This window comes from Sinohyriopsis cumingii, chromosome 8 (genome assembly GCF_028554795.1).
Source record: "Sinohyriopsis cumingii isolate HCF-2022 chromosome 8, ASM2855479v2, whole genome shotgun sequence".
Lineage (NCBI taxonomy): Eukaryota > Metazoa > Mollusca > Bivalvia > Unionida > Unionidae > Sinohyriopsis > Sinohyriopsis cumingii.
Genome location: NC_142968.1, coordinates 45,872,160 through 46,016,338, shown reverse-complemented (window position 1 = coordinate 46,016,338; position 144,179 = coordinate 45,872,160). Strand labels below are relative to the sequence as shown.

General features: G+C 36.0%; 3 protein-coding genes and 1 long non-coding RNA gene across 18 annotated transcripts; 3 read left to right on the top strand and 1 right to left on the bottom strand.

Annotated features, from left to right (window-relative positions):
• The first annotated feature begins 30,196 nt into the window (after nt 1-30,196).
• LOC149793423 (large ribosomal subunit protein bL17m-like) lies at nt 30,197-71,342 on the top strand. Its single transcript, XM_089968998.1, has 5 exons — nt 30,197-30,526; nt 50,036-50,107; nt 59,860-60,102; nt 69,467-69,479; nt 71,245-71,342. Exons 1-5 carry the CDS (start codon nt 30,344-30,346, stop codon nt 71,340-71,342), a joined length of 609 nt encoding a protein of 202 aa, XP_089825124.1. The 5' UTR covers nt 30,197-30,343.
• Nucleotides 33,474-37,681, top strand: LOC149793424 (uncharacterized). Its single transcript, XM_089967408.1, has 4 exons — nt 33,474-34,126; nt 34,795-34,964; nt 35,311-35,369; nt 36,187-37,681. The coding sequence occupies exons 1-4, from the start codon at nt 33,929-33,931 to the stop codon at nt 37,281-37,283; spliced, it is 1,524 nt and encodes a 507-aa protein (XP_089823534.1). The 5' UTR covers nt 33,474-33,928; the 3' UTR covers nt 37,284-37,681.
• An 11,557-nt stretch (nt 71,343-82,899) lies between the features above and the next one.
• On the bottom strand, nt 82,900-110,945 carry LOC149793422 (uncharacterized). Of its 5 annotated transcripts, XM_089967403.1 has the most exons (8): nt 110,795-110,939; nt 104,491-104,555; nt 97,499-97,798; nt 94,684-94,827; nt 92,341-93,423; nt 91,233-91,502; nt 89,984-90,109; nt 82,900-88,319 (listed from the first exon to the last, which is right to left on the bottom strand). In XM_089967403.1, the coding sequence occupies exons 3-8, from the start codon at nt 97,767-97,769 to the stop codon at nt 88,099-88,101; spliced, it is 2,115 nt and encodes a 704-aa protein (XP_089823529.1). In that variant the 5' UTR covers nt 97,770-97,798; nt 104,491-104,555; nt 110,795-110,939; the 3' UTR covers nt 82,900-88,098. The 5 variants fall into 5 exon arrangements, with proteins under 5 accessions (XP_089823529.1, XP_089823528.1, XP_089823530.1 ...); XM_089967402.1 differs by lacking the exon at nt 104,491-104,555 and having other exon boundaries at nt 110,795-110,945; XM_089967404.1 differs by lacking the exons at nt 104,491-104,555; nt 110,795-110,939 and adding an exon at nt 100,893-101,030.
• LOC149793421 (uncharacterized) lies at nt 101,090-133,388 on the top strand. Of its 11 annotated transcripts, XR_016422779.1 has the most exons (3): nt 111,832-112,303; nt 113,745-113,859; nt 121,730-122,019. It is a non-coding gene; the product is annotated as an uncharacterized LOC149793421 (long non-coding RNA). The 11 variants fall into 11 exon arrangements; XR_016422785.1 differs by lacking the exons at nt 111,832-112,303; nt 113,745-113,859 and adding an exon at nt 101,090-101,189; XR_016422776.1 differs by lacking the exons at nt 111,832-112,303; nt 113,745-113,859; nt 121,730-122,019 and adding exons at nt 104,563-106,598; nt 131,418-133,388.
• The last annotated feature ends 10,791 nt before the right edge of the window (nt 133,389-144,179 follow it).

Sequence of the window (144,179 nt, the reverse complement as noted above, 5' to 3'; positions counted from 1 at the left end):
AGATAATCATAATAATAATGAGAATAAGCCATCTCATTTCTTCCAAATCGTTCTGTAGGATAATCATCCGCTAGGGAACGTGTTATTTATATACAACCCGGCATGATATCAAGCACATTCATCCTTTGTTCACGGTTAAAAAAAGATAATCCTTAAAATGATCCTAAAAGACAATACAATGAAGCAAACACAATTAAATCTGATCTTATCATAGATAAGTTATCCACTTAATGTCAAAAACGAAATGCTCGCTCTCTTCATGAACGTATGATGAAACATGCCATTTTCTAAAGAGAATACTTTTCAAATAATCTCAAAATGGTGAAAAAGTCTTAAACGCGGCGCACGAGCTATTGCCGCAAAATATCCCTTACCAATAGTTATTGTTGTTGATGCCGTTTCTCCTGTTGTTGGGCTTGTTGCTGTCGTAGCTTCAGCCGATGTTGTAGGATGCTCTACAGAGGTAAATAAAACATAATAAGTAATATTTATTGCTTGATCTATGTGAAGAACATAGTGCAACACGTTGAAATTGTATCTACCTCTGAATCATCTCACCACACATCATCCAACCAGCAATAATCAAATTGAAAACTGTTCATGCACGAAAGTTCCAGATAGAAAGCATATATTTCAAAATAAACCTTCACCTTGACTTTGACAACGTAACTTTATTACAATACCCAAGCATTTCATATATAATTGAAATTAAATGACAAATGTCACCTATCCACTCCATTGCATACATAAAAGAATGGTCGCCACATCAGCTTAAATAGGAAATATTTTCTAAACAACACATATCACATCATGTCATAATTATGTTAAAGAATTGTGCAAGGTGCTCGAGCTTATCGTTACTAGATAGCCCTGACCAATAGTAATTGTTGAGGCCGTTTCTCCTGTTGTTGATGTTGCAGTGATAGCTTCAGACGATGTAGTATGTTCTACAGAGGTAAATCAAACACAATAATGAGAATACATTTATTTTGTTCATCTATATGATTAACATGATGCAACACGTTGCAAGTTATATGCATCCGCCTCCACTTGTAAGACAAATTCCCGCTAAACATAATCGAATCGAAAAATGTTGTTGCACGATTTTACCAAACAGAAAGGAAACATTTGAAAGAAACAAACTTTCGTCTTTTCTTTGACAACGTAACCAAAACTTTCATCAGCTACCGATTACGTATCAAATAAAAAATTAATGACATAATCTGGTGACAAGTTAGAAACAATCATTCGTGAATACCATCACGGGACAACAATAAAGACATTGCGAAATAGGATCATTCATCCCGGCGAACCAATGACACTAAATGTCCATTACCAGTGTTTCTTCTTGTTCTTTCTCCTGTTATGTAGCTTCTGTACCTTTAATCGATCTTGATAGCATTTTTGACATGTGTACCACGAGGATAATCATAATAATAATGAGAATAAGCCATTTCATTTCTTCCAAATCGTTCTGTAGTATAATAATCCGCTAGGGAACGCGTTATTTATATACAACCAGGCATGTTATCAAAGACATTCATCCTCTGTACACGGTTCAAAAATGATGATCCATAAAATGATCCTAAACGACAATATACAATGAAGCAAACAAAATTAAATCTGATCGTATCATTGATAAGTTATCCACTTAATATCAAAACGAAATGCTCGCTCTTTTCTTGAACGTGTCATGAAACAGACCATTTTCTAAAGCCAATACTTCTCAAATAATAACAAAATGGTGACCCAGTATTAAACGAAGCGCACGAGCTATTGCCGCAAAATATCCCTTACCAATAGTTATTGTTGTTGATGCCGTTTCTCCTGTTGTTGGGCTTGTTGCTGTCGTAGCTTCAGCCGATGTTGTAGGATGCCCTACAGAGGTAAATAAAACATAACAAGTAATATTTATTGCTTGATCTATGTGAAGAACATAGTGCAACACGTTGAAATTGTATCTACCTCTGAATCATCTCACCACACATCATCCAACCAGCAATAATCAAATTGAAAACTGTTCATGCACGAAAGTTCCAGATAGGAAGCATATCTTTCAAAATAAACCTCCACCTTGACTTTGACAACGTAACTATTTATTACAATACCCAAGCATTTCATATATAATTGAAATTAAATGACAAATGTCACCTATCCACTCCATTGCAGACAAAAGAAAGGTCGCCACATCAACTTAAATAGGAAATATTTTCTAAACAACACATATCACATCATGTCATAATTATGTTAAAGAATTGTGCATGGTGCTCAAGCTTATCGTTACTAGATAGCCCTTACCAATAGTAATTGTTGATGCCGTTTCTCCTGTTGTGGATGATGTTGCTGTGATAGCTTCAGACGATGTTGTATGTTCTACAGAGGTAAATCAATCATAATAATAAGAAAACATTAATTTTGTTCATCTATATGATTAACATGATGCAACACGTTGCAAGTTATATGTATCCACCTCCAACTCACCTCGCCACACAAATTCCCGCCAAATATAAACAAATTAAAAAGTGTTGCGCGAATTTATCAAGCAAAGGAAACATTTGAAGGAAAAATATTTCTTGTTTACTTTGACAACGTAACCATTACTTTCATAAGCTACCCATTACCTATCAAATCGAAAATTAATGACATAACCTGGTGACGAGTTAGAAACATAATCATTCGTGAAAACCAACACGGGACAGCAATAAAGACATTGCAAAATAGTAGCATTCATCCCGCCGAACCAATGACACAAAATGTCCATTACGAGTATTTCTTGTTCTTCCTTCTCCTGTTCATGCAGCTTCTGTACTTTCAATCGTTCTTGTCTCATTTTTGACATGTACCAGTAGGATAATCATAATAGTGAGAATAACCATATCATTTCTTCCAAATCGTTCTCTAGGATAATAATCGGCTAGGGAACGTGTTATTTATATACAACCTGGCATGATATCAAGCACATTCATCCTTTGTTAATCGTTCAAAAATGGTAATCCATAAAATGATCAAAAAAGACACTATACAATGAAGCAAATAAAATTAAATATTGTCTTCTCATTGATACGTTATCCACTTAATATCAAAAACAATATACTCGCTCTTTTCTTGACCGTATCATGAAACAGGCCATTTTCTAAAGCCAATACTTCTCAAATAATATCAAATAGGTGACCAAGTATTATGCGAAGCGCACGAGCCCTTCCTGCAAAATATTCCTTACCAATAGTTATTGTTGTTGATGCCGTTTCTCCTGTTGTTGAGCTTGTTGCTGTGCTAGCTTCAGCCGGTGTTGTAGGATGCTCTACAGAGGTAAATAAAACATAATAAACGTTTATTTGTTGAACTATGTGACGAAAATGATTCAACAAGTTGCAAGTTGTATCTACCCCTGAAACATCTCGCCACACATCATCCAACCAGCAATAATCAAATTGAAAACTGTTCATGCACGAAGTTAGCAAATAGGAAGCATACATTTCAAAATAAAACCTTCACCTTGACTTTGACAACGTAACCATTTATTTCAATACCCACGCATTTCCTATATAATTGAAATTAAATGACATATCACCTATCCACTCCATTGCAGACCTAAAAGAATGTTCGCCACATCAACTTAAATGAGGCAATATTTTCTCAACAACACATTTCACATCATATCACAATTCTGATAAAGAATTGTGCAAGGTGCTCGAGCTTTTCGCAAATAATAACTTTACCTGTAATCATTGTTGTTGATTCCGTCCCTCTTCCTGTTGATGTTGATGTAGCTTCAGGTGTTCTTACAGTTTGTTCAACAGAGGCACCCGAAGGGTCATAATTAGGAACATTTGCATTATTATTGGACAGGATGAACATGATGGAATACATTGAATGTTACGTGTGCATACCTTTCCCTGATCTCAACAATCATAATCAAGCCGATTATCATGGCATATATTCATGCAAGATATTACCAAACAGGTGACAAATCATCTAAAAACAGACACGCATCCTTACATGATAACACAAACATTCCGTATCAAATGGAAAATAACTGACCCATCTTGTGCGGGAAATCAATTCAAATTAAATTACTTTTCTTTTCCATGCCAGCAAATCGGACCACGGAGTTTCGATATGTCATTAATACGGGCGAAGCATTTAGGCAAAGTATCCCTTACCAGTGGTCTTCATTGTTGTTACTGCCGTTGATGTTTCTTCTGTAGTTTCCAGCGTCGTTGTAGCATTTTCGACAGACGTACCTGCAGGGTCATAATGATAATTAGACATTTCAGTTCCTTTCAAATCATTATATAGGATAACGATAATATGTATCTTCTTTATCTCGTACGTTAGGAGGCAAGTTAACGACATAATATAACGGTCAACAAACTTGATCCACAAAATAATCAAAACAGTTCCCACACATTTAACATAATTTTGTTCTTGACCTATCACTTATTTATCCTCTACATACCATAAATAAAATAAACGACAGTGTTTTCGATATTATTATAAACAAAACATTTTCAAGACCAAATACATCTCGAATAGTACAAAATATGTCAACAAATATGCAAACGACATGATCTATCGCTACTAGATAGCCCTTATCAATAGTAACTGTTGAGGCCGTTTCTTCTGTAGTTGTTGTTGCTTGTATAGATTCGGACGATGTTGTATGTTCTACAGAGGTAAATCAAACATAATAAACAGCAACATTCATTTTGTTCATCTATATGATTAACATGATGCAACACGTTGCAAGTTATATGTATCCGCCTCCACTTGTAAGACAAATTCCCGCCAAAACTAATCAAATCGAAAAATGTTGCACGATTTTACCAAACAGAAAGGAAACATATGAAGAAACAAACTTACGTCTTTACTTTGACAACGTAACCATTACTTTCATCAGCTGCCGATTACGTATCAAATAAAAAATTAATGACATAATCTGGTGACAAGTTAGAAACAATCATTCGTGAATACCATCACGGGACAACAATAAAGACATTGCGAAATAGGATCATTCATCCCGGCGAACCAATGACACTAAATGTCCATTACCAGTGTTTCTTCTTGTTCTTTCTCCTGTTGATGTAGCTTCTGTATTTTTCATCGTTCTTGTAGCCATTTCGACATGTGTACCAGGAAGATAATCATAATAATAATGAGAATAAGCCATCTCATTTCTTCCAGATCGTTCTGTAGGATAATCATCCGCTAGGGAACGTGTTATTTATATACAACCCGGCATGATATCAAGCACATTCATCCTTTGTTCACGGTTAAAAAAAGATGATCCTTAAAATGATCCTAAAAGACACCATACAATGAAGCAAACACAATTAAATCTGATCTTATCATAGATAAGTTACCCACTTAATGTCAAAAACGAAATGCTCGCTCTCTTCATGAACGTATCATGAAACATGCCATTTTCTAAAGAGAATACTTTTCAAATAATCTCAAAATGGTGACCAAGTCTTAAACGCGGCGCACGAGCTATTGCCGCAAAATATCCCTTACCAATAGTTATTGTTGTTGATGCCGTTTCTCCTGTTGTTGGGCTTGTTGCTGTCGTAGCTTCAGCCGATGTTGTAGGATGCTCTACAGAGGTAAATAAAACATAATAAGTAATATTTATTGCTTGATCTATGTGAAGAACATAGTGCAACACGTTGAAATTGTATCTACCTCTGAATCATCTCACCACACATCATCCAACCAGCAATAATCAAATTGAAAACTGTTCATGCACGAAAGTTCCAGATAGAAAGCATATATTTCAAAATAAACCTTCACCTTGACTTTGACAACGTAACTTTATTACAATACCCAAGCATTTCATATATAATTGAAATTAAATGACAAATGTCACCTATCCACTCCATTGCATACATAAAAGAATGGTCGCCACATCAACTTAAATAGGAAATATTTTCTAAACAACACATATCACATCATGTCATAATTATCTTAAAGAATTGTGCAAGGTGCTCGAGCTTATCGTTACTAGATAGCCCTGACCAATAGTAATTGTTGAGGCCGTTTCTCCTGTTGTTGATGTTGCAGTGATAGCTTCAGACGATGTAGTATGTTCTACAGAGGTAAATCAAACACAATAATGAGAATACATTTATTTTGTTCATCTATATGATTAACATGATGCAACACGTTGCAAGTTATATGCATCCGCCTCCACTTGTAAGACAAATTCCCGCTAAACATAATCGAATCGAAAAATGTTGTTGCACGATTTTACCAAACAGAAAGGAAACATTTGAAAGAAACAAACTTTCGTCTTTTCTTTGACAACGTAACCAAAACTTTCATCAGCTACCGATTACGTATCAAATAAAAAATTAATGACATAATCTGGTGACAAGTCAGAAACAATAATTCGTGAATACCATCAAGGGACATCAATAAAGACATTGCGAAATAGGATCATTCATCCCGGCGAGCCAATGACACTAAATGTCCATTACCAGTGTTTCTTCTTGTTCTTTCTCCTGTTATGTAGCTTCTGTACCTTTAATCGATCTTGATAGCATTTTTGACATGTGTACCAGGAGGATAATCATAATAATAATGAGAATAAGCCATTTCATTTCTTCCAAATCGTTCTGTAGTATAATAATCCGCTAGGGAACGCGTTATTTATATACAAAAATGCATGTTATCAAGGACATTCATCCTTTGTACACGGTTCAAAAATGATCCATAAAATGATCCTAAACGACAATATACAATGAAGCAAACAAAATTAAATCTGATCGTATCATTGATAAGTTATCCACTTAATATCAAAACGAAATGCTCGCTCTTTTCTTGAACGTTTCATGACAAGACCATTTTCTAAAGCCAATACTTCTCAAATAATAACAAAATGGTGACAAAATATTATACGAAACGCACGACTCCTGCAACAAAATATCCCTTACCAATAATTGCTGTTGTTGATGCAGTTTCTCCTGTTGTAGGGCTTGTTGCTGTCGGAGCTTCAGCCGATGTTGTAGGATGCTCTACAGAGGCAAATAAAACATAAGTAATATTTATTGCTTGATCTATATGAAGAACATAGTGCAACACGTTGAAATTGTATCCACCTCTGAATCATCTCACCACACATCATCCAGCCAGCAATAATCAAATTGAAAACTGTTCATGCACGAAAGTTCCAGATAGGAAGCATATATTTCAAAATAAACCTTCACCTTGACTTTGACAACGTAACTATTTATCACAATACCCAAGCATTTCATATATAATTCAAATTAAATGACAAATGTCACCTATCCACTCCATTGCAGACAAAAGAAAGGTCGCGACATCAACTTAAATAGGAAATATTTTCCAAACAACACATATCACATCATGTCATAATTATGTTAAAGAATTGTGCATGGTGCTCAAGATTATCGTTACTAGATAGCCATTACCAACAGTAATTGTTGATGCCGTTTCTCCTGTTGTTGATGATGTTGATGTGATAGCTTCAGACGATGTTGTATGTTCTACAGAGGTAAATCAAACATAATAATAAGAAAACATTAATTTTGTTCATCTATATGATTAACATGATGCAACACGTTGCAAGTTATATGTGTCCACCTCCAACTCACTTCGCCACACAAATTCCCGCCAAATATAAACAAATTAAAAAGTGTTGCACGAATTTATCAAGCAAAGGAAACATTTGAAGGAAAAATATTTCGTGTTTACTTTGACAACGTAACCATTACTTTCATCAGCTACCGATTACGTATCAAATAAAAAATTAATGACATAATCTGGTGACAAGTTAGAAACAATCATTCGTGAATACCATCACGGGACAACAATAAAGACATTGCAAAACAGTAACATTCATCACGCCCAACCAATGACACAAAATGTCCATTTCGAGTATTGCTTGTTCTTACTTCTGTTCATGCAACTTCTGTACTTTCAATCGTTCTTTTCTCATTTCTGACATGTACCAGTTGGATAACCATAATAGTGAGAATAGGCCATTTCATTTCTTCCAAATCGTTCTCTAGGATAATAATCGGCTAGGGAACGTTATTTATATACAACCCGGCATGATATCAAGCACATTCATCCTTTGTTCACGGTTAAAAAAAGAATCCATAAAATGATCCTAAAAGACACTATACAATGAAGCAAACAATTAAATCTGAGCATATCATTCAAAAGTTATCCACTTAATATCAAAAACGAAATGTTCGCTCTTTTCTTGAACGTTTCATGACAAGACCATTTTCTAAAGCCAATACTTCTCAAATAATAACAAAATGGTGACAAAATATTATACGAAACGCACGACTCCTGCAACAAAATATCCCTTACCAATAATTGCTGTTGTTGATGCAGTTTCTCCTGTTGTAGGGCTTGTTGATGCCTTTTCTCCTGTTGTTGGGCTTGTTGCTGTCGGAGCTTCAGCCGATGTTGTAGGATGCTCTACAGAGGTAAATAAAACATAATAAGTAATATTTATTGCTTGATCTATGTGAAGAACATAGTGCAACACGTTGAAATTGTAACTACCTCTGAATCATCTCACCACACATCCAACCAGCAATAATCAAATTGAAATCTGTTTATGCACGAACGTTCCAGATAGGAAGCATACATTTCAAAATTAACCTTCACCTTGACTTTGACAACGTAACTATTTATTACAATACCCATGCATTTCATATATAATTGAAATTAAATGACAAATGTCACCTATCCACTCCATTGCATACATAAAAGAATGGCCGCCACATCAACTTAAATAGGAAATATTTTCTAAACAACACATATCACATCATATCAAAATTATGTTAAAGAATTGTGCAACGTGCTCGAGCTTATCGTTACTAGATAGCCCTTACCAATAGTAATTGTTGAGGCCGTTTCTCCTGTTGTTGATGTTGCAGTGATAGCTTCAGACGATGTAGTATGTTCTACAGAGGTAAATCAAACACAATAATAAGAATACATTTATTTTGTTCATCTACATGATTAACATGATGCAACCGTTGCAAGTTATATGTATCCGCCTCCACCCGCCAGACAAATTCCCGCTAAACATAATCGAATCGAAAAATGTTGTTGCACGATTTTACAAAACAGAAAGGAAACATTTGAAAGAAACAAACTTTCGTCTTTTCTTTGACAACGTAACGAAAACTTTCATCAGCTACCGATTACGTATCAAATAAAAAATTAATGACATAATCTGGTGACAAGTTAGAAACAATAATTCGTGAATACCATCAAGGGACATCAATAAAGACATTGCGAAATAGGATCCTTCATCCCGGCGAACCAATGACGCTAAATGTCCATTACCAGTGTTTCTTCTTGTTCTTTCTCCTGTTGACGTAGCTTCTGTACCTTTAATCGATCTTGATAGCATTTTTGACATGTGTACCAGGATGGTAATCATAATAATAATGAGAGTAAGCCATTTCATTTCTTCCAAATCATTCTGTAGTATAATAATCCGCTAGGGAACGCGTTATTTATACACAACCCGGCATGTTATCAAGGACATTCATCCTTTGTACACGGTTCAAAAATGATGATCCATAAAATGATCCTAAACGACATTATATACTGGAGCAAACAAAATTAAATCTGATCGTATCATTGATAAGTTATCCACTTAATATCAAAAACGAAATGCTCGCTCTTTTCATGAACGTGTCATGAAACAGACCATTTTCTAAAGCCAATACATCTAAAAAAATAACAAAATGGTGACCCAGTATTAAACGAAGCGCACGAGCTATTGCCGCAATATATCCCTTACCAATAGTTATTGTTGTTGATGCCGTTTCTCCTGTTGTTGGGATTGTTGCTGTCGTACCTTCAGCCGATGTTGTAGGATGCTCTACAGAGGTAAATAAAACATAATAAACGTTTATTTGTTGAATTATGTGACGAAAATGATTCAACAAGTTGCAAGTTGTATCTACCCCTGAAACATCTCGCCACACATCATCCAACCAGCAATAATCAAATTGAAAACTGTTCATGCACGAAGTTAGCAAATAGGAAGCATACATTTCAGAATAAAACCTTCACCTTGACTTTGACAACGTAACCATTTATTTCAATACCCACGCATTTCCTATATAATTGAAATTAAATGGCAAATGTCACCTATCCACTCCATTGCAGACAAAAGAAAGGTCGCCACATCAACTTAAATAGGAAATATTTTCCAAACAGCACATATCACATCATGTCAAAATTATGTTAAAGAATTGTGCATGGTTTTCGAGCTTATCGTTACTAGATAGCCCTTACCAATAGTAATTGTTGATACCGTTTCTCCTGTTCTTGATGATGTTGCTGTGATACCTTCAGACGATATTGTATGTTCTACAGAGATAAATCAAACAATAATAATACATTTATTTTGTTCATCTATATGATTAACATGATGCAACACGTTGCAAGTTATATGTATCCGGCTCCACCCGCCAGACAATTTCCCGCTAAACATAATCGAATCGAAAAATGTTGTTGCACGATTTTACCAAACAGAAACGAAACATTTGAAAGAAACAAACTTTCGTCTTTTCTTTGACAACGTAACTAAAACTTTCATCAGCTACCGATTACGTATCAAATAAAAAGTTAATGACATAGTCTGGTGACAAGTTAGAAACAATCATTCGTGAATACCATCAAGGGACATCAATAAAGACATTACGAAATAGGATCATTCATCCCGGCGAACCAATGACACTAAATGTCCATTACCAGTGTTTCTTGTTGTTCTTTCTCCTGTTGATGCAGCTTCTGTACTTTTAATCGTTCTTGTAGCCATTTCGACATGTGTACCAGAAAGATAATCATAATAATAATGAGAATAAGCTATCCCATTTCTTCCAGATCGTTCTGTAGGGTAATCATCCGCTAGGGAACGTGTTATTTATATACAACCCGGCATGATATCAAGCACATTCATCCTTTGTTCACGGTTAAAAAAAGATAATCCATAAAATGATCCTAAAAGACACCATACAATGAAGCAAACACAATTAAATCTGATCTTATCATAGATAAGTTACCCACTTATTGTCAAAAACGAAATGCTCGCTCTTTTCTTCAACGTATCATGAAACATGCCATTTTCTAAAGCCAATACTTCTCAAATAATATCAAATAGGTGACCAAGTATTATGCGAAGCGCACCAGCCCTTGCCGCAAAATATCCTTTACCAATAGTTATTGTTGTTGATGCCGTTTCTCCTGTGGTTAAGCTTGTTGCTGTGGTAGTTTTAGCCGATGTTGTAGGATGCTCTACAGAGGTAAATAAAACATAACAAGTAATATTTATTGCTTGATCTGTGTGAAGAACATAGTGCAACACGTTGAAATTGTATCTACCTCTGAATCATCTCACCACACATCATCCAACCAGCAATAATCAAATTGAAAACTGTTCATACACGAACGTTCCAGATAGGAAGCATATATTTCAAAATAAACCTTCACCTTGACTTTGACAACGTAACCATTTATCACAATACCCAAGCATTTCATATATAATTGAAATTAAATGACATATCACCTATCCACTCCGTTGACATAAAAGTATGTTCGCCACATCAACTTAAATAAGGCAATATTTTCTCAACAACACATTTCACATCATATCACAATTCTGATAAAGAATTGTGCAAGGTGCTCGAGCTTTTCGCAAATAATAACTTTACCTGTTACTATTGTTGTTGATTCCGTCCCTCTTCCTGTTGATGTTGATGTAGCTTCAGGTGTTCTTACAGTTTGTTCAACAGAGGCACCCGAAGGGTCATAATTAGGAACATTTGCATTATTATTGGACAGGATGAACATGATGGAATACATTGAATGTTACGTGTGCATACCTTTCTCTGATCTCAACAATCATAATCAAGCCGATTATCATGGCATATATTCATGCAAGATATTACCAAACAGGTGACAAATCTAAAAACAGACACGCATCCTTACATGATAACACAAACATTCCGTATCAAATGGAAAATAACTGACCCATCTTATGCGGGAAATCAAATCAAATTAAATTACTTTTCTTTTCCATGCCAGCAAATCGGACCACGGAGTTTCGATATGTCATTAATGCGGGCGATGCATTTAAGCAAAGTATCCCTTACCAGTGGTCTTCATTGTTGTTACTGCCGTTGATGTTTCTTCTGTAGTTTCCAGCGTCGTTGTAGCATTTTCGACAGACGTACCTGCAGGGTCATAATGATAATTAGACATGTCAGTTCCTTTCAAATCATTACATAGCATAACGATAATGTGTCTTTTTCATATCTGCTACGACGGGCGTCATGTTAGGAGGCAAATTAACGACATAATAAAACGGTCAACAATCTTTATCCACAAAATAATCAAAACAGTTCCTACACATTTAACATAAGATTGTTCTTGGATTATCACTTGTTTATCCTCTACATACCATAAATAAAATAAACGACAGTTTTTTCGATAGTATAATAAACAAAAGATTATTTTCAAGACCAAATACATCTCGACTAGTACAAAATATGTCAACAAATATGCAAACGACATGAACTATCGCTACTAGATAGCCCTTATCAATAGTAATTGATGCCGTTTCTCCTGTTGTTGCTGTTATAGCTTCAGCCGATATTGTATGTTCTACGGATGTAAATCAAACATAATAAGAAAACATTTATGTTGTTCATCTATGTGATTAACATGATGCAACACGTTGCAAGTTATACGTATTTACCTCCAACTCACCTCGCCACAGAAATTCCCGCCAAAAATAATCGTTTTTGTAGCATTTTCGATAGGTATAAGATAATAATGATAATAAGCAATTTCATTTCTTTCGAACTCTTTTTGCATGAAAATAATCGGCTAGAGTACGGGTTACTCATACCTCCATGCATCATATCAACCAATTTATTCACTTTGTACACGGTTCGAAAATAGCAATTCACAAAATGATCAACCAAAATTCTGTACAGTGAAGTACATAAATCTCGCCGAACCAATGACAATATGTTCCTTACCAGGGCTCCTTGTTGTTGTTCTTGTCTTGATGTTGCTTTTGCATTTTCCATCGTTGTTGTAGCATTTTCGACATTTATACCAGGAGGATAAATAATAACAATAATATGCCATTTCGTTTCTTTCCCAATAGTTATGCATCATAATAATCAGCTAGGACCATGTTACTTGTATACAGGCAGGTATGATATCAGCCAAATTAATCACTTTGTACACTGTTCCAGACTGGTAATCCACCAAATTGCCAAGCAAGCTACAACACATTCTACAACATAAATTAAATCGTATCTTATCATTGATACGTTATCCTTACCAGAAACAAACTAAGCACTCTTTTCGAGACAATGTCGTATAATCAGACTATTTTCTAAAGCTACTACTTCTCAAATAATATCAAGATTGCGATCAAGTATTCTGCGACGAGCACGAGCTCTAAACGCAAAATATCCCTTCCCTTACCACTAGGTATTCTTGTTGGTGCCCTTTCTCCTGTTATTGATCTTGTTGCTGTTCTAGCTTCAGGCGATGTTGTTTGTTCTAGAGAGGTAACTTAAACACAATCATCAAGATTTATTTTGTTCGTCCATGTGATGAACATGATGCAATGCGTTGAACTTTATTGTGCACACTCCGCATCATCTCACCAGACATCATTCCTTCAGGAAATAATCAAATTGGAAAATGTTGATGCAAGAAGCTATCAAAATGAGATGAAACGTTTAAAAATAAACGATCTTTACTTGGACAACGTAACCATTACTTTCGTACCATAACCTTTCCTTATCTAATTGACAGTAAATGGCCGATTTCACCTATCCACTCCATCACAAAAATAAATTGAAAAAGAATTGTGCAAAGGTGCTCGAGGTTTTCGCACATATCTTTACCTGTCATTACTGTTGTTGTTGATGCCGTTTCTCTTGTTGTTATTACTGCTTCAGGCAATGTTGTAGTTGATTCGTCAGAGGTACCTGAAGGGTAATATTTATGAACATTTGCCTTATTTTATATGGGAATGACATGGAGCAATACGTTGTACGTTACGTGTACATACATTTGCATGATTTCACCAATCACAACCATGCCACTAGTCATGGCAAATATTATGAAAGACGTAATCAAATAGGAAACAATGCATTTCAAAACAAACATCGATCCTTGCTTTGATAGCAAAATCATTTCGTACCAAACTGAAAATAAGTTGAGCTCACGTGGGTACAAATTAGATATGAAATAACTTTTTCATGCCAACACATCGTACGATAGAAACTAGAAAAAAAAACATCTTTAATACCAGCATTGAGAAACAATATCCCCTTAATGATTGATTTTATTGCTTCGATACTTTCAAGCATTCTGTTTACATTTCCAACAGCCATACCAGACGGATCATAACTCTGATAATAAGCCATTTCAGTTCCTTTCCGTTATATAGGACAAAGACAATCTAGGTTTCGTAAAACTTCTATTCAACTCGGTATTATATGAACAAAATTAATCACATCGTAAATGGGTAAAACTTAATGTACAAAATTATCAAACAAGAAAAGATAGATTAAAGAACAATTAATTCGTATCATATCATTAATAATGTATCCACTTCATAACATACCCAAAATAAACTTCAATTTTCGCGATACCATAAGTAAATTAAACAATATTTACTAAACGCCAGCACATTTCAAAAACTATCAAAATTGTGAGAAAAATATTATACAAGGTGCTTAAGCTTTCGACCCAAAATATTCCTTAATTTAGTTGTTGATGCCGTTTCTCTAGTTGTTGATCGTGTTGTTGTTGTTGTAGCTTCAAGCAATTTTGCAGGATATTCAATAGACATACCTGAAGAATAGTAATGATGAACATTTGCCTTGTTATTGTATATGATGAACATGGTGCAATACTTTATAAAGTTACATGTGCATACCTTGCATGATCTCACCAATAATGGTCAAGCCGCTGATGATAAAATATTGATACAAAACGTTACCAAATAGGTAACAAGCCAGTTCATTTCTTTTCCAATTCCTGTACGTTATTAGCATCATTTAAGTAATGTGTTAGTGATATTAAACTGTACATTTACATCTCACCAATGCATTGCATGCTTGAAAGAATAAATGACGGATCTCGCGTTAGTATAATAAGCAAATGTTTACTGCCCGCACATAGAAGAGTATCCATGTTCTGAAATAGCCTTATAGTTACCTCCATGTCGTTGTTACAGACCAAGTATCATTAAAAATTGATAATGTTTTTGCCTCTTCTACGGTTGTTGTTGCTGCTGTAACTTCAGACGTCGGAGCATTACATGCTGCCGAGATATCACAAGGATAAGTATAAATGTCCCTTTTACTGTTCATTATTTATCCTAATTTGTGAACAATAGGGTGTGCACTTGGATCAAACTATGCGTAGCTCAACATTTCTGACCAATGGTATTAACACCACTAATGATACAAGTTGTTTACTGTAAGTTATCAAACAAGACATGAGACTTTTAAAACAAATTTGAAAGTTCAAAACAGGAATGTCTAAGCTAAAATAATACTGGAAAACTATCGTTAGAATGGAGAGAACCATAACTATTGAATGCCAACACATTTGAACATTTGCAAGTGATGAATATAAATATCACTTCTATTTCAGCTTCTTTTCTTTAAAGTATCTTGCTTAAGGCGAAAACGTCCAGGTTTCGCAAGTATGTTACAAACCTTGTAGGAGACTCGTTCAAACCTAAAATGAATAAACTTTGTTTGGAAGAAACATAACGTAGCTAGGTATCATATGCTAGTCACTAATGGTAAAATAACATTAATCAGTGATCAAAATTTCAATTACAATGTGTATCAATCTAACATCATATCCAGTGCATGTGAATGTATGTACTTCAAACAATAAATAAAGGGATATTAGAGGATACAATAAATAGCAAACCTGCCTAAGCAATGGATGGATGGCAACCATATCGGTCTTATATTTATGTGTAAAATTATTGTCACTCTTCTTACTAGTTTCGGTTGTTGATGTCGTTGCTGCTGTTGTGTTTCTTTCAGTCGTTATTTTGCATGTGGATGACGTCCAATCGCACTTTTTCCTTGTATCATCCCATACAGTACTGCCGGGGCAGGTCATAATGTACTTGAAACCCTCAGTGCACGTCAGAAAATGGCTACAGCTTGAACAATATCCGTACCACCCATTGTCTTGGCCAAAACAGGAGTCAATGCAACCTTAAATAGTAATATGTTTTTCGTTGTCACGAACATCGTTTTCGTTCTATAATTTATATATGTACATACAAATCAGTAGAACTAAATAAATGTGACAACCCGATTTTAATTTTCAAAAGCAATGAACTTCTTTAAAACACCGATGTTTATTCATCGGGAGCTTAGATAACGCATGGCATTTTATTGAACCGTTAGCCATAAACCTAACATTCAGTCTTAAACATTCATTTCCGCGTAAACATTACATACAGTCTTGAAGACCTTCCGACTCTTGACACTAATACCAATTAATAATATGTTTGAAATCATAACAAAATTAGGAGCATCTGCAACTGACTGGATTTAAAATTTAGATTCTAGATTACATTTCAGATACAAAAATATATATTATTACTATATTTTTTTTTACATATCGTCTTCGACCTTTGGCTGAAAAGTGTCGTGTGTCTTAGAAGCTTCTTTCACGGGGTAAATGGAGAGCCAAACGTAAATCAACTTAATATCACAGATTATGTTTTTGTTATCAGTTTCGATTTTACAATAAATTTGCATTTCAGCAATAATTTTTTTATAAATATATTAACCGAGTTTTTCATTCAGCAAAATAAATCTTTAAATCACACCAACTGATTCAAGTGTTAATTGTGTTTTAAAAAATACTGCTATATCTGTTTCAACAAATAATATGATGTCTTAATATTTGTTTATTCAAATCGCAGTATGACTATATGAAACAGTTGTTAGTACGAACGGATACAGGCAAATATTTTAAGGTGGAAAAAGCGCCCATCTTGCCTTTTGGTGACGTATAGCAGAGGACGGTATGCAGTCTCGTCATTGAGATGAAAAGGATAGTGTTGAAACTGTTCATTTTGACTTGGAATATCTGTAAAAAGAACAATATATTACCACCATGATCAAAACCATAGGATTGAAATTCTCAACTTCGACTTGGAGTATCTATGAAAAACAAAATGTTACCATTATGACCAAACCTATAGGGTTGAAATTCTCCACTTTGACGAGGAATATCTATAACGAAGAAGGGTTTAGTGTTACTTATTTCAAGTGATTTCAGGACCAAGTTAAATACAAACATAAATAAACACTTTAAAAATCAATGAATAAATCAACCAATATGATTCTCGAAACCATGTTCCTTATTTACAAAATAAATGTTAAAAGTAAAATAATTAAGCCTTTGGAAACAGATTAGGAAAATCAATCATATATACATATACATATCCATATACACACGCATTATATGGAGCTGCAATATATATATATATATATATATATATATATATATATATATATATATATATATATATATATATATATATATATATATATATATATATATATATATATATATATCAATGTTTTCACTCTAAGAGTGACAGATCACAAAACTATTCTAAGATACTCAAAATGACACGTACAAGTTGGTTATATTAGGTGTTCCTTGTCAGGACACTAACTACCTTTAATATTTAATTTTTTCTTCCAAGCTAAAAATTGCACGAAGAATCCACCGTGTTTGACGCGAAGTTATTCGATAAACTCAGTCGTGTATTAACTTCCCGACCTCAATATAAAGCGGTACGAATAAAATAACCGTAAGGGTAACTATACACCACTTATCAAATAAGCAAAATGACATTTTATCAGCCGAGAATGAACACACTGTCCGACTATTTCCCAAAGCCGAATCATTTCACTTCATGTTACTTGACAATTCTTGTGAATGGCTCAACAATTATCTGTTAGTAATTTGTTCAAGCCTTGTTTGAGTTGGTCTTGATAATTTAGTGTGTATGTTTCTATTAATTGCTAGTCAAATTGTTCATTTGTATCTCGTGTTTGTATTTCAATCCATCGGAAACTCCATCAAGAACATCAACTGCCTTTGTACGCATTCCGCATCGCACACCTAACATATTCGTATCGCACACATAATTTTCGGATTGCATTCCCACCCTGGAACTAATTTTACAATACGAGACATTGATGACTGAATCTGATTAAAATCAGATCTCCCTGTCCTATATGAAGAGCTGACAGCGACCCCTTGGGCTTTATTGGTCATCTGCTGGTAACCTTTGAATTAGCCTATGGAAATACAGTTTTAGAAATCGGAAAGTGAACCAACTCGTTCGGCATACCGATGCTATTTAGCCACTCTGTCCAGTCTCCGAATGTGAAGATGCAAGACTTCATCTGATTGGCTCATAAAATGAGCGATTATGATAATGAGTAACCAAAACATTACCCCCAAAACTGTCGCTGTCGGCGTTAGAATAGGACAGTGGAGACGTTATATTAACAAGAGTGCTTAAGTAGTTGACATATTTAATGTGTGATAGGTTAAACATGGTTACCAGAATATCTTGTGGGGGAAATCCTCGTGAAGAACCAACGACTGACGGGAAGCTACTGGCAAACTTTAACACATACACGCGTAAGCCGAACGGAAACTGGAACCCACGTAGACAGGTGTGATGTCAATGACTTGTAAAGACGAGCTACTCAGACAACTCTGTCAAAAGAGGCACCTGCTTTTGTTTCGTACCTACCACATAAATATGCATCCTTAAAAGTCTGTTCTCGTCTCTGCACGAATATCTTGGAGATATTCAAGTACGATACTAACGCGCTGTGTCCTAGAGACATATCACACAGATTTGCAAATGACAGACCTTTCCTTGCCGAACGATATCGGTAACACCTCTTATGTGGCTCCAATATGTCCAGCATACGGCAAGTACACGCACCATATATTTCTAGACAGTTTTATTTTATTAATATATGTTACCGCTGTGTGTGTGTGTGTGTGTGTGTGTGTGTGTGTGTGTGTGTGTGTTCGTTCGTTGAAATTGTTTTTGAAAAACATGCGGGTAAATTGCTTCTAAGCCGCGTTTCACAACTAAGCTTGCGCATACAGTAGTAGTATGTAAAATAGGATGATTCTTGCACAGCACATCACACATCATAAACAGGTTCCTTTTCATAAGGAGCTAACATTTTATGGTGTGCAAGAATCGGCATCCCTCTTTTCGGACCAGTTTCCGTCCCCGTGTCACTTAGTGTCCCCTACCCCAATATCGAAATCCTGAAGTCAAAATAAGAGATTATGTTGTGATCTCGGCGCCCCTGTACCCCGACTACCGCATCCAGTGCCTGAAGTGTTCCCCAACGCAGCAGCTCCGCTACCTCCCATGATTAACTATTTGAGTTACACGGTGTTGGTGTAAATCAGCTCACAAAGTTGATCCTTACTGATAAACAAGTACTGAGTTTCATGATGACGGCATTATCTTAGGTAATGTGCAAAGTTCCCTGTCCGTAAAATTGTTTTTGCTGTTGTACCGTGAACAATCAGGCACGCGTCATATGACTTTGGTGATTGTCACATTAACAGCGATATCTACGTTGAGAAGGAAAACGTTAATGAAGGCATCATAGAGATCCTTTCGGTTTTAGATGATGTGGGTGATGTACCGTATTTAAGACATCTTTTATCCTTATGATTGTGATAATTTTACATTTTGTACAGTAGGCGCTATTCACGCACAAAGCGCAGTGCCGCCGAATGAGATCAGAATCGTACCCAATCTTAACGATGCTGTGATAGGTTAATTTTTGTGGCTGCTCTGCTGTTGGTAATATTTGTCTCTGGGCAACCCCTATCTTTTTAGTCACTTGAGTTCTAAGGAGATAGCTACGTTATTTCTAACGCCGCTGGGGGCGACAGTGACCAAAGCCACCGAGATCACCATGGCTTCGTCGAGCATATCTAGATTTTGCCGTACTGGTAGATGATATTTGGTCAACGGAGTTAGTGCACATGAGAGATTATAGTGCTCATAACGAAGAGCATCGATGTGTTTAGCAAATTCGCTTTGGTCATTCCGTTAAATATAAAGGACCTTTGATTCTCAACGTGTTCAATATAGAGAAAAAAAAATTATGCGTGTATTATGACAGCGAATTTTACAACACGACCGTCTCGGACTGGCTTTAAAAAACATCGTACTATACAACACACAAAATCACTGCAAAACCATAGTGATCGACCTTTTTAACAAGACGCTGGAACATAGCTTGTGGAAAAGGTTTACCAGCAATAACACTAACCGATATTTTTATTTTTACCTGAAATTGTAGACGATTACAATAAAACTAGGCACCGTAGTATCAGAATGATCCTAAGGAAGCCCGGCAAGTTGGGCGGAAACAATAAGTTACAGGCGCGTTATTTTTACATTCCACAAATTTAACTTCGTAGACCGGCTGAGAATCAACAAGCATAAAACCACGTTTGAGAAGGGGTACGCCGCCAACTGGACCGAGGAAGTATTTCTGGTCGATACAGTTTAGAAAACATTGCCGGTCAATTACACGCTTAATGGGGGGCCCCGAGTGGCCGAGTGGTCTAAAGCGCTCACCGTTCCGGATCACTGCCATCTCACCTCTGTCTGCGTGGGTTCGAGTCCAAGGCTCGGCTAGCGTGGATACGTGGGAAAGCCTGCCAGTAGCTTCTCGTGGGTCGGTGGTTCTTCCTTGGGTTTTCCAGAGTTCTTCCTCTACCAGTTATACTGGCCGCCATGTATAGCCTATCATGTGCTGAGAAATGGCGTCAAACCCTACAACAACAACAACAACACGCTTAATGATGCAGCAGGAGAACCTACTGAATGCCCTTTTTATGAAAAGTAGCTGCTAAAACCACCAGGAAATTTTCAGGATAGGACAAGTCATTTCAACAAACGGAAAACAAAATCACTCGACAAATGGTTTGGTCATAATAATAAATTTAATTTGCGGATTCCCACTTGGGCACTGAAGACGCTGTCGTAATGTTGGTGTGAATATGCGTGTTTCTTAAATACACAGTGCATATGACACGTAAATGTGTCAAAAACGTTTACACGCTTGAAGCGGCAACACATGACTGCGCATGGTGACAGTGGCCTTGTTCACCGGGGTCACTGGTCACTAAGCGGAGCAGAAATAATTTTATCGCAAGTCGCTGATATGTTTGTATCTGAGACTGCATTTCTCAGCGTGTTCGGATAACATGATTTCATAAACACCCTTAAACACGTAATCCCATTTAATAAATTCCATCTGGTCTGAAAACAGAGCGTGTGATGCTGTAGAGCAACTTCAAAAATTGCTCTTGTTTATTTACTCTCCATCATAGGAACCGCCGCTGAATCAGTATTACTAGAATTCTCTGTACTTAGTGCCATCTGGTTTGATTTCTTTAAATTGAATTTTGATATCATACACGGTGTACCCTGTAAGGATTGTTTGATTTTTATTACCTTGATTTATTAAAATGTATTGCCCCCTGATGGCCTAGTGGCACGCCTTTACCGATCACGGTCATTTTACCTCTTTCTGCGTTCGTTCCTTTCTCGAACTCTGTCAATGTGGGGATGTGAGAAAGCTTGCCATCAGCTTTGGTGGGTCGGCGATTCTTTCCAAGGTTTTCCAAAGTTCATTTTCTACCAGTTATTCTGACAGCCATGTATAGCTTATCAATCGCTGAAAAATTGCGTTAAGCCCAAAACACGGAAATAAAAGCTGTTATTTACCATACGGAGTGGAAAAATGTAGGAGGAAAAATGGTTATATGTATATGCGATGACTAGAGGCTATGGTACAGAAATTGGTATAATGATTTACATTTTTCTTCATCTTGAGTTTTTTTCTTTAATGACATCACAACATTCCGTAAGGGAAACTTAGGAAGAAACTGTCATTCTCGTCAGTGAAACACTCGCACTCAAGTACTAATATTGTACGTTAAAACTTAAGAAAATCTTGGCCTACGTTGTTTTGTGAAACGGTGCCATTATGCATTCCTTCGTCTTACATTCAATCAATGTTTTCAAGTATGCGCCTGAAGAGACGGGAGATTTCAATTGCTGTTGGCAGTACTATTGCTATGACTACAAGGTAGTAAACTAACAAAGCAAACCCAACAAGTTTAAAAACATTATCAAATTTACTTCTCTAAGCTAAAAAGTGAAAATTTAAGATGAAGCATTGTAAATTAAATCCAAAATAATCATAAATGTTCTAATACAACTCAAAAAGTTCGAATGTTCCGAATGAATTCCAGTAATCATGAATGTTCTGATGTACAAATGGTCCTGATATATCGGAATGGGATAATCCAGAATGTCTTTGAATTTGTGTCAATCACAAAGTGGTGTTTAGTCCAAAAAGTCGATTAATACTTTATAATTCTAAGGAATTTAAGTTGTTTATCTCAAATTATATTTGAAAACAGCTAAAACCTCTCATCATATATCTGCAAAGGTTGATCTGAAACAGGAATGAATGTGTATTTACTCTACCTTCCTTATACACAAACCGTTGCCTAACCCACGACAACGATATTCTGGAACGCTAAAGATTTCTAACAATTTTCACTAATTCTTAAGCACGATCGGGGGTGGGGGGCCGAGCGGCCGAGTAGTCTAAAGCGCTCTCCGTTGCGGATCACTGCCATCTCACCTCTGTCTGTGTGGGTTCGAGTCTCGGATTCGGCCAATGTGTGTATGTGAGAAAGCTTGCCAGTAGCCTCTCGTGGGTCGGTGGTTCTTTCTGGGGGTTTTCCGGGTTCTTCCTCCACCATTAACACTGGCCGCCATGTATAGCCTATCGTGTGCTGCAATATGGCGTTAAACCCTACAACAACAACAAGAAAACACGATCGGGCTTTAAAATTAAATTCAAGTAAATGTTTTTAACAATTACCTAAAGATCAGTTAGACAACACTTGGTAATGACAATAATCGGGTAGGCAAAGGCACTCAAGGACAAAAGGCAAGTACACAATATAGATTAAGTATACATAACCCTGAATGTTTTCCCATTAAAAGAGCTTCTCTATGGGGTGGTGGGCCGAGTGGCCGAGTGGTCTAGAGCACTCTCCGTTAAGGATCATTGCCATCTCACCTCTGTATGCGCAGGTTCGAGTCTCGTACTAAGCCAATGTGGGTATGTGAGAAAGCTTGCCAGTATCTTCTCGTGGGTCGGTGGTTCAATCCGGGGTTTTCCCAGGTTATTCCTCCACCATTAATACTGGCCGTCATGTATAGCCTATCGTGTGCTGAAAAATGGCGTTAAACCCCACAACAACAACAAGCTTCTCTAGGGAGACAGGTATGTATAAACTATGGCCCAAATGGTGTCATCATCCCCAAAGCACTGGACAATATTAGCAAATGAAGGACTGTGCAATGGAACGTCTTAATTATTATTTACAGATTTGTCAAAATTTATTGATCTTCATTTAGCCGCAAGTATACATATCTTGATTACTGCTTTTCACTAATTTTAGAACAGGTTATTATCATAAGGAATGAATCAATGGACAGATTTCGTAAATTGTATGTTCTGTAGAAAAACAATCACATAAGGCTTATCTCCATTAGAACCACAAACAATTCGGTCAGCGACTTAACAAGCAATTCAGTCAGCGACTTAACAAGCAATTCGGTCACCGACTTAACAAGCAATTCGGTCACCGACTTAACAAGCAATTCGGTCACCGACTTAACAAGCAATTCGGTCACCGACTTAACAAGCAATTCAGTCACCGACTTAACAAGCAATTCAGTCACCGACTTAACAAGCAATTCAGTCACCGACTTAACAAGCAATTCAGTCACCGACTTAACAAGCAATTCAGTCCTCATCGTTACAAAAATATATCTTAAGACAGACTGATACTTTATCTTGATTCCTAAGACACAATTTGAACATAAACCGGGCTATAAACAATATGCTGTTTCTTTTTCTCTTTTTTTTTTTTTTGAAGCTAGATATAAATGAAATTGTTGTCTTAGTATTAAATAAGGCGATGTCTTCCTAAAAATGTCAATAATTGCAAACTTAGTTTGAAAATAGACAAACGAAAACATGACATTTAAAACGGTTCGTCATCTGGAAACGTTTTCGGATACTAAGAAATCCGAGAAGATTTTATCGCTTTCGTATAGATTTCAATCTCATGTTAAATACCTTTAATAAAATATATGCAAATGAAAATACAAAAACAAATAATAAAACTATGTAAAGGAAGAATTCGTGAAAACAATAGCTATTCAAGTAAAGGCGAGATCCAAAAGTATTGTTAAAGTGTGGTTCCTTACCTAAATCACATGTTCCTCTCACTTCTGCGATCAAAGAATCACTTTCTTTGCCAAAGCAGCAAAGCCAAGACAGAGTCAAAGTAAAGTCAGATTCCAGCCTGTTGATATGATTCACCAATCCACCCGAGTCAACGTAGAGTCAGATTCCAGCCTGTTTATACAATTCCCCAATCAGATACCAGCCCATTTATATAAGCCACCAACCAAATTCTTGTCTATTGAGCCAACCGTTGTTTTTTTAAATACATAAACAGGATCATCATCATACGGTTATTTAGCTACAAGTATTAATTAAACGACAAACACGATCTTTGTTTCTTCATTGAAAACCACTCACCTCCAATGATCTGAGTTGCTATCTTCATTCCTAGCGTTCAATCCAAAGTGAGTAGAATTCAGTCATTTGCTTCCTTCTACAAGACCAAAAGCATTGTCGCTATAATTATTTCATCTCATCTTCTCGTTAAAACCCTTGTCACTAACCATTCCCTTAACTTCAGCATAAATCCCACGAAATAAACGTTCGCAAAATGACGTCCACTGCGATCGACATTGTACATAGTGCGCTCATGCAGCTAACATTAAGACAGTATACATGTACAATCTTCGCACTTAGATTTGCATCGTGATTAATAACAACCTTTGTGTGCGTATTTGGCTATAGAGGAATCATTTAGAATTTATTTTAAACAGTTTTTACAAGCTTCAATATCTGCGTTTTGTATTTCTTTTTCTATTCACTAGTTTCTCTCTTGATTATCTTCTTTCCTTTTATCTTCATCTTGCTTGTCTTAAGGTTTAAATAGTGTCAGAAGATGCGTGTATTACACGCATGTAGTATTTATATCTACGTCCAGCAAAAAAATGTTTTAAAAAGATGTTTGTGTTCTAGAAAAAAAATGTGTGTGTGTGTGATTGGAAATTTTAAAGTAGCTTTAACAATTTTTCATCGCTACGATGTGACATTTTATAGTGATGTCTAGCGCAGGGTTTCATGCCGCAGACTTGTAGCATCATGTCTCACCCAGTCGCATTATCCTGATATCAAGCCGACAAGTCCTAGCACTAACCTCTTAATGCTGAGCGCCAAGCGAGGCAGATGCTAGTACCATTTTTATCAGTCTTTGGTATAACTCGGCCGGGGTTCAAACCCGCAACATCCCTCATCCGAGGCGGATACTCGAACCACTATGTCACTTATAAAGGAATATTCAGTTTTCGTTTAAAAATATAACACGAAAAGGATCCATACAAATTCATACTTTATGCACAAAACAAACTAAACGAAATGAGCAATAGATCTGTCACAAATGATTAGCTGAATAAAATGAGTATCGTCAAAATTTAGGTTTTCGATGAAATATATAACTGTGTCATTTTCCCAATATGAGATAAATTGCAACGCCATATTTATAAAGGAAAAAAATTAATGTGCTGTGTATGTAAAGGTGCAAAATTTTGTAGAATACTTTTTTTAAGAGATAATTTCATAGTACATTATGCCGTGGTCAGAGTGACACGCAAACATTACGTTTGACTTATGGGTTAAACTCGCCATAAAGTGTTGAATGCAATGGATATAATCTGTTCTGCTTGGGGCTTGAATTGAATTTTAATTCGGGCTCGCTCGGTTAACAGTTAAGAGCTAGACAGAGTGCAAGGCTAATGCAAGGTCAATAAGATAAATATCAAAAGGTTTGAGACAAGCAAGAGAACAATTTTGAAAGTCGTGGGCCATTTGAAACAGGTGTCATAAAATGATATTTTCCAGAATAGTTATTAATCGAGGTGGACTAGAAATGATTATTCTGACTTCTATGGGAGTGATAAAATATGATGAGGGTTAAAGTAGTAATCTTGATTGGTTAAGCTAAACCGGGGGGTGGGGGGTGGCAAGGGTTTTCAAGGTTTTAAATAGTCCCCCACCCCCCGTGATATTATTCAGTCCAAGTTTTCTGCCGAAAAGGAAAGTCTGAGAGACTGCGAGATTAGTAGAGAATTATCTTCTTGTTAAGTCAATTCTCCAATGGACAAGGGTCTAAACATCTGTGAGACCAGAAACCAGATAAGAGACAGAGTGGATTCTCTGATGATAAGCAAGCGAAGGCTAGGGAAGTCACAAAGGAAAGAAAATAGTTCCAGTGGGAAAGGAGCGCAGTCTACAACCTAGAGGTTTACGACCCGAAAAAGCTAAAGTGAAAGACAGAAAGAATGAAAGAACTACAGAAATGCTGACCTATCAACAACAGTGATTTGGGGGGAAAACGGAAGCACCATGAGATGCTGTCATGCAGGCAATCTGACAGAAAGAATGAAAGAACTACAGAAATGCTGACCTATCAACAACAGTGATTTGGGGGGAAAACGGAAGCACCATGAGATGCTGTCATGCAGGCAATCTGAGTTAGATCAGTTACTGGAGAATATGATGAAATTTGTTATATCCGTAAAACAAACGGCAAGATGAATTTCGCATAAATTTTAAGTCTATTTCTAAGAGAAAATTAAATATTCACGCATCATGTTCGATTTCATTTTTGTTTTTGTAATGGAAAGTGACGATCTTTCAATCAAACTGGGCACACTGACCAATCAAAGGTAGGTATCGATTTCAAGGCGTAGTTACGCGTTCAAGGCGTAGTTACGCGTTACTATATATCATATTTGCTCACAAAATGAGACCACGCTTAATTATTCACGTATTACATTGCAGAGGAATTTGAAAGATTACGCAGAAAACACTGAAAATTTCTCTGAAAATGGTTCGCGGTAGTGCTTGGGGCACATGAGATGCAGACTGTTATTATTATGAAAGGATTCAAGAGGGAATTTTTATTTTAAAATTCTCAAACCAAATACCAACATGGAAAAATGTCTGCGTTAGTAGGGAAATATCTTTTACAATCATATTACATATATAAATACATAAAACTGTTTTTTAAATAATGATAGTATTTGCTGTGCTTGTGAAAAAGTTGAATAAAACTTTATGCTAATTTTATGCATATGTTCAAATTGTATATCTTATTGGAGCCTTAATATTACATGCAGTAGAGATACTTTGTGTATACATGTTGTCTATTTTCTTACTTTTATTACCTTGGTTTGTTTTTGCTTTAAAAAATTATTTTGGAATATTAGAATCCTGAATCATGCGTCGTTAGCGCTGATTTTATTAAAATTTTCAAACTTGAGCATTGATTTATAACTGGTGTCAGTTTGACAAAACACCACCCAAACTTTTAATTCTTGATTGTCACTATCATATTATCATTATTATTATTATTATTATTATTATTATTATTATTATTATTATACAGTTAGATTTTGACTTAACCTTTTTCCAATTTTAAATGTAATTATTTAAAATACAGTTTTTATTATGGACGGTTTAAAATGCATTTAAATGAATGAAGATGTGAAACAGTAATACAATAGTTATTTTGTTTTTTTATTGGGCTTGGGACTATAAATCACCTGTATGTATGTATGTATGTATGTATGTATGTATGCATGCATGCATGCATGCATGCATGCATGTATGTATGTACGTACGTGCGTGTGTCTATGTGTCCTTTTGACTTCTAATAAAACTAATAACTTACAAATTATTGATTTTAAAACACATGTAAAATGTTATAACATCAATGTAGTAAAATAAAATTAGTCACACTACCTAGCGAACAAATAATAATAATAATAATAATAATAATAATAATGAGGACTTTGTATAGCGCCTAATCTTTAGAAGCTCTAAGCGCTTTACAGCATTAGACAACACTTATAAGATATATAAAAAACATATAATGATATGATTACAAAAGCAAAAAACACCATGAAATTAGAAAACATTAAAAAAAAAAACATGCTGAGAATATTTAAGGTAGGAAACATTATTAGGTCTTTAAGTTTGTTCTTGCAGTCGAAATAAGTGAGTTCTGAGAGCCTTCTTGAATGTGATCACTGTGTCTTTGTGTCCAAGTCCAGTGGGCAATTCATTCCACGTTGTTGGGCCCTGGTATGCAAAAGAACGCTGTCCATATGACTTTGTTTTCATACTTGGAATAATGAGTATACGATTGTCAGAAGAGGCGCGTTAGTTTCTTGCTGGTGTGTACACATGGGTGAGGTCGGATAGGTATGTTGGACTAGAGTCCGACAGTGAAACGTAGCACAGGGAACACATTTTGTGTTTGATTCTGGATCGAATGGATAGCTAGTATAGGGTACAGAGCAGCGGGGAGGTGTGCTCTGGTCGTGGTACTCTAAGTATGATCCCAGCAGCTGTGTTTTGAACTTTTTGAAGTTTCTGGAGCAGAAATTGAGATTAACCAGACAGAACTGAGTTACAATAGTCCAGTCTTGAAAGTACTAATGAACACCCAAGTGATTTAGTGGCATCAACTGAACGATATTTGCGAATTGAGTTGATGCGTATCAGCTCAAGATATGCAGCCTTGCATATGTTCATGACATGTTAGTGCAATGTGAGAGTACTGTCCAGAGTAACACCTAAGTTTCGTACTTATTGCAAAGCGGATGCAAATATATCACGTCAGCATGTTGTTGTTTATTTCGATGTGCCATTATTATTTCCTTCTTTTTAAGAGATTATGATAAATGACCGTTTTACGTGGATATAATTCAAATTCAATGGTTTCTCAATTATACCCTTATGAAATGTTTCACCCGTCCAACTGATGATACATGTTTTTGCCGCGTAAACAACGTAAAATATTTCTTTCAATCACTCGGGCATCTTGGTAGAAAGTGTTTATTTATTTATTAAAAATTAGCATCTTTTTTCCAAAACATAATTAAATGATTAATTGTAGATAATAAAAATACTTGTTTTGTTTTTATATGACAATTATGCACTACGATATACATATTACGGATACATAAAAAATAGTTTTATTTTAATTTTTTGCAAGTACTAAAGACATACTAGAAAATCTGATAAATAATAAGTATGCATAATTTTGCAAGAGCAGAAAAATATTGTTATTTTGTCTTTTTGTAGCAAATTGGTATCTTCTTGTTTGTCTAGTGTTCGTTCTTACACTTAGATGGCCAGCAATGTTGTAACTTTGACCTCATTTCACCAACAAATCTTCTAATTTCATAAATATATCATTGTGTGTAGTAATTCAAGGTTTTCTTTAATGCCATCAGGTAAGAATGTTTCGGAAATCTTGTCAAAAATATTTTCCAATGAGTCTGTTACAAACGGGGAGCAGGTCAAAATGTATCCGATCTGAAACGCACCCTAGTTAAAATGTACCCTGACAGAAACGTACGCAAGTCAAAACGTACTCAATTCAAAACCTACCCAAATTAAAAACATGACCAACGCTCGTTTTAAACAATGACATCATTTTAATGTATTGTCTTTCATATGACAGTGACCGGCCTGACGACCAATGGAAATCGGTAGACGCAAATGAAATATCTAATCTTATGATCTAGCTCCAAGTGTTGTATTTAATGGGACTCGTGGTATTCTCTTCCATATCTGCTTAGATCTCTGTTATTCTATCCCTTAATTTCATATTTATTTTATTATTTACTCTATCCGGGCAATAACACCATGGTCGATCAACTCTTAGATAACCAAAAAAATCGTAATGAGTGGGGGAGATGACACATGACCACCACCTCGTGACAGTGTAAACTGTGAAACCCACGAACTCCATATTCCGCAATGTTGCATACGAGTCGGCATCAGAAAAACTAATTATTTATTGTTAAGGCTGCAAGTAACTTGGTGTTGTAAGCGGCCTTACACGTAAAGAAAACACGTGAATTATTTTTTCTTCCAAGACAGATATTTTACAGTACTGTATCAATGCTTAAAGTTCTTTATCGTGGAAAAACTACAAGTATCGTTTCATCATGAATATGTTTCGTTTCCCTGTGCGCAACACGCCAAGAAAGCTCAAGAAATCGTTCGGCGTTGGTAGCGGACCAGCTGAGCGGATCAAGAAGCTACAGATGCTGGTAACGGCACTCATTCGAAATGAGAGACTAGAGGCCAAGGAATCTTACTGCCTAGAGACCAGAGGATATGCAGAACAAGTACATATCGCGTCAACTTTATTGATATAATAATGTGAGGGGGAATATCTAAAAGCACTAAACATTAAGCTGATTTAATAATTACTGTTTGTGTCTATCCTGTTATTATTCTTCATTCTTCTTTCGTGCACCACCGCCGTGTAATAGTCAAGGGCGACTGCTACGACGTACCATATAGATATACAAAGATATATTTTGGTAGCAGCAGCAACTAATACACTTGTGTTTTTACACAATAAGATCCCAAAGGCTATTAGACAATTTGGCCCAAGACAATTCGGCCCAACTTGGACCGAAATAAGACAATTCGGCCCAACTCGAAAGACAATTTGGCCCAGCTGTATAATACAACTGACAATGGTATTAACAAGTATTGATTTTTTTAAAGGAAATACTCAGTAATTTATAACTTATATATGCGTAAGTTAACTGAGACAAAATATTTTTTGACAGTTCTTATATATGTTTTTTTACCATATAGTCAAGAAGGTCAATTTATTTCAGCACTTGAGTATTTATAACTAAATAATGTGCATTATCTCTCCTTCTTCCTTCCTTCCTTGTGCAAGAGTTTTATCAACCAGTTTCTGTATAAAATGACTCAATAACAACTAATTGCTGCAGCTTCCAATGTAATTTTTTTTCAAATCTGTCCATATCTTCAGTAGAGCAATTGTTCCAGACTAGGGATACATCTTCTAAAATGTGATGTATGAAAAGTATGTATATATACATGTATATATAATTTGATCAAAGCTTCCTACAAAAAGAACTTGTAGGCAATCACAATATGTATTCATGCATGTATGTATGTATGTGCACTCAGACTGGTGAGTTTTGTGTACACGATGGAAACAGTCACATTCCACAGCTTCTTACGAGTCGTCAGCTCCTTAGTACACTGAATACATGGGTAGTGCATTGTTGGAATATAAAAGGTACAGACATTTAGTATAACACTATAAATCTACAACACTATAACTCAGAAATAATAAATGTGCATTCGACTGGTTCTATATGTATATATAGGCCTATGCTAAACACACATTACTCAAACAACGAATTCGAAGAAGCAATTAAAAGATGCAATTACTATAGCCTCTTTGAAGTACATCCATGAAACCTGGGTGAAACATAAGCCATGGGCATCAAGGGTCCTTGATTTTCTGCTCTATTCTCCAGCTAATAAAATAACAGATCATCTAACATAACAATATTTATTAAAAAGGTAAGAAAGAGGTTTTAAGAGGTATGCCTGGCCTCTACTCTGTCACTAATTTGTAACAATAGATTGTTTCTATTTTATGAAGTCCTGTGCAATCGAGTGTGTCATATATAAACCAGTGTTACAATCTGAAGCCTGAAATCAAATATATTTGTTATAATATGTCTTGTAGGGTGTTGCTAATCTTATAAAAATGTAAGTGTATACTGTAGAATATTATCTGTTAAGTATTGTTTTATAAATTGATATAGATAATTTGGCCAGACGACTTCAATTGAGATTGTTGTTGTACAGTTAAGTATATTTTTTAGCATAAAAATGAAATGTATTTAAGTATTTTAAATAGAATGTGCAATATGTTTGTGTTTTCTCTCTTATATATATATATATATATATATATATATATATATATATATATATATATATATATATATATATATATATATATCAACCGAAGTATGGCCATTTGCTTTTTAAGAATATCTAGATTGTTTAGTTTCTTAAAATTTGTTCAGTTTTTTCCCTAAAATCTTTTCTATTTTACAACCTATAAAAATTGTCAAAAACATTTTGTCTGACTTAAATTATATATATCTTATATAGTATCTACTTGCTGTTTGAAGAAAAAGAACTTGATACAACTATTGCAAAGTTGGGCCAAATTGTCCTTCAAGCTGGGATGAATTGTCTTAATTTCGGCCCAATTTGGGCCGAATTGTCTATAAGCCGCTCCCAAACCAGATATTTAAGAGTGATTTAAAATTCTTAAAATCAAAGGGTTTTGAAAATTATTTGGAAAAGATTTCCATAGTTCATGTGCTGCATACAAGGAAGGAGCTGGCATTAATAAAGTTGTCGCAAAAAAAATCGCCAACCTCTATTTTTAAACAATGTCACCATTTTCATACTACAGTACTAGTACTACTGCAAGTTTATCTCAATATCTCTGTTATCGAGGTAAAATTGTCAGCTTAAGTGAATGTTGAGATAAATGAGAGATGGCTATAAAAAATCAAATTTTGCATGTAAGTTAAATTTTTAAGAGGTAACCTGATGTCAGTAGGATTTACACTGAGAGAAAATAAACAATTTATATTTTAATTAATTGAAAATAAAACTAACCTAAAATACACATATGTATTGACAACTTACAGTTGTGTAAAAGAATCCATAATGTGTAAAGTACTGTACATGCATATTAAAAATCCACATACATGTATTCAAGTATGGATCACATACTAGAAAATTTATATATCATTCACATCATGTTAGAAAGCACAACTAACTTTTTTGTTTAAAAAAGAGGTCCTTAATTAATCTATCGCACAGTCAACAAACAGTCACTGAACAATGCAATCAGATAGTCATGGTTGCCAGTAGCACATGGCTTTATACTTGTTTACATGCCACATGTACATGGCCTAGATTTTGGTCAGATGGAGAAGACTAATAAGTTGCTGAGGCTACCAGGGGGATGAGGCTACCAGGGGGATGAGGCTACCAGGGGGATGAAAACATGTGAACAAAATAAATTTAACAAACATCTTTGCAACCAAATATATTTGGTTTCAAAAGATTTGAAATTTAATTTGTGTTTTATAACACCTGTGGTAACATTCATAGCCTAAACAGTTTTCCTGAAAAGTAGAAAGTTTCATGGCACAAATAAAAGTGATTGAATCAGCTTACATTACCTTTTTCTAAGTTTGGTGCTGACTTCTTGTGATAAATGGTGCTTTGTTATTATTGAAAATTGTAGTTGGATTGCTTTAATGAAGGGTACATAATTTAAGTCACTGTTAAATATAAACTTTCAAGGACCAAACAAATGCGTTTTTTATTGTGTTGGAAGTATCAAATAATTGTAGTAGAGCATTGATTGAGACTGATTTTATTTGTTTTATTGCTTAGTATTTATAGAAAACAATATGTGCTTCAAAGGTAATCAGTTTTCTTTGAAGTTTCAGCAACAACAAAATTTTGTGTACATTAAAAAGCAAACTGTAACTTGGTCAGTGCATAGATCCGACCTGTCAATCAAATCCACCGATATTGACCAATCGGATAAGAGCATCCGGTGCTATGGTAACATCCGCCATGTTTTACCCACAAACAAACGTGTGATGAGAATACAGCTGCATTACAGACTTTCGTGATTTTTGGGATATATTGGCAAAATGGTGCTTCGATGTGCATGGGGAACATGCAGTGCAGATGAGAGATATCCGGAAAGGTTGGAAGGAGGCCGTTTTATTCGTTTTCCGACTCCGAAACGTGATTTGGAAAAGGTGAAACGATGGATCAAAGCGTGTGGTCGACCGCACGAACAGCTTAATATCACCAGAGTAAACCAACACAAGGCCGTTTGCTCAAAGGTAATTCAGTTTAGATTTCACTATAGTAAATAAGTATATGTAGTATTCTAGAAAGTAATGTTAAATAGAAAAGATATCGAATACACATTTCGTAAAGCTGGTTTATGTAATTGTTGTTATCATGGGTTAACTACATTTTTTCAGTACGTCATATGCTATTCATGGCGGGCAGGTTTATCACGTGGAAGAAAACCCCGGGAAGAACCGGATACTCACAGGAAGCTACTAAAAAGCTTTTTTACATACCCACATTGGCCAAGCCCAAAATCGGAACCAATGTGGACGTATGAGATGGCAGTAACCAGTAAAGATGATAGTCTTTGACCACTCGGGCATCCATGTCACCCTGTAATACTAGTGCTTTAATTATAAGTATACATTTATCCCAGACTAGCCCTCTTGATATTTTTATCTTGTATTGAAGGAATTAACAACAGATTAATACCATGGGTTATTGTCAGAGCATGTATAATGGAGCATATATTTATGTTATGACTAGGTTATAAATAAGAATAAAAATTCTTTATTTCAGACTACATTGTCCATACATCTAAATTAAATAAAGATATAAAATGTTTCTTTGCTGATATTAATATAAAATGTCAAATCTGATTTGCTTTTTTGATTGTCATATAATGCATTGTTTTGTAAATATACATATTTTTCAGCACTTTGTTGGAGGAAATGGACCAAATGAGAATTACCCAGACCCCATTCAAGCTGATGGTTCACGTACTATGCCAGCAAGAACACTTCCAGTGAAGAGAGCTTCTTCACAACAAAATGAAACCAGTCAACATAAATGCAAATGCCTGCATTTGGAAGAAAACATGACCACGTAAGTGCCAAGTAACTCATAGAATATGTCTAGCTTTATTAATCTTTTACATATGAAATTTAACAAGTTTAATTTCAGAATAAATTCAGACATTAATCTTAAAGTAAATATGCAAAGCTAGCAAGTTAATGAACTGATACTCTTTGAAAAATGTTTCAATTATATTGCTTATACTTCACAATCAATTAAAAAATACATACATACCCCTGGTACATAAATAATATATATATATATATATATATATATATATATATATATATATATATATATATATATATATATATATATATATGAAAACTACTTGTTGACTAACGTCATTGTGTGCATAACTATTTATTTCTTACAGATTGAACAGTCCATATATGAATTGTGAGTCAGGGGTGTCTACACAGACTGAAAACCCATGTAAGTATTTTATTCTGAGGATTGCAGATGTGGAATTGCATAATCTCTGTAAAATTCAGATAACTTTTGTAACATTGAAGTCATAAATGGAATGTCTGGTTTAATTCTTTCCACATACATATCCTCCTGTGTGTAAACAATGAATTCACAAAATTCACAACCTGTAACCATAAGTTGGCCTTGAATCTGTGCATAGTAACTGTGTGTCTTCTTTAATGATACATGTTCATCCTTCTGTAAATAGAAATCTGGTATATCACTGCATGCCTTTTCAATGGTCATTTTTCTAGCAGAGAAGGGGCATTTAATTTCCACAATTCCACATTCTCCATTGTCACACAGTTTCCCATCAGGCGAGGCACCCAAAAATGAAAAGTCATTATTAACCACAAAGCCACACTCATGGAAATGCCTAGACGGATACAATTCAAGATACTTTTCTTTAGCAGTTTTCTCATGTCTTTTACCGTATTCAAGAGCTTTGGCTTTCACGTCATTTTTTTAAATTAAACTGTTAATAAACTTTTCACTGGGTTTAGATTTCCTTGATATTACTTTTCCAAAATTAGATGATGTAAGTCTGTCTTTTCTCTCATGAAACCAGTGATCCGACAAGGCCTGATTTCTTGTCTGTACCTCAGTGTCACATGGATTTATGCACTTTGTGTTCTCATTGAGTGGTTTGAACTCATTTGGTAAACAGACTGGAGAAGCCCTTGTCACAGATGTATTAACACAGTCCTGAGTTATGTGTGTAGTTTCCCTCAGGTACTTTGTCTGAAATGAAGAAAATAAATACTTTTCTTATTTTTTTCAGGGATATCAGCAATGGATATGTTAGCAGTTGCAGCTGAGAATCAGGATCTAAGGCTCAAATTGTCAAATAGTTCAAAAAAGATACAAGAGCTTCAACTTGAAGTGTCATCAAAAGATAAAGAAATTCAACATCTGAAGAAAATAATTGCCAAGAAACAAACATTGAGTGTAGCAATTGTGAAGTATAAAGAAAACACATTGAAAAATTTGTTTAAATACTATACAGGAATCACATACATAAGGTTTTTAGCTTTATTGGCCTTTCTAGCCCCTATAGAGTGTCCAGTCAAATATGGACCAGGACGAAGGGATACAAAAAGCCTTATCCAGGAAGATGGACTGTTTTTAACAATATGTAGGCTTAGGCATGGTTTTGGTTTAAAAGATTTGGCCACACGGTTTGGACTCTCTGCACAGTCAGCTAGTGTTGTGTTTAACACATGGCTCGATCTTATGTATTTAAAACTTGGCCAGCTTTCAGTTTGGCCACATAGAGATACTATAATAAAAAACATGCCATCTGAATATTGGAAAGATTTTCCCACTACCATTATTATTATAGATGGAACTGAAATTAAAACTCAAATTCCAAGTGCACTTTGCCTACAGAGCCAGTTATATAGTGATTATAAATCTGCAACAACTCTAAAGGGGTTGATAGGTTGTGATCCTAATGGTTGTGTAATGTTTGTTTCAGAATTATTTACAGGATCGATTTCAGATAAATCTATCACAGAACAATCTGGTTTTTATGATATGCTTAAAACACTAAAATCAATTGGTTATATTAAAGAAGGAGATGCCATAATGGTAGACAAAGGTTTTAACATTGCAAAAGAAATAAGTGAACTTGGTTTGAAAATAAACATTCCACCATTCGCATCGGCAAGTAGGCAAATGACAGCTTCTGAGACACTTTTGACTAACAAAATTGCCAAACAAAGGGTACATATAGAACGTCTCATATGTAAAGTTAAAACATACAAACTTTTATCACATTGTATTCCTATATCTTTGTTTCAAAAGGCCAACAAAATATGGACAGTGTGTTGTCTTCTAACACTTTTTCAAGATGTTTTTGTTAAGGATGAACACTGAATATACTATGATTGGATAGTACCTGATACGATAATATTGACCCGATCTGCACATCTCCTAGAGGTGTTGATACTTTAGGAATGTTTGGTGCAATTCTGCACTCTAGGGGTGTTCCCTTCAGACTAGAGAGATGAGACATGTCCTTTTCATCCACTTTCGGTACTCTAAATGTAAAAAGAAATGTAATGAAATAATCGTGTTAAACAATGTTGTTTTTTTGTTTACTTCATGTCAGTGCCTATTTTAGGCATCTATAATTTTTGCACATATTTTAAATGCACACCTTATTACTTATTCAATTTGATGACATTATATTGTAGATTTACATGAATATTTTTCTATTACATATCAATTCAAGTATGTTGTATCAGCATGATGAATAAAAACAAATTATTAAAGCTATATTGTTTGTCATGTTTATTTTAATCTGGAAGTAATAAATAGTTAACTCTATGTTCCATCTACAACCAGATTTTAAACAAGTATTTCTGTTGGTAAATTATTTGCATTTTAAATTCATACTTTTTGTTTATATCTGTCTGGCAAACCACTGGCTTTCTTTTCCTACTCTCTGTCGGTCTAGCAACCACAACATGGTTAAGTGGCACTAGTTTTATTTTCGATCCCCTTGGCACATGCCATTGCTGAGGTAAGCTTGTGCTGCTCAACTGGTCAGGAACAGTGGTGAAGTTATGTAGTTTGAAACCCTGTAGGGACTTAATTAGCCCTACTACATGGGAGCAATGCCCACTGACCCTGCAACAATACATATATATTTTTCAGATATCATACACATTAATTAGTTTAAAATATGCTATTGGTGATGTCACAAAACCAACACCAGCGCCATCTACCAGATAAATAATTTAGAATGCAGTGTTGTGATGTTTTTCTAATGCAAAGGGATTTCAAACCAATATTGATTTTGACAATTTTTATTGGTTGGGAGTGTCAAAGCATTGTGACATCTAACGAGGGGGCTGAGTTTTTATCACGGGGCCGGGGTACAAAATATTCCGCCCAAATTACGTGACGTCATGTATGGATGACCCTTGACTAAAATTATTGGTCACTGTGGAAATTTACAAAGGTGGCCAGGTAATAAATTGGGTCAAGAGAAAAGGACCTTTGGTGAAATCAACAGCTAACATGATACTACGATTTTTATTATCAACAGCTGCAGCTTTCGTTGTGAGATTACAGCACGCTAACACCTTTAGGTTGACCTCATCCAAATATATCCATTTACGTAATTTAACATTTGTTTTTGCCGAATGTTCTTCTCGAACAGTGTGTATATAATGACATTCTAAAAGAATATGGATGTATGAGGATCCAGATAAAGTGAATGCTCGCCATTTTAATGTATGTGCAATCAAATTGTAAAAAATAACACATTAAATAGTCGGTACCGAACTCCTACATGACCTGCATGACTTATACTATAACAGTTGCCATTACTTAAGGGTATTAAACAGTTCAAACATTAAACATAGCTCATAAAAAATACAAAACATTAAATCTTACCCAGCTTTACATGAACAGTATGCATCTTCACACTTTTCCTCCATAATTTCGATGTGCAGACGGTGCGGAGGCTGGTTCTTCTTCATAGATGGCCAGCATCTCGCTTCTACGCGAATCTTGTTTTCAAACTCCAAAACTTTGATTTCGTGTATATATCCTTGCGTAAAGTAGTTCAAACCCTTCTGCAACACTTTACTGGAAAGCTTCTCTTGATCAGGAAGGTATTTAAGTGAAATATTATCGGGAATACGCGAGAGAGAATCTGACATGGTGCCTGTATTCTGTGATGATTCAGCCATTTCAATGGGAAGCTTGGGGTTCGCAGTAACAGTCTCTAAGGGGGTGGAGCTTCACTAGTCATTTAGGATCTATGCATTGCAGCCTTTCCTCTTCCTGTCTTTGGAGGTTAATTAATCATAGCTAATCCAGTAGTATAACTATCTGAGTGTATCAGAGCTTACAGTACCCAGGCCAGGTTTCTGTATAGTAGGATTATGATGTAAAAACGTACTGTTAAGACACATTTGTCAGTTTGAACAAATGATTTGTTTATGCAATAGTAAAACTCCCAGTGCATTTTATATCCAAGTTTGCAGCTTCCTTTCTTGGTGCCCTTTGAATTTCTCCACCCCAAACCCAAGATTGTATATACAAGTTGAAACAGCCAAAAAATGTTGCCATATAAAAAATCGCCAGATGCTATATTTTTTCGCCAGTAAGTAGAACAAACCACGATTTGTGACATTGGTGAAGCCCAGCACCATCCCTGCACATGCCTAAAGGATTTTAGCCTCTATCTGGATATGTTTCATTATTGCCATTTCCATTATATACCTGAAAGAATAAAAAGATATTTATTTTAACTTCCAGATTTTTTAAATAAGTTGGGCAGTTCTTTTTTAAAATTTTGAATGCTTAAGGTCCCATGATCATCATTCTTCTGGTGTGGAGAGTTGTTACATTTGCCAAATCCAAAAGCTTAGAGTATAGTTTCTTAAATTATTGAAGACAAACCTCAGTCTGAGTTTCATCTGACCCATGCCACCCCATTTTTGATATTTGGATGTTTATGTTGGGGTGTACACCCTAACATAAATGTGCAAATGTAAAAAAAAGGGGTGGCAAAGGGTCAGAGAAAACTCGGACAAAAACCTCAGAGCTCTTTCTGAAGGTGTTCAAGTTTGTTGACATTAGTGAGACTGCTGAAATGGGGGCCCCGAGTGGTCTAAAGTGCTTTCTGTTACAGATCATTGCCATCTGACCTCTGTCTGCATGGGTTCGAGTCTCGGAATCGGCCAATGTGTGTATGTGAGAAAGCTTGCTAGTAGCTTCTCGTGGGTCAGTGGTTTTTTATGGGGTTTTCCTGGTTTCTTCCTCCACCATTAATACTGGCCGCCATGTATAGTGTATCGTGTGCTGAAAAATGGCATTAAACCCTACAACAACTACTGAAATGACACCACATTTATTCAGTACTGTACATAAGATCCCAAAGGCAAGGGACGTTGTTTCCCAAACCATCCAATATACTGATAGCTGTAAAAGTTGTAAGTGTCTGCTGGCTATCCGTTGATTTCAGTGATATGTTACCCAAAGTGGCCGAGTGGTCTAAAGTGCTCACCATTCCGGATCACTGCCATCTCACCTCTGTCTGTGTGGGTTCGAGTCCAAGGCTCGGCTAATGTGGGTATGTGGGAAAGTCTGCCAGTAGCTTCTCGTGAGTTGGTGGTTCTTCCCTGGGTTTACCAAGGTTCTTCCTCCACCAGTTATACTGGCCACCATGTATAGCCTATCTTGTGCTGAAAAATGGCATTAAACCCTAGAACAACAACAACAACCTGGGTTCCCAATCAGTTGGACATTTTATTAAATGTGTACAAACATGAACTGCTTTGTTGTAGGGTGACACTAGCATAAACAGCATGCAAAGGGGGTCTCGAGTGGTCTAAAGCGCTCTTCGTTACTGATCACTGCCATCTCACCTCTGTCTGCATGGGCTGGAGTCGCGGATTCTGCTAATGTGGATATGTGAGAAAGCTTGCCAGTAGCTTCTCGTGGGTCAGTGGTTCTTTCTGGGGGTTTTCCTGGGTTCTTCCTCCACCATTAATACTGGCCACCATGCATAGACTATTGTGTGCTGAAAAATGGCGTTAAACCATACAACAACAACAACAGCAAGCAAAAGTATTATTTTTCTGTGTTCTAAGTATAAAGAAAAGAAATGCTCATTTTGTATTTATTTGTATCAAAATATCTTATAGGTATAATGAACAAATAGTTGACCAAACTGTCACATAGTAACTCATCATGTTTTAGTCATCATAAATATTGTCTTACTCCCTTTTTTCTTGGCCTCATTGTCATGTGGGTGCTTATGTAGAGACTATGATTTAGTTGTGGAGCATGATCAAAAAGCCACCCTCTGTTACCTGCCACTGAGCAGTATCACTCATGGCTAAATCACAGGGTTGTCACATGGGAAAAGAAGCTATAGTGGTTAAGGTCAAATATTTCATGGAAGAGGCAGAACTTGGCACTGAACAAGTACATGTAATATATGTGTGGCTCCATCAAAAGGATTGTTAACTAGAAACAAAGTGTTGCATGTACAAGACAAGGGTTTATGGGTCCAGTAAAAAGTAACCAAGGTTGGCTTCCCTAGGTTACCCTACTTTATATATTAAAAAAATCTGCATGCTTAACAAATTTTAAAGTCTTCTTCCAGAGTTGGCTTGCTTTGCAAATAAAGTACTTATATTTGATAGACCAGGCTGAAACAGGGTTTATTTCTTTCTACCAGGATATGTTTAGCCACCGTGTTACCATAACTGAGACAAACAAGCATTGCAGTCTGTGCTAACAAAAGTACTGACATTTGTACTCACAGTGAATGTGTGAAACAATTATTTTGGGCAAAATATTTTATGTTGTTAACCTGGATATAACACACTTATTTTTATTTTACATCATGTAGTGTGTCTTATTTGAAATACTGGAACCTTGAAGCAGTTGCAATCTCTCACTCTCTTATTTGCAATTTTGTTGGATCCAACTTTTAGTTTGATAACATGTTGAAACTCTTGAGGTAAACCAAACACAATTTTTTTCTACATCTTCACATCAATTATAATAATAATAATAATAATGATAATAATAATAATAATTATAATAATAAAGACTTTATTTGGAGAAGGTAACTCAATTAGTTACAGAACTAATCTATCTTGAGGCCTTTAATCTGTTATGTACAATATATACAGTATATACAACATAATGTGAAGAGGAGTCTGGCTTGACACTAAATAATTAAGTAATTTTAAAATTCAAAGGATCAAGCCCGAACACACGCACAGGCATCAGTGAAAACCTAAACATATATAAAACATAAAATATAATCCTGCATTGAAAAATTCAGCAATGAAAATGATGTAAAGTTACAGAAAAGCAGGCGGAATTTTTTGTACTAGAACTGTTCAATTTTCTCACAATTTCATCCATTTAAGACATTGATTGTGAAATGATGAAATGCTAGGAACCCGCCTTATGTCACTGGAAATGTTGTTCCATACCAGTGGACCAGTATATTGAAAACTTTTTTTAAACAATTCCTTATTTGGCCTTGGTATATGGTAATTCTTTGTTCTTATGGACCTTAAATTTGGAGTGCCATCAGCATCTCTTTGGTGAAAGATATTGCTGAGATAGACAGGAATGTCTTTTCTGGATACTTTATACATCAATAAGGGCTTTCTAAGAAATATTCTTTCATGTATTGTTAAAACCTTTATATTATTCATTGCATCCTGAAAAGTTTCTATACTTTAATCTAGAATTAAATGGCACGCCCTCTTTTGGAGTCTTAAAAGTGTTATGTTTGAATTAGAGGTATTACCCCAAATTACATTACAATAGTCCAGATATGGCTGAATATAACTTTTATAAAAGACGACCCTATACTAAAGAAGAAAGTATGTTTTGATTTTCCTCAGTAGCCAAAGATAAGAATTAACCTTTTTTGAAATATGTTTAATGTGAATAGACCAATCAAGATTGTTATCCACGAATACACCAAGAATTCTATCTTGAGAGGTCATGTTAAGGCTCATGTTGTCAAATAGAACCTGGAGTTTGTCGCTATCTAGCTTGCTCGTTTTTCTTGTGTTGTAACTAGCAGGGCTTTTGTTTTTTTCTGTATTTATGATCATACTGTTTTGGTTTTACCAGTCTCAGACAGTGTAGTATCATCTCCATAAGTGGAAGAAATTGAAGTTCCAATCTTAAGAGGTAAATCGTTGATAAATAGAATGAATAACAGAGGCCCAAGGATAGAGACTTGTGGTACTCCACAGTTAATATTTTTACTTTCAGAAAGTTGATCATTTAAAGATACTTTTTACACTCTGTTGGTTAAGTAAGAAGTAAACCAGTTTAGAGTTTTCACTGCATTGATAGATTTTTAGTTTTTGAAGCAAAATTTCATGGTCTACAAGATCAAAAGCTTTACAAAAATCAACCATTGTAATAGTGCCTACCATTTCTCCTTGATCTAATGCTTTCAGCTATTTATCAATCAAAGATACAAGTGCAGTTTCACAGGAGTGATTCTGGCGAAAGTAAGACTGATTCTCATGAATAAGATCATAAGTGTTTAAATAGTTGAGAAAAGAATCATGTACATGTTTTTCAAGCAATTTGGAGAGACAAGGAAGGATAGAGATGGGTCTGTAGTTATTTACATCATCTTTTGTTCCTGCCTGTTTGTGCATATGAAAGCATTGGTGGCAGGATACTTTTATTCCAATGTGGTCAGTATTCAGGTGTTGATCCAACAAATTTGAACTCCATAGCACATTGTTAGGCAGTATAGATGCATTTGCATGATGCTGTATTTATTAGTTGTTGTTGTTGTGGGGCTTTAACGTCATTTTTCAGCACAAGATAGGCTATACCTGGTGGCCAGTATAATTGGTGGAGGAAGAACCCTGGAAAACCCCGGGAAGAACCACCGACCCACGAGAAGCTACTGGCAGGGTTTCTCACGTACCAACATTAGCCGAGCCTGAGACTCTAACTAACGCAGACAGAGGTGAGATGGCAGTGATCCATAACAGTGAGCACTTTAGACCACTCGGCCACTCTGGGCCCTGTATTTATTAGCAAGAGTAACATCACAGTATTTGATGCCAGCCTTGCAAAGACAGGTCAGGTATTGGAGGAACATGGTTCCTCCAAGAGAGTTGAAAATTTCAGGGAAAGACATTGGGCCTATCATAGGTGAAAAATATAATGTCTGGAGTCCTATGGAAGCATCATTTGGAGAGTATTATTGGTGTATCTAAAAATATTCCTATTTTCATGCATAATGTTGCTGTTAGAAAGATTTTGTCAAATAAAATAATTTCTGTTATTTGATATTGAAAAGAATCCAGGTTGTGGTCAGGTAGACAAAAGTGTTTTGATGTGTGGGTATCCCTCTGTTTGCGGATGTCCTGTGGTATTCTTTTATTCTTACTTGAAATTCCCATTTAGTCTTGCTTACATGTTGTATGTTTCATATGTGCCAGGTGAGTAAATAAACAACATTATGTGTGGCACTGAGGCCTCAAAACATGAAATTATATTTGATTTATGTATGAAGGTAGTGGACCACTAACTATTTTACAGCAAGAAAACCAGTCAAATGGTTGGAGAATAAAGCACAGACTAAATAATTTCCACTTGACAAAATAGCAGGGACCATGGGTGGCTGAATGGTCTAAAATCACTTGGCTTTACCAGTCACTGCCATCTTACCACTGTGTGTGTTTGAGTCATTGGGTTTGACCTTTGTATGTGTGTGAGAAAGCTTGCCAGTAGCTTCCTGTGGGTTGGTGTTTCTTCCCTGGGTTTTTTCTGGTTTCTTCCTACACCTGTTATACTGGCTGTCATTTGCTCAAAAATGGCATTAAGCCCACAACAACAAAAAAGCATCTGGACTTTTGGCTAGGATACTTAAATTATTAGCTTCATGTTAGGGAGTCCTGTTTTCAGCAGGAAAGACTCAAGAAAATGCTGTGGAATACTTTTTTCAAGGCTGGAAAAGAATTCTTAAACTGTAAAATGGAAGCATGTGTTGTTTGTCTATCAATCTAATAAAGAAACTTATTTTTACTCTTTAATATAGTGACATAAAGTTAAATGAAATTGGTATGGATTGGTTTTAGTGGATTTAACACTTTCTTTTAGCACACGATAGGCCTTACATGGTGACCTGTATATCTTTTGGAGGAAGAGCGCTTGGAAAAACCCCAGGATAAAACAAATGAATGGCACAATACTTTCAAGATAACTCTGTGCATTACTGCATTTCATTCAGTGTCATTAGTTGACATGTGAGAAATTACAATACAGCAGATTATTTCTAAAGTAATTTAGAGCAGGTACAAGTAAAACTGCATATAGTTATGGAAAATAAGCCTCACAAACTTGACATCTGCCCAGTAGCTGCTACTATCAGTCATCGAGGTTCTGGGTTCGAACCCTGGCCAAGTCATACCAAAGACTTCTCAAAATGGTACTAACAGCTGCCTCGCTAGGCATTCAGCATTAAGAGGTTAGTGTTAGGACTGGTTGGCCTGATGTCAGACTAATGTGACTGGGTGGGACATCATGCTACATGTCTGCGGCATGATGCCCCAGTGCGAGACATGACTTTAAACTGCCACACTGCAGACATTATAGCGATATGACTGGAAAATTGTTAAAGCTTCATTAAATATCTAAATCACACACACACACGCTAATAGTCATCATGTTTTGCATCCAGTTGAGATTGAAGTCTAAATTCAAATAAACTCTGTTGACCATGATTTCATCAATAATACCAATTTTAACAGTTATATTTGCACTTCAGGCACAGTTAACTTCATGACATGAATGAAATTTATAATTGGGGCAGAGCATCATTGGGGCAGAGTTTGGTTCTGGACACCACATTGCTCGCAGTGTTATTTTGAGTTACCTGGATGTAACAGCATGGAGTTGGAAAGTGAAATGGTGTCTTGCCAACTAAATTTATTGCACAATTGCACATGTTACATTTACATGTCACTAATCACATCACATTACATCAGATCACAAGAGATTCACCTTTTTATTACATCCCAGATCATTGCCACATATTTCCTGTGTGCTGTTATCACCTGACCTGACATGAAATAAATGTATTACCTCTTTTATCACATTTAATCTAGCATTTATCATATTTTATGTAGCACTGTTTATTTTAAATGGCTTATCTTCTAATCTAATTTGCAACTCTCATTGCCAATGTATTAGTTGGAGTGGATAGGTTACCTCCCCTAGACCAGCTAAATGAAATTTAAAATGGTACATGTTTTTAGATCAAAGTTAAGAACTGTGTGAAGAGACCAGTGTTTTCTCAGTCGTATGAGGGATGATTGTTTTAATAATTATGTTTGGTTTCGGGTTGTTGTTGTGTTTTTCTTTTTTGTAAATTTGACTTACAATACTTGCCTTCCTCATGAATCAGTACATGCAGATTAAATGCAGGGCCTTGACTGGATGAGTGTACAAAATTGTTTCTATTGTGGAACACTGACAACTCAACTCTATCCTCATATGTTCAATTTTCATGCTTGGTCAATAATGAGATAGCTTGCCATTAGCTTCCTGCTGCATGTTGGTACTTAGATTTTCACAGGTTATTCCTTTATCAATTGTAGTAGCTGCCATGTATAGGTTATTGTGTTCTGAAAAATGGCACAACTGCAGATCAAGTTATGATGCCTTTTGTAAGATTGAATAATGATTCATTTTTATTTGTCTATTTTATTCAGATTCCCAGACATGCAGACCAGCCTATAAATCTTTGGTATTAGTCAGCCTTAGAAACTTGTTTTACACCAAACCTGTTTGTCAGTAGCGAGATCTGAACCTGCTTTTTGTTGTTTTCTTCAATAAGACTGTACATTCCCACCAAAAGTTTTTTATATCGTGGCTGTTAAATTTAGACATCTCTGTACATTTCTCTCATTGGTTACACCTGCATTTATGATAATTATTTCCTGGTTTAAAATGAAAGTGTCTCCTGGTAAAATAACCTCTGGTTTTCATCTTTAATTTTGTCATTTTTGACATTATTATGACTGCAGCTTTTTATCAAAGTTTCAATGTGTAATTGATGTTTGTTTTGTACTGTAACAGATGTATCTGTTTTGTACCACAACTGATGTATGTTTTGTACCGTAACTGATGTATATGTTTTGTACCAATAGAATTGTAGTTTGCTCTGTTTATAGTACTTGTTTTTATCAAAGGTGGTTATTATCATTGACATTCTGCCCACGTCAGTTTGGCTACATACCCCCTGCATCCATAAATCTCATGTGACCAGTCATGCAAAGCAAACTGAACCTCTTACCTACCATACACACATTTTAATACATGTATATGATTCAAGAAAACAGAAAGTCTTAGAATACTTTAGACATCCAAAATATCGTCTATGCACTTGAAATTGATTATATAATGCCATTTGGTGCATGTTGTATACACATGGGTATGGCAGACACACTGGAAAATGATAAAAATATGAGACCCAGGTATGAAAATCTCAGAATTTATTAAGTTAGCTGCATATAACGTATCAACATGATATAAATTTCATGAAAAGCTGCATTCATTCTTATTATCAACTAGCATCACATAAGTGTTGATTATTGTCATTTTATGTGCTTATAATACCACACAGTGCATTCTTGGTGTCTAAGGTTGTCAGTAAAAGAAACTGCACAATTTTTTTTTCTTTCTGTATAGGTATCAGACCAGTAATTAATTAACAGACAGAACCAGTCCAACTGTGCAGTAATAAAAAAAACTAAAGTACTACCGTCGATATTTTGAGGTGCACCCATTGGCTTGTAAATGGATTTAATTATTATTTCATAAACATCATTCTATGATTGACCACATATTATGTACTTATATTTTTTTATGTAATATCCTACAGACAAAATAGCATCTTGAATGTGTCTTGGTCTGTGTTTGTGTCCTCTGATATCCATTAGCACATTATATGATGACCTTGTGTCTGTCATCTGGTATCCATTAGCACATTATGTAATGACCTTGTGTCTGTCCTCTGGTATCCATTAGTACATTATGTAATGACCTTGTGTCTGTCCTCTGGTATCCATTAGCACATTATGTAATGACCTTGTGTCTCTCATCTGGTATCCATTAGCACATTATACGATAGCTTTGTGTCTCTCATCTGGTATCCATTAGCACATTATGTGATGACCTTGTGACCATCATCTAGTATCCATTAGCACATTATGTGATGACCTTGTGACCATCATCTAGTATCCATTAGCACATTATATGATGACCTTGTGTTTCTCATGTGGTATCCATTAGCACATTATGTGATGACCTTGTGACCATCATCTAGTATCCATTAGCACATTATATGATGACCTTGTGTCTCATTTGGTATCCATTAGCACATTATGTGATAGCCTTGTGTCTCTCATCTGGTATCCATTAGCACATTATATGATGACCTTGTGTCTCTCATCTGGTATCCATTAGTACATTATGTGATAGCCTTGTGTCTCTCATCTGGTATCCATTAGCACATTATGTGATGACGTGTCTCTCATCTGGTATCCATCAGTACATTATGGGATGGCCTTGTGTCTGTCATCTGGTATCCATTAGCATATTATGGGATGACCTTTTGTCTGTCATGTAGTCTATTACCTATAAAGGATGGAATGCAATGCTGGCCCAGCAAACTTGAATGACCTTTCATCAAGATATACCTGCATGAGATCGATATGAATATGATTTATTTTCTCAGAAATTGCGATCATAGCATTCGTTATGTCTTTAATCTGCTGACAGACAAGACAAAAGTACATCGTTCTTGAAATCTGACCTGGATCTAGCCATTTGCATTCCAAGTCACGTGACTACACAACTCTCGCAACCTACATGAATGACATCAGAGGTCATACAGTCACGTGATATCAACAATATACCATTTGTAGTGTTTCTGTAGGAAAACAAATCGAACATATCAATGAAAATCATGTAAATATTATAGAAAAATAAAATAATAAACTTCTCAAAATATTTATTCTGAAAACTACAACCAAAAATCTGTAAATGTTGCAGCAGTTTGAAGGAAACCAGATTCACTACACAGAAGGCACATGTCAATGTGGTAGTCATGTGACACCAACAAACACATCATTGATACATGCTCATTACTTCTTGAAAATGGTTTTCTCCACACAGCTGTGATACCGACAGGTTTCTGGTCATTGTTCTCAGAATAAATATGTTGAGAATTAAGTGTGCATTATATTTATTTACAAACATTAAATGATTTCTACATAATATGTCCAAATTCTATGTACAGCAACTTTGGAAATTTGTTTATTGTCAATATCACATGACTATATGACCTCTGATGTCATTAACATGTAGGTTGCGAGATTTTATAGTCATGTGACTCGAAATGCAAATGGCCAGATCCAGGTCAAATTTCAGCAACGACATACTTTCGTCCCATCTATCAGAGGATTAAAGACATGACGATTGCTATGCTCACAATTTTTGAGAAAATAAAACATATTCCTATCGATTTCATGCAAATATGTCTCAATGAAAGTTTGTTCAAGTTTGCTGGGCTAGCTAGTAAGCGGCTACCCCATACAGACACCAAATGGTGTCGGCGAATTCCAACTTTTTGATAGGGAATAGACTCGGACCCTACACCACAGCATAAATGTCCAGATATCAAAAATGGGGTGGTAGGGGTCAGAGGAAACTTGGACTATCTGTCATCCAATATCCATTAGCACATTATGTGATGGACTTTTGGCTGCCATCTTGAAAATCTTATTGTCACTGCTGTTTCAAGTTAATGGTCATATTGGCTTGGAGTTCTGGTATACTGGGGTTTCTCAAGAATAGTTGAAAAGAATAAAGGAACTGGAGAAATGGATTTATCTTGGGTTTCTGGAAAGTTTACATCAGTAGATCATCAGTCATTTCAAGTTCATGTAAATGATAACTATATTGTCATAACCCCAAAAATACAAGACTGGTTTAATGAACCCTGTGTATACTTAAGATGTTTAAATTACCATTAAGTCCTGTTCAACATTGACCCAATCAGAATCTCTTTCGCAAAAGTGATTTTTCTTTTTCAGCTCATTCAGTTAGCAATAAGAAATGGAGACAGGCATGCTGAAACTATGGAGAAAGCTGACTATTGGTTACTGGTGGGTACATGTGCTTTAAGATGACCTCTTCAGGCATTGAATTCTATATTCTGTAATTTCAATTCAACAGAGGAATAGTCTTTCTTATTTCTTCTCTCTCATAATGATCCAAAGTGAATCATAGCGGTTGACTCCAATAATGTTCTAAAACATCAGTTTAAAATTAATATCCTTGAATATGGCTGATAAATTGATAATTTATAAATATCTTTTTGAACATTAGCCCCAACAGAGCAGATCTTTAAAGCTTTTGGGAGGGTGGGAGTCATGATAGTTTAGTGGTTAAAGGCAAGGGACTTGTGATTTATTGTCATGGAGTTCAATACCTGCTCAAGTCTTCCTTGGTTGGCAGCCTTGGTGTCTTCAAAAGAAAGGTACTTACCTCCTATTTCCTTGGCATAGTATGTAATATGTTACAATAATATGTAACAGTCCATTAAAACTATAGGTTTTGTATTAAATACCAGTGGCATGTGCCGTGGTACTTTTTCACTGTACCAATACTTTAATAGTTTCAAGCAGTAAGAAATACATGGAAATTCTTGAGTAATCTTATTACGGATTTTTTATATACTAAAAGCTTGTTTTCATTTTCATAAAGAAATGAATCCAAAAATAATTTTTCTTTTCTTCAAATTATTTGTATTTGTCATACATTAATTTTGAATAATACAAGTATAATTATATTTATGAGCCTTTAATCACATGTTCGATATATGTCAGATATGCCAGCATGGTAGCCTAATGGGATGTTGTGAAAAATATACAAACCAGATCCAATTTTTGGAAAAATTTAGGAGCAATTAGTAGAACAAACAGCGTAGACCCATATCTGCAAGCCCATTATGCTATGGTTGATCAGGATATTTGTTGTTTGCCATTTGACTAAAGCAAACATGGTAATTTCAACAGAAGATTAAGATTTAAGATTAAAGAATTGTAGGATACAGGAGTTTCACTGCAAGCTACCAAACTACAGTTTTCCTGCAGAACTGTGCATGATTTAATTTAAAGGGAGACTATTTCTAAACCATTGAAAACTAGTTGGCAAGAGTAGTTATTTGCGATGAAGCTAATGTTGTTTTGGCCAGAGATTAGAAGTTTATATTCTGAGAAAACCCAAAGAGGAATGGCAACCGGAGTTTTTGGTCTGTACCATGCACACTTGCCACTGACACATATTAAAGCCATGATATTTTGGGGAAGGGGGTGGTTTTTAATACCAGCAACAGTGTTGGAAATCTAACCCCATCTGAGGGAAAAATTGATTCTGAAAAATGTTAAAGAAATCTGGGATGGCATTTTTTTGATAGATGTTGCAAAAGAGTTTTGAAATGATGAATGAATATTCCAGGAGGATGATTGTCTGGTTCATATTCCTAAAACAGTGAATAATGATAAACAATGAATCCTTATCCTGGTCATCACAGACCCTGGATCTCAGTATTGTGAAGAATGTATGGCAACCAAATAAATCCAAACTTGACATCTGGGACTCTTTCAGTCCAGTTTAGTGCTCTTTTTGTCGGACCTAACCAGAAGACTGTATGATTCTAAATATAAGTATTTACATGCTATGATGAAAATCAATAGATTAGTTAAAAATGTTTTAATTTGTAAGTATGATTATATTTCATATTTTTGTCTGGAGTTCTTTTGAAATAGCAATGAAGATAGCCTTCTGTGATGTCAGCATAAGTAGGTACTCAGTAGATAAGAAGATACCCTGTACTGTAATTATCAAACTTTAGTAGCACAAAGGCAACCTATTTTAAATGTTTTAGTGACTATTATGAGAATAAATCAACTGTGCTTACATCAGCAAGCCCAGAGAGTTTGATCATCATGGTCATTTTGAGCAGAGATCATTTGAGTCGGGCATTAGTGGTAGAAGTTGACCAAAAATATAGGTTGAAGCAAATATAAAATTTAACTGTAAAAAAGGACAAAGTTATTTTGAAGTGCAGATTGGAGATCTTCTTGTCAACAGTCTTCCTCCAGATCATCCTCAATCCAGCCATAGAAATTCACTAACCATCTTTCTATATATTATTTGGTAAGAAATTCATTGACAAAGAGCCCATAAAGACATTTTTTTTGTGCAAAAATATCACTGTCACAGAGCCAATATTGACATTTTATTTGGCAACAAAGTCACTGACACAAGCACATTGACAAATAACCTATATGTACATTTTATTTGACAACAAATTCACTGACAGTGAGCCTATACTTATATTTTCTTCTGATGATAGTTTATATTAATAAAGTCCTAGCTATATCTGCTTTCATGGTAGTTTATCTGACACCAATGTTCCTGCGGACTAAATTTTACATATTTGTCTCCATGTCCACATTTTTCTGGATCAGTACAATTAGTTGAGATGATTGCACAGGTCATATATTGGACTGGTCGTTTATAGGCTGTGAACCATCTGGAAATAGAAGTTTCACAATCAGAAGCAATCACACTGTAAATTCAATTTCATATGCCACCTGTTTTTAGTGTTAAACATAGTATGCTGCAGTTAGAAAGTGATGATGTCTTTTTCTAATTGCAACATTATGATTCTTACAGGTAACCAATTAAAAATTGTCACTCTAAATTTGCATTCAATTCTAAACTTGGAGTGCTAAGTGTGGAAGACCTTAGTGGTATGTTAGATTGTTGGTTATTAGCCTGTTTTGTCCCGATATATATATATATATATATATATATATATATATATATATATATATATATATACACAGTGTGACCCCGGTATAACCCAGTAGTTAGGAGCCATAGAACCCGACCACGTTATAGACTGAACTGTGTTATTGGCAATCAGGTCTTTTAGCTGAAGAAAATGATGTATGTACCCAAAAAAGATTGAGGGGGGGTGTAGGTAATAAATGTGGGCGTTAAAATAAGTGCTTCATTGGCACAGTTACCATCTTCAATTGATGCATATTAAATAAGAAATACACCTTTAGTGAAAACAGAGAAGACATATATAATAGTTTACTTTATGTAGAGAACCACAAATTGGTACATATACAAGAATACTGTTTATATATACATGTCTAATGTATATCATGAATAGAATATCAACACCGTGTATTCACCCGCCAATCTCATCACATACATTGAATCCACAATACAAGCAATTCCATTACAAAAAAATCCACACAAAAATTAAAATATTCAATAATTTTGTCACAGGTCAAAAAGTCCCGAATTCATTGGTTAAACATTGCACAGTCACGTAATGAATGATGAAGCACATTTACTTTTCAGTGCATCCGAAGCTGGTAAAAGTTAGTTTCAGTTTTAAGCCACCGTTGGTAGCATTCTTACATGTTTCAAACACATGCAGGTCCAGAAAATGCCACAGCTCATATCCTTTCCTCTGTCAAGAAGCTGACATCCAGGTTTCATATATACTGACAAATATAGGTTTGATCATGAGCAATTTATGAGCAAGTTATTGAAATTTTTAATATTATGGTGTTTGCATAGGTTTACTCTGGGAACTGAATTAGTACCCCGAGTCCTGACTAGATCATCTCTGCTCTTCTATTAATCAGTATTGGGGAGTTGTCTCCCTTAGACTGGTTATTTTGAGGCATTGTGTAGTAAATGGTTATGTGTAAAATTTTAATGAATATGTGTCAGTTCTTAACATACATTGCCCAAATCCAAAATGAAATATTCCAAAATCAAGCAAAATTCTTGTATTTGAGACAATTTTGCATTGTGCTTTTTATTTAAAACATTTTTTTAAAAACAATTGTAATTAAGCTTGAGTAGTATAGTTTCCCATTCTCTACTGCCATAGACCAGCCAGAAGGTTTTGGGACCAGAACCAGAATTTTTTTAACAGCATAGACTTACCAGTAGTCCAGGCTTGCTTTGTGTTACTTTAGCTCATGTGGAAGTTTTGGTATAAAAATCTGTCTGTAGGTGGATGGAGAGTGAGTCACACCCAGAGTATCCTCTCCATTTCATGCTTGTGAATCACTTCCTCCCACAAGGAGCACCTTCCCATAAGGAGCATCTCGTTTTCACTGGAACAGAGCACAAGCTGCACCCTCACCTTCTCCTGTTCAAAAGGGCTGAGGTGAGTCATGCCCACCTACCACCTTAAAGGAGAGCATCACCCTCTGCTCACCAATAACTTGACGCAGACTGAAAGTGAGTCAGACACCCCCATAAAGGAGAGCAGTGCCCATTCCATCCCCAGGGCCCATTGTCAGTGGCAGGTTCTAATCCTCTGGTTAGTGACAAGCTCATATCTAAGTCTTTCATACCTTGGGAAGAGCCTTCATACAGATCTGAGTTACCTGACCAGTCTTTGCCTGGTGACTAGGTACTGGGCAAAGGGCACTGGTCATTGGACCCCATATGGTTCATCTCTAAGAGACTGGGAATCACCTTAAAGAGGTCAGAGTATGGAATGGGATCTGATCAGCAACTACACCATCCCTTTATCCCTCTAAATCCCTACTGGATGTAGAGGAATCTGCTGCAAGGAAGCCAGTGGCCCATTCCCTACATGCAGTGGATAGACTTCTGGACCTTGGCTGCATGGTATTGCGGTTATTGCTGTGGATCATTGACCCACATCATCTTAAGTTAGGTCAGTAAAAAGGGATGGTGATGGACCTTCATCCATGAATGCTTTAGGTGGGTGAACAGTCAACCTGTCCCACCTGCATAGTCCACAGCTAAGGACAGTTCATTATATCTGTGGGAGGAGTTACTGCTTCAGGTTCTTGTCCCTCCCCTCCACAAGACTCCCCTGCAACAGAGAGACATTGGGTCATCATGTAGTCCTGCCTCTCAGGAGAGAGAGCTAAATGGTGACATCCTTTTTTCTGTCCTGGTAAATGTGCACAAGTTGGATACAGAACAGGCCAATATGTTACCCTCTTCCTTTAGGTCCCCAGGCTCCTCTCACCCATTGGTTAAGGTGGCAGAGCTGGAAGGCAGTTGTCTTTCATTAAAGAGTTAAATGAAGTTTATCACCTCTTGCACTTGAAACCTGTGTTCCAAACCTAAAATTCTCTCCAGTTTGGAAAAACTTTACGAGGGCAAACTCTAAACCAGATTTCTTGTTGCTTCCTTGCTCAGTTATGATTAAGGATCTCTCTCAAAGGTTTAGAAAATGCCAAGATTTTGCTAGATAACTTGGAAGATGATCTGTCCCCCATGTCTGTGTTGCAGACCTTGACCTTCGCAAGCATCCACTTTGGATGTTGTAGTGACTGAAGTTGGCTTTTCATGAGAATTTGGGCCCACCTTCCAGCAAAAGTTCTGGAATCCTAAAAACAAATGACATAGTCACTAGTAACCATAGCCAGACATGCCACCACTAGTAACCATAGCCACACATGCCACCTCTTTTCAGCATACTGGAAGAGGAGTCTCTATCACAAATGGCTCTTCATCATTTGTTGGAAGCAATGGCAAACACTTCTAGGCTTGCATTGTCTTTGACCATGGCCTTGTCATCAAAGTATCCACCTCTACAGGGATGTTGCTCTGGGTCCCACTAGAGTACATTATGAACCTTCTGAGGGCTGTCCCCAAAGAGGATGAGCCCTCTTGTATGAGGGCCCCATCCCCTTTGTGGCTACTGAGGATCTGAAAATTTGTTCAATCTTTGTGGCCGAATCAAAACAATAACCCCATTTCAGAGTTGCCTTATGCAGTCAGGACTTCAGATATTCTTTGCAAAGGTCCATGGAGGAAGCTCATGGGCCATTTCCTAAGGGCAAGGGTGGTCAGTCCTAGAGACTCACTCTGTCTCTTCTGCAGAGTGGCCCCTTCTTTTGGCTCCTCTAGGCATGAGGTTAAACCTCTATTTAGGTCGGACATAATGGTCTATGGCTGGATCCTTACTATGATAAAAGATATTGGTTTCAGGATCTCCCTCTTCTATTAGGGTACACCATGTTCTACCAGTTAAATCTGGTGCACATAAAGGAAGAGGTTCTCTGCCCTTCTGCTACCAGAATTTCCTGGTTTCCATTAAATTCTTGTATGGTTATAAACCTTTTCTTTCTGAGCAGATTTCTTCTGATGGAACCATTCATGATGAAGACTACAGTGCAGTTTTAATTTCTTTCCTCAAACATTTCAGCACTGAGAATCTTGTGCAGGGCCCCGAGTGGCCGAGTGGTCTAAACCGCTCTTCGTTACAGATCACTGCCATCTCACCTCTGTCTGCCTGGGTTCAAGTCTCGGATTCGGCTAATGTGGACATGTGAGAAAGCTTGCCAGTAGCTTCTTGTGGGTCGGTGGTTCTTTCCAGGGTTTTCCTGAGTTCTTCCTCCACCATTAATACTGGCTGCCATGTATAGCCTATCATGTGCTGAAAAATGGCATTAAACCTTACAACAACAACAACAACAACAGAATTTTGTGCAGCAAATCTATCTAGAAGTTGAAGATAAACTCAATAAATGCAAATCTAAAAGGAAATTATCAAGTAAGGATAATCATTTGATCAAAATATCTCAGTCAGAACAAGCATAGTTTTACAGTGACAGACTTGAACCCCTAATACAGCATTGTAGAATAGATAAGAAATCCGTCATTATAGTAGTTGTCAAAGCACTAATTCAGGAAAGTGAAGCTTTTCCAGAGCATATGTTAGGGAAAAATCTTATTATAGAGCATTGATGTCTATGGGACAATACGTATGAACTTTGAACAATTGTAATAACCATAAAGAAATATCCCCACCTTGTTAAAGCTAGCTAAGCTAGCATGCATATGCCACGTCAGACAGCAGACTTCAAAATGGGTTCTCACCTCTGAAACCGTCAAGAGATTATTGCTCATACAAATAAAGAAGACATCTTTTGAAGATTGTGATCTCAATAGTGCTTTAACAGATTGGAACTGGAAGAATAAGAGGAGGATATTTGAGTGTTAAGTTAACATTAAACCCTGGTCATTTCCTCCTCCCCCTCATTGTTTCCTACTCCCCTTTTTATTTTGGTGACAAGGGATGAGCTCCCCTGGCTGCATCTCTGAGACAATGAGGCACACATGCATTTTCTCCATGTTTGGAGGTTTGGACCCTCTTTTGCTGGACAAATTAAGAGGGTACTACCTTCTGATTTTTCCACATATGAGGCAAAAATAATATTTTGGCAGATATTCTGTCAAGGAAAGGGAAGATAAATCTCATGGAATGGTTGCTTCACCATTCCTTAGCAGACTTACTGTTCCAACATTGTGGGACTCCATTGGGTGGACTTCAAGCTTAACAACCAGCTTCCCTTTTACATTTCACAGTCCCCAACCAGACTGCATGGCGGTAGGCATTTTCAGCCTGAAGTGAGATCGTCTGTTCGCTTAATGCTTCCCACCTTTCAGGATGATCCCACAGGTTGTATACTACATCTAGCACTTCACTGCTCATTTTGATTGCTGCTCTGTGGCCCTAACAATCATGCTTCAGCTATCTCAGTATGCTGCTGGACCATTCCGGGACCTTACCTCTGAGGAGGGATAGCCTGTCACTGCATAGGAGCCCTCCCCTTCACAACTATCCACAGTCTCCACCTTCACACTGTGTCCATCTCAGATCTCTCCACAAGGGAAAGTTTTTGATAAATGTTGCCAAGCGCCTCATTCAGTCCAGGAGAAAACTGATGTCAAATGGGAAACTTTTGTGATTGATGTAGTAGGAAATATCAAGCCCAGCTGTCCCTCAGTGAGTGCAATAGCTGCTTCATTTTGATTTCATTTACGAAGAGAAACAATGTTTAGCTTCTACTGTTATGGGCTGTCAAGCAAAGTTTTCCAGCACTCTAAAATTTTCAAAAGGCCCAGCCAGCTGGACAGATTCTCATTTAGCAGATCTGATCAGATATTTTGAGCGCAAAGACCTGCATCTTACCCTCTAATGCTTCAGTGTAACCATTCTTGTGTCTTGTGGTCTGTTATAAAACCATAATGAACCTAACATTCCAGATGATTTTCTTGCTTGCCTTAGTGGCTGTGAGACAATGGAGCAAGCTTCATGTCCTTTCCATAGAGGAGGGCTATATCAGATTAAATGGCAATTACAAGTCAGTTGCTCACGTTTCCAGCCAGTTAAATTTGCAATAGCCAGCTTTGATCAGTTGCTGCTCTGCCACTTGAGATCCATGGTCTTATTTGTATCTGAGCTAGGGATGGGAAAGATACATTTATGTTTTCTTTGGCAGAACTGTGTTGGGAAAAGGAAGGGTAGTAAGCATATTTTCCTCCCTATTAAAGGTTCAAATAATATTTGGGCTTCCACCATTTCTAGCTGAATTGCATTAGCTATCAAAACTCATTTGTCTTGGAGGATGTGATGAAAGCAGCATTTTTCCATTCTCATGCTACCTTCCCCTTTGATCTTTACTTGTTATCTCACCAGAGTTGAAGCATTTTCTCCTTTGTCATTGCTCAGAAAGTGGCCCATGCAGATTCCATCCCACAATAAAGCCCTACTATTAAGTGTGGGCAAGTATTCTTTGTTTTCTTTCACAAATTCTGGGATCATCACCCTCCCATGAAAGTGACAAATCCACCTTTGCAGTAGCAACAAGTATGGTATTACTGATATTAAATTTGGTTGGAGGGTAAACCAACTGTAATGATTTAATACTTGCCAATTGATATTGCTAAATTCCCTTTTCCTGCCCCACACTGATGCCCAACTAAATGCAGCTGCTCCCTAGGAAAAGAATGAAGGGAATATGTATTGGCAAAATGGGATGTCCCAGAGGTGATCCAGTGTTCTGTAATCTTCTGGCTCACTCTAATGTGATAGCAAATTCTCAACATCTGGTTGAGTTATTTTCCATCTGGAAAAGTACCAGCTATGCAATAGCTACAGTTCAGTATTACATCATTAAAATTAGTTCCCCATGTCCCCCCACCCAGCAAAGATAAATATTAGTAGCCAGATTAGTATTAGAAAAACCCCAGTCCCATGGCTTCTTATAACAACCATAGGTCTAATTCAGTAATGGTAGAACAAATTTGTTTCCAAATTAATGAATATATTTTGCAGCATAGCTGGTTGATAATTTATTGTCAAACCTGTGTTGTATGAAAAGCAAGATATAGCAAACACTTTTTATAAAGCAACATCATCAACAGTTTGTTAAGGTTTTAGTTAGACCTTTCATTTGGATGTTTTCTAAAGGCTGATAGATTCTCATCTTGCTATCAGTGAATCATGATGAAGTCAAGACAATTCATTCTGAAGCATGTAAGCTCTTTTTTGTATACCTTTGGCTCAAACTTATGAAGAATCATTGTGAACAATGTATTCTACAACTTGCCTTGTCCCTTTTACCTTGGGGTCAGGGCCAGTCATAGAAAATTTACATAAAGGTTTGAGTTAAAATTTATTTTGTCAACCAATGATAGATTCTCTTTGTGCTTGGCATGAGTAAATATGGACATTTCACAATTCATTCTGTGATAAGTTCACCAGACCCTTTGAATTAGGGGTTAAGGTTACAGCCATACCAAATTTTGCATGAAAGTTGTTGTTCTCATCTTTTCATATAGTTATATTTACTAAAACCCTTGATGGATTTTGATCATATCTTGAATCTGTCATGAAGTTAAGATAATTCATTTTATGACATGCTTATTAAACTTGTTGGACTTTGGGGTCAAGGCCATCAGGTTTACAGTAATAATTTGATTATGGTCTCAATATACAGACCCTGGCCATCTTGTCTAGACAGATTCATGTTTTCTTTTTCAGGAGAAAGATCTAGTTCACAAACTTTTCAAGGTGCTTGTGCCAAGATACCAGAATTATACCACTGCTTTTACAGATTATCACTTTTTGCCAAAAAAGGTACCAGGCTCTGGTGTTCAAATGGGCATCCTGGAACTGAAAGGTAACATACTATCCACAATTACCACACATTTCTATAATATAATCAGAGAAGCTATTTATGATCAGAATTACCACACGTGTCTGATATCTTCAGACCAGCCATATGTGATCAGAATTACTACACATATCTGATATATTCAGACCAGCCATATGTGATCAGAATTACCACACATGTCTGATATCTTCAGACCAGCCATGTGTGATCAGAATTACCACACATATCTGATATATTCAGACCAGCCATATGTGATCAGAATTACTACACATATCTGATATATTCAGACCAGCCATATGTGATCAGAATTACCACACATATCTGATATATTCAGACCAGCCATATGTGATCAGAATTACCACATATCTGTGATCAGGATTACCACACATGTCTGATATCTTAAGACCAGCCATATGTGATCAGAATTACCACATGTATCTGATATATTCAGACCAGCCATATGTGATCATAATTACCACACATGTCTGATATCTTCAGACCAGCCATATGTGATCAGAATTACCACATATCTGTGATCAGGATTACCACACATGTCTGATATCTTAAGACCAGCCATATGTGATCAGAATTACCACATACATCTGATATATTCAGACCAGCCATATGTGATCAGAATTACTACACATATCTGATATATTCAGACCAGCCATATGTGATCAGAATTACCACATATCTGTGATCAGGATTACCACACATGTCTGATATCTTAAGACCAGCCATATGTGATCAGAATTACCACATACATCTGATATATTCAGACCAGCCATATGTGATCAGAATTACCACACATATCTGATATATTCAGACCAGCCATATGTGATCAGGATTACCACACATATCATATCTTCAGATCAGCCATATGTGATTAGAATTACCACAGATATCTCTGATATCTCTAGAGCACCAGTGTGTGATAAGAATCACAATACTAGAAAGCTGGAAACATCATTAAAATAATGTCATGTATTATGAATTGTATATTACATTAAAAATATATGACATTATAGCTGGAAACATTGACTACATATCTGTTGTAGACAACTTGTCAAAAGAACTTTTTACTTGTATTTATCAGTTACTAAAACTTATCCAGGCTATGTCAGATTTAAATAGGATGAGTGGCATGCTATAAGCACACAGTACTTTGATGATATGCTTAATTACTGCATTGGGGGAGGGGGTCAGTCCAAGCTGTTCCAAGTGATTAAACTTCTGATGAAATTCTGATGTAATAAATGGATATATGATTGGTGATTAAGTATCCACCTATTCTCCTGCCCCACCCCACCCATAATACAGTAATGTGTGCTATGAGCATAATTGTGTTCCACTTGTTTTATTGCATCCATGTTTATAAAAGTTTGGCAAGTTGAACTGACAGAAAATAAATTAAAGGCTCATATTTTAAAAACATTTAGTCAGCAAACACATTCTAAAAGTGGTTAGAAAACTTTTAGCAAGCAATAAGCTGCAGAAAATCCTGTACAAATCTTTGTTTTCTCCATGTCATTGTAAGTAAGACTGATGATGTGTACCCAGTTAACAATTTACTAGACTGACTGTTTCATATCACTGTGTGAAAGTTAATGCATTTGCAAGTAAATAGTGTTGCTTTTTTTAAGTAATAATCAAGTTTAATATGTTGATGTACAGAGAATTTGTTTGTTTTCAAGGGTCTCAATTTTCATGATCTTACAAAAAATGGCAATGGCAACATGTATATACAGTACTGACATTTTGTTTTAGGAAAGGATTTCATGGATTAATATTCCATGGGGTCTTGAAATTTTTGTTTTGTTGCAATGGAAAAAAAATGAAAATTTGGTATCCCATGAAATTTCATTATAGTTTTAAAAAGTGAAAGTTAAGTCCCACTTGACTTTTATATTAGTCAGTCATAAGATCTGCATTGAGCATGATTCTAATTTGTCATTGAGGTATAATTACAGTGATAAGATCCTAATTAGGGCATGAGTCTAAAGATAAGATCCTCTTTGGGGTATAATTCCAGTGATAAGATCCTAATTATGGCATGATTCCAATGATAAGATCCTCATTGTGCATGATTCTAATGATAAGATCCTCTTTGGGGTATAATTGCAGTGATAAGATCCTAATTAGGGCATGATTCTAATGATAAGATCCTCTTTGGGGTATAATTCCAGTGATAAGATCCTAATTAAGGCATGATTCTAATGATAAGATCCTCTTTGGGGTATAATTGCAGTGATAAGATCCTAATTAGGGCATGATTCCAATGATAAGATCCTCACTGAGCATGATTCTAATGATAAGATCCTCTTTGGGGTATAATTCCAGTGATAAGATCCTAATTAGGCCATGAATCCAATGATAAGATCCTCTTTGGGGTATAATTCCAGTGATAAGATCCTAATTAGGGCATGATTCCAATGATAAGATCCTCACTGAGCATGATTCTAATGATAAGATCCTCTTTGGGGTATAATTCCAGTGATAAGATCCTAATTAGGCCATGAATCCAATGATAAGATCCTCTTTGGGGTATAATTCCAGTGATAAGATCCTGATTAGGGCATGATTCCAATGATAAGATCCTCTTTGGGGTATAATTGCAGTGATAAGATCCTAATTAGGCCATGAATCCAATGATAAGATCCTCATTGCTCATTGGTACATGACTCCAGTGATACAAACATCATTGGGATATATTTCTAATGATAAGATCCTCATTGATCATGAGTGATAAGGTTCTCATTTGTGCATAATTCTAAAGATGAGATCCTCATTGGGGCATGATTCTAATGATAAGATTTTCGTTGGGGCACAATTTTTTTTTACAAACAAATCTAGTTCTTGAAGCCACCTGTGGTAAGCCTAGCATCACTGTCACTTTGGTGGCCTTGTCATTATGTGGACACCCTCAATTAACCTCAGAACCAAAGCTTTTCAAGAAGAGTTGGCCATGGAGTAGAGCAGGGCATTGGTAGCTGTGATATGTAACGTGATATGCGACTTCCACAACACAGTGTATATTGATGATGCACATTTAATGGTATTCAAGCTCGCTTTCCTTCATGTTGTTGTATTTGCCTAACGGCTGTTTTAATAATTGATTTCATTTATTCAAAATAATTTCTATGATAAATTAAGCATTTGTTGAAATTTAAAATTGTTTATTGCATCAAACGATCATTGATTATTTGATCAGTGCAGAATGTTGGTCTATAACAGCATGTCAGTATGCCAATCCAGCTCTTTTCGTCATTTTACTTGGTATGTAGATACATCTTGATCTACATAGCACCACTTAAACTAATGCTAGGAGACAGGCTTGATGGATTCTGGTTTGTCTGAATTTGCTTGTGTATAACAAACAGTTTTCTCATCTGCCAGTGACTTAGACTCATAGTCTTTGCACAGTGCAGATCAGGAGTTCCTCTGTTCAACCATGTTCAGATTTCAAAGAAACATCATAGACCCTGATAAGTCAGCTTAAATTTTGTAATGACTGGTGTTCATCAATGACATTATATATCATTAAAGAAATAAAGTAACTCAAAAGGGTTTACATTTCTTGCGCATAGAGGTGAATTCATAGCATCGACGCATTGATGAATCACAATGTTTTCTTTGATGATAGTGTGTCAAACACAGACTGTTGATGCTGGACAATGGTGGTTGTTGTTGTTCTAGGATTTAACCCCATTTTTCAGCACAGTATAGGCTATACATGGCGGCCCGTATAACTGGTGGAGGAAGAACCCTGGAAAACCCAGGGAAGAACCACCAACCCACGAGAAGCTACTGGCAGGCTTTCCCATGTACCCATGTACAGACAGAGGTGAAATGGCAGTGATACGGAACGGTGAGCACTTTAGACCACTCAGGGCCCCGTGGGACATTGGTGGAATGAAACAAAAACTTAAATATATGTCAACATGATCTTGTACCTTATTTCATGTTATAGTTCATACCACTTAAATTTTTGTACACTGTCGAGTTATTAAGTCATAACTATTTCTTTGTACTAAAATTTTTCATGTTGTATATAGGTTGCTTTTATGTTGTATATGGGTTGGTTTTATATTATATATAGATTGGTTTTATATTGTTTATAGATTGGTTTTATATTGTATGTAGTTTTATATTGTATATAGATTGGTTTTATATTGTATATAGATTGGTTTTATATTGTTTATAGATTGGTTTTATATTGTATATAGTTTTATATTGTATATACATTGGTTTTATATTGTTTATAGATTGGTTTTATATTGTTTATAGATTGGTTTTGTATTGTATATAGTTTTATATTGAATATAGATTGATTTTATATTGTATATACATTGGTTTTATATTGTATATACATTGGTTTTATATTGTATATACATTGGTTTTATATTGTATATAGATTGGTTTTATATTGTTTATAGATTGGTTTTATATTTTATATAGATTGGTTTTATATTGTATATAGTTTTATATTGTATATAGATTGGTTTTATATTGTTTATAGATTGGTTTTTTATTGTATATAGATTGGTTTTATATTGTTTATAGATTGGTTTTATATTGTTTATAGATTGGTTTTATATTGTATATAGATTGGTTTTATATTGTATATAGATTGGTTTTATATTGTATATAGATTGGTTTTATATTGTTTATAGATTGGTTTTATATTGTTTATAGATTGGTTTTATATTTTATATAGATTGGTTTTATATTGTTTATAGATTGGTTTTATATTGTTTATAGATTGGTTTTATATTGTTTATAGATTGGTTTTATATTTTATATAGATTGGTTTTATATTGTATATAGTTTTATATTGTATATAGATTGGTTTTATATTGTTTATAGATTGGTTTTATATTATTTATAGATTGGTTTTATATTTTATATAGATTGGTTTTATATTGTATATAGTTTTATATTGTATATAGATTGGTTTTATATTGTATATAGATTGGTTTTATATTGTATATAGATTGGTTTTATATTGTTTATAGATTGGTTTTATATTGTTTATAGATTGGTTTTATATTGTTTATAGATTGGTTTTATATTGTATATAGATTGGTTTTATATTGTTTATAGATTGGTTTTATATTGTATATAGATTGGTTTTATATTGTATATAGATTGGTTTTATATTGTTTATAGATTGGTTTTATATTGTATATAGATTGGTTTTATATTGTATATAGATTGGTTTTATATTGTTGATAGATTGGTTTTATATTGTATATAGATTGGTTTTATATTGTATATAGATTGGTTTTATATTGTTTATAGATTGGTTTTATATTGTTTATAGATTGGTTTTATATTGTATATAGATTGGTTTTATATTGTTTTTAGATTGGTTTTATATTGTATATAGATTGGTTTTATATTGTATATAGATTGGTTTTATATTGTTTATAGATTGGTTTTATATTGTATATAGATTGGTTTTATATTGTTTATAGATTGGTTTTATATTGTTTATAGATTGGTTTTATAACTGGAAAATGAGGTCTACAAGATAAGGATCAATGTGCTTAACAATTAATACCATATATACTCAATTATAAGTCCAACTGCTAACTGCATAGACCCAGATCTGCCATTGCATAATGCACCAGCAGATTTTGGTCTGTGCAGTTTTTTAGGAGTAATCAGTAGAACAAAAAACATATACCCTGATCTGCAGGGGCATTATACTATGGCAGATCAGGATCTTCATTGATTGTAGTTTGACTTGACTTATAAGTGAGTATATACAGCACATAAGAATTTCTAAAACAAAACAAAAAACGACATATAAATCCGATCCTTTCTGAAAATCGGTGTTATACATTACTTGTATTTTGCATGACATTTTTATATATGATTTTCTCAATAACAGTGTGTAAAAAAAGAAGTACTTGCTATTTCTAGTCAAATGTATGTTAAGCTGAAATTACTACATTAACTGGCTGTTTCATAGATCTAAATGATCAGGTATTGATCTTTCCAATTATCTTAAGACGAGACAGATCAGGTCCTTCATAGAGATCTAAATTTGGGTGAAGTGTTGACAACTAATTACAGTACTTAATGTCTTCTGGTTTGCAAATCTTTTATAAATTGTGATGAAATAGGCTCCATTATTATGGGTGTCTTTTATCACCAAATGAACCATCTTAATATATGTTTCATTTAAGTGGTGATATTTCAGTATCAGTATATAACACCTCTATAAATTTGTCATGACAGTGGTTCACATTGGCAGTCTCAAGATCTTCAAGGACTGTACATGTTCCAAGAATAATTCATCTTTTGTATATAGAGGTCATTGTATTGTACTAGCAAAAGAAAACACATGATATGCTAAATGGTAATTCTTGGGTTTTAAACTAAATGGGGTTTACATGAGAATATTTTGATGTAAATTACACTCAAACCAGTCTAAAGCATTCACCCATGGGAAAAGGCAAAAGTTGTCTTTGTAAACAGGGGACCTCTGAAAGCAGGTTTAGCTCTCAAAATTGGTTCATGGCCTTTTTATACTATGAACAGATGATTATTATTATTATTATTATTATTATTATTATTATTATTATTATTTAACATGTATTTTTGTTAGCAGTAGTAGTATGCCAGACAAGATACATGCATGTATATTTGTTCAATTATTTAGCTGAAAGAAAAATTTTTAAAAAATGAATCAAATAAGTTCCACACCAGGATACTGTATGCTTACTTGGATTTATTGACTTACCAATGAAAAGTGGTATTATCTTCTCTCCTGTAGAAAAATAACTGTACATTCATCAGTACCCCACTGCTTCTCTTATAAAACAAATTTGATAATTTAAATACACCACCCCACCCCACCCATAAAATCAAGAAAACTACAACTATGTATATGTACTGGCTTTTACAACTTCATCACTCATGCATATGTACACACTTTTATCTCATTATCAGTAGCAACAGCTCCTAAATAAAATTACTAATTGACAACTTAATACCTGTAATTGTGCTGTTGTTGTTATAGGGTCTAACGCCATTTTCAGCAGAAGATAGGCTATACATGGCGGCCATTATAAATGGTGGTTACCAACCCACGAGAAGCTACTGGCAAGCTTTCTGACATACCCACATTGGCTGAGCCTGAGACTCAAACCCACGTAGACAGAGGTGAGATGACAGTGATCCATAACGGTGAGTGCTTTAGACCACTTGGCCACTCAGGGCCCCCCTGTAATTGTGAAACACGCGACTGACTTTTTATTATGGCAGTTGGTATAACTAAGCATAAAAACAAGTGTTCACACTTTAAACAATTGATGGATTTACAGTTGCTCAAACTCTCTGAGATCAAGAGACAGTTCACTTTTGTTTGTGACTTTGATGATCAGGTAATAAAAGAATCTTCCTTTGGCTATCATTAGTAGCTCCTAAAATGTTAATCCGGATTTTCTCTGACCCTTCTTCCCAAACCATTTTTTATATTTTGACATTTATGTTAGAGTGTCAGGTCAAGGTCAGTTGCCTTTAAAAAATTGGAATTTGCCATCACCACGCCATAGTGCATTGGGTAACTGCTAACCAGTGATCCTAGCAAACTTAAATGATGGTACATTGAGTCCTACCTGCATGAAATTGATAGGAAATTTATTTATTTGGATAGCAACCATTTTTGTTGTGTACTGTCTTCAGAAATTAAAACATATTGCAAATTAGCAAGTATAATACGAAATACGGATAAAGTATGTCTTTTTTTATAGGATTCAAGTGAACATATTATCCCAGTTGATAAAAACTCAAACCAAGTGACTGTAAAATATAATTACTAGTATCGTTATTAAATGTTTTTAAATTTTGCTAACTCATAATTTAGAAATAATTCATAGGGCTTCACAAGCAATGAATCCATAGTTTTATGGGTTTTTTTGTAATGTATTGCATATTTTTAATTTGTCTTTAAATCTTCAGAAAATGGAGAACTAAAAGATTATCAATCATTCAGTGAATCATAATGGGGCATATTCTATTTTGATCGTGAGAAGCAGGTAGAAAAATGTTTGAATATGTCTGTGTAATGTTTATTAATTTTCTGACTTGCCTATTCCAATATGCACACTTGTAAGACAGTTTATATAGCTTTAGTCTGATGCATATGAATTGATGACTATGGATATTCTTGGATGCCTTTTCAATGTTGGAATCTATTTCTTCTTTTACACAATCACATCCCCATTCTTGTACACGTTATTTTTCATGCATTTACTCCAAATTAAATATTTATTCTTATATTAATGCCAGCATGGATTAACCAAAGTCTATTTAATCCCATTGTTGAATGCTCCGATTCATAAACCTGATAAAAATCCATCCAAACCAAAGTTATTGATCACTAGGGACTTTTATAATGATGGACAGGTACTAAGCTCGGTCAAGAAAGGAGGATGTCAGATCTATCATAATAAGTAACAGGTTGGCACACTTGTTTCAACATGCACAACTTTCATTGTGACATCACAGCATGCAACATTCAGTCCAGTTTTTTACTGGATCACACATTTAGTTGACCTCATCCAAAAATGTCCACATTTTTGCCTTGTCTATTTCTTGGGGCCTTGAAATAAAGACCTTGAGACCTTGCAATAAAGATTTGGGGCCTTGTAATAAAGACATTGAGACCTTGCAATAAAGACTTGGGGCCTTGAAATAAAGACCTTGAGACCTTGCAATAAAGACTTGGGGCTTTGTAATAAAGACCTTTTGAAAGGAATAGGGATGAAAGAGGATCCAAAATAAAGTGAATGGTTGCTATTTTTTAGATAAGTGTTATCAGATTCTAAAATGTGACACCCATCACAGAAATAGTCGGTACATGACCTGTAAGGCTTTTACTATCACTGATAAGGACTTTCCAAAAGTGAATATCATCTTGTCTTTCAATTATTCTAAATCAAATAAAAGCAAAGCCGCCAAAACCAAAAATAAAAAGTCTCTTAATGCATAATATAGCTCAACAAGTAACTGCTAAACATGCTTTTCTAAATTTGCTTTATGCAGAATTTTAGTTTAGCACAAGAACCCCGCTTTTAATCTTGACCGCTGCGGTGTTCTAGTGGTTAGAGGATCCTCCTTGGATGCGGGAGGTCACAGGTTAAAACCCCGGCCAAGTCATACCAGAGATTTATAAAAATGGTACTGACAGCTGCCTCACTAAACACTCAGCATTAAGAGGTTGGTGTTAGGACTGGCTGGCCTGGTGTCAGTATAATGTGACTGTGGGACATCATGCTACATGTCTGCAGAATGATGCCTCAGTGTTAGACTCTGTATAAATTGCCACACTGAAGACATCATAGCAGTTTGACTGAAAAATTGTTAAAGCTACATTTAAAAAATCCAGATCACACACACAGCTTTTAATCCTCTCAAGTTTTTATATTTTTGGTAAATAATACCTGTGTACATTCTTTGTAGGATTACACTACAGGTAGAATATTATTCTAACTCACCTTAAGGTACAAATTAAAAGTGCTTTAAATCAGTTTGGTGCTTGTGAAAAATGTATGGGAACATATAAAAGATACGAGGAAGTAAATAATGTTTGTGTTATTTTGGGAATTTAACCAATTCTGCAATGATACAAGCGATGTATCTTTAGCAAACGTGGACTCTTGTATATCTTAAAGTTTAGTTTTGTGATACTGCCAGGAAAACATTGCATAAAAGACAATGATCATGACTCAACACAGCTAGAAAATACCATCCATCATTGTGTATCTGTCAGTTTAGTCTACAAAAGTTGCAAACAATAACATCCAACACAAAGTATATTTCCAGTCAATTTTTAATGTTCACCCAAGCTAGGGCTTAAGAGGACTGCACTTTACAGAGAACAGTTTGATAGTTTTACACCAGGGCAATAGTTGATCAAAATGACAATAATGACAAATGCAGACTCCAACTCCTATGGGTCAGAATCTTTATAAGTATCAGATGTGAACTAGGTAGTATTTGTTTCTAACATTACCATATCTGACCGCTTAAAGTCCATTAAACTAAAACTACCATATACACCCATGTCTCTTGTTGTAATGATAATCAATATTTATGCAATAAATTGGAGGGAAATATTAAGCATTAATATGATGGCAACACGGACTCACATGCTGGTGAGAGATCTGAGCCAAGTGAGAGTTAGGGTTGCATTAAAACAGGCTAGTTTGAGGTGGTTTTAGTCTGACACTAGGGTAACAGTCATCCCATATGAGTAGCCAGAGAATGGCATTAGGTGGCAAAGGTTAACAGTCTTGAGTGTTGGCACACAGTGAATAATGCATGCAAATATTGTTTCACTTCATAAAGAACTGAGACATGGAAACTGGGGCTTGGAGAAGTTAGGTGGATAATTTATTTTGAATGTCATTTATCTATGTACATTTTGTGGGTTTCCTGGTTAAATAATTATAGATATAGTTTAGAAGTGGAATGCAATGCCAACTTGATTTGGGTACTCTATCCACCATGTTGCAAATTCCCAAGAGAAGACGGGCATTTCATTAAAGGCAAATTTGCTAAATGCCAGGCTTGATAATATCTATACAAAACGAGTGTAATTCTCAAAATAAGGCTTACCAAAAATCAAGTAAATTGACTGGTAGGTAGACAGGCTAATTAGCCGGTATTAATTTAGTTTTTCAATAAATCGTGCACAAAATTGTATACTTTGTAAGCTGTTTCCCCGGTAAAACTCGAAAATACATAGCAGACATGGTTCCATTTATTATAGTTACATGAATTGGGTTGATGGACCTATATAAATTCGTGTATGGTTCAATTTTTGGGAAGAAAAGAAATGAGAAACACCTCTCTATTCCAATTCTGAAGAATTTTTGCAGACTCATGCTTGGTTTAGATTGCTTAGATTACAAACTTAAAGACCTAATAATGTTTCCTACCTTAAATATTCTCAGCATGTTTTTTTAATGTATTTTAATTTCATAATGTTTGTTTTTGTAATCATATCATTATACGTTTTTTATCTTATAGGTGTTGTCTAATGTTGTAAAGCGCTTAGAGCTTTTAAAGATTAGGCGCTATACAAAGTCCTCATTATTATTATTATTATTAGAGTCAAATGATAGCCTGGTTTAGATATAAATATGCTTTATTATCTCTTGCTATTCTGCAAAAAGGGCACAATGTCTAATTGGGCTTGTTAGGGATTTTTACTCATTTTTGTTTTTTATTTCCAGGCAATCCTTGGAAGGCAGAGTATCGGATGGAAAAGAAGATTACCCCAGATGTCAGAAATGGCACCCATGATAGACTTCAGGAAGCAGATAATACATGATTGCTTTATACCTACATTCTCTCTGTATAATAAATTCCACTTTTTCAGAAATCTGTTGTAATTTTATTTTAGACTAATAGTTACAGGTCAAAAACCTGTTGACAGAATGTAGATATGGTTTCAGAAATAAAAGTCATTCAGTTTGTTTTAAAAACAAGAAACAATCCAGATCCAGGTTTTGCAGAATTATGATATGTATGAGTAGTTTTCAGTGTGGACACGGAAGGGAACAAGCACTTCAGCAACGATACAATATGACTGCACTCAGAATAGCTGTAATGAAAGTTTCTCAGTGCACAAAATAGAATGTAGATAGCAAGAAACCAGCCAACTAGAGAGTAATTAGATGAAATATGGAGGCAGAGATAAGAAGGAAAGATAATTTATTAGGAAAACTAATGCTTATTTTCAGTAATATATTCTATGTCGCTATTGTGCAGTTTTCCCTATTTTAGGATGAAAATTTACCCATGCCTGTATTTTGAGAATTAATTATCCCAATGGTTTACTACTAGAAATTTATGGAAGTGGCTCTTGTGTCACTGGTCCACATGCATTTGCCCTCATTTCTTTTCCCAGAATGCCATTTTAATGGCATCAGAATGTTCTGAATTTTCTGTTCATACCTAGAATGTACATTGAGCATCTAAATATCCTTTTTTACTTCTTCATATTTATAATGTTATACCCACAGTCCATTGCATATTTGTTCATTTAGAATTTGCTGTAATGAATGTTTATAGGCATTTGTTATGATTTTCAACAGGACCATGGAGTGTCACCCATGACTGGTCAGTGGAGGGTAACCAGTCATTGAGTACTGGTCACCTGTCAATTGGAATCCCCATGATATGTTGATAAGGATTGGGTTGAGACCCCCTCATGTCACATAACCGTTAAATCCAGCCAGGGACTGGGAATTGGCATTCAGACACCAGACTAGAGAAGGGGATCATATTGACACCCGCCTTCCTTTTATGTTATCCCTCTTGAACTGTACAAGATGTGGAGTCATCCAGTTCTGGGAAGAGTTGGGTCCTATCCTTTTATGCAGCCATGTACTTCAAGGCCTTGGCCTCATACTAGAGAGGTTGATGTTGCTGTATGATCCTTTTATGCAGCCATGTAATTCAAGGTCTTGGCCTCGTACTAGAGAGGTTGATCTTGCTGTATGATCCTTTTATGCAGCCATGTAATTCAAGGTCTTGGCCTCATACTAGAGAGGTTGATCTTGCTCTATGATCCTTTTATGCAGCCATGTAATTCAAGGTCTTGGCCTCGTACTAGAGATGATGATGTTGCTGTATGATCCTTTTATGCAGCCATGTACTTCAAGGCCTTGGCCTCATACTAGAGAGGTTGATCTTGCTGTATGATCCTTTTATGCAGCCATGTACTTCAAGGCCTTGGCCTCATACTAGAGAGGTTGATCTTGCTGTATGATCCTTTTATGCAGCCATGTACTTCAAGGCCTTGGCCTCATACTAGAGAGGTTGATGTTGTTGTATGATCCTTTTATGCAGCCATGTACTTCAAGGCCTTGGCCTCGTACTAGAGATGTTGATGTTGCTGTATGATCCTTTTATGCAGCCATGTACTTCAAGGCCTTGGCCTCGTACTAGAGATGTTGATGTTGCTGTATGATCCTTTTATGCAGCCATGTAATTCAAGGTCTTGGCCTCGTACTAGAGATGTTGATGTTGCTGTATGATCCTTTTATGTAGCCATGTAATTCAAGGTCTTGGCCTCGTACTAGAGATGTTGATGTTGCTGTATGATCCTTTTATGCAGCCATGTAATTCAAGGCCTTGGCCTCGTACTAGAGATGTTGATGTTGCTGTATGATCCTTTTATGCAGCCATGTAATTCAAGGTCTTGGCCTCATACTAGAGATGTTGATGTTGCTGTATGATCCTTTTATGCAGCCATGTAATTCAAGGCCTTGGCCTCGTACTAGAGATGTTGATGTTGCTGTATGATCCTTTTATGCAGCCATGTAATTCAAGGTCTTGGCCTCATACTAGAGATGTTGATGTTGCTGTATGATCCTTTTATGCAGCCATGTAATTCAAGGTCTTGGCCTCATACTAGAGATGATGATCTTGCTGTATGATCCTTTTATGCAGCCATGTACTTCAAGGCCTTAGCCTCATACTAGAGAGGTTGATCTTGCTGTATGATCCTTTTATGCAGCCATGTACTTCAAGGCCTTGGCCTCATACTAGAGAGGTTGATGTTGCTGTATGATCCTTTTATGCAGCCATGTACTTCAGGGCCTTGGCCTCATACTAGAGAGGTTGATCTTGCTGTATGATCCTTTTATGCAGCCATGTACTTCAAGGCCTTGGCCTCGTACTAGAGTGGTTGATGTTGCTGTATGATCCTTTTATGCAGCCATGTACTTCAAGGCCTTGGCCTCGTACTAGAGATGTTGATGTTGTTGTATGATCCTTTTATGCAGCCATGTACTTCAAGGCCTTGGCCTCATACTAGAGAGGTTGATGTTGTTGTATGATCCTTTTATGCAGCCATGTACTTCAAGGCCTTGGCCTCGTACTAGAGATGCTAATGTTGTTGTATGATCCTTTTATGCAGCTATGTACTTCAAGGTCTTGGCCTCGTACTGGAGATGTTGATGTTGCTGTATGATCCTTTTATGCAGCCATGTAATTCAAGGCCTTGGCCTCATACTAGAGAGGTTGAAGTTGCTGTATGATCCTTTTATGCAGCCATGTACTTCAAGGCCTTGGCCTCATGCTAGAGAGGTTGATGTTGCTGTATGATCCTTTTATGCAGCCATGTAATTCAAGGTCTTGGCCTCGTACTAGAGAGGTTGATCTTGCTGTATGATCCTTTTATGCAGCCATGTAATTCAAGGTCTTGGCCTCGTACTAGAGATGTTGATGTTGCTGTATGATCCTTTTATGCAGCCATGTACTTCAAGGTCTTGGCCTCATACTAGAGATGTTGATGTTGCTGTATGCAGACTAATATCACCCTCTTAAAAAGTGAAGATTTAAAGGAGGAGTGGTGCTGAACCACTTCCTCCAAACAACCAAAGAAGGTCAATAGGCATTCTCATCCTCCTGCTGAGGCTGCCACCAGGCATAGTCCTCTCCGTTCACATGAAGTGTTACATGGTAAAGTTCCCTTGACCTCCAAGTTTCCCCCTGAAGCAGATTGACACTGGGTCCCAAAGTTCTGCCTCCCAGAAGTGAGAGCAGAGAAAGGGATCCTCTCAGTCCCTGTGGTTCAACACATGACCAGATGAGGTGGTCCCCCTTCCACTTCCTCAACCGTGATTTGTGGCAGTTGAGATGAAAGAGATTTGTGCATTTGACTAGGTAGTCAAAGAAGTTTATGATCTTTTTCTCCTGGTTTTGTGTCCAAATTTCTCAGGCTCAAAGGGCCAAAATTTCTCTCCAGTTTGGAGTGACCTTTTGGGGCTGCCACACATATACACTCGCTCCTCAGCCATAATCAAAGAGCTTTCTCAAAGGTCTTGTAAGGGCCAAGACATTGATAGGCAAAATAAGGGGGGGAGTAACCCACACATACACACACTGAGACCTCAGTTCTTTGCATCGAGCTGCTGGAGTCGCACTTCTGCCAGCCCTCTTAAACCTCCCACCGTGGATGTCACACATAAAACTCCCACTCTGGATGCCACCAATGCCTCACATACCAATCTTATTATGCCTGCCTTCCAGTTAAGCCTTTTTGTTGCACATCAGCACTTACCACAGGCATTGGCCAAGACATCTCAACATGCCTTGTCCATTTCCAAAGCATTATCAGCTTGTACATATCTTCTCACCCATGTGACAGAGAAATCTAGCTGTTTTGCTAACCTTTACTTTTCTCGTCTCCGTCTGGTTATGTCAGTGGTCGTCTCAGTCATGTTGTCTATGTGCTAGGAACTACTTGTAAAAAGATGAAATCCTAGTCTTCTGCTGTGTATGATGGAGTTGTTATAAAATCGAAGAACAATGATATGTGCCAAAAAGAAATTCACTCACAGAGCAACATAACATATCTCCAACTTTGATAACACACCATATATATGACAAAAAGAAATTCAATCACAAATCAACAGAAGGTCTCTCCAACTTTGATAACAGACCATTCAAAACATTTTGGGGGATACAGACAAACACACATACACAAGAAATGTGCTGTTTGGTATTATGCTAGAAACTACACATGGCATAGCAAATTTTATCCTATCTCTAACTTAAATTTTCAGGACAGTATCATTAAATGTAGTTAAAAGTACCTGATTAGTTTTAAATACCTCACGTGAAACAAATTAGGTCTTTTAGCTCCATTAAACTATGCTCACCTGAAATGTTCATAGCTAAAAATTTACAGTGCTGTGTGGAACAAACTATAAAGTTACAGAAAACACTGTTCCAGATGCACAGGCAATACGCATCACTGGTTACAAATATCTAAACTCTCTTTAAAGCATCAACAACAACCAGAAGTGTATTTTGTCAGACCCACATTCTTCAAACTTTGCCTAACACGCCAATCCACCCCATTTTAATCAAACATTGACCTCTTTCCCCTAGGCAAATAACACTTGTGCCAACCTCCAGTTTCACCTTCTGGCAAACTGGAAACCATGCAGGCCATAGTCCCAATGCATGTCACCCCACCCCAAACCAAACTCCTATCTGTTTAGGCATGTCATATCCTAGGTGGGATGTTCAACTGATAGCTAGCAAGAAGCCAGTCAACTGGACATAGAACACAATTAATTTTACATTTGTTTCTCAATACGGACCTTTCCACTGAGTGGCAATCAATACAAATTATATATTAATCTAAGATACCTTCAAAGATGACTTCATGGTGACATTCTTATCATAGGTTGACCTACATATTTTTGAGAGGCTGGACTGTCAACAGAGCAGCATGTAAACAGAACACAGATTTCACTTCCAGATCATCACCAAGGCCTTATTACTGTGCACTGTCACCGAAATACACAAGGAAAACCACACCCTGAGCTCATATTCTCAAGAATAAACAATTACCTTTAAATCCCTACCAAAAATGCATAAATATAACTCTTTTATCACCACCAAAATGAGAGAGGAAAAAATGTTCTAAAAATAGTCTAGAACTACATTTGTGGGTAATGAACTGGAAGTACTAATTGTGACCTGATTCCAACTAGATGGTGATTATGGGGGAAATGGTGGCAGAGATGAGGAGAAAGAAAAAATAATTTGTGAGACAAACTAATTAAAAGTTTCTGTTTTTGCAAAAACAAATACAAAAGGATTTCATTGTCCTAAATTGGAGGAATGGTTACACTTGGGGTCGTATGAAGATGCAGTATGACAGTACAAGTTTGTTCTTTTTTTTTTTAAATGTTATCCATTCCATATATAATTCACATTAGAGCACCTACTATGGTTTAACTTCTCTTAACAATCACATTTATTTGCTAATGAAACCTCTGCCTACTTGCTCCATGTCATGGCATGGTGTTTATTAATTTTGGAAAGTGTTTCAGTTTTAAAATAAATTGCAGGGTTTTTCTTGCTGCAGTTTCAGTTTTCTAAGAAGGTACAAATTGCAGACTAATCAAAAATGAAATTGTTGTATTTGTCGTGTAGGACAATAAGGGTTATGTGCTGACATGATCTTCATCTCCTCAGTTCAGCAGTTAAAATAATCATATGTACTTCAGTTTCATCAAGTCCATGGGATCTGCATTGTGTCAGTAATTGCTATAATGAGTCATTCAGTATGCGACACTGAATAGATATGTAAGGAACCAACAATTATGGGCCTCGCATAACTACTTGAATGTTTTACTCATTGTTGTCAAGTTATTCAGAATTAAAAAGAATAAAAATCTTTTTTTTTAAAGTGTTCCTCTCATTTGCATTTGATTTCTGGACACATAAAAGAACAAAGAAAAATATGCTGTAAAGGTGCTTTACTGATTTTGTACACTCTTGAAAAGGTCCACCATGAGAAAAAATGCATGTAAGTATAGTACTGAATAACCATTTTACACTTTAAAAACAATCCACATTCATATTTTAATAGCCTGTTGGAGGTCATTGCCACAATGAAGTTGTAATTGTTGTCATATTAATGCTTAATGTTTCCCTCCAATTTATATAAATATTGATTATCATTAAGACCAGAGACATGGGGACCACACTGGTGGCCTAGTGGTTAGAGCGTCCACCTCAGATGTGGGAGTTCGTGGGTTCGATCCCTGGTCGAGTTATACCAAAGACTTATAAAAATGGTACTAACACCTGCCTGGCTTGGTGCTCAGCATTAAGAGGTTAGTGTTGGGACTGGTTGGCCTGGTGTCAGAATATTGTGACTGGGTGGGACATCATGCTACATGTCTGCGGCATAATGCCCCAGTGCTAGACATCACTATAAACCGCCACACTGCAGACATCATAGCGATATGACTGAAAAATTGTTAAAGCTACGTTAAAAATCCAAATCACACACACACACACAGAAATGGGTGTATATGGTAGTTTTAGTTTAAAGGATTTTAAGTGGTCAGATATGGTAATGTTAGAAACAAATACTAAATAGTTCACATCTAATACTGATAAAAATTCTGACCCATAGGAGTTGGAGTCTGTATTTGTTATCACTGTTGTTTTGATAAACTATTTCCCTGATGCAAAACTACCAATTTGTTCTCTGTAAAGGGCAGTCCTCTTGGGCCCTAGCTTGGGTGAACATTAATAATTGGCTAGGAATATACTTTGTGTTGGATGTTATTGTTTGCAACTTTTGTACCCCTTGGATGTTATTGTTTGCAACTTTTATACCCCCACACACACACACACACACACACGTAACATACATGTATAAATATCTGCCAGTACCTGAAGAAAAAAAACAACACTAAACATCATTCTCAGTGTTGTTGTTGTTGTGGGTGTAGCACCATTTTTCAGCACATGATAGGCTGTACATGGCAGCCAGAATAGCTGGTGACAGAGGAACCACTGACCCATGGTAACCTAATTACAAGTTTTCTCACATATCCATATTGGCCTAACCCAAGACTCGAACCCCCCCAGACAGAGGTGATGTGACTGTGATCAGTAAAGGCAAGCATTGTGGCATGTTAAGACAAATATATGTACTGTCAGTCATATTTTGACCAACAGAACTGGACTTTGGTTTGAAGGCAATAGTTTTGTGAAACCTATAACTGAAGGTTAGTGCTATCACAAGTTGCCTTCCAAATGCATTCCTACTTGAAGAGTTTGTAAAAACAAATTTTTACAAGAAATGCAATAAAAAGCTAAATGGGGATATAGTACATGTGATTTATTTGCCGAACAATCTGTTACTTTAGAATTTAAATGTATAATTCATAACAACCAATATGAAGATTGATCCTAGGAAATCAAAAAAGATGCATTTCATTTTCTTGACAGGGTTAGTGCACTGAAAGATGGACAGTACTGATTGTAATCTCTGGAATGTCTTTCTCAAATGAACCAAAGTCATCAACGTCCGATGCCAAGAGCAAACTCATTTATGATGCGGGTTAATGTTATGTCTACCATGAAATACATTATAAAGATATGCACTGTATTTAAATCCAATAATGAAGTTTTGAAGGCTGTAGTGATTATTTGTTATTGCTGTCAAACTTCTGTATAAAAATGACTTAGGGTAACATTTTGGTCATTATGAGTATGTATATACAAATAAGGACAGATTTGTAGGTGAGACCTAGCAAACCTAGTGTTATTTTGTACACCAGGTCTTTATATTCAGGTAGATGCTATGGCAGGCTTTGACTGTGTAAATTAAGATATCAACATCAACTTTCCTGAATCAAATGTAGGTCACTGTGCAACACATATTCTGCATCATTTCATAGACGTTCATTTGAAGCCTACGACATGATGCAAAATCAAGGATTATCCACCCATGGTACTACACATATTCTGCATCATTTCATAGACTTTAAATTGAAGCCTAAGAAATGATGCAAATTCAGGTCTGTCGTGGCAGAATTAGGACACTAAAACTTACAATTAAAAAATTAATCATAGCATGCAGGTTATTTAGGCTTGATATTAGATGCATGTTTATAATTAAAAGTTTCATGACATGAATGCAAGATTTTTATAGAAATTTTCTCTTTTTTTTTAATAAGGAATAAGATTTGTTTCTCACAAAAGAAAAATACGGAGAGCCAAATAAAAAGATCACTTCTCCCAAGAATTTAAGAAGCAAGGAAAACAATCTTTCACAAAATCACAAAAATTGACACATTGTAATGCTTTCCATGGGAACCACATAGCTTATTACCTTTTAAGGAACCCCAATAACTAAGTTGGTAGAGTGTCAGACTTGTAATCCAAGGGTCACAAGTTCAGTATCCACCAAGGACAGCCTTTTAGTAAGTCAGCCTTACAATTAATACATGATACATGTAACTGCACTATCACATAAATAATTGAAATCCATAACCATATTCAACAACAACAATAAAGGGTATTACAACAGGAACCATGTTAAAATAAATGGCCTTACAACATGAACAATGTTACATGTACAATAAAGGGCCTTGAAACAGGAACCATGTTATAATAATGGGCATTGCAACAGGAATTGTGTTACAATAAAGGGGCTTACAACATGAACCATGTAACAATAAAGGGCCTCACAACAGGAACCTTATTATAATAAAGGGCCTCACAACTGGAACCATGTTATAATAAAGGGCATTACAACTGGAACCATGTTATAATAAAAGACCTTTCAACAGGAACTATATTTTATGAAAGGGCCTTACAAAAGAAACCATGCTACATGTATAATAATGGGCCTTACATCAGGAACCATATTATATTATAAAGAGCCTTGCAACAGGAATTATTACAATAAAGGGCCTTACAAGAACCATGTTATAATAAAGGGCCTTGCAACATGAATTATTACAATAAAGGGCCTTACAGCTGGAACAATGTTATGATAAAGGACCTTACAACACTTAAAATAATAAAAGGCCTTACAACATGAACCGTGTTATAATAAAGGGCCTTACATCAGGAACATTGTAATAAAGGGTCTTAAACCAGGAATCATGTTAAAATAAAGGACCCTATAACCCGAAACTCTGTTATATTAAAAGGCCTTACTATAGGAACCATGTAATAATAAAGGACCTTATAAACAGGAACTATGTTGTAATCAAGGGCTTTCTAATGAGGGTTTGCTGTACACTTGAAAGTGAATTCGCAGTATTACGTCTGAACTGATAAAACAAACGGATCTACCATATTGGTCATCACAAACAGGCAAAACTACCCAACTGACATACCTCTAAAAGAAAGTTCAACATCTATCATCACAAAGAACTAAAGATTAAGGAATATGCTTGTTTTACACCATTTTGAACTCCAGTTTAATCACTTGTTTTGGTATGAGAAAGGTACTATATCATTAAATCCCTGTGATTAGTCAATTAGTAATGCTACTGACAAAAAGAAGTTAGTAACTGATTCTAATTACAATAGAATATTAATTTTATTGTGTTTAAAATGTTTTTGTAAATATAGTTTCCTACATTTCCTAAAATGACACGTTTTTCTTGCAACATAGTGTTACAGAGAATATCTTCAGGTTCAATCTAATCTGTTAACACATTAACCCCTGGAGCCTTTTGTCATTTTTGCCTGAAAATCGAGTAGGAAACACATTTTGAAAGCTATTTCTGAATAGACTCGAAAACACAAAATCCCTGGTCATCTTTCAATAACATACTGCCTAGTTGTGTTAGAAACATATTTTCATTGGCTACTTTACTCGTGCATGAGCAGAAGGGTAAAAATTGGACTTTTTTTTGCTAAACGGAATCATTATTTTTGTATGGAGACCACTCTTTATTCCAAATGCCCATCTTATCCTACTTTTTGCAAAAGCTCATCTGTCTGTTTGCAGTTCATACCTTTCTATAATACCACCCACTTTAGTGTATCATGCATGACCCTGATGCTACAGAGCTCGGCAGTAGGCTACTACCTCCTGCCCTGTAAAGTCATTGCTAGGGGTTAATGTGTTAAGATAAGTCAAAGGTATTAGTTCTCAAAGTGAGAATTCAAGTCATCAAGGAATTGTATTGAAAATTTAATTTTGCTCTGGGTTTGATCATTCAATAAAACGAGTCCATTGAAGGGACCGACACACGGTCAAAAAGAAAATCTAGAAATCCATGAGAAGTCCATTTTCTTTTACATTTTATATCCTGGATACAAATTGTAAGCAAGATATCATTTAAAGATTATAATATACATATATACACACATGCACATGTTTAAGCGAGAAAATTCAACGGTCTTATTTACTTGTTTTGTAAGATGTCCATCTCCTTCTTTCAGTTAATAAAGACCATTTCTCTCTCAAAATTTCTTAATTTGGTACTAGACATCATGCCTTCTGGTGAAAACTAAACTACTTTACATTTCCAAGTAGGGACAGGTTTTTCAAGATGGCTACCTTTGTGGCTATATTGGTCATTATATTGCCACCAGTCAGCGATGTGTGGTGAAAATACCCAATCATGTCGATAGAAGTTTGTGTTAATTAGTAGTAGTAAAAGAAAACTTTCAAAAGAAGTTTTGCAAAGAAAAACCCTTGTCAGTGTGATTTTTCATGAAGGAGTAGAGATAAGAGTTTCATGTGTTGGCTATTTTGTATGACCGAGAGACACCATTTTCATTTAATATCAACTTTTCATTTATGACCAACTAGACATCACTAGAAGTCTTATGAAAATTCAATGCAAGAATGATTTCGCTTTCAGGAGGAGAATATATTAAGATTTTCATGATGGAGCTAAAGTTGATGTTTGAATAGCACCATTTATTTTTCATTTAGGACCAACTATAGGATGATTGTGAGTAGTTTCATGGCAATCCTTATGGAATAACAATAATAAACATTTGCTGAACAGAATAATTTATTGCTACACAAAGAACAACAGACCGTCCCATAAGTTCTTCTGGTCTATGACCAATAAAGCAATGATCACTTTTTAAACCACATTGATAGGACCATCGTTTCTGGAGCAGCAATAACACCCATGTTAGAATGTTTGGATGGCATTATTTTCAGGTTGGCCCAGTTACACATCACAAGTAATGTGGTGAAAAACCCATGTCTATATGAAAAATCCATTTAATAATTGCAAATATAACAAGATTTTCAAGCTGGCCACTGTTACGGTTATATCTCATGTCCAGGCAAAACCATTTTTATATATGATCATAAAAAGGTTTGTGGTCAAACAAAGAAAAAAGGATTTTCACTTCAGGAGGAGGAACAATATCAATTGTCATGATGGATACTGTGGACACCATTTTGGATCTCAGATAGGCATGTGTTAGTGGCAAGTTTCCTGGTACTACGTTAGTAAGTTAGGGGGTGAAAAGGAAATTTGTGCTCATGGACGGATGATGGACAAAGATTCCTTCCATAAGCTCTTCTCATCTTTAACCAGCAGAGCTAAAACTGATAAAAGAAAAGACAAATATTTTATAAACTTTTGTTTATTTTTCTCAACAGTAAAACATCATAACAGATGCTATGTCTGTGTTTTATCCATAATATTGCTCTATCTTGAAACATTTTATACGCAAATTATTTAAGTATTTATAATGTTAAACTGAAAAAGTAAAATGTACAAAATATTATAAACAGTCTCTTAAACTGCAAAGCAAACTTACCATTTACAAAGATGGAACCCAAAAAAATGTAAAATATTCATTTCTACTTTTGTAGGTGTTCCTACAGTAAATAAAAAAAGTTAAAAATTAAAAAGAGCTTTTTCTCAATTGTACAAAAAAATATTTCCATTTATACCTTTTTATCAAAATCCCTTGAAGGAAACAAATCCTTTTGCTTAAAAGATTTTTATCACTTTCAAAAATTTACAAAGTGTCGAACAAATATACTACATTGATGACAGCTGGTTATATTTTATGATTTTTTTAAAAATGTCCCTGATGCAGAGACTGCCCACATCTGAAGATGCAGTCAATTTGATATAAAAAAGTCTGAACGCTACGGTTCAGTTTTCTGATAAAACCTACACAATGTAACACTGGCTGCATATCTAGGTTAGAAATACACTCCCCATTTTTTTAGAAAAAAAAACCTGATGTAATCAAGCTGGTGGGAGAAAAAAAGAACAGTGTGCAAGTTGCAACAGCCATCTTGGATTCTCATCTTCTTTTAACTGAAATACTGCTTGTGCTGAAATTGATACATGACCATGCTTGACTCGACTCTTGTGTTTCCCAATCTAATACAGCCTAAGATTAAACCATATGAAACATTTTGGATACATATACAATTATATTTTAAATAAAAGACTACAACTGGGGGGGGGGGGGTAATACAAGTCCACAATTTAAATCATGGATTTAAATTACTTAGAAGAAATACTGTCACAAAGAACAATGTTACAATGTGTAAATGAAGACAGAAAAAAAATTAACATCAAAATTAACACCTCTGGAACATTTAAGCTATAATAAATTCAATACTATGTCAAATATGGGAATCGTCCCTTACCATCCTAGTTACAAAACTACAACAACACTTAAAAAAGCATCCTATTTAGAATATACAAATACATGGAAATATGTTAAACATAATTTTAATATAGCAGTAGTATCAAACAGCCACAGCTTGAGATACGCATTAACAGCTCTCGGCTTAGGAAACAAATTATACCGAGGTGATATAGTAGTTATATATGAATCAATAAAACTGACTACAGGCATACAATTCCAAATGCTTGGTTACTTTGTTTCAAAAATTGGCTCATTGGTTCAAGATCTTTCTAACAGAGAAGAAAACAAAAACATTTCTAAATTGTTAGGCAATGTAATAACAATGTAGGGTTTAAAAATGATGTCCATGAACTGAAAGTGATATACAATTAAATCTTAACCAACGATTTAAATTGCAAATACTGTATGTAAACTAAATGAACAAATTATGGTAAATATGTACAGTTGACTTCTAAAATTGAGAAATATTTCCGGGTATAAAATTGCAATACCCAAGTTTTGCATTCTACCATTAATAAAATCTATACAAAAAAAGTCATTCACAAATGTTTTCAGTGATAAATGTGCACAATGTATCAATATGCAGGCAGATTAGTGCCAATAATGTGTGGACTAGCCAGTTAAACGTCTGTTTTACACGAGTTAACTACTTCCTATACACTACCAAAATCTATTTTGAAAACAAATCATATGTTAAGTTAATCATTTTTAGGTTAAATCATCTTTTTTGACATAAATAATCCATAGTGGTTGCCAATGCATTTTTGTTTTCTGTTCTGTTAGACTTTTTGCTAGAATGAAGTAACTGAATTTTTTTTTAAAAGTCCATGAAAATAAATTGGCCTGAAACTCATTAGTTAACCAAAGTAACAGAGAATTTACTAAATGAGTATTTCAAATAGGTCAAACAGAACATGTAGGCTTCAGCCAGTTCTAAAATAACAAAATACAAACATTAGAGATTCCTCTACAAATTGGTTTTGACCTATGTGCTGTTGAGAATGTGAATTAGAAAGAAACTTCATTTCCTTTACATTTTGATACATAATGACTCTAATATCTGCATCTTTTAAAAAGTTATAATAACGGCCCCATAGAACAACTTTTGAGCAGCAACTCAAGTTTGAATCCTTGCTTTTTAATGGGCAAGATAATGCATATGATGATTTATTGTACAAAGAAAATTTTCAAATACTTGTTCTTCGTAATTAATACATTCTAAAATTTCACTAAAATAACCAAGCATTTTGAATAATTAAATTCCAATATAGCTTGCACATTGTCATATAATACATGGCAAAAAACTTGTGTACATTAATGGAAGTTAGACTTTAATATGAAAAGTAAAAACAGAGAAAAATTGGAACAATGAATAATACACAGCTCTTGCCCAATTAACCACAAACAAAACAAAAAATTTCATTCTAGCATTATGATTTGCTTGACACATTCATGCCATAAGAAATTAAAGCAATTTTCCCACTTCAAAAAAAAATACACTTAAGTTTCAAGAAAAATTCAATTAAAATTTGTCCTTTCAAATGATATTTTAATTTTTTTTTTACTTAAACAACCATTTGATAAAATCTATATATAGGTTCTGCGCATGAGTAAGCTAAAATAAATGTAATAAATTTGTCATGCAAATAAATTTGCCAGCCCTACTGGAGTTTTGCTTATGTATGCTTTTCTTTCAAAGTTTATTCAAGTGAAAAATAATTCTGTTCTGACAAAATGTAAAAATATTTAATTCTAAATACAAAAAGTGATTTATGTGCATCATGAAAAAATTAGGTAAAATAAACTAAAGTGAAATCAATTTTCACTTACCTAATTATGTCTTTTTTTTTAATTTTAAAAAGTTTTCAGAATATATATAAACTTGAACAGACCATATAATAACATATTATTTAAATGTCAGGAAAACTGAATTAAGTTATTACTGAAATGTAATGACAATTTTAATCAGTGTTAAAAAAAATATCCCCAAAACATTTCCAGTACCGTTTGGATTATCTGTGACTGTAATGGGAAACAGAGTTTTCAGTCTTGTGTAAACCACTGGCTTGGAAAAAAGTCTCAAATTTTGTTTACGTTTCTGAACATCATTAGCGTGTCATTTTTTATCTGGTACTTAACACGTCTTGTAAATATGAATGCTTAATGTAGATAATCCTGTACTGCAATATATTTAGGTCACGGCTTTATACAGAGTAACCTTCCTTGTTTTCTACCTAAATGAAGGCAGACTGGCTGAGTAAAAAAAAGGCATCAAATTACAAAATATTCTTTGTTCAAAACAAATACTATATAAAGTATTTAAACAGCACATTTTAACTTCCTGTATAAACTGCAGTATTTTATGAAAGAAGAAATGAAACAAAGTTACAGCTGTAATGAACATGTATCCATATCAACTATACAAAACTAACAAGTAAACACGTGTACCAAATTTCTTTCACGATAGCCAATCCTCATATACACTAATAGTGAGTATATCTGCACAAAATATAATATCTCATAGCATTCTCTATACAATAAAGAGATCATGTTCTTTTTTTTTTAAACAAAATTGTATTGCCAACATTCAATGAAAATGCCCTATATAACTGCTTCATTCAGCAGAAAACCTTAAATCATCTCTTCAACTTATCCAACAAAGGAAAGTGCTTCAATATGTGAATAACAGAAAACCTAATCAAGAAAATATATTTTACTAAAACATTCTAACTAGGTACTTGCCCTAGTTACTATCAAAAATGCTAAATGTATGTTGAAAAGTTTAATTTCTCCAAATCTATGTAATGTCAAACAAAATTAACATCTTTAACATTTTCTAAGTAACTATTCAAGTTAAATTTTTTAATTTAGTAAAATAAAATTCTTTGGCTGCATTTAAATTCTGAGAGACATTTCCACAATAGAATGTCCAACAATATGGTCAATTTCTTACTAGCTGGTGACTTAACATATACATCACAGGATGTTCAGAAATTGTCAAATTAACGATTCAGATTCAGAGAGATTCAGATTAATAAATGCAACACCGAAATGTTATTCAAGTGATCAAACACAATTCATTCATTAACTGAATAAAATAATGCTAATGTTTTGTATTTTAGCACAAGAAAGTGAAAAAGTCTGAAAATGATCATATATACTTGCATATAATTTATGTCCAGCTACAAACTACACTGACCCAAAACTGGCATCGCATAATGCAATGGAAGATCTGAATCGGTGCAGTCTGATAGGATTAATCAGAGGAACAAACAACAAAGACCCTAATCTGCTGGCACATTATGTACAGCAGATCAGGTACGTTGTTCTTTGCAGTCTGTGTCAACTTACAAGGGAGTATATCAGTACTAGACAGAACAAATCCAGCAAGCAAGTATATATTGGATAGAACAAAACCAGCACAGAATAAATCGTGCATTTTTTCCTATCTACCAGTACCTCTACATTTTAATCCAACACAATCGAATCTGATAAATCTTGGTCATGAAAAAAGAACAAGAAAAAAGTGAAAAATCACAGCAAAATGTTGCCATTCAAAAGTCTTGTACATGCAGATGTTACAAGCATTTTTAACAATAAAGTATTCCTTTTTTTGGATGTGGGATGATTTAGAATTTACATCATGACCAGAAATAAGCAGAAATTGCACTTCACTATTTAAATACCTTAATTTTTACATCTTTATTTTCTCTCCAATTTTCACATTTTCCTTCTACAATATATATCACATTCCATTGATAACCTTTCCTTTCCCTCTTCTTTATCACACCTTTATACAACCTTTACAATTGTATGTATGTATATATGTATGTATGTATGTACGTACGTACGTATGTATGTATGTATGTATGCATGCATGTATGTATGCAAAACATACTGCAATTACCAGTTATAAAGTTTCAACAACAAAAAAAAATTACTGGCACAAGCTGGAAAGTGCATGCTTGGTGCAGGTGTAACTGCATTCCTGACATTCATTTGTTCACCAATATTTTTGCGAAGCTCCATCAGGTCAGCCTCTTACAATCATTTTTGGCCAATTCAGTTTTAGCTCCTTTAACTGAAATAAATGCCTTTTTATTTGAAATATGGGCATTTAATAATCTAAACCAGTCTGTGATGTTTTGATCCTCTCATATAGAAGTCTCGCATGTTTCAACTTTTAGAGCTTCTGACTGCATGGGTATTTCCTCGATGTTTACAACCTCTAGCATTACATCCTGACTGTCATAGCGATGATCTTCCCATCTCTGAACCCATTTCAATATGCATCCTAAAAGACCAGCCACAAGAAGAAACCCTCCAGACATATAGAATATTACATCACTGTTGCCCAGAGATGACTTAATTGACACTGGAAAGAACAATAAGATTAGATAAATTTTGTATCTCAATTGTTTTTCAAATACATCTATATTTATAAATTATCCACTGGAGCCACATAGTACACCAACTTAGTGTGATGGCCTTTTTATGAAGTACTGAATACATATCAACTTAGTGAGATGGCCTTTTTATGAAGTACTGAATACATATCAACTTAGTGAGATGGCCTTTTTATGAAGTACTGAATACATATCAACTTAGTGAGATGGCCTTTTTATGAAGTACTGAATACATATCAACTTAGTGAGATGGCCTTTTTATGAAGTACTGAATACATATCAACTTAGTGAGATGGCCTTTTTATGAAGTACTGAATACATATCAACTTAGTGAGATGGCCTTTTTATGAAGTACTGAATACATATCAACTTAGTGAGATGGCCTTTTTATGAAGTACTGAATACATATCATTTCACTAAGAAATGGGATTCATCACCATATGCACCTTACAGCAGAAATGTATTATAACAAAGGTCTTACATCAGGAACGGTATTATAATGAAGGGCCTTAAAGCAGAACTGTATTATAACAAAGGCCTTACATCAGGAACAGTATTATAATGAAGGGCCTTAAAGCAGAACTGTATTATAACAAAGGCCTTACATCAGAACAGTATTATAATGATGGGCCTTAAAGCAAAACTGTATTATAACAAAGGGTCTTACATCAGGAACGGTATTATAATGAAGGGCCTTAAAGCAGAACTGTATTATAACAAAGGGTCTTACATCAGGAACGGTATTATAATGAAGGGCCTTAAAGCAGAACTGTATTATAATGAAGGGCCTTACATCAGGAAGAGTATTATAATGAAGGGCCTTAAAGCAGAACTGTATTATAACAAAGGGCCTTACATCAGGAACGGTATTATAATGAAGGGCCTTAAAGCAGAACTATTAAAACTAAGGCCTTACAGCACAAATGGTATTATAATGAAGGGCCTTAAAGCAGAACTATATTATAATGAAGGGCCTTACAGAAGGTACAGTATTATAATGAAGAGCCTTAAAGCAGAACTGTATTATAATAAAGGCCTTACATCAGGAACAGTATTATAATGAAGGACCTTAAAGCAGAACTGTATTATAATGAAGGGCCTTACAGCAGGTACAGTATTATAATATAGGGCCTTAAAGCAGAACTGTATTATAATAAAGGGCCTTACAGCAGGAACAATATTATAGTGAAGGGTCTTACAGTAGAACTGTATTATAACGAATGGCCTTACATCAGGAATGGTATTATAATGAAGAACCTTACAGCAGAACTGTATTATAATTATTTTCAATTTACTGTTTTAACAGCTCTCCAGTACAGAGTAGTACATTAACCACAATCAGTCATAACCACAGCATCAGTAAATTTAATATAAATATTAGCAATCTACAAGAAATAGTCAGTGGGAAAAAAATCAAACAGAATTTTCCATAAAGTGAAACCATGGCTTAACATCAATTGACAAACCTTATTGATAAAAAATAAAATAAACATCATATCAACATGAAAATATCATAACCAGTGGCAAAATTCACGTCTTGGGCTCATTATAACATCACTAGGTTGTGGCAAATCAGAGTCTAGGCTAGAAGCACTTGCATGCATTATAAATTAGTAAATATGACAAGACATACCAGTAATAGGGTTTGATATCAGTACCGCTGCTCCCTGGAACATAAGGAAGAGTCCAAATGCACCAGACAACTTCTGCATGCCAAACAGCTCTATCAAAATCACTGATCTCAGGCACATAAAGGCAGCTGCAGAGACAAAACATTTAACATTAAATATGAAATCTACAGTGTACACTATCTGCTCAAATGTAACATAGCCCCAAATGCAACCAATGCAATCACATGATATACCAACAGTCAATATCAACTGAGCTAATGGGAAAAGTTCTGAATGTTCCATGCACATCTAGTGTGTGATCTGGACTTTAATGTAGCTTTAACAATTTTTCTGTCATATTGCTATCATGTGTGCAGTGTGGCAGTTTATAGTGATGTCTAGCACTGGGGCATCATGCTGCAGGCATGTAGCATGATGTCCCACCCAGTCACATTATCCTGACACCAGGCCGACCAGTCCTAACCCTAACCTCTTAATGCTGAGCGCCAAGCGAGGCAGCTGTTAGTACCATTTTTGTAAGTCTTTGGTATGACTTGGCCGGGGATCGAACCCACGACCTCCCACATCCGAGGTGGACGCTCTAACCACTAGGCCATCGGAGCTGTCATCCATGCACATCTATAATGACAATACCCAATGACTAAGATTAAAGTCTCAAACAGAGCAATGTCATCTAATGTAACAAATTTGGGTCCATAATAGGCTTTACACATTCTAAAAGGTCCGACTAACATCTTGACGATTAAGACTGTCTGATCTAACAAACTTGCTTTGCAGTGTTCACAAATTAAAAAAAATGCATGAAGTTTACAACCATGGGAAAAATATTCAGATCAATGAATTTTTATCTCAACTTCCAGCTTCTGTTTTTTTTTTTTTTTTTGCTAGCTGGGGTCCTATGATGTAAAGTAACCATGTAATCCATGAGAAATATTATGCTGTGAATATCAGTGATTCAAATTAATTTGGATCAACAATAAATATTAAGAACAAAACTGTCATATAAAACCTATATCTTTTCAGGGTTCAAAAATGTATTAGTTGGATATTGGTCAACAGAAATGGAACTTTTACTTGTTCTGCATCAACTTTACTCAACCTACACTGCAGCGAATACTGAATCTGCCTAACTTTGAACTTGCTCAATTCGACAAGTACCAGCCACCACAACAGTAAATATGTGAGGATTTTCTGGTCCTGACTGTACTGCATCTAAAGTGACCATGTGTATAATTCACTCCAATATCTTACCTGTTAAAAATCCAAATCCTGCCGCAAATACAGACAACCATGAAGATGAAGTAATTTGTGGACACAAAATTGTCAGTAATGCAGAGAAAATTAACATGGTGTTACTGACACACACTGCATTGGCCCAGGGTCTGTCCGCAATCCATCCAAATACCATTCGGCCCAACACAGATGCAATCGCCATTACTGAGATCAAAAACTGAGAGGCTCCTTCTTTCAATCCTAACTCTACACCGAACACAGGCAAAGAACTGAATGGCAAGTAGAATCCTGCAAATAAATTTGGAAGAAAAATTAAAAATATCTAATAATTAGTCTGACAACATAAATTTTAAAAGCTATGTGTTTGACATAAGAGAAAATCCTACAAAAATTTCCTTTTAAATAACAAAAGTTCACAATATTCCTATGAAGCAAAACAAGAGCTAATTAAATTGCCTAATTCTTACATCAGCATAAGGCTTATACGTAGTATATAGTACAGGCAAATATCTACACACGGCAAAAGTATTAAGATGACATAGCTGTTCAGTGCTTATAAAACGCCAGTCTCACGTACCACACGTCAAAACTTCAAATTCTGGATGTCAGCTGCTGGTTCATCTCTTGACAAGATGATGCACTCCCACTGTCTAAGCAGGGTAAAATCTTTAATGTGTTGATGTGCCATTAAACACTGAATTAACGCAAGAAATGCAACATATGATCATTATTCTTACCTTATCACGTATGCGTCGGATCCAAATAATTTACTGCACAGACCGAGATCTGCAGTCACATGATGCACCAGCAGGTCTGGGTCTATGTAGTTTGTGTGGAGTGCTCACCAGAACAAACAACACAGATCCTAATCTGCTAGTGCTTTCAAACTACAGATATGCCATTGCAGCATGTATACTATTATTTAGGTTATATACCTCATACTTCAAAAATCGTGAGATTTAAACCTGAAGAAAAAAAAAATGTCCAAGCAGAAACTACATTCTCAATTTTACATGCAGCTGACATCACAAGATATCAAACCAGCACAAAAAAAAAAACACAACCAGATCAGGTAAGATTATATTTTTGTATGTGACCACTGTTGCAGGTAAATTCATTTACTTACCTAACATACTGAGAAAACTGACCACCATGAGCAGCAAAAAAGTTGGCTGTGATAACAGTCGAAGGTGAAATGTTTTTACAAACCATGAACAAAGTCTACGGTTTTTCTTTTCTTCTTGTATAGTACATTCTATTGAATCAAACTGAGGAACTGTCATCCCACTACTACAACTGAACAAGTCCGGTGGAAGCATCACAGTCTTTCCACTTTGCATTGATGCAGAGCGTAAAAACATTTTCTGTCCATTCAAGCTATGATTACTTCCTGTCGGAGAAACAGGAACACTCAACGACATAGGTCCCTGGCATTCAGCAGCTAATGACTTTAGTGGTTCTGAACAAGGTATGTTTTGAACGCTTGTCGATGAGGGCTGTAATATTCCCTTGCTTGTACTCTGTTTATCCCATGGATCATCTGTGGGGAGCTGGTCATAAATTTTGGTTTTAATTGGACTTTCCATGCTTCCACAGCCACTATCTCTCTTAGGTGTTGGAGGTGTTGACAGACATTTAGCTTTACTAAGTTGCAGCTTTGAATTTTTTGGTGAAGGATGAGGTGACTTTGGTTTATATATTGGGTCTCCTTTGGTAATAATTAAACTGTTTTTACTTCTGTTCAAACTTCTTGAACTAAATCCTAAAGTCTCTTTTAATTTGTTTAAGTAAGAAGAGCTCTTGTTCCTCAAGTCAATTTTGTCTATTTTTAAAAGTTTATTATCTTTGGTAATAATACAATTGTCTAAGGACCCATTAGAAATCGTTCTTTGTCTTTCTTTTTCTGCAATTAAAGCTTTCATGATCGCACCTCTCTGAATGATGCCACGTTTCATGCGTTTTGTTTTAGCATGGGAAAGTGGCCGAAACAAAGCTCCACCTGCTACACAATGTAGAACAACTCCAGCAATGATGAAAGTGGTACCTTTCCAGTCATATTCTGATAGAAGAAAATGATATAAGTGTGGAAAGACTAATGTTCCAACACCAGAACCACACATGGCTATGCCAGTTGCTAATGCCCTTTTATTCTCAAACCAAACACTAACAGTCACAACTGATGGAAGAAAGACAAGTCCCAGGCATGTACCTGAAATAAATGAAAGAAAAAACTTTACTTTTCGGACACAAGTTAACAGAGACCTCTCTGTGCTAATTTCTGAAAAGCGAAAAGTATGAAGCAAACTATAAAAGTAACTCATTGTAAGGTAGGCTGCTTTACTCAGCACTCCCTCACTATAAGGCCCTCCATTACCACTAATATTGTTAGTACATTTCAATCAGTGTTTTGTCAGATATAAACATCTCCTCTACTGGCAATGGTCAGTAGACAAAAAAGAATGGAATTTCTATCAGCCGTAACCTCGGCCTTTGCACTTAACACTGTACATGTCTTTGTAATATGGTGTATACACATTTTGATATTATCATGTCTATATTGTACTGTGCATACATGTGATATTATCATGTCTATATTGTACTGTGTATACATGTGATATTACCATGTCTATATTGTACTGTGTATACATGTGATATTATCATGTCTTTATTGTATAGCATATACACACTGTGATATTATCATGTCTTTATATTATAGTGTATGCACATTGTGATATTATGTCTATACTGTACTGTGTATACATGGGATATTATCATGTCTATATTGTACTGTGTATACATGTGATATTATCATGTCTTTATAGTATATCATATACACACTGTGATATTATGTCTTTATAGTAAAGTGTATACACATTGTGATAGTATCATGTCTATATTGTACTGTGTATACATGTGATATCATGTCTATATTGTACTATGTATACATGTGATATTATCATGTCTATATTTTACTGTGTATACATGTGATATTATCATGTCTATATTGTACTGTGTATACATGTGATATCATGTCTATATTGTACTGTGTATATATGTGATATTATCATGTTTTTATAGTATAGCATATACACACTGTGATATTATCATGTCTTTATATTATAGTGTATGCACACTGTGATAGTATCAAACAAAATTACAGGAAAAGAGGTGATAAAAGGAACACAAGTTTAGACTCATGAAAACATCACTAAATAAAACCTTTTTTCCAACTTAATAAATGCTGGACTACTAAACAATTCTCCAGTCCTGCTTTTAGTAATTTACACAATATTAAAATCAACATTCAGTAACTGAACTGGTATTATAATACAATTTTTCAGAATAAATTTCAGTGCTTCTTCTGCCTGAAGCTACAACTGTAATAAATTCACTCTGACATTAAATTTTTTCTTTTTCTGTTTTGTTTTCCAGCTTTAGTAAAGACAATTAAAGTAGCAATCAGTTTTACCTCCAATGAAACCGTAGAAAACTGCAATGAGTGTAAATGTAGGCATGTTGGGTCCAATAAGAAAAACTATGCAGGTCACAATACTTCCCATGATGGTTACTTTTCGGTAACCAAATCTTTCTGACATTGCACTGGCCACAGGTCCTGTAGAGATAAAAAAAAGAAAATGTAAAAACATTGATTATGTAATCCAAGCAAAAAAAATGAAATTGTTTATAGGGGATACTTTTTCTCACGGTTATAAATAAAACTTGGCATAAGAACCTGACTGAGTGTGAGCAGAATGGAAATGTGAAGATAAAAAAATAATTTTTTTTAAAGACAACAACCGGAAAAACAACATGATGGAGAAAAGTACATGAGAATATAGGTTTAAACTAGAAAATGTCATTGTGCAGAAAAGTACATAGGAATTTAAGAATCAACTGAAAATTGGCATCGCACAGATAAAATAACAAAGGTACCAACTAGAAATTGGCATGAAGTGGAAAGCTCATGAGAATTCAGGTGTTAACTGTAAAACGGCATCATGCAGAAAAGTACATGGGAATTTAGGTATTTTGGAAATACAATGGCACCATGGAGAAAAGTACTCAGGTTTAGCAATTTAACCACATAAACAAAGGCATCATGCATAATGTTGTTTTTCTTTAATTATTCAATAATCTAGGCATTTATTCAATTTTCCTTGCTGCTTGAAAAGCTTTATACTACATGGCATTTAGAACATCTGCACAAAATAATCTCTACATCCCTGCAGATACAGGTCAAAACATTCGAGGTACAGTCTGCTAGCCCGAGGCTATTTTTAGACTAGTCATTTTCTTAATTTCAAGTCTGAAGACATTTCCCAGTCTACTTGTCGTTCTGGTTGTATTAATTCATGGCCTAGAATATACTTGTCAAATTCTAAATTTATACGATGCTAATAGAATTAACTCAAACTGAATGCTCAGAATAAGTATGTCTATTCTGTATTAACAGAGAAGTGATCTTTTTTTCCTCAAAAGACATTCATTTTGACAGTTTTTGTGGATGTACAAAATTTTACAATAAGATGCAAAATTATGCTGGAAAATACTGACGTGTTCTTTTATCTAATGGACCAAAAAAAGGTAGCACTACAGAATCTTCTATCCTGGATCCAACTTTTATTCAACATTAGTCATTACCTTTTCAAATTTTGTTCATAATTCCGTTTTTCCTCTTATTTTCTGTTTGAATTAAAACGATTTAGATCTTTTGCTAAATTATGCACTTATGCATGCTTCTTTGCCAAGAGACTTATTCCTTTACACCATGCAAACAAACTGATAAACATGTTCGCAGGACAAAAGTACAAGCTACCTAAATTTTTAAATCGCTAAATGCAGTTTTTTTTTAAAAATGAATTGTCATGTGAACATTTTAATTGCTAACATTGTCTTCTGTTTATGCTGGCAAGACTGGAATTCAAAGCATATAGATGTACATTTTTTAATAAGAACTACAGTAACTTGTACGATATATGGTCCGACTTATAATCCAATTTAGCTTTTATTTGCTTGTCAAGGCAAAAAATGCACACAAAATAAACAATGTGCACTTCCAATTGTACTGGTTTTAAAATTCAGGTAGGCAGGTTGGTATTTATTTCTAAACATTACATATATCTAATATGATTGTTTTTGAGTTTTTTTTAAATCATGGAGAAAACGATGTGCTAGGGTCGGCAATGAGAAACAGATATATTTGACCAGGTGTAATCATATTGAAGGGGGCGAGAGATGTTGGCACTTTAAACCTATTACTGGGTATGTCATGCCAAAACAATAAGAGACAAGTGCTTTATCCCAAGATATGCAGAAGCAACTGATCTGTGCTGACTAGATCAAGTATTGAATCCACAACCCTTGGTTTATGAATCTCATTCTGAACCGAATGAGCTACAATGGCGTTCAAGTTAACCCATTACCTCATACAACCGTCTTTGGACGCCTCTACAAAAGTCGCATCGAAGTGACTTTTGACGCTTCTACAAAAGTCCCATAGAAGCGCCTTTTGACGTCTGCTGTAAACATCAGCCATTTTAATCCGGTTTTCATAGCGCCACCTTCGGGGAAAACCCCTTATTAGATACTACATTCATTTCTGTGAATGACAATTACGTCAGATCACGTGGTCACTGTTTATGTACTGGTCGATATCTGCTATTTAAAGTAACTGGGTCGTAATCTCCACTCTCCAAAATGGCGGTCGCGGATTTCATTCAGTACTTACGAAGTTTTCATGATTAGAATCACAACTATGAAAGATTCAATAACCTAGGTAAAGGCTCTGATATTGATATAGGCTGCAATTAGTTTTTATAAATTATCAAATTTAGATGACTTAGTGATGTAGACACAGATGAAAAACTTGTAAATTTCGAGTATGAGAAATGGCAGCTCTACGGTTGGTCACACGGCCTCACTGACATGACGGTGAACGAATTCTCTCCAGATTTTAAAGCACATAACAAATTCTTCCGTGATAAATAATTACACAGCTATAACAATCGGACTTTACTCTTAAATTGTTCCACATGTAATAGATGTGTACCAAAAATGTAAAATGGTTCAAATTGCTGTTAAACGTAACATACACTACATTGCTTAATAGTTCACAGGCAAGCTATGCATATGCAGTCGACTAGGTAACCTGTGTTCTATGTATAGCGAGCTGCACTTTGTCACTATGCTCTATGAGGTAAAGGGTTAAGATGCAAAATGGTACGAGTTTGAAAAGGATATTTTATAAGAAATATTTTTTAAAAGACCACAGTGTCTATACACACCTGAAACAAGACAAAATCCAGTCAAAAGTGAGATGATAATACTGCTTTGATTATTCAGTACTCCATAATGATCTTCAATGTCCCTCTGAATCACAAAGAAACCTGTGCTAAGCCCCTCAACCACCATGCAGCACACAAAGGCTCCAAGCACAATCATCCAGCCCCAACCCCCATCAGGTGCCTGCCCAGGCCGGCGGGGACGGCTCTCTTCCTCCCATTCTTCAAGCTCCTCCTTGTCATTTTCTGAATACAAGAACGATTCACGCGTCATGATGACAGCTTATCACCCTCATCATCCACCTGGAAAGAGAAAAAGAAAGAAAAAAATCAACAGTGTATTTTCTAAAACTTTAGAAACAAAGGGTGAAATGACTCTATTTGTAACAAGAGGTATATTAGCAGTGGTTGTGATGAAAGAAGAAATGGATAAAATGGTGTTCATAATAATGAAGAATTATATGTTTAAAGTAGAGAAATGTTTAACCTCCCAATCAATTATTGAAAGTGATATTTCTCCATATTAGAATCTCAACTTCTTTTCACAACTGTAATACATGTAATATTTACAACTAAACTAGCAGTTACCATAACACCAGGTGCATTTATAACAGTTGCTGCATATCAGCATAACAGCTTCATTTCAGTTTCTTATCGTAACTTATTTTCAATGCATTCACTTTCTGCAATACCTTTCATCAATAAGACCCAGTGCTCTCTGGCAAGGTTCCTTCTTATTGTCTGTACATAACAAAACAATAATACATTGTACTTTGTACATTATTTTAAACAAAAAGTTTACATTAAATACCTATGGAACAGGTTGCCAATTATGTAGGAACAAAGCTTCCTGATCTAGCAATTTTATTATCACTGTCGTTTTGATATAGATCTCTGGGCTATATGAAAAGCTTGCAGGAATTGCCTTGAGTGAACAAATCTTCATATCTCCCCATAACAAGGACAATACATGTTCCAATTTTTAATCATCACCATCATCATAGCTTCGTAAAATAGTGGTCCGGGGTGGTTGAGTGCTCGCCTTTACCTATCACTGCCATCTCACCTTAGCGTTGGTTTTAGCTTCGGGCTCAGCCAATGTGGGTATGTTAGAAAGTATGCCAGTAACTTCCGTTAGGTTGGTGGTTCTTACCAGGGTTTTCCCGGGCTCTTCCTCCATCAGTTATCCTGGTAGCCATGTATAAGCCTATCGAGCACTGAAAAAATGGCGCTAATCGAACAACATATATTTTAATAGTGCAGTAGGCCTATCAGCAGCACAACCGCAAAACAAACAAATGTTAGTGTTCTTTTGCTGGCAGGTGTCGTCTACATTAAACGTTTAAAAAGAGAATCGACCCACTTGGGGAACAACACAACCAAGAGTCCTAGACCTTTCAAAAAATCACAACATCTACTCGTGGCTTGTTATATTATATACATAGCCTACACGAAGCAACCTCTCCTGTTACCTTCGGTCGGCTATTTTTAAACTGTAATCCTGTAGTACCGTATCCATTATATCTCGAATAACGCCTTCAAACAATTGTTTGCATGTGGAACGCACAAATCAACTGTCAAGCCAACATAAAAATTTATCCACGGTTTGATATATCAAAATTCACACCAAGGCCAACGGTACAAATCAGTCATTCGTATCATGCGATAGAAGCATGATCACGGTCAAGGTGGTTCTTGTAACAGTCACCCGTATTCTTGCGAACTAGGCAACTTTTATTACAAGTTACTGAACCCATTCTGTGACGTAAATTGTCGTCAGATTTACCACCAGGAAATAAAATTAAAGACGACCTTAAGAGAAAGACAGAACAGAATGATGAACAGATTAAATGACCTCAATTTTATCACATGGAAAGAAACTACACCACACAAAATGCATACTTTTTTTTAATCTTTCTCAATCAGACCTGAAGGGTGGGTGGTGAAATGTGGCCCGCGCATGAACCTCTAAGGAGCCTCTGTTTTTACAACTTATTTTAGATCTCATAAATATTCAGCATCTAAGCGTCTGAAACTCCAGATGTGTCACTCACCTCTCTCAGCCTCTGAAGGAGTCTGCTTTTAAACAACGAATCCGAAATCACTTTTCTTGCTTTCTTACAACTTGTTAATTTGGGTATATACTGAACCCAAATTTTGTTCGTTAAAACTGCTATAAAGTTAAATTTAACGTAACGCGCTTTAAGAGTTGGATGAATGTGCATATGTGAGGGCTCGAATGCCGTTTTAAAACATATATTAACTGCAAATATCCTTAGTGAAGTTTATTAATAATAAAAATGCACAACTCAATCTGAGATTTTTACTCGGTGAGGAGAAAGTAGGACCTGGAAGACGAAGTTAATATTGTTTTTTGTTTTTGTGTTAACTGTCAAAGAGTCTATTGCTAGCGACTTTTTTTTTTTTTTAAATGCGTCTTTGGGTTTTGTGGGTGGATAGTTGGCATAATTAACTAGACACGCGGCGGGGAAAGAGACAGTCTTACAATATAAGAGACAGCACAGGTTCTTTTTGTTTTAGTGCTCAAAACAAAATATCAGCGTTGATGCCTTATAGGGAGAGGGGAAGATCTTGCTTTTAGGTCAAACATAGGGAAAGGTCTTTTCATGCTAGTTCTTTTAATTACTCAGTTTAACTTGTGCATTATTTAATCTGGATAGTCTGCATGTTGTCCATGAATCCTAACTCACCTCCCGACTTCGAAAGTATTTACCGGCCACGGTTATAATCTAAGGAGTATTTGATTCCTTCAAACCTTTACAAATTTCAAACGAAATCTTCTGTAATTTGTCAAGATGAAAAAGATGGACCTCTGCCTTACAACCATGGGTCAAAGGATGTACATGATGAGGCTGCTCCATGAACAGTATGCATTTAATATTTCACTAGCAGATGAGAACTATTTTTTCCAAATAAATAAAAAGTCTGCGCTGATGGAACTAAATTTGCTTTTAAATTTGTAAAGTATGACGGGATTAAATTAAAAAAATGCTCGACTAAACTGCAACTGTGCCGTGTAAATACCTTCAAAGACAGGTGGTAAGAATCAGGTACGGCGGGGGGGGGGGGGGGAAGGGTGTTGCATGTGCTGTATAATTGCTGTAGCCTATATACGAAAATTAACAAGCCCGTCAAGCCCCCCCCCCCCCCCCCCGGGAAAAAAGTTGAAATGACGTCCCTGGTAAGAACCGTGAACAATTGTGGCATGTGCATATCCATCAATCTACATATTCCATGCCAACAGCAAAAACAAATAAGTGTTTCCTATTGCGCTGGTTTTAAAAATAGGGTAGATAGGAAGATTCTTTTTTTAACCTGCTAAGGTTGGCATTAACGACCGTCTCAACAATAGGTCAGGTTAAAACGTACGACTTACCTTCAGGCTTATACTGCATTTGTGATATACATCTACATCATTACTAAATCCACTTAGACCGCGTTTTCGTTGAATATGAATTACAATCCCCGGCACTTAAAAAAAAAAAAAGACTATCTCATATTTACTCCTTTCGAGTCATTGATAGAGACATTTTAGTAACAACACATCCTAACAGCAGTTCTGACAAGCGCAAGCCAGGAAGAGGTTGTTTACAGCGGACATCTTGGCTCCGAATTCTACAGAAAACCTGTTATTCGCTCTATGTAATCTGATGTATATATATACAAGGTACATGTAAGTATTTATAGGCTGACCTCAATTTTACCGCTGACTGCAGGCCCAGTCAATATGCTTGTGGAAAAATACTTCTAAGTTTGGACTGTATTGTAAATTCGAATAAGTAAAAAAAAAACCCACAAAAAAAACGAGACGAATCGTACTGATTTACATTTATTTTTGTAAACTGTATCCACTCTTTTTATAAGTACACCCAGGGACATGGTGGGGGAGGGGCAAAGAAAATGCCCCCCCCCCTTGCGAAAATTAACAAGCCCGACAAGTTTTGCCCCACCCTCTCCCCCAAGTTTTGCGCCCTCCCTTTCCCCGAAAAAAGTTGAAATGACGTTACTGAGTACACCCACAAATATACTTTCTCCTCTCCTTTCATATGTATACGAACAAAATCTTTGGCAATTAACGAATTGAAATTAGGAGATTGATCACACCGAGGATGAGGGATCCAATAGCCAAGTCGGCAGAGCGTTGGACTCTTAATCTAAAAGTCTCGAGTTCTATACCCGCTGACGCTAGCCCAGGTCGGCTGCCATGGTATGTCAGATTTTAAGACACCTCGCTTTCATTTCCTCGGCAAGATATTATCGCCTGTAATACACTAAAAGTTCCGTTAATTTCAACCATCAACGAAAATGAGGAAACGCGAGCCTTTAAGGGTTACAAGTTTGAAATAAGAAATAAAGCAAAACATGTGCATTAAAGTAAGAAAAACAAGATATGCAATATGTGCGTGCGTGTGTTCTGTGAGTTGGATTTATGATTATCCTGATACCAATCCGGCCAGTCATAACACTAACCTCTTAATGATGAGCACCTAGCGAGGTAGATCAGTTATTGCCATTTTTATGTCTTTGGTATGACTCAGCCGGGGTTCGAACCCGCGACCCCCCGCATCTGAGGCGGACGCTCTAACCACTTAGACCACCGGAGCGGTCGCAATAGTTGTATATTGTACACTGCTGGCAATATAATAACTGTATACTGTGCAATACTGATAATGCAATGGTTATAGATTGTACACTGCTGACAAAATAATAGTTGATGTTGTACACTGCTGACAATACATGGCTGGAAATTCTCGCAACACTGATGTAATCTATCCTGTATGCCTTGTACGAAATCGAAAAAAGACGCAGTCAGTGCGGGGTACTCAACCACAGCTGTGCATTAACCTTCTGCCCAGAAAATGCGAAAAAGAAAAAAAAAAAAAAATGCCACATTTGACTAAATACGTATGATAAACGATCGGTTTGGTGCTCTATCCAATACTTAGGTCCTTCAGCAGTGCTGTCCAACCCGCGGCCCGCGGGCTGATTTTGAATGGCCCGCCAGAGCTCGAGCAGCTATATAGTCGTTGCTTTTCAGTTTTCTGCTGCGGCAAGAAAAACATATTTCAATGGCCCAGTGGTGTCAAATAGGTTGGACAGCACGGTCCTACAGTATGATCCGTATAATCACACCATAGCTCAACAAAGTGATGAATATGGAGAAGAAAAAAACTTTCATTGGACACAAATTAACTAATTATATGTAGTTATAACAATATCTGTCTAAATCATGTATCTATTTAATAATTTTTAAACAGTTGATACAAATCTGAAGCTTGCTAAACTACAACACATATCTGTCGGTATTGATTTTATTAATCATGCAAACCTGGACCAATCATTGTTAGCAACTATACTTATAAACAAATTAAATAAAATACAAAACAAAACAAAATTAAAATAAAAAAAAATATTTCCATAACCATTTCATTAACCTTTGTGTGTTTATTTGTTCGCTTGGTTTTCATTGTTCATCCAAAAATCTTTCCAACCGAAAAATATTTTTAAAATCTCAAAAGCTATGATGATCATTTTATTAACGTTATTATATCTGAAATCAGTAAGAAATAAAGTCAACCGTATTTAGGTCGTCTAATGACTAACTGCGCCTGCATTTCCTGCGTTATCGACCTATCATTTATATTTCTGTACGAAACTTGAACGTTTTAGCGGCAAAAACCGCAACTTTGTTGTCTGTCTGAATGGTAACATAAATGATGCCTAATTTGTTCCTACTGAGAGAGAAAAAAAGTGTATACGCATGTTTCCAAAAATTAGGAAAGCTTGACGCAGCATTTATCGTACAACGTTAACAATCCAGAACTTTTGGGGAAATATGGTAACGAATATATAAGCACGACCGCTTAAACCAAGGACATTAGTAATAAGTCGGTCGCTTGAACGATAACCGTTACTAAGTAATGCAACATTTGTGACCGTTTTATACAAAACTTGTAACTGAAGGCTGTAACGAACTAAAACGAATCGTTTGTGGCAATAGCTAGACCGTACTGAAATATACAAATCATAAACGTTTGATTTAATTAAGTTTGAAAAGGGAAAGTGGTTGCGGATTTTGCCAAGATGACTACTGATAATACGATGTTCCAATTAATTATTCGATTTTGCAGCAGCATTGATCACTTTCTGCGAAATGGCCTGTTTATTATGATTAGGATTTATAAACTTTATATAAAAATTAGTTCCAGTTTTATCAAGAAAATGATTATCCATTTGTTTATGTGTGCGTGCGTATGTATGCGTGCATACATATATACATACGTTTTCTCATCTCTGCAATATGATTTACTAGTCAGAATCAGTGTGACTTGGAAGATGTGACCCATGTTCTGCATTGCTTTTTCAAGCATCCCATTAAAATGTAGCCAAAGATAGAGATGAGCAAAGTTGTGAACGTGACTGAGGTTGCGCAACAATCAATCAATTAATCCATAATTTTATCAATTATTCATTTTCTTTCAAACTGATATTTAAATGTATTCAAAATGAGTTTTAACAACGTGGGGCAATGCAGTGTGCCATTTAGTACATGTATTTCATGCGTAAAAGATGATTTCTAAATAAAGCCTGAACAAGATGTTAAGACAAAAAATCTCTAATTACAATAGCGACTGCAGGTCTTGCGTTAGTTATTATAATTCAATTTATTCGGAAGGTGTCAATACATTTCAATCAAACTTCTGTATGCGCCCACATGCATAAAAGTTATAACGACCAGAAAAGAAAACTCAAGATAAACATGGTTCTTTCCTTGTTTTCTATGTATTAATATCGAGATATACAGTATTACATATTTAACGACCGGTACTTGAATTTTGCAAAAAGCGTTAGACAACAAGAGTCCCAAGAACGGACTAGCGCCCTACTGCGCGAAACGAAGTTTTCCAGGCACTAAAGATAAGAACATTTCTTCTTGATATTCTTCAAATCCATATTGAACGTACGATTAGTACCATTTTCATTTATGACCAACTAGATATCATAGTAGGCATTTCTCAGACGGACGTCAGGTCAGCGCCTATTTAATAAAAAAGAAAAACAAGACATTATAAGAAGTCTTGAGGTGTTAAATCCATTTTGATATGACTTTTCATTCTGAAGGTGTAGCAATAACAACATTTTTTCAAAATGGCTGATATGGTGGCCATACTGAATATCAGACTGGTACCAATTCCATTTAGGACCAACTATATATTATAATAAGTCTTCTGGTGCAAGCATAATGTCGACATGACCATTCAATGAAAATATTTTCAAGCTGGCCATTACGGCGGTCATAATGTGGATGGAATGGCCTTTTTTTTTTTTTTCATTTACAAGTAACAAGACAACATAAGATGCCATTTAGTGATGGGCCAAACTGACGATATGGCCATTCATTTAACGTATTGGTAACAAGATTTTCAAAATGGCCATATTGACGGGCATATTGGATGACTGGCATCATTTTTATTTGAAATCAACTAGAAATCATAAAGACGTTTTAGTGAAAAATCCCATATTGATATGATCTTCCATTCTGAACGATTTCCGATAATAAGATTCTCAGGACGGCCGCTGTGGCACTCATATCTGACACACGAGAGATTATTTGCATTTTGGACCAACTAGACATCGCAAGAAGACTTATTATGATCCCGCCCTACCCATCCCATCCGGTTCAATTTCATATATGTTTCCAAAAAGACTAGCGATAACAACATATTCAAGATGGCTGCTGTGGCTGCCGTATCGGACATCAGATAGCCACCATTTTAATTTTGGACCATCTAGACACCATAAGAAATTTTAAATGAAATCTTCGTGTTGATACGACCATCACATCTGAAGACGTAGCGACAACTAAATTTTAGAGCCGTGGCGGCCATATTGGCAGTCTGAGAGGAACCAGTTTTCATTTGCGACCAAATAGACCATGGAATGAATGTGTGCAAAGTTTCATGGCAATCATCCTTGTAGTTTACGAGAAGTAGCAATAAGAAAATTGTGCTAACGGACGGACGGACGCACGACAGACATCCCCTTAAGCTCTTCTGGTCTATGACCAGCTGAGCTGAAAACTAGACTGGTTCATACGCGGCATCAGTAGCTTCAAGCAAACCCATCACTAACTTACGGCGTGTGTTGGATGTATAGCAACGTGAAGGAAAGCTAAATAAATCAGTTAACCGAATTTTTGTGTTGACAGCTATGATAAATGATAGTCACTAGTGCCACGTGAAATTTTCAACACAAAAAATGGGGGGAGGGTAAGTAAACATGAGAGAAAACGGAGGAAATTCATATAATGATTTTCCTTACCGATTACTTTAATGTAGGCCTCAGTTAAAACAGACCATTTCTCTCTCTCTCTCTCTCTCTCTCTCTCTCTCTCTCTCTCTCTCTCCCCCGATCACATAAGACACACATGTTTTAATTTAAACAAAAAAAAAAAAACATATACAAAGGGCATAAATTTTTTCAAGCTCATGTTTCAGCAGGTTTAAGATGCAGCTTTCTCCATGGAAGGTCGGATAGGAAATCCCACCGGTGATAACGTATTCATAATTACTTTTTTAGACTCGATTAATTATCACATGGTTAAACCAAAAGAACGTGTGCGTTAACCCCCTCATTACAAGAAAGATTTATAATTCATTGACCGAATTGAGGTGGTACGAAGTGGCTCATAGTTTCCTTTAACTTTCTCTACCCAGCTATATCTGTGGCCGAAATTGAAAAGTAATTCGTCGCAACCGCGCGGTAGTAGCATAGGGCAGTCTCTTGTCTTGAGGGTTTTCATACATACACATACACGACCTTGTATTGAACCCTACCTACATGAAATCGATAAGCAGACTATTCATCTTCTTAGATACAACAATTAGAAAATAATTTGCAACTTTAATAAGGCCATACATAACCCATTATCAAGTTATTACGAACAGATTTTTCTCTGCAAACCAACTTTGCTTAGTTAGATCATCAGTATGCGTAGCGTGTATTACAGGACTATGACGTTAAGAAACATATACGCCGCAAGATCTTGGATAACACGAACACGCAACGTGGGAAATAGCAGGTAGGTAAGCATGTATGTATGTATGTGTGTATGTATGTATGTATGTATGTATGTATGTATGTATGTATGTATGTATGTATGTATGTATGCATGTATGTGCATGCGTGCGTGCGTGTATGTATGTATGTATGCATGTATCGACGGATGAACAAGAGGTGGAATTGGACAAAAGACAGAGGTAATGCTATATGCCTCTTTCGCATCCGCCATGGATTAAAAAGAGATCCAAATATAACAGAAGCACTCGCCTCACCCCACCCCCAACCCCACAAGTTCTGGTGACATGTGAAGAGCTTGACGTCAATCAGAACGTCCTCGATTATTTCTTTGAGACGAATATGCTTCTGATGTGTGTCGGCTCAATAATTTACAGAAAAATAATACACTTTGTTCGCCGGAAATGTCTCAGCAAAATTGAAACGGCATCCTATTCGAACGATCTAGGCTCAGTGGTATAGCAACCATCCAAGCAACCCACCCCCACCCCCACAAGCAACAGGGGAAAACATTTGCGGCTCAGAATTAAATACGCGGGGTGGGGGAGCACGCGCCACTTGCTACGCCATTTCGACGATTGGATTGCGTTAACTGTGATTACGAATGATAATTTTTTCGATGCATTCGCAACTTCTTGCTCAATATTTTTTTATTTTTTTATTTTTGCAATTAGTCCAGCTGTTCCGAATACTGCTATCAGCATACATTTTAGATACGAGCGGCAGGACAGACCAAGGAAGTATTAATTATGGACTATTAGAATCTATATCGTCAATTAAGATCAACATTATACGAAATATTTAAGTATCTAGGTCAATCTCGCAGATGATAAACGGATATTTCAATTAAAATTGAGCAGGTAACATTATTTACGATTTTCCCGAAGAATAATAATCAAGTACTGTATACTAGAGAGAAATGGTAGAAAAAGAAAAATCCGACAACAGATTAGCAAAGACGGTATACACTAACTAATCCCGACTACTTATTAGCTCCCAACATTGTTGGCCGACCATCTGCTACTGACGTTCGCCAATTGAAACAACCAGTAATATTGAAAAATAATAAAAAGTATCGAAACAAGCTGTTGCTCCACCATTAATTTTAAACCAAAGTAAAATATAAAAAAGAACCTGATACTTTAAGTAAACTTGTCAAGATGAGCATATGAGAGAGAGAGAGAGAGAGAGAGAGAGTACCATCCCCACCCATCTTACAGAATATCAACACCAACACGTATTATCTTTCGGCAAATTAAACTAGAACCATCAACATGTCAGGACTATTGTCATTCGGTTTCCTTACCAATTACCCACCGCCACCTCCACACCCTCGTCCTCAGGCTGCATTCGGGATTTTAAACTATCCGTTTTAGTTCTCGTCTCCCTCAAACATCATACCAAATACGACAATCTGATTAATATCAAATCTACACCATACTTCATTTAGGACAGTGGAGATCTGATTTTAAACAGACTGCTAAATACGATTACCCACAATTTAATTCGCTCAATCGGTATTAATGGAGTTCCGATTACAAGGAGAACAGTCATATATAAACAGACGCAAGGATATGCAAATGAACCAGCTAACTGACCAGGCCCCCGGCCCTAGGATGAGCGGGGCCCCAAGCAAAACATTGCATTGTGGAGTTGGTTTTCTCAAACCGCTGGGCCGAAGGCGGTTGCCTCGTTCGCCTCGCCCTAGGACCGTGTTTGTAACGGACGAACCAATTAATGACAATCAGTTTCATTTAAATGACCTTTATAAGAATTCCATGACCCTTCCTCTTGCTTAACGTTATCATACGTAAAAATAAATTGCATCTAACATTTGGTAAGATTTAATCGCTCGAATTTTATAAACTGTAGTGTGAGGCATTTTTCTTCTTTTTCTTCTTCTGTGATTTCAGTTGAGAAGCTGTAGTGAGGTCAGTGGACTTGTTAACGGAATGTGATTTATATAACAAACATTGATCCCCTATATTAGGAATGTTAAATGTTTGTTTTTTGTAGGACTAGTGTGGGGTGGGGTAAATGTTTATCTTTTACAATTTTCAACTCAACTTTTTAATCGGCAGTTGTTTGTTTTTTTTTTTTGTTTTTTTTTTCTTTCTAGTTCTAGTGTGCTTAATGCCATTTTTTTCTCTTTCTTTTCTTCAACCAATATTCTAATACAGCGGATGCTCTAACGGGTGGAAGAAGCACAAGAGAAAGCTACTGAAATAACCAACGACCTTACGGGAAGCTACGGCCGTACTGGCTAGCTTTCTCAATTTTATAACGTATAATGTCGACGCTCTGCAAAGCTAGATACATACAAACAACCGTTCTTCTTTTGTGCCATTAAAAAAAAAATCGTATACGAGATAGAAAAATCGCGTACACACACGCACATCTAGATCTCTATAAGCAAATTCGTAAGCGCCTCAAATAACTGCCGAAGCATACTGACCTGTACTTTCTACTATAAGAAATGTACAGTGACCATATAAAGAAAAGTAGCTATATCTTGATTATAAAGTTGAAAAAATATAGTATTATATTATTATTATATCATGCAATTCAATCCATACAAACCGTATTTAAACTCTCAAATCCATGGGTACAAGTGAAAAAGAAAGTATTTTGTTCCGTTGTGAAATTGCTGTAATTGGTACTTCATGTCTTGCGTCACTTCCCGTCTCAATTTCTACAGCGTTATATTACATATGATATATTCGTCTATCCGTCAGACCGTTTATCTATTCTCATCTCTTCAGTTTGCAAATATCTGATGCAAGCATTATTCTCACTTTCGCCGGAATTTTCATTCATAAGAACGCAATTATATTTTCAGAAACCTAAAGCTCCATTTGATTTACAAAACGAAGATAGAAAAATAACAAAAAAGGCCGGAGTGGGACCAGTAGTTTTATTACATTAGGATTAGGTGTAAATCATCATTTCTAAAATGCAATACGAACTATATCAGTTATAAATACTGGTCTTATTTCGGCTTATTTAAGACTTCAGAAAGATAACACCGCATTCTGAAATTATACTGAAATTTTTACACTTTCTTTGCATGGAATTTGTATGTGTAATTTCATTATGTCCATTCTTATTTAGTATAAATATCAGAATTTCGTGCCATGTACAGACAAATGCCACTTTAGAAAACACTGCAATTTATTACGTTGAAGAAAAACTTAAATATTTAGGATGATGTCTTTGTTAGCATCAGTTTTATATTTTTACATCACGTCCTTCTAATTTATATGAAATGTTTAATAATTTATTATAATACACCATGTGTTGAGTTCTTATCCGACTGTAATTCATCTTGTTGTAGTCGTTTTGTGGAATGTACGGGTTTTAGAAAATGGCTTGTATTTATTCCCGATAAATAATATGCTACTCATTTTTCCTTCCATTCTCTAAAATGTTTTAACTTTAAAACAAGTATCACTTCGGAGCAATAATATGACATATATGTTTTTAATATTTCTCGCAAATTTTACCCAAGCTCTTGATAGACCCACCTCAATAAGAATTTATATTTTTTTTAAATAAATATTTTACAAAATAAAAGAATGAAAATTCTTGGGCGCTTATTTTCTGAAAATATTTCATCTTAAGAGGAACATTCAAACTTTTTTCTTAAAGTTATTAATTTTTTTTTCTTCCTTTTACTTTATTCCACGAATAGTCCACAGTCATCAAATAACTTTCTTTCATTTTTCTAGCAGAAACGTATTTTTATATTCTTTTACATATTTAATATTTTGAACTTGTTTCACTCTTTGCTAAAAACAAAACCAGAATAACATTTCACAATTGCCTCCTTTAGGCTTCTCCCCCCAGTTTTAGTCATGAATTATTAATATGGAGGGAACCCTGGGTAAAATGAGATCAGCCGGTCCTCGGCTGAATAAAGATTGGATAAAGACATCTAAATAAAGCAAGAAAACCTCCAAATATTAATCTCATTCCAAATATTCAATGTTCATGACCCGACAATATAACAAAAAATTTTAACCCTGTCGCTGTCAAACAAAACAAATACTCTAATTTACAGTGGCCTAGATAAGGTATAAAATTCGCCGTCAGCCGGAGACATCAGCTGACGAGCCAAGACGATCATACTCTTGAAAATTTCGTACTAAAACGAGTGGTCCATCAATTTTAAAGATTGAAGTAGTGAAAACGAATACATACCCTCCACTAATGTTGCTTTAAATCCGTCTGAGTTTACACTAGTAGTGAAATTTGGGTATAATTTCCAGCCGATGTGAATCCCTCATTGTTCGCGACTCGGGCTAAAAGCCGCAACAAACAGCTGATTGCGGGGATGACCTATGCGCTCGACTTAGGGGAGTGAACTTATCCTGGGTTTTGATTGGCTCAGCGCGGCATGACATCATTTGTATTTCATATATTAGCCTAGTTGTTGGCAGGTAGGGTACATGGCTTCGTTAATAAAACAAAGAACTTTTCCGAATAAAGCAAAATTCTGCAAGCAGGAGTATTTAATGACCTTGATGTCTGCTCAGAATAATTTGCCAGTCATACTTGGAATAAATGCGATGATGTTGTTGGCTTAGTATTTTTATATTTTTAATAGAAAATGAAAAATTTACAATTGCAGGGTTAGGGTCAGTTATCTCAAGGTTAGGGAATAAATAGATCAAGTGTACAATAGCGGTGTTACGAATAAATTGTTCCTTTCTTATTTCTTCCCTTTATGATTCGTACCTGGTATGATGTTGATGCTGCAAGAATAACATGTGTTAGCCCTAAATTAAGACTAGTACATATAATTTAAGGTAGTTTACACACCTGTTCAGGATATAATATTTGGACATGTATCCAAATGTTGCACCGGTCTATGTATAGTAAAGAGGAAGTACGTCATAGGAGGCAAGAAATATTCAAAACATTATGTGGAGTTTTATATAAATTTTCAGCACATTATAGACTATTCATGTCGGCCAGTAATCTGATTTTAATAAGATTGTGTCGGACAGTATATATCATTGAAGAAGACCCTGAGAAGAACCGCGGAAAGCCATTGGCAAGCGTTTTCACAACCCGCACGTTAGCAGTGCCGAGACTCTAACTCGCCGAAGGAGATGTGATTGATTAGTAAAGGTGAGACGCTGAGACTGTTCGGTCACCCCTGCCCCTCAAAAGACATTAATAATAATAATAATAATAATAGAGCGTCACACAGGTACAATAACTTAAACAGACTTGGTCCGTTTTGGAATGAGTGCATGTGTGTGTGTGTGTGTGTGTGTGTGTGTGTGTGATTAGGATTTTTAACATAGCGTTAACAATGTTTCAGTCACTGCTAATATGTCTGCAGTGTGGCAGTTTATAGTGACGTCTAGCACTGGAGCGTCATGCCGCAGACATGTGGCATGATGTCTCATCCAGTCACATGATTATCCTGACACCAGGCCTACCAGTCCTAACACTAACCTCTTAATGATGAGCGGCTAGCGAGGTAGCTGTTAGTACCATTTTTGTAAGTCTTTTTTTATGACTCGGCCTGGGTTCGAACCCACGACCTCCCGCTTCCGAGGCGGGCGCTTTAACCACTAGGCAACCGGAGCGGTCAGGGTTTTGGAATGTAAACTGGTAAACTGCGTATTCGGTGTGCATAGTCCAGGCCATTGATAAGACAAGTCCAGTTCATAATCTAGACGTGGTCCGTAATTGGGGGTAAGTGGTATGGTCTCTTTATAATAATATTTTCTGTTTATGAGCCTGAAATTATCCTTCCTTGTCTGGCAAAAGAATGAGTGAATAACCATTTTTACTACTACTTATAATAATAATAATAATAATAATAATAGTTATAACAATAATAAAAACAGCAACAATAAGAACCATACTATTAATAATAATATGCATGATTAATATGATGATGATGATGATGATTATTATTATTATTATTATTATTATTAAAAAGATGGCTGTGGTGCAATTTGCATTTTTTAAAAATGCATTTAGTATGAGGCTTTGTTTTTGTTTTATCGGCCCTGTAAACAGTATAGGCTATATTATGCAGATATGCCGAGGAATGGGAGCTCAGTGCATTTCCCAGTGGCATGGGGATGTATCGAAACTGCGTCCTATTCATTAGAAGTCGAAGGCTCCATCAACTGAGCTACAGTGGCTCCTTTAGTACCATGATCAGAACACAGAATACAAATTATACCTTTTTTAACACATGTTTTGTGTATTTAGACCTATTTCCGTTTTGTGATGTCTCTTTTACCTTAGGTAAGGGGTCATTTGGGATAGAATTATGTTATGCATAATGGGGTGTCCATTTATATTTATCACAAACAAATTACTTCAGGAAAAAATGCAAGAATCTTTCAATCTCAATCAATCTGATTAAACCAAGGACAGTGAAGATCTGATTTTAATCAGATTGGGTCTCAATTTACGCTAGATTTAAACTTTTATATTGCATACCTAAACTCTGCATTATTTACACATTTAACCGCCAGAGTTCTTGTTGATGCACACTGTTTGTACTGTAATCTGTTTGATCTTTTCAATGTGTAGAGAGTAGCCTTACGAGTGATGATGAGTCGGTATATATATTGATCACTAGTAACACTTGTTTATTTCCTATTACTGTATAGTCATTCAAGCTAGCATCTGCATAGTTGTACATTATTTACATTTATGTGATTTATCTGTTCTTATGTCTTTTTTAATCTACATATCTGTAGATCTGATTATGGAGTAAATAATGAATGAATAGTAAGGGTGTAATTAGTGTAGTGAATAGTAAGGGCGTAATTAGTGTAATGAATAGTAAAGTTGTAATTAGTGTAATGAATAGTAAGGGTGTAATTAGTGTAATGAATAGTAAGGGAGTAATTAATTACAACAGTATCGTTTCGAGCTAAACACGTTCTTTTTCAGGAGACAAAATCATAATCAGCAAAAAGGAAAAAACGGGGAAGGGTTAGGCCAACATTTCAAAGTGTTCCGATTCATTTAATACCTTTATTTCAGTTTTGAGGATAAATAATGAATTAAAATTCCACCGACTTTACAGTTGTACCTGCTTGGGTTTTTTGTTGGGTTTTTTCTTCGTTGTTTTGTTGTTTGTTTGTTTATTTTTGGTGATGGTTTTCAATAGAATCAGCAAAGGCCAAAGAAACAACAAAAAAGCAGTGATGATGATAACGACATGAAGAACAAGACGATCACAAAAATAACGATCACAGTAAACTTGAACTTAGTCGGGGATACAGGTGAGGGTGATTAGGTGTGCTTAGTCAGGGACGCAAGTGAGGGTAGTCAGGTTTGTTTGAATTTCATTTCTCTTTAAAAAAAATAATACGAAAACATACAATTCAATTTCGGACTACAAGGTAGATATGATGTTGTTTATTTCCTTCTTTTCTAATGTTACGTTCCAGCGTAATCTTGAAATTCGATGCAATTTTCCCCAAGATTTACGTACATAATTGCAAATTCGTAATTGCCAGATCATTGCATAACAGAGAATAAATACCCTCTTTTCAGTGTGAACGTTTTGTTGCGTAGCATGAAATCGTTCTTTTGGTAACCGTATTGTATTATCCTGCTCCACCAGGATACCAGGAGGGGGCATGTGGCTGTACTGCTGTCCGTCCATGGAACGTTACGTACGTTCCCAATCAGTTTTAGTGCGATGCCATATGCGCTATTAAGACGAGCTATCATATTGTACACACTATATTATGATCATTATAAGTAGATTTGAGACCACAGCAGCAAGGCTTATTGTTTTTTTTTTCGTAAATTTTGAACTTTTTGAAGTTAACTTTATTGACTGGAAACCATGCTAACACGATAAAGCAAAATCCACTGGACGTGAAAAAAATTAAAGTTTGCAGAATTTTTTCTTTCTTTTTTTATAAACACTTTTTGTTACTTATTTTGTATTTTTTTAAAAAAAAAAAAGAAGACTGATATGTGTTATAAAGTACAGGCAACATAAGATAACCACAAGGCCGGTTTGACCGCTAGGAGAACCAAGCGTACAATGTAAGTGTATTAATTAATATAAATATGTAGATTATATAATGAAATTAATAAATTACCAAGCCCAGATTGTATTAATACTAATGAACAGTTTATAAAAAACGATGCCCGGAGAGGGGGACGGGGCAGAAGGTGGAAGGTTCGCCTAGGGTGCCAGATACCCATGCACCGGCATTGGGTAACCATATTTTAATTGGTAGATTGGATAACCATATTCTGATTGGTAGATAGGATAACCATATTCTAATTGGTAGGTACGTTGTAGGTATATACAGAATATATAGATCGATTTTCATAGCCAATGTTTCATGGGGGGAGGGGGCGAGGGTTATTTTTTTATTCATTTTAGTTTGAAGTGTTTTACAAGACATTTTAGGGATGATCAAGCTCGCTTAAAGATGCTGTTTGTCTTGCGAACATCAGATCAGATTATAGTTTACGGTCAAAGATCCTCTCGGGCAACCCGACTTCCATGATACTCAGACATTTAAATCTCTTGGCACAGAGTTCATTAACATCCTTGGCACAACGTTTTTTTAGCTCCGGTTTACTTCAAAAACCGGTCACTTCAGTTTGGGCATTATGGGAATAGGGACTACAGTATAATATTTGCCTACCTCTTGAATTCAAGAGCTTATCAACGGGAACAACTACGCACCTCCGAATCTGATGATTTGAAAGCGGAAATGTTGCAATAAGCATGCGCAATTTAACGTTTTGCAAAAACATGTTAATATACTTTTTATGCAGATTTCTACACAGTTCAGCTTACTATCAAGCCATATATTATAAAAGTCATCACAACAGAACAAAATATGTAAGCCAAGTCGTAGGAACTAGTTTGCCAGACTCTTAACATATATTTAGCCAGATAGCGCAGTCGCAAACTTAGCGGCGATGATGCATATTATATTTTGGCGTTGGTCGTTTAGAGTCTTGCGAGAGTCTGATTAAATGAATAAAAGCAAGGATACAAATAGTGATAACTGAGTGCGATGCCAAAGTTGTCACTGTATAATTCATATTCTGCACAAATGTGTATGCGAAGTGTGGTCGCAAATGGCAAAAAAAAATATAATCAATCTGCTGATGGTAATTAGACAGTACACGTGAATGTGCTTAAAGTGGAGAAAGTTCCCGATATAGTTTTCGGAGGGTTTGTTTCTCCCCCGTTGTTAATAATTTAACTACATTTTCGTGAAAAACAAACTTCAAGGCACATTGAGGTTAACTTCTTACGTAATAACAGGGGTGCATTTTTTAAAACTTTTATGCTATGTGCTTAGAGCGTCCGCCTCGGATGAAGGCGGTCGCGGGTTCAAACCCCGGCCGAGTCATTCCAAAGACTTCTAAGAATAGTACTAACAGCTTCCTCGATGGGCGCTCAGCATTAGGCGTTTAGTGTTAGGACTGTTGGCCTGGTGTCGGGATAATGTGACTGGGTGGAACATGATGCTACATGTCTGCGGCAAGATGCCTCGGTGCTAGACATCACTTTAATATGTGTGTGTGTGATTTAGATTTTTAACGCAGCTTTAACAATTTTTCAGTCATATCACTACGATGTCTGCAGTGAGGCAGTTTATAAGTGATGTCAATCACTGGGGCATCATGCCGCAGACATGTAGCATGATGTCCCACCCAGTCACATTATCCTGACACCAGGCCGACCAGTCCTAACACTAACCTCTTAATGCTGAGCGCCAAGCGAGGCGGCTGTTAGTACCATTATTAAAAGTCTTTGGTATGACTCGGCCGGGGATCGAACCCACGATCTTCCGCATCCGAGGCGGACGCTCAACGACTAGGCCACCGGAGCGGTAGACATTATTTTAAACTGCCACACTGCGGATATCGTAATAATAGACCTATGACTTTAAAATTGTCAAAGCTACGTTAAAAATCCAAATTGCACACAGACACTTGACGTGTATGTCCATTGCTGACATTGTTTGCCTAGCGATTCCAAAAGGTAATAAATACTACGCTAGTGATTTTTTATGTACAGTATGACGTAAATGTATCCGAATAAAACAGGTAAATGGCTGTATTCGACTACAAACCATAGGTTTCACACGACTGTCATATATAAAAGACGTCGAAAAGAATCACATAGTTACCCATATCGTGGTCCTAGACACGAACATGGAGTTGTATTCGAGGCAACGAAGTGATGAACTACCGTCAGTGTAAAGCACATAGCGTCGTCGGTCAAATGCGACATTACATTACTACTAGTCCATTATCGTCCCATTCGAATACAGCCGTCGTAAATGGTCTTTAGTTCCAACTAATTATGCAAAAAGAAATGAAAAAGAAAGGGGGAGGGGTAATGTTTGTACGGCGGATGATGAGGCTATTCATGATGCTTTCTTAGAAATGCATTATGATACAATGCGTGTTTGTTTACGTCACAATTAACATCATATATATATATATATATATATATATATATATATATATATATATATAAGTCTAAGTGGTGCTGGTACACATTCAGCTATTGAGTGAGCCAGATCGGATTTATACAGTGTCCTTATAAAATAAAGCAACACGTCTGTAAGGTAGACCTTCAAAGGTATTCTTGATTTATATCAATAGACCATAAAATTGACTTGACCTAAATAGGACGAATTGGCATAATATTAGCATTTTTGTAACAGATATTTGCGTTATGTGATACCTTCATGCAAGGAGAGGTTTTTAAAAGTGGGTCCCTTTCACATCAATAATAAACAGGTCCCGGATATTGAACGCGACGGCGGCATAAATTCGAGACGAAAAGACTAATGCGTGTTTTATATGCATTTCAAAACTTAAACGTATGCTATACATAATCTTGATTATTATTATCACAATGAAGATCAGGAAAATCCGTTCTTATATGCTTGATAAACTGACCTGTTAAAGGAATGCGTTAAGCTGAACCTATTCACAATAAGAATCTGAGTTCATAGCAGTCAACTTGGGCTTTCTCAAATAGAAGAATTTATATTTTAATGCCATTTTTAACATATTGGTCGATTGATTATGCCGAGGAAATGAAAGCTAGACGTTGTTCCCAAAGACATTCCGAAAAAGCTGACCCAGACAAGGGGAAGGGCTTGGGGTGATATCGAACCCTCGATTTCCGTATTATTCGACCGACGCTCTATCAATTGAGCTACCGCGGATTTGAAGTTGCAGTAGTAGTAGTCGATGGCAGAAGTGGTGGTGCTTGCAGTGTTAATGATTGGATCGTGTTGGTAAAGAGGGATGACGACAACGAAAAAGAAGAAAAGTCACCATTCGTCAGTGTCAGTCCTTGATTTGTCGTTTTATGATTATGACAAGATATCAGTGTACTACAAACAAATATTAACGACACTGATATCTTATCATAATCACAAATTTATCGAAATAATGCATACAACTTAAAGAAGCGAACAAATGAGGGAATTTTTTTCATAATAAATGCATGAGGTAAAATTAGTAACACGTTGAATCCAATGTTTCTTATTTTACTTTATTACTTTGAGACATAATTACGTTGAATAACTCAGCACCGATATGTTATATCATCAAATATCAGCCCCACCCCATCCCCGACATGTTCTTGCGCTGGGGTGGGGCGGTGCTATGCACTATCTAGAATAATTCGCCTCCTTGGGTTGGATGCATTTAACAAATAGCATTTGATAAACAGTTATAAACTTTTGCATCCCCTCCTACTTTGGCTTTCCAAGCATTGCACTTCAGGAACTTTCTTTGAAACGTTGAGAAAATGCCCAACCGATCAAAGGTTCTTGTTTTTCAGATTTTTAATTAAATTTTGTTTCTGGAACTCCACTTGCTTACCAAGGATTGTCGATTCGCTTCGTTCCACATCGATGTGGATCCACTGTTATTCAATCGAACAGTAGTGGAAGGAATACAGTGATAACCGTTATGTATGCAGACTACTGAGAAGACAATAGCTGCAGACTGGATAAAACTAGTGTATGGCTGATTCATTATCTATAATTAGCCGTGCTTGACACACACATTTTCTTAATCGATCCTTCATACACGGGATCTCAATCTATTCATTTACTATACATACGGGATCTGAACCTATTCCTTTAAATGAATTCATTTAATACATACACCGGATCTTAATCTAGTCATACATTGCCTTGGAAACATAAACTGTTTATTTCGTTGTTTTTGTTGACATGCAGGTTGTTCCAGAGGGATTACATGATACCATCAAAATCATTGTTTAATCGCTAACATCCATGACAAGGAAATATACCAAAAGATATGGTCCTCACATAAACTACGAATGCATTATAATATTTTCACAATGCGAAAACGGACGCAGCAGCAATAATGGAATATTTATGCCTTAGCAATTCTATCTCTGCCGGATGGTTTGTAAAGTGTATGTCATCATGTTCTTGTAGGCGATTTACTCATCCTATATTAAATATTAATTGTTTAGTTCTTAAATTTAATACTGATATAGTTTATTCAAAGTCTACTCAGTCCTGATTTTTTAATGATCTGGACCTTAACTGTCAATCCAATGCGTTTAGACGAAAGTTCTTGATCGCTGCAGACTTTTTACATTAGCAACCATGCACTGAACTGGGTCAAGAAAAGAGGTCGTCGAGTCTAATCATAAAAAATAGGGTAGGACGATTTTTGGTCAACACGCGCAGCTTTCATTATGATATCACATCAAGCGACATTCAATCCATCGGATTTCACCTTTAGGTTGACTTCGTCCAAAACGGTCTACGTAAAGTGGCATTGATTATTATTAGATCGAAATAAAGGGAATGATCGCCAGTTAAATGTATGCGAAATAAAATTTTAAAACAAGACACCTATTGCTGAAATAGCCGATGTCGAACGCCTACTTAACCTGTATGACGTACTTTTTGTGAATCTGCTGTTGCATTATTTTTATTGACGGCTAGAAAGATTCAAAGTTTGCATGCATTTAAACCAGCTATGACTGATTAAGATCACGCATTTAAACATTCAGTATGTTTATACAGGCATGAAAACAACCAGGGGTACATATTTCTGGTTTGGTCATAGTTAAGATAGGCAGCTAGAAAAGTAATAATTTGGTCTAAGTTAATCCACAATGAACACTGACATTTCATATTTGAATCAGAATATTGCGACATTCATGAATACATGTTATCTTCAAAAAATTTAGCGATATCCCTCAGAGGTTTTGGGGATATAGCAAGCCTAAATGGCAATAATCCTCAGATTTTGAGTTTAAATGTAAATTTGTTTGAGTAACGGCAGAGCGCCCGACTGACTTCTATCTCTTAAAAAGTAAACGGCTTACAATTACAGGCGCTCGTGGAGTAAATTTGTTTTTAAAAATATTTGTAAACAGATGTGATTGTTTACAGCAGTATTTACTTTGAGACAGTGTAATGGTGCAAAATTGAGTAGAAAATAACGCAGTACACTCTTTCGTGGTCAGGGTGACACGTAACCATTACGATTGACAAATGGGCTAGGCTCGCCATAAATCTTTGCCTGTGACGGATGAAGTATGCTGAATTTGGGTCAAGAACTTAATTTTAATTAACAGTCATACAGATATGTCAGTGTAATGCGGAAAAAGACAGAGTTGAGACAAACCAGAGAAAAGGTTTTGGGTAATCTTGGGCCATTTTGAAACAGGATGATGTGTGTGTGTGTGTTTGTGTGTGTGTGTGTGTGTGTGTGATATTAGGATTTTTAACGTCGCTTTAAAAAAAATTCAGTCATATCGCGACGATGTCTGCAGTGTGGCAGTTTATAGGCCGACCAGTCCTAACACTAACCTCTAAATGCTGAGCGCCAAGCGAGGTAGCTGTTTTTTTAAAGTCTTTTGTATGAATCCACGACCTTACGCCTCCGAGTCATACTCTAATAATTAGGCCACCAGAGCAGTCGTCGGTTATGCAAGATTTAGGTTCATATATTGATGTAAGTGTATGTGTGTGTGTGTGTGTGTGTTTTAATTAATCCCTCAAACTATTTTTTTAAATCCTTTTTTCTAAGTTTGTTATAAATTCCAGGATGTTATTATATGTCCTCCCCAGGTTTTTTTTTTTTTTTTTTTTTTTGGCTTCTAGTACCTCCGGGTATGGGCTTCGTTGTCCAATGTTGTTCTGTTTTGTGTGACCGTAATGGGGGAAAGTGTTAAGCACATGTTTGAGTGTTTCCGGAGTCAGGCAGCGGAGGCAGTTTGTTAACACTTTCGTGTTTCTGCGCATTCTGACAATACGGTTCTGCGCTGTTTTAATTATATTTATTAAAGTACCATTTTTGTAAGTCTTAGGTATGACTCGGTCGGGGATCGAACTCACGACCTCCCGCTTCCGAGGCGGACGCTCTAACCACTAGGCCACCGTAGCGGTGAACCGGGATGATATATTCCAGAAGTTATTAATATCAGCACACTTGAAAGGGTTATTCAGACTTGATCAATGTTTGTAATTATTCGTTGAATATATTCGTTTCAGAATCATACTTCACTTTTCCTTGGGTTTTGAAATAATCATATATTCATCCATCTTGAAAGTTATAGGAAATATGGATCCTAAATATTTCGTTTCTTACTATGATGCGAATTGTGAGATTTAATGTATCTGTATGAAATTATATGTACCATGTATACCAGGAATTTATTGTACTATGTGTATGTTAATCAATAGCTAAGTAGCAAATTAAGGTAGTTAGGACAAGGATTGAAATCCATTAATTCATATGTGTAATTGAGTTGTGAATTATTTTCAACAGAGAATCGATGGTGTTATATTTTGGAACTTTTACTGACTTACATTTCAGCTGTTAAGTTATAGCCACAGCGGGCTGCGTTGGTTATCAATTAGGTCTAATTTTGTCTTGCTCCAGTAGGAAGCATGTAATCGCTAGAAAACACATGAAGTTTCTGATAATAGGGTGAGTGTGTATCGGGCGGCGAACTGACCATATTAGCTCAGTTCTGTCGAATTAAGATAAGACAACATCTGACTTAAAAGAGTAGGAATATTGTTTGATCCCAAGAGAAGAAAAACATGGTACGTACTTAAGTTGGGTATTATATTTTATTTGAAGGAAATAGCTCCATACTGCACAGTGGATACGACCGCAGTCTACAACCATGACAGTTGATGGCCCGAAGAGAGAGAGAGAGAGAGAGGTTAAAGAAGTACATCAACGCCAACCTATCACAACAGTGATTAGGAAAAGACCGGAAGCAGTTGGTGATGCTGACATGCCGACAGTTTGAGTTCAATCAGTCACTCGATTATACGATGAAATTCGTTGTATCGGTATAACAAAACGGTTAAGAATATCACATAAATTCTGTAAGTCTGTTTCAAAGATAAAGTGAATAATTCAAATGTAATGTTCAATTTCATTTTGTTTATGTAACATATTGTTATATTTTTTCATACGGTGTGGGTGGGGGGTGGGCTTCTGGTGTTCTGTTCAATACCTCTGCTCAGATCTCTGTTATTCCATACATTAATTTCATATTTTATGTTATTAGTTGTTAAATCGGACAACAACACCGTGGTCGATAATCTCCTAATTAACGTTAACCAAAGCACCATAAAAAGTGGATATCACACTCATCTCCCACCTCGTGAAAGTCAGTCGTCGTTGAGTCAAAGTATGGCGAGGTTTTCTGCAAATTTTCCATTAAAATAACAGTAAAAATTGTTTATTAATGAAAGAAATGGCCCACAAATCTCCGCTAATGTTAGTAAGAAATATGTTTCCCTGTTAGTTGGTCGTGTACCAAAGTGCATAGCGAAAACTACACAAAGTAGGGAACCAGACTAATAGTTTCGATCGGAACATCACTCAGCCATTTCCGCCAGGTCGTATAATAATATCGGAAGTGGTTATTGGAATAGCTGTAAACTTTATGTGTTTGGTGACTACATATTAAGACAACTGTGACTTTGTCTCCCTCCGCCGCTTTTTGATTCCTTGTGAACAAATGAAGTTCAGAATATAGTTTTCAATGGCGACGAATGACAGGACGGGTTTCATTCTGGACTCGACGGAAGAGGCTGCGAATTTTCCGATTGTAATGGCTAGAGTACATCATGGATAGAATGGACGATAATTCCGTATTTTCGCTAAGATGGAGGTTACTAGTTATCTGCAATGTGCTGTCTGCTGAACGCCACAATTGTCACGATATTGTCAGCTAAATTTTAATATAAACATTAGGATGTTTGAATTTCACCTTACTTATCTTTATGTTTCGACAAATCATAAGAGCTGAAATAACACACTGTGACCGGTGAAGATCAAGTAGACAGATATAAACAGATATAAACCATTACGCTTCGAGTTACTTTGATAACTCACACATATCTATTTCTTGGTGAATGTACTTAAATTAACAATATGTTAGTTACAAATTAAAACTTGTGCACATTCCAGGTAAATCTCCCCCTCCCAAATCACATATGACCACAGCCTTTGAAATCAAGCATCCATCCAAACCCTCAGATAGATGCACGTCCACGGACATGCTCTAATACGTAGTTCACTCCCTACACCCACAACCATACTTTACTTATCATCCATCGATCATCAGAAAACATTAGAATATACATACGTGCTCTAATTCAAAGTTCACATCTATTTCTCTCGTGTTTACACGCATGATCACGTTTATATTTAATATCAGCCCATTCCCTGAAACATGTATAATCACAAATGATCTAATACTTATAAATTCACCCATCCATCACCTCAGACTGATATACATACGTTATATGTTTTGTTCTCTCTCTCTCTCTCACACACACACACACACACACTTTCCATGTTGACACACATGACCACATTCATACGTAACATCATCCCACTCGCCGATACACATAAATGCGGCTGGCGAGTGAAATACCTTCGCCTTTATAGATCACTGACATCTCACTTCTGTCCACGCGGGTTCGAGTCTCTGTCTCGGCCAATGTGCATGTGATAAAGTTCGCCAGTAGTTTGACGTGGGTCGGTGGCTTTTCGTTGGGTTTTCGCATCTGAAGACGATGGTGGCACATATCTGGATCAAGTTTTGGCCTTTAAAAAAGGTAGGAGTAAAACCCGATCCTCTGTAATAATATTTAGAAACCAAAGTGATAAACTGGCCAGTGGTGAAATTGGTACTATTTAAAGAAATGAAAATAACTCATTCCACGTCTGTTTGGTTATTTGTGCTGAAAATTAGAGAGTACAAATTTTAAAGTTTATCTTTGTGAAGTTTAGCAAAATAGTGTTAAATAGCCAAACGAGTGTAGTTTCTATTTAAACTAGTATTTGCACTTACTATTCACAAACGTAGGAGAAAGAGTTTTCATGCAGTTATAGCTGGTTGCACAAATGCATACATTTTTGGTTAGATCAGTGTTGGAATGGGACGTTTGAAATGTATACAGTGGTAACAAAGTTTAAACCTTTAGGACACATGGTACTAATTGCATGGAAAAATGGGAACCAGCCTGGAAATGGGTGAACATAAAATAGAGTATATAATGGTTTGGCTAGCCAGGATTGGTTGATAATGAATGTGATTTTGTAGGAAAAAGAATCTGTATCTTACTTGTAACTTATAAAATACAGAGTCATTATTTTTCTTCATGTATTTCAGCCCTTTAACAGTCTTGAATTTGGAACCCTCATTGCTGAAAAAAGGACCTAACTCTTTGGTGCGGAATTGAAAGCACATGTTTCAAACACGTGTAGGTCCAGAAAATGCCGCGGCTCATATCCTTTTCTCTACAATGAAGCGGTCATACAGGTTTCGTCTATACTGATAAATATAGGTTTGATCTTGAGCACTCAGAAATGTAAAGTTATTGCATTTTTAATATGATGGTGTTTGATAGGTTTAATATGGGAACTGAATTAGTACCTTGAGTCCTTCACTCTGCAGACAACATGCTAAAGCAGTTGGCCTATAATATGAATGTTGGACATGTTGTAGATGAAAATATATGATGTATGCTTAGGGGGAAAAAAAACAGCACAAAAAAAAACAGAAAACAACTTGCCAGCCCTTCAGCTGATATTATGTTATTTGGTCTCACTGGATAGTTTCGTATTTTGACACTTTCCTAATTTTTAAGGTAGAAGGCATGAACCTAATTATAAGCCTAGCATTTTTAAATTCACACAGAAGCTAAATCTGTAATGTAGTTTAGGTTTACTTTGAGTTATGCTTGAAAATGGGTTGGCTTATTTGGTGACTGCTTGTCACAGTTAGACTAGCACTGGAGATCAAATGCGTAACTTGGGCTGCAAATGAACAGCCGTCTTGGCTTACGTATTTGCGTATGTCTGCTACAGAGGTAAATAGCTAAAAATCGAGATGGTTGAGGGGTGATGAAAAGTATGCTAATTTGTTTTAATACTAGTGAACTTTATTCATACATAAGGCACATACTGATTATTTTCGCTGCCTTGTCACAGGAAAATATTCAAAATAGCTCTTTGCTGTCAAAAATGAATGTAAAAAAGAGGGGTTGGTGGCAGTGTTGGTTCAGTATTAAAGCCACCAGTTTCATTAGGAATTAACCTGATTGCCGCAGCGAAAATCTCACATGCAAGCTTTCTACAAAATCATTCGTTTGTTTTTATTTGTATCTTCAGTGTAAAATTATTCTCATTTTTCTGAAACAGGCCTTTGTCGGATGAAAATTCACCAGATAAACTGTCCATTGAGACCTTGTATTACAATTCCATTCTCGTCCAACAGTGTAGATCGTGAAAGAGTCGCTTTGTCTGTTCGGAAAAGATTTACATTCGGATCTTAACAATTCAGGAAAGAAAAGCGCTGTAAAGAAATTACTGGAGAATAAGCAGATCTAAGCACTTTATTAACTTTAAAAAGTGGGATTCTGCAGAATCCAACATGTCGACGTACTGTCTGTGCTCGCTTATAAGTGCGGTTAAACTGAAATCTGTGCATACCCAGATCTGGCATGTTATAATGCGCCAGAAGATCTCGATCTGTGTGGTTTCTTAGGAGTAATCAGTTGAACAGACAACGCTGATCCTGATCTGCTGTCGAATTGTGCAACGGCAGATCAGGATATATGTTATCTTCATATGAACTCGTCTTATAAGCGAGTACAGAGGGTATTTGAAATACTTACCAGAAAAACGTGCAGTTAGATATATTCTGTCGGATCTTCAGGTACTGATAACCATTTAGATGGCGACATCTGCATCAGATGTAGGACAAGTGGTCATATCACGCAGTGGGGGACTTGGGAGCAATCAGTCTGTGCCCAGTGGAGTGTCTGATGATGTAAGGTATTCTGCAGTAGACATGTAGGAAGGTTTAATGCAGACATTAATCAATGCACGACCCTAACGGAGGTGATTCTATGAAAATCAAGTGACCATTAAATGTGCTAGCTCCACCAATCTCCAGATGGTGGTATTCACTATAAAAACAGGCCAGCAAGTAAAGGTGATAATCGGTCAAGTAAGAGAAATGAGAATTGTGTGTGTGTGTGAGAGAGCGATTTAGGCCACCGGAGCGGTGCGAAATGAGAAGATAACATGTTGATAAATACCTGAAAAATGTTTCTAAAGATAGGGCTAATTTGAATTAGAATGAACTGTGATTAAATGTTAAATTTTTGTACTGTAATCAAACTTCCCAATAAGTGTTCTGTTTCTGAGAGAGCATATCTCTCATATCTCACACTACATCTACAGTTATTTAAAAAATTAATAACAAGATCATTTTGTAATAAATACCAGCTACGATTCTTAAAATTAAGCACACCTGATTCCTATATCCTTGGAGCAGAGGAAGTTTGGTAATGAAGGTAAGCTTTCATATTTATTACACAACTGACCTTTAATGACCAAAAGGCTTATTAACTTCCATTCACTTGGATTTCTAACTTTTGTGACTTTTGCAGTTAAAGTTGGTCAATATCTGATGCGGTTTAGTTTTACGGTATTCAAGCCTCTCACTTTAGTTTTACGGTATTCAAGCCTCTCACTTTAGTTTTACGGTATTCAAACCTCTTACTTTAGTTTTACGGTATTCAAACCTCTCACTTTAGTTTTACGGTATTCAAGCCTCTCATTTTAATGTTACGGTATTCAAACGTATCATTTTGTTTTACGATATTCAAACCTCTCATTTTGTTTCGGCCTGGTTATAGATTATAGCAGGGCCGTATCAGATCAAACATAGACTGGGGTAGAGGTAGGGGGTCCAAAAGTTCAAAAGGTCTCTGACATTCATCGGAAGGGTACCAAAGCAAATTTATATGTGTCTATCTACTCAATGTTTGCACAATACCCAATAAACGTGCGCAAGAATAAAATGATGGTTACATTTCAAGCGACAAGTGACTAAGTTTGTGTGTACACATTTGTTTTTCTTTAAACGGTGGGGGGAATTTTTAAATATTACAAGAAGCAAAACACGCTTTATTTAACCATTACATATGTGAAACACATGACTAAGATAGTGATATCCGGTTCAGGACCGGTTTAACCCAATAGGTGAAATAGGCCGCCGCCTAGGGCGCAAAGATTCGGGGAGGGGGGGGGGGTGCGGCGCCAAAACCGAAGTACACAGGTTATTCATTTATTATCACTAAAGATGTAGACTTATTAATGAAATTAATTAAATTATCAAGCCGAACGTGTATTATTACCAAGGAATAGTTTGTAATAAGCTTTTTCACATACGCACGTTGACTTGAATTCACGCGGACAGAGGTGAAATGACCACTCGCCACCTTTTCACATTTTCAAGTTAGAGCACTACATGCTCAAAATAGCAACCAGTGAGTTATCTACAATTATCCAAACACGCGCAAGTAACACTATTACGTTCGTAATCTACGGAGAAATTCTTCAATAGAAAAATTCTTTAAAACCTCTACGCCTTAGACTGCACATTAAACGCGCCATTAACTGCGATTAATATATATTTTCCTCAAAGCAAATGTTTCAGTTTAAATATATAATTGAAATAGTATGAATATTTTCTTTTAGATCCAACGCAAAGAGAGAGGAAGGATGACTCCGTCACATCCCCAAGTGCTTCACACCAAATCACACCAGGATATGTACTGCTTGCATTTCATAAATGCTAAATATAAATATTTTCAATTGTTATATTATAAAATAGCAGCTTCTTAAACAAAATCATGCATAAAGTAAACGCCTTCCCTCTTTTAATGTTATAATTCAGGAGGCAGGGCCGGTGCCAGACCCGGCCAGACTATCTGGCGCCCTAGGCAACGTTAGATTCTGGCGCCCCCCCCCCCCCGAAAAATATCAATTTCCAAATTTATAAACAATAAAAAAAAATTAAAAATGTTCCCCCCTGAAATCAGCGCCCTAGGCGGCTGACTAGTTTGCCTATATGGTAGCGCCGGCCCTGTCAGGAGGTCAACACCGTCACCATAATTACATAATTAGAGGAGTTTTGTGGGAATGGTTTTTTGTTTTGTTTGGTGTTTTTGTTTTTTTTTTTCTTTTTTTCTTCTTCTTTTGCTTAGCCTATCTACAAGATGTCGACCCCAGTCGCGACATATCCCGAAGAGGATATATACATTTTTGTACCATCACTATCCCAGAGTGTGATCAGGAAAACTTATCGTACTGATGTAATCAACAGCAGCTGACAAACAACATTTCCGTCATTGCGCCATCATGTTTGAGAAGGAAAACGCATTCTGAGACATATGAAGAAGGTTGACAAATATTGTTCACGCATGCATCAAAACCGCAGAAAATGCATTATTTATGATATAGCATAGTGCCCAAAACTACAAAACGGATAGAAAAACAAGAAATTTAGGTTAATTCACATTCTGCTTTAATGGGAAAAAAACAAAATACAATTGAACTCGTTCTTAGTGGACTCTCCGGGGTCAACATTTTCTCCCTTGTAGATCAATACAAATAGATGTCTTTTTAAAAGCTAAATGTTTTAATGAACAAATTGAGAATAGAAAACATGTTTTCATACAGTTTTTATTAATTTGTCATATGAAGAATATATCATTTACGAGGACGTATCAACATGTAGTGCTCGTTTCATTGTAGGTTTGGAAACATTTTGTTATGCTATGTCGTATATTTTCCTAAAAGGTAATTTACCCCATTTTAAACCATCTTCTCACTAAATTAATTTCAGCAATGGCAAATATAGCATACAGGTATGCAAGAAAGAAGATACAATACTACCTTGGGGCCCCGAATGGCCGAGTGGTCTAAATCGCTATCCGTTACGTATCACTGCCATCTCACCTATGTCTGCGTGGGTTCGAGTCTAGGATTCGGCCAATGTGGGTCCGGGGTTTTTCCGGGTTCTTCCTCCACCATTATTACTGGCCGCCATGCATAGCCTATCGTGTGCTGAAAAATGGCGTTAAACCCAACAACAACAATACTGCCTTACAAAAGCTGGCATATTTAATTGGTTTGTCATGGCTTGGTGTTTACGATACAGCAACTCTTTGCAAATTATTTGACCGAAGCAAGCAAAGCGCCTTCCTCGAGAATGCGTTATGAATGGTCGATTCATGCTGATTATATGGTTATAATCTAACCTTCACCCTTACGGTCACGTGTTCAACGCATTAACTACTGAGCGGCTTATTTGGATAATGTCTGCTGTTAAAGTATTCGTTATACCTGGGACTAGAATTACACTTTTATATACTACTTCTCTGTCTATCCAGATATGTCTGTTGAGTCCATGACTCATTAGTTAGCATGACTTTTGCAGGCTCGGCCCTAGGATATGCGGGGCCCAAGGCAGCATGCGGGGCCCAATGCAGCAAAAGCTATGAGCGGAGCCCCAACCACAAATATTGCATTGCGGGGCCCAAGGTGGTTGCCCCGTTCGCATTGCCCTAGGGACGGGCCTAGACCTTTGGTTCGAATGCTGTCTTCAGATCATCCTGGATTGGTGTGTTCCTGGACATGTTGCGTTTCTAGAATTGCTTAGGCATTAAATAATCTGCATGTGTTCATACTCCGCAAAATAATTGCCATCAGGGGCTTCAAGATACATGGCACATCACATTTCAGGACCATAGTGTTTCTGTATTCAATTATTTTCAAAGATTATAAAAGCATTGTCACGTTATAAGTAAGGAACAATAGCCAGGTCGCAACATGTATATGCTAGACCCTGAGGCTAATTATTCGCTTCATAAATGTTGTGAGTGTCAGCCTTGCGAACAATGAGTGTCAAAGCGATGTGTACACTGCTGGCCGGCCAGCCTATGTTACGATAGTTTAAGCCGACATCAAAAGGACGGGTGGGAAGCCAGTAGTATATAACATGGCCATATGAACTTGTTACTGGCGCCTTATTTGGCTGCGTGCGATTCACAGGTACGTGGCATGAATTGCCGGTGTTGGGCTCAAAGGAACATCAAGTTGGGGTCGTAAATCCACTTTGACAGACTGCCGGGGAGGGGACAATGTCTGCTAATTATGTAGACCATGGGGTGAATCGACATCCACTCTGAATTGAGCAAGGTGTGGTCACTATTAGAATCGCAAGTTTAAATCTTTAGTCTTGAAACTAAACGTCAGTAGTCGCTAAACCATCTTGCGGGAATTACATAAGGAAGTTATAAGCTACTCCGACGTCATTGGAAATTGGCGGGAAACATAGTTATTCTGGGAATTACAAAGGAGCTTCGGAAAGATCAGTGACTTATTTGCTCGACTGTCGCAATCTATTGCGGCAGATAATTGTACTTTAATTATGTGCAGTATGTATACTTCATTACATGAATCGTTAGTACGTAGAATTACCATTTGTAGGGTTTGATTCATTTGTAGTATTTGATCTACATGCGTATTTTGAGATATGAGCAATGTTTATGTAAAGATTTAATATTGTAATTCGTTATTTTGGTTAATTCGTAGTAACTTCGTGCATTTATTCATGTGATATTCTATATTTGCAAATGTTGAATTGAATTATAGCTTTGAATAATGGTTGCAGTGTGCAACATTAGTTAATAGGGGTATTTGACTATTTGCGTATACTTTGTAGGAGTATAATATGTAAGGATATATTAGCACATGGATATGTGGATATCTGTGTACACTTTGTTGAAGTGTAATGTACAGAAATGCGTTTGATTATGTGACATTGTTCTGTATAATAAGACTGAGAATCTATATATACCGGTATGATGAAATATATTGATATATGCATGATAAGCAGTTGATACCGTGTATACCATACCAGAAAGTATGGGTATTTCGATGTGCACGAATGCGTGACCAAAGATGGTAATGGCGTATATGATTTGATGTGATGTGATTTTGATTTTTAACGTAGTTTTAACAAGTTTTCAGTCATATCGCCACGATGTCTACAATGTGGCAATTTTATAGTGATGTCTAGCACTGGGGCATCATGCCGCAGACATGTAGCATGATGTCCCACCCAGTCACATTATCCTGACACCAGGCTGACCAGTCCTAACACTAACCTCTTAATGCTGAGCGCAAGTGAGGCAGCTGTTAGTACCATTTTTATAAGTCTTTGGCATGTCTCGACCGCCAAGCGAGGCAGCTGTTAGTACCATTTTTGTAAGTCTCTAGTATGACTCGGCCGGGGATGGAACCCACGACCTCCGGCATCCGAGGCGGACGCTCTAACCACTAGGCCACCGGAGCGGTTTGCTTATCTGATGATAGATTGTTATTTAGTGTGAGACTAGATAGCTAGAAGAATAAACTAATGTCCTTGTGTTTGTTCGAACAGGAAGCCTTTAGGGACCGGAGGAGCTGTAGGAGACAGAGAAGGAACATACCCTGGTACAGTTGGTCCCGAGTCTCTGGGAGACAAGAAAAGGAGAGAACGAAGTGGAAGGGTGAAGGACGTGATTGTTGGACTGATGGGGTACTCGGTACCAGTCAAGAAATACTACAGATGAGTAGAAACACAGAACAGGAGGAAAATCAATCACACTAAGTCAGATGATGAAATAGGCCGTCACTTGGTCGAGTGAAAGACGAGTGACAGGGTGTTGAATATTGAATTTCATTTGAGGAAGGATTATCTGTAATTGAATGGAATTAAATTTGTTGTTTTTTTTTTTTTAATTTCGGCTTTGTGCATTCAGTAAATTAACTCTCGACATCGCTGACTGGGGGCTCGGAGCTTTGCATATCTATTACTACTTCAATTTCTAACAAAAACGAGCCAGAGTGGGTCTTCTGGAATAATTAAAGATAATACTGGGAGCAACCCACCCCAACCTAAAGTAGTCTACGAGACCTTTACAAGCATATTGGCAGTTGCAAACGTCATGTAAATGTACTGATATAATTTATTTTGGCTTGCTATGCTAGTTATAATGAAACGTTTTGAGCAAAGTGAAACATCTGAGTTGACAGCAATGTTTGCTCACGACTCAACGGTATGAATGTATCCGAAACTGCTTCGCTCCTTTTATCTATGTAATAGGTTATAATGGTACATTCTAAAGGCATTGCAAATTAAGTGAGGTGACTTCGGTTTTAATACTTTCCCATATATTCATTTTTCCTTTTTTTTAAAAAAAGCATAGCAACATTTGGAGATATTTTTGATGCCATTTGATTTCTTGTTGGAAGTAGTTTTATTGTTTTACTGTTTATGTCCATTATCATGACAGCGTAATGCTGATGAAAAGGCAGATGTTTTCAAGCGCTTTAGGAAGCAAAATATTAAATACGTTGCTTGTCTGATCATCCATCTTCTATTTCAGACAACCATCGGTCCAATCCAACGCTCATTTGTCGCCATTTTGTGGGACCAGCTACCACGGCAGGTGCTCGAGCTGTCTTTGTAGACTTTTGATCACAGATGACATATTTGGCAACTTATGTCTCGTCGTTCATGAAATACATGCGTCATGGTTCCTTTACAATGACCTGGTTTCGAGATTATGCCAGTCAGTTTCGTCAAACTAAGATATGGGGGTGAGGGTGTTAAAAAGGATAAAAACAGAAATGATAATAATCCATGAATAAACGCAGAGTTCTGTTTCACTTTGATTTGCAAACAAATGTTAAAATTGGGAGTGAAGCCCAATAGATGTCAAAGTCAAGTGGTACAAAAGTTGGCTATGATATATACGATAGGTGAGGTTAGATGAGATGTCGCAAGGAGATACATTTGTATTAAATATATAATAGGATTTGTAGAAAAACTTAATTTTGGGAAACGTTGGGAGAATATGAACATAGTATCATAAGAATAACAGCACAACATTTTTTTCTGAAACAACGTCAGTGTTAAATGGTTAGAGAAGTACTGGATATGGAGCGAGTCACGTGGCGTACGTTGCCAAATTTGCATGCAAGCCCAGTGACGTAGCTGGGATATTTGGGCCACAGTGCAGGTCCCTATGCAAAAATTAACGATGGGCCCCTGCCTAATCTGTAGTGTAAAGAAAATAGTTCGTAGGGTCCTAGGTTCTGCATACTCTTGTTACGCCCCAGTTCAAAGTCTCGTGTGTCAAAGAGCAATGGCGAGATTATATATAAAAAAAGGCAAAATTACACCAAAAACACCCAAACAAAAACAACCCTTTGAAACCACAAAAGACGGCATCGGTCATTGAGTGAAAAAAAGCGATGTAGCTAACACTCAAGCTGGACTGGAAGTATTGCTATCTGACAGTGAAGTTTGATGATCATGTTGAATATTTTTTCTTTACTGTAAGTTTTTGAAAACATATGCCATAAATCTGCTGCCAAATTTGTTTTTGTGTGCACGTGATTTGTGTGCATTAGCATCTGTCTTGCAACAAAAAGAACCGTAACAGTCAAATCATAACACTCTTTCCGAGAGGTAAGAATCTCCATCGTAGGTACTAAACAGCAAGGTAAATAACTCAACACCCATCCCCCTGCTGTTTATTTGATCTGCTATGCTAAAACAGTCATGGTGGATGGAATGGGGTCATTTGCATATCAGTAAGGAGCTAGGTTCCGACAGGTTTTCGATAATAATTCCTGTGTAATTCTAGTCCCAGTTTATAAAAGAATTGAACTTCTTTGTTTTGCATGGTATATAAACTGAAGAACATTGAAAATCGATTAAACAGTATATGAAGGGCCTTAGCGAGACGAGAGCAATTTCTACAAAGTGCTAATTCTAGTTTTATTCTTCAACAATCCTAGAAAATATGAAGTTCATAATTGCAAACAGTTAAACAAGATAACAACGAATGTCAAGAAGTAGATAGCTAAAACATTTTAAATATTAAGTACAACGAAAAGTCAGATCGATATACTAATGTTTAAATAAGCACTTCCTTTCTGGTCATAGGAACCAGTAACTTCTAGTTTTAATTGCTTGTTAAAAGCATCATGCAAATTTGAAGCATATGGGGTTAAACCGGTAACACAATCACCATTGTATCCGGTTTATTCACCTGATATGTGTTTTGTGGCTTGATTTTGACTCAGGATTACCTTATTGCGACACATATATGTTGCCAGTCTGCCAATGGAAGTTGGATTTTGGAAATGACAAGTTAAAGGAAGTTTTAGGGTACTCGATAAAATGATTTGGGACATGTAGCACTTTGATAGATATTTACATCACTTAATGAGATGTATTTTAAACATAGTCAAACTCACATGGATGAAAACGCACTTAAGCACTCAGAGTGGCATAATTTTAAAAAAAAATGAATCTTATAAAATTTCCAGATACAGACATGTGCTTCAGTTCTATTCGTGTAGCTGTTATTGAACAGGATTGAAAAATTCTTTGTGAAAATCCTATTGAATTAATCTATTCACATCTTGATTTTGTGGCTGAAAATATAAAGAGTTTGCTTTTAATTCGTTTTACTCATTTAAAGCTATATTATGAGCATAATTTTACCACTTTCTCAAGACGAAGATGTTGTCATAGTTGATACATTTATTGTTGTTGTTAAGAGATCAAACGTGCAAACAACACTACACACTACATGCCGTAATTAGGCGTGAGACAAAATAAAACCACGACACTTTGTTGTCAGCTTTTTCTTTAAAATAAATATAAAATAAAATCTATAATTGAAAATCGGTAGTTTTTAGTTTACTTAAGCGGAAACGAGAGGATAATAACTATTCCTCGCCCTCTCACTTTTTATCTACCAAGTCATGTGATAATTGTAGTTTGCATTAGATGGGTAATTGTGAATTAGTAGTTTTATTAATTGGACTATACAAGGAAATCAACTGGCGTCAGAGTTATTTAAAATAGTATATTTATTACTTCCTCTTTTCGGTGCTCGCAGTCAAAATGAGAGCACTATCACCCATGCCCGCCAAAACTTGAACCCACTTTTTCCAAGTCTCATTCAACCAGGTTTCTCGCGTGGCTTTGCGAGATCTCAACCAAGGGAGGGTCTGGTAAAACACTGACCTTTCGTGGTAACAGACGTGGCTTTCATAAATCTTTTTCAAGGTGAGTAAGCACTCAGTTAATAATCCAAAGTGTTCCAAAACTTAGATTTAATGTAAGGAACATATTGTACTTTGCAAATTTGAACTGACTGAGATTTTACTTACCGATGTGCAATTTTATCAAATCCACGACGGGCGCCATAGTCACGAAGCTGACTGATCAAAAAACGATTTAACCCCTTACTCGGAACTCCAGTATTAAAACTCATTATACTTTATTTACATTTCTTAGGTACATGAAAATGCAAACAGTGAAAAAGATGTGGTAGTACTTCTAGCACAGCCCCTATCCAAGTTAAAAGCGATAAAATGTCGATTGCTCCAGTCTAGAGTTCAACTGTGTGCTCAGATAGTTTCGGGAATATTTGGCCTTGCCTGAGGACATCATCAAATTCTTGAGCTTGAGCTCGAGTGTTTCAGCCAATTGCAGGTTATGTTACATTTGAATGGTCGGTTCTGATTGGGTGATATTGGAAATTCAATATCAAATTCAAGCTCATTAAGGTGCATAGTCCCCAGCCGTACGGCACAGTTTTGAGCTTCAGTGTGAGATTTGGTTTGTAATCTTAGAGTCGGGCCTAAAAAGATAATTTAAAGGATCTAGAATTGTGTATTTTATGAAATATTGTACAAAACCCATAAAATATGACAAGAAGCATTACGTAAGTCCCGACTGGATATCAGTCAAGCAGTTAGTCTATGAAGGTAAACATTTTTATAACACTTCAGTTGGTCCACTATTTTTCATCGATGCTGTAATTACTAAAGAAGTTAAATGAACCTGATACCGAAATTCAACCAATGGGTATTTTTCAAAGGCAAATACTAAACAGAGACAAGACAACAAATAATACAGAAAAACTGTTGTGTTTGCAAACTTTTACATGGCTATTTTTGTCCAAAACTCTATGTGAAATTGATCCTAAACTTTTGAAATTGTTGTGACCCGAAAACTACGAAAGTGACCTAAAACACTTTACAAATAAAGGAATGCAACGGACTAAAATGAATAAGGAACATAATTTTGATGACTACTAATTAAAATATACATTAACTATCTGAAAACAACTAACAGTTAATTACCAGGTATTTCTTTTTCAAACGAGGTAGTTGAAAACCTACCATACCTCCTCTCGTAATTTTCTTTTTCATTCTTTCTTACTTTTATTAATTTACTTGTTATTACAACCATGAAGTTACTTTAAAATAAGAAAGTCAAGAATTTGTACCTGTGGTACCTTTGTCCCTTGTTACACACCTGGGAGCAAGCATCAGTGGCACGAGGCATTCGGTAAGCGGTCGATATTATGTTTAAAAATATACATCACTACCATCCCCACTTTCATAAACAACAACAACAAAACCAATAAACCGACCGCTGCGAAGTAACCAATTTCATAGTCATCAACACTACATCATTTATAGTGAACTAAACTACGTTAGTATTTTGCTTAATTGTCATGCTTTACTTTACTTCTTAAGAGGACTCACAGTAAATATTCAACATATCTGCTTTACAGTTAATTTCATGTTTTCAGCAATAGTCATTTATGTCCGTTTGAAACTTTGTAAAACAGAATACAGTTAATTGGTCTGCCGTATTCTTTAATGTGTGTCCAAAACTAGAAAGTGTTGAAAATGTCCCCAAGTCAAGTAGTTTTAAGACAGTGACTCAACTATGCCAATATAGCTGCGCGGTACTAATTCTATCTGTGGACCCCTCAAGTTAGAGCACTTGTCTTAATCTGCATTTAATAGCAGATAATTATGTCAAGTACTGATCCCGTAGTAAGAACGATTCTTAAAACTGGATCAGCCTTTTATTTTTGCAGGCCTTAAAGGAATTTTAGCGCATTACTGGCTATATTATGCCAAGGAATTGGACACTAAGTGCCATTTGCAAGGACACACTTATAAAGCCCTTTCTGCATGGCCTGGTCAGGTATCGAACATATGACCCTTGATTACGATTCCGACGCTTAACCAGCTGAGTCATCGATTGAGAATACTTTATCCCGAAGACTCAATGCGACACATATTGGAAAAAAGAAATCTTCTATGCTTTCCATGTACACTTATAAATGCTACCATTATTTAAGTTTGGCGTGTTCCACAAATGCCCATAATGGGCTTCACATTTCGTGACCAGCAAAATTAAATTAATCAAATTTTATAACAACAAAAAAACAGAGGCAGCTTATTTCTGTCCTGTGCATGACAAAACAAAACTCCGATAGTGCGCGTGTCTGTGTGAACTATCATCAGATCAAATGTGAGTTATACAGCATTAATTTATCTTTTACTTGAAACCCACTAAGAACGTGACGTAAACCATACCATATTATTTGCTTTTTGCACTTGCTGATGTTCATTGAGAAATTTGTATTTTTTTCACCATGGGAACAAGGTCTGTATATAACGGACGGAGGGGTTATATGCTATAGCTATCGCTGTAATGGTCTTTCTTCTGTCCGCAATCCACCTGTCCGCAAAGTTTTCTTTCCTCATTAACTCTAAGACATTCAGTGTATCTCTATGAAACTTGGTCAAATATTAGACAAGTAGTCCAGATACTGATTACGTCATCCAAAATTCATCGAACCATTTTTCAGGTATGTAATACGTATGCGAGGGAATATAACTATCGCTACGTTCTTCTGCCTGTCTGTCCGGACACGTTTTATATCGTGGAGCATATTGCTTAAACCGTTCAAGGTCTTTCAAGCAAACATGGTACGACTGTTTAACATTTTAAAGTGGTATGCCTGTCAAAAGCGTTGAAGTGATACGCCTCTCAAATGCGTAGAAGTAGAGACTTAGAAGTTTCCACATTAATTTTTTTTTTCACCCTGGGAACAAGGTCTGTCATAAACAGTACATTAAATGAGCGTGTTGAATCATAATGCACTAGCGCAAATGGTATAATTATTGAAAATGCTAGACAAAAGAGTACTTTAAGCAAAAGTCATTATATAAGCGGAGTGGGGGATATGTGACTATTGAGTACATTCAGTATAAGTCTTTATATAAGCGTGGTGGGGGATATGTGACTATAGTGTACATTCAGTATAAATTTTTATATAAGCGTGGTGGGGGATATGTGACTTTAGAGTACATTCAATATAAGTTTTTATATCAGCGGGGTTGGGGATATGTGACGATGGGGTACTTTCAGTATACGTCTTTATATAAACGGGGTGGGGAATATATCATTTCTAGATGTCTTTTGTTTATTACTGTCTTGGAAAGGAATATTTTCGAAAGTCATGGCTATGTTCATAGTAAAATTCTACTGTCATTTTCGAGTTCGGTGACGAGGATCATTATCCACTTTAATGTCCACTTTATATATGCCTTCCACAATCTGTCAGAAGGGTCATACCCCTTAACGTTCACTTAATACTTGCCCTCCACAGCCTGTCAGAAGGATCTTACACATAACGCTCATTTTACACATGTTCCACCCCCCACCCACCCCCACCCCCTGGTCAGGAGGGTCGTACACTTTAACGCCCACCTTATACATGCATTCAGGTGATGCTGACATGCCGGCAATATGAGTTCGAGCAGTCAATCGATTATATTATGAAAATTTATCGTACAAAAACAGAACGGCTATCAATTTTGTATCTCTATTTCTAAGAGAAAGTGTATCATTCAAATGTCATGATCAATTTCATTTTGTTTATGTAATTGATTAATTTGTTATATTTTACATACGAGGGACCACGTTGTTCTATTCTGTATGTATATCTACTCAGATATATGTTGTTCCACCGATTATATTCATATTTTATTTTATTATTTACTTGATCCGGGCAATAACACCGTTGTCGATAGTCTCCTAGATAACGATAACCAACACATCATAACGAGGAGGGATCTCATATCTTCCACCTCGTGACAGTCATGTTCTTTTATTATAATACTATAACATTTTTGCGCTGTCCATTATATACACGATATCTACCTGGACAGTTATATCTTCAGTTTGATAGTATATTATGATTTTGAAATGTACAATTAGCCCGGGGTGGGGGTGTTAAAACGTTTATATCATTGTTATTACATTAAACAGCTAAAAATAAAAAAGATAGATACCGCGCATTGGCGCGTTTGGAAAGAAAGTATTCTGCGACATTCTAAAGAAGTCGTCGGTAAATATTGTGGATACATACAGTACTTGTTAATAGAAAGAACAGCTTAAGGAAGTTGCCGTGCTTAAAGGGGGTCATCCTGAAGAGCAGCAACACGCAGTACATAATTATTTACGTTTCGGCAAAGCAACAAAATAAAACTACGGTGTAAAACATGTCCAGTGAAATCTTCATAAAAAATATGCGTACTTCTTGGAAAATGTAACAATCCGCATGTAAAAATTGGAATAATCAGTACAAGTTTCTTCATGACAAATATATATATATATATATATATATATATATATATATATATATATATATATATATATATATATATATATATATATATATACGCGATCACAAAAGAGATATTAACTAAATTAAAGCAATATCATAGTAATATTTATAAGGATGAAATTAAGTCTGTATATAATCTACTGAATGACGAAAGTATAGTGATTAAAAAGGATGATAAGTCAAACACTATTATTATTGTGAATCAAGATGATTATGTTAAAAAAGTTGAACGTCAATTAGAAATTAAATAAAAAATGTCAACATGCATTAATGAGATCGCTAAAAATAATAATTCCATATGTGTGGAATTTGATACTTTCTCTCTTAACATACGTACACCTCAATTCTACAATATTACCCAAAACTCCTAAAAATCCTTACCATAATTTACCTTTAAATTTTCCAGGACGACCCATTATATCAGGTTGTAATTCATACTCTGAAAACCTATCCAAATTTATTGATAGTGTTTTACAACCTTTAATGAAATCACTTCCTTCATACATTAAAGATACAACTACTTCATTAAAAGGTCGAAGTCTATTCCACATCTATCTGATAATTTAGATCCTGGTATCATTAGATGTAACATCACTATATACCAACATTCCGCATGCAGGTGGTATTGAAGCGTGCAAATATTTTCTTGATAACAATCCTAATAATAGCACACTATCTAGCGAAGATATTTGTAAAATAATAAAAGTTTATCTTGGAAAATAATTATTTTCAATTTAATAATATGAATTACGATTTTTAGATGACATATTTTTAATCTGGAAGCATTCAACTGAAGAACTGAAGAAAAAAAAATGATTGATCGCCTAAATCATTTTCACCCGACGATTAAATTTACTTATACTGCATCTCGTACGCATGTTTTATTTTTAGATGTAAATGTAATAAAAAAAAATATTGATAACACTATCGCTACAAATATTATTAAAATGCATCTAATGATTTGAAGAGCAGAGCAAAAGGGGCAGATAACACTTATTTTTCGTTAAGTACAGAAGCGGAGTTGATCAAATAGAAAAGTTGAAAAATTGCAAATTTTATAAATTTAATAAGTTATTAAGTTGAAGAAAAACAACAACAAATAACGCCTTAACCATGTGGCTATATCTCAGAATTACTATATATGATCCTTGGGGCGACTTCTCCAGTCGAAGTGGGGCGACTTCTCCGAACCGTTGCGAAGTCTGTAAATATATACAATAGCCGAGTCGATACCGACAAAAGCAGCTTGTCGGAGGAAAATGGCGGACGTAAACAGTATCTGGAGGTGTGTATAATAGCGCTCGCTGATTGGTCAATCGAGCAGAATGATTGACAACTGGCGATAGGTCAATTCCTGGGACACCTCTAATTAAATTTTTTTTAAAAAAAAGTTGTTTGGTGGGAACCGTGGACACCAGCTGGGTTTGGTCCTCCCCCACCTCCCCTTCCCCCCCCCCCCCCCCCCCCCCCCCGTAGAATGAAACGAATTCCTATTGGTGAAAGAAAGAGGGGCACACTGGGTAGCCGAATGGTCTAAAGCGTCGACGTGGTTCAAGTCTCGGCTCGGCCAACGAGGGTAGGTGTAAAATCTTGCCAGTATCCTCCCATGGGCCTGTGGTTTTTCTCGGGTTATTCCTCGACGTAATAAACTGACCACCATATACAGCCTATCATGTGATGAACAATGGCGTTAAACCCACAACGTCACTAAAAGATGGACAGTTCAAACCGAAAGAGTTCTATAAATAGCCCGATTAGCTGAAAATTCGCAGCCATGAGGACGGAGGTAAAGGTTAATTATGTGTCATTGGAAATTCAGTTAATTAAAAACTACGTATATTTGGTGAAAGGAAAACTCCGGAAGTACCACCAACTCACTGGAAGCTACTGGCACTCCAACTCACGCAGACAGAGATGAGATGTGTAAGTAAATGACCTGTAAAGGCGGGCGCCTCAGATCACTTGGCCACATGGGACCCCGAAACATAAAAAAAAAAGGACCAAAATAAACGACGAGAGGAGATACAATAAGTTTTCAATGTCAATGAACTTAGTCATTTCCTAAGATTAAAAGAATTTTATTTATATTATTAAAATTAAAGGTTATTCTTCATGGTTCCTTTTCTCCCATTATTTTTACCGATGTTCATTCATCTTTGGAATTTTGGCACGGCATCTGAAGTATGTTCGCTGTTTATAATTGCAGTTGGAGCATGCCCTATTGAGCTTCGAATCTTCACTGACAATCCACACGAAGAGAATTGACTGATTATCAGTTAATATGACCAATGGACCCAAATAAGAAAATGTGATACAAATATAACAGCAGCCAATTCAAATTTGTTCGTTTGGAATTTTTGGGTTTAACGCCGTTTCTCAGAGCAACATATGCTTTATGTGGCAGCCAGTTTATCTAATAGAGGAAGAATCCGGGAAAATCCTGGTAAGAACCATCGATCACGGGAAGTTATCGTAAGCACTTGATTATAAGTCGAGTTGAATAGCAAGCTGGATAGACCCAGATCTGCCGGCTCATTTTGCGCTAGCAGATCTTGGTATGTGTATTTTTAAAGGAGTAATCGGTAGAGCAAACAATTTACACCCTGGTATGCAAGTGCATTTTGCTATTGCAGATGGTTTTTTTTTTTTAAGTTTTTGCAGTTCGACTCGACTTATAAGCGAGTTCATACGATACTGGCAGCGTTCTCACATACACACATTGGCCGAGCCTGGGACGGCTAACACTCTTCAGGTCATATCAAAATATACAAAATATTACAATTGTCTTCCTATATGTCTAGTTCATATCATTTTATAAATATGTATAAAATGATTGGCGTAAATAATCCGCACACAGGTTTGTGTATCAAGGAAAAGAACACATACAGAAAACGCTTGCACTTTTCAAAAATCATAATATCACTGCATTTTATAGAATTTCAACACGTACATGATGGGATTATAAATAATGCTTACATCAAAAACAAATATGTAAATAAATATTTAAGATAATGTATTTCTATGAGCTCAGTTATTTATTTGCATACGAAACATGTTCTATTTCCTCTCTCTCTCTCTCTCTCTCTCTCTCTCGTGATACCAACGTAAGCAAGCATACGGAAATGTGACGATCATGTGGATATTTATTAACAAATGTTATGTGTTTCCAGTGCTAATACAATAGTGTACAACCTATATAGTGATGTCTAGTGCTAGGGCATCATGCCCCACTGGGTCACATTATTCTTACACCAGGCCGACCAGTCGTCCTAACTCCTAACACTAACCTCTTAATGCTGAGCGCCAAGCGAGGCGACTGCTAGTACCATATTTATAAGTCTTTTGGTTTTTAGTCGGCCGGGGTTCGAACCCACGACCTATCGCATCCGAGGCGGACACTCTAACTACAAGGCCACTGGAGCGGTCCATTCACAGAACAAAAGGATTAAGTAGTCATATAGCAGCTGAAGGATATAAATTATTAATCTGTGCCGTATTTTGATACAAACGATACACGGCAAATAGAGACTGAATCGTAATGGAGTATGAAATTCGATAACCTATCAAAATGCCTGCAAGTCATTCGCCTATCACAGACACGCATGTAAGAGTCACTGAACTTTACGAATATGCGATCTTGAGGCGGCAAACTGGAGTGTTTGTTTTAATCTCTCCCTAGATAGCGTATTTGAGACCTAAGATCTTGTATTCGAAACACGTAAATGTGAATCTCTCCTCGAGTACGAGTTCAGGAAAGAAATCAGTTTATGAAAAATATTTATCTTGAGATCGCGTATTCAAGCTTTGAAAATGCATATTCATGTTGTTTCGAGTAAGAAATCGTGTTGTTCAAAGGACTTCTACAACTGGTTCTCTGAAGGACTCATGGTACTAATCCAGTTCCCAAAATAAACCTATGCAAACGCCATGATATTAAAAATTCAATAATATAAACTTTCTGAGTGCTCATGCTCAAACCTATATTTATCAGTATAGATGAAACCTGTGATTCAGTTTCTGTGTATAGGAAAGGATAAGAGCCGCGGCATTTTCTGTACCTGCATGTGTTTGAAACATGTGCTTTCAAGTCCGCACCAAAGAGTCAGGTGCTAATTTTTGTAATGAGTGTTCCAAACTCAACACTGCTAAAGGATTGGAATTCCATCAAAAAACCCAATGTCTCTTTTTCATACTTAAAACTAGGATAAGCTCTCACATTATTCTTTTTCCTACAACATAACTTACATTATTAACCAATCCTGGTCAGACAAGCCCATATTTACTCTATTTTATATTCACCCATTTCCAGGCTGGTTCCCATTTTTCCATACAATTAGCACAGTGTCTCGTGAAAAATGCGTATTCTAGCTACAAATTCTTGTATCCTGGTTTAGAGAACGTGACATTTTGTAACGTTATGACCGTCTTGGCCTGCAAGGATCTCAGTGCGTTCAAAGACGAGAAGTAAAAGCTTCGTTTTCACCTAATGCAGGACTGGACTACGTGTAATGGAGGGCTAGATTTTCGTATCGCATACAGACCATCAAAAGCTCTTTAATGGGCTCTCATGAGTTTAAGCCTTAAGATCGCAAAGCGTTTCTGCGTTGTCGCCCGAGTGGCGTGCAGTATACGATTAC

Bases quoted from the DNA above. Each gene is read 5' to 3' on its own strand.
- LOC149793422 (XM_089967402.1), bottom strand. From the start codon at position 97,769: ATGACGCGTGAATCGTTCTTGTATTCAGAAAATGACAAGGAGGAGCTT. The intron at 93,424-94,683 runs GTAAAACTGATT...CATTTATTTCAG, and splicing joins TTTCTACGGTTTCATTGGAG to GTACATGCCTGGGACTTGTC. The intron at 90,110-91,232 runs GTAAGATATTGG...TTGTCTCTGCAG, and splicing joins AGGATTTGGATTTTTAACAG to CTGCCTTTATGTGCCTGAGA.
- LOC149793423 (XM_089968998.1), top strand. From the start codon at position 30,344: ATGAATATGTTTCGTTTCCCTGTGCGCAACACGCCAAGAAAGCTCAAG. The intron at 30,527-50,035 runs GTACATATCGCG...TTTCTTTTTCAG, and splicing joins CCAGAGGATATGCAGAACAA to CTCATTCAGTTAGCAATAAG. The intron at 50,108-59,859 runs GTGGGTACATGT...TTTCTTTTTCAG, and splicing joins AAGCTGACTATTGGTTACTG to GAGAAAGATCTAGTTCACAA.
- LOC149793424 (XM_089967408.1), top strand. From the start codon at position 33,929: ATGGTGCTTCGATGTGCATGGGGAACATGCAGTGCAGATGAGAGATAT. The intron at 34,127-34,794 runs GTAATTCAGTTT...CATATTTTTCAG, and splicing joins ACAAGGCCGTTTGCTCAAAG to CACTTTGTTGGAGGAAATGG. The intron at 34,965-35,310 runs GTAAGTGCCAAG...TATTTCTTACAG, and splicing joins TTGGAAGAAAACATGACCAC to ATTGAACAGTCCATATATGA.